General features: G+C 50.7%; 1 protein-coding gene and 1 long non-coding RNA gene across 4 annotated transcripts; one reads left to right on the top strand and one right to left on the bottom strand.

Annotated features, from left to right (window-relative positions):
- Positions 1-32,435: 32,435 nt before the first annotated feature.
- On the bottom strand, positions 32,436-104,106 carry LOC102107616 (gamma-aminobutyric acid type A receptor subunit theta). 3 transcript variants are annotated; one of them, XM_005527412.3, is made up of 9 exons: positions 103,532-104,106; positions 99,134-99,222; positions 77,588-77,655; positions 54,908-55,128; positions 42,439-42,521; positions 38,453-38,590; positions 36,868-37,020; positions 33,957-34,213; positions 32,436-32,963 (listed from the first exon to the last, which is right to left on the bottom strand). In XM_005527412.3, exons 1-9 carry the CDS (start codon positions 103,609-103,611, stop codon positions 32,583-32,585), a joined length of 1,470 nt encoding a protein of 489 aa, XP_005527469.1. In that variant the 5' UTR covers positions 103,612-104,106; the 3' UTR covers positions 32,436-32,582. The 3 variants fall into 3 exon arrangements, with proteins under 3 accessions (XP_005527469.1, XP_005527470.1, XP_087918689.1); XM_005527413.2 differs by having other exon boundaries at positions 33,969-34,213; XM_088062563.1 differs by lacking the exons at positions 99,134-99,222; positions 103,532-104,106 and adding an exon at positions 86,744-86,839.
- Positions 104,107-118,756: 14,650 nt separating this feature from the next.
- On the top strand, positions 118,757-124,289 carry LOC148183099 (uncharacterized). Its single transcript, XR_015773900.1, has 3 exons — positions 118,757-119,103; positions 122,569-122,711; positions 123,719-124,289. It is a non-coding gene; the product is annotated as an uncharacterized LOC148183099 (long non-coding RNA).
- The last annotated feature ends 17,472 nt before the right edge of the window (positions 124,290-141,761 follow it).

Below are 141,761 nucleotides of genomic sequence, written 5' to 3'. Positions count from 1 at the left end.
CCTGTGTTTGATACAGCTGAAATGCCTCGAATTGCTTGGAATGGAAAGCTGACCTGTGGTGTGCTGACCCACGTCAGGCTGGGGCAGGAGCTGTGCAGGCAGCACATGCCAAGGCTGGGCAGGGAGCACTTTGCCATGGTGGGGCTGTGCTCTGAGTCCTGTGTGGGGGACACGCTGTGCTGGTGCCACTGCCAGCTCTGGGAGGGTGGGAGATCTCTGGAGCATCTCTGGAGCATCTCTGGAGAATCTCTCAAGCTTGCAGGTTGGCTCAGGAAATGTGTGGGATCCTCAGCTTAACTCGGGGTCAGGACCCTCCAACAGGGAATTTCTTGTGCTTCCTTCCTTCACGTCATGCAAGGGCTCCCTGGTTTGGAGACCTGGTTTAAGAAACTCCCTTTCCTTTGGCCCATCTTCAGAAGAGTCCCTCTTGGAGCAATTTAAACTTTTTTCCCCTTAAGTAAGGGTTTGGCTGACAGCAGCAGCTCCGCTGTCGGTGATGGGAAGGGAAGGAGTGTGGAGCCAAACGTGAGGAAGGAGCAGGAGGAGCAGCAATGGAGAGCAGCAGCATTGCAGGGGCTTGTGAGCCTTGCCATCAGCCAAACTGGAAATGGGGACATGTGAAAAGCAGGGTCAGGGCAAAGCCAAGAGCACAGAAGCTGCTGAACAAGTCAGCTCTGTCTGGTTGCTCAGCACTTGCACTGCTGGTGCTGTTGTGAGGATATTTCAAGCTGTTATTAGTCCCTGACCCTTGTAAGTCTGGCTGCAGCAGTGGAAATGTGTGGGAGTGGGGTTTTCCAGGATGTGGGGCATAGATTCTGCCTGCTGCCTTCAGAAGTTGGTGGTGCTGGCTTCTCCCATGCCCGTGGCTGAGGTCAGAGCCTGACCAAGCTCCTTTTCAGGCCAGAACTCAGAGTCTGTGCTGTGCTGCATCTCTCATTCTCACAGACGTGACGAGGGTGCAAGGGCTGAGCACAGAATCGGGGTCTCAGCCCTGCCTTAGAGCCCACCTGGGACAAACAGGGCTCTGCCTGTCAGGGAGCACAGGAGGACTCCGCTGGACACAGGTCCATCCTCACCACACCAGCAGAACCTGTGAACTACAGAGGGACATTCCCCCTGTTCCACAGGCAGGAATGGTTAGCTGGGGACAGCCAGTGGCGCTCTGGAAGATGAAGTAGCTTTATTCTGGATACTCCTTTCCCACCACATCCCCAGCCAGAGTCCATCTGTGGCTTTGCTAATGCTCAGTGGAAAAGAGGAGCTGGAGGAGGCGTGGGTGCTCCCTGGATGGCAGCACTGGCACTGGGGGCTGTGGGAACCCCCTCCTGCTCACATCCAAGGCTAATCCTGCCTCTTGGACTCGGTGCAAAGAGCCTCAGCCAGCAGGTACAGTAACAAGTGGGCTTTAATGGTCCCCAGCAGGCAGCCCTGGCCCTGCCAGGCTTCCCACGGCACGGCTGGGAAGATCAAAGCTGTCATGTGTGAGTGCCAGCCTGACTGATGGGGACACGGGGAACAAATGTGATTAAGCAGGAGGGATAAGGCTCTGCCCAGGACCTTCCCTGGCAGCAGCAGGAGTTTGGAGAGCAGCTGGTGTTCATCTGATGTCCTGGGTCAGGGAGGATGAGGAGGAGGTAGGGGAGGAAGTGATCCTGTGCCCAGGTGCCATGTGGGAGTAACTCAGCTGGTGGCTCTGCTGTTCCCAGCCCTTCCCTCTGCTCTGGAAGCACAGGACAGGCTCTCCTCCTGCCCCCAGAGCCTCCCTGGGTGATGTGGGAGGCACCTGGGCTCACACCGTGCTCAGGTCTCATCAGACCCCTCCTCAGGAGCCCCAGAGGGGGATGGGGAATTGCCCAGTGCTGGTCCCACCCCTGGTGCCGGCTTCATAACACACACCGTGAATTAGTTGTGCATTTTGAGCATCCAATATTCATTCCTAGGATGTGTGCATCCGTTTGTGGTGCTGGAAATGAAGGGAATTATCCAGCCAAGCAAGTCAGTGGGCCTCCACAGAGGAACAGCCTTGAGAGAAGGGGCTGTATGACAAAACAAGGGGGGATTTAGTGGGGGCTGGCACCAAACTAGGGGGGGAAAGGAGGCAACAGACCTTGCAGGAGGAAAGCCAGGGCAGAAGGCAAGAAACCTGCAGAGATGTGTGAATTACAGCTGGCTGAAGAGACTGTTTTTCATGTGAGTGGCTGAACCCAAAGAAAGCGGAGGGAATTTGGGTCAAGCACTTTGGCAAAACCAAGTCAGGCCTGAGTGGTTCCTTCAAGAGGAAGAGAAAAACGTCCTTTATCATCTACTCTGGTTTTTAATGTTAGGCTAAACAAAATTTGCTTCAGTGTTGGAAGTTTAAAAAAGGCAATTTCAAAACATTTCAGCTTGATGTCAAAGCAAACCCTGCATACATTTGGCTGAAGCTGTTTGTGAAATCAGACACAAACTTGCACATAGTTGGGTCAGCTTGCAAAAGGAAAATTTTCGTCCGTTTGGCATATTTGGTTTTTTTTATATATGGCACAGTGAGGAGGGGAGAGGAAGGAATCTCCCAGTGCTCAGGGGAGAAAAGCAGATCAAGCAGCAGAGCTCAGAGCTGCAGTGTGTGTGTGAAAGATCAGAGCTGCAGCAGAGCTGGAGAGGGGAAGCTCAGGTTTTCAGAATCCATCTCAATTGACAGAGATAATTACAGGTGCCATGTTCCCAATTTCTTCTTCTGAGGACTCTCTTCTTTAATAAACTCATTCTAACAAATTGATCACAGCCTCTCTGGTACTCAGCACATATCAAAGCCATTTTTAAGATTGAACAGAACACTTTGGGTGAAAAATAGGAACTGGTGCCAGACTTTGTAGAGATCTAAATCTACCTCAGCTGTAATACAACTGAATTAACTTGCTGTCTTCACATGCCCACTGCTTAATATGGCCATGGATGTCTGAGGTTTGCTCAGTGCTGGAAGCCAGGATCCAGAAAAACCCCTGGAACTTGCTCATGGTGCTCTCTGGAGGTTGCAGCCCAGCTGGGGGGATCAGGTGAGGATCACACTGCAGCTTGGACACCCCTGCGCTGTTTTGGGCTGACTTCAGAGAACCAATCACAGAAAGTTTTGGGTTGGAAAGGATTTTGTTCCACCCCCTGCCATGGGCAGGGACACCTTCCACTGTCCCAGGTTGCTCCAAGCCCCATCCAGCCTGGCCTTGGGCACTTCCAGGGATCCCAGGGCCTGCCCAGCCTTGCCCAGGAGGACAAGTGCATTCAGATAAACAATATAAACAATTCAAATAATAAAAATAGGTTCATAAATTCTGGAGGAGTTTAAGTAGATGACTGCTTGATTGGGTCCAGGTTACTTCTCTCAGTCATTTCCTGTTCTTTTTTCCTGTATTCTCAGTGGGGTGTTTGTACCAGCATAATTCTACTGAAATAACTAGACAAAGAGTAACTTTTTCACAGGAGCATCCAGCATGCTGAAGACCTTGGTTTCTAAACCAGCATCATTAAAACAATGCCCCCCCAAGAAAATCAACAGGTGATTTAAAGCCAGGCTCTGAAGTGCATTTCGTCAGACACAGGTAAACACCACGAGGATGCCGTAATTCCCTTTGTTGAACCAGTCTGAGGAAAGCATCATAGTTAACTCTCATAACTCCAAAATAAATACTTCTTAACCCAAACTGAGAGCACCCATACTGGCATTGTGAATAAGCTGCAAGCTCAGGTAACTGGTGCAGCCACGTGGAGGAGCTTTTCTCTCCACAGTGACACATCCAGCTGTTTCATCTGGCCCAAAATCTCCCCCAGTCCTGGCTATCAGCTGTCTACAGCAGGCAGAAACACAGGGATGGGCTGATCCAGGTGTCCAGCTGACCCAGGCTTCCTTCCTGGTGTCCAGCTGGACAGTTTAAGGCAGGCTTCACCCTCTGCTCTGCAAGGAAAATGAGACTAGAAAATGGTTTGCTTTCCTCAAGGAGGATGGGAATGAGCAGCTGAGGTTGGGATGAAGAGTAACACATCCCAGGGGAGAGAGGGATGTCCAGGGCTCAGAACAGCACATTTCTGCAGCTACAGCTAGGAATTGTCACAGTGCCTGTGGGGAGTTATAAGTTACTGCTCCACAAGATTCAGGAGCTCTCTGCAGCTGCTGAAATTCCCAGAGTGATGAGGGCTGAATCAGAGATCCCAACCCTCCCCTTCCTGTCCCTGGTGCTCTTCCAAACCTGCATCTCTCATCTACCCTTCCTAGCCAGGAAAGGCTTTGTCTGCACAGAAAACTGCATCACTTTTATGTAACACAGACTTACAGCCAAGACAGACACCTGCACAAAGCCTCTGATGGTGCACCCCTTGTGCCAACTTCCAGCATCTAAAGCACCTCCTCCTGCTCCTGAGGGACAGCATTGGCATTCTCAGGGCTTCACAGCCAGCCCCAGGGCAGGGAATGGCTGCTCTGTGTCTCTGCTTCACACTCCTTGGTCAGCAGGACAAAGCACACAGGTTCTGACTGAATCTTTTCCCTTTCACACGCTGGGGAAGCGCTCCAGGAGCTGTCCCTGGAGTGCTCTGCTGGGCACTAAAGTGATGCTCCAGCTCCTCCATGACCTTCTCGCCCCAAACTGACCCCAGCTCTGCAGGAGTGGCCTCACCAGTGCCCAGTCAGGGGGACAGTCACTGTCCTGGTCCTGCTGGCCACACCATGGCTGGGACAGGCCAGGTTCCAGTGGCCTTTTGCCCACCTGGGCACACCTGGCTGATGTTCAGCTGCTGTTGACCAGCCCAGGGCCTTTCCCACCAGACACTTTTCAGCCCCTCTGCTCCAGCCTGGAGCTGCAGGGGGTTGTTGTGAACCAAGGGCAGGACCTGGCTGACCCTCACACAATTGACCCAGCCTGTCCAGATCCCTCTGCAGAGCCTTCCTGCCCTCCAGCCAACACTGCCCAACCAGGAAGGAGCTTCTTGGGGCATCCCACTCTGGGATCAGGCCTTGGTGGGAACAGCAGCAGCATTTTGCAGGGCTGGGAATGCAGAAATGAGCTGCTGGCAGACTGCTCTTGCCCAAAGGGACTTTGCAAAGAGCTGGGTGGGTGGCTGGCAGCCTGGCAAAGAAGCCATTCAAAAGCAGAGGGGAAATATTTTTCCAGGTCAGGTGTGGCTTCTGTGTTTCAAGTGCAGGGTTTTTTTTTTTCATCCCAAAAGAGGAAGAAAATTTCAACTGAAAAATAAGTCCTGAAACAGACCAAGAAGAACATCTGAGCTGCTGAAACCTTGCCCTGCTAAATTTTGTGTTTCTTTTTGCAGTTGATCATTTAAATTCCATGTTTTTTGAGCTACAAGTGGACATAAATTTATGGAAAAATGATTGATCAAGATTGACTGACTGCTGCCAGTGCCCTCCTCATCCCCTGCTCCTCTTCCTTCCCCATCCCTGAGGGACAGGACTGGGCAGACTGGGGAGGAAACTCCTACAGAGACAGCCAGCTCGAGGCTGTGCTGAAGGCAGGACACCCAGCTGGGCCATCTCCCCTCAAGCCTTGCTGTATTTTCATTTTTGGCTGGGGCTGGGGGCTGGGGGGAGCTTAATTTTGCTGCTTCCAGCACATGCAGGCTGCTCTGCTCTGAGGACATCGCTGTGGTCATTAAAAGCAGCCACAGCACAGGCTCCCAGCTTCAGCATCGTGCAGAGGGACAAGGGGACAGCTGGCAGTCCTAGACTCTCCTGAAACGGGGACAACTGGCCTGTTTGCATCGAGGTGAAGACTCCAGACCAGACCCTCATACTCTGGAGACAAGGGAAAGATCAAGCCATCGGTCCCTGAAACAGAAATAATCAGTGCAGGACCCTCAGCTGGAGGAAAGCACATGGTTGCTCTCTAGAGCTCCCTGAAAGGAGGTTGCAGCGAGGGGTGGGGGGGTGTCAGTCTCTTCTCCCAGGTAGCAAACAATGAGAGAAAACTGCCTCAAGTTGTGCCAGGGCAGGTTTAGGTTGTCTATTAGGGAAAATTCTTTAACTAAAAAGGTTGTAAAGCACTGGAACAGGCTGCCCAGGGCAGTGGTGGAGTCACCACCCTTGGAAACATTCGAAAAATGGCATTTGAGGACGTGGTGAATATGGTGGTGGTGCTGGGTTGACAGCTGACAGCAAGAAAGGTCAAATCTGTTAAATCAACTTCTATTTTGGCTGAAAAAGTATTTGCTTTCTGCATTGGAAAAAAAAAAAAAAGCTTCTCCTGGGGTTACTATTTTTGTGGCATTCATGGTTAAAGCAGACCCCTGCTGTCTTGCTTTTCAGGAATATTTTTGGATTTGTTGGTGCTCCTGGGGTGTCAGAGGCTAAAAATATTATTTGAGTTTTTGTTGTTCCTGCTTGCAGGAATAAACCAAACCCAAATCCCCAAATGGAATCTCCTTAGGGGTTGTTTAAAGGTCAGTTTAAAGGGTTTTTACAAGGTGCATTAGTGTGTTGAGGACACCTGGCCTGGAGCTTGGGTTTGGAGAGGCACAAATGGCCAGAAGAGAAGAGAGAGCTGGAGCAGCAGCAGGAGAAAATAACAAAATCATTCAAAAACCTCAGTGCCCGCAGAGCTGCTGGCATCCCTCTGGGATTTGGGGTCAGGATGAGCACAGGGAGAGGGAGCTGGGGCAGGGAGGGAAGGGAGGAGAGGCTGCAGCTGAGCCGCGGAAGGCGCGGTGGGACACGGCGAGTTCCCCCGGACAGCCTGGGCACAGAAACTCACTCAGGTGAATTCCAGGTCTGCAGCCTTGAAACTGGTGACAGAAGGGAAAAGGTTGGGCTATATTTTTTTTTGTTTGCTCATTTTTCTGAAGTGGCAGCTCGGATCCGAGCTGACACCAGGAGGATGAGCACTGAATCCTGGGCTAAATATTTCATTTCCACAGATGCTGACATCAATTTGGTTACAAAGACACTCTTTTGCTTCTTTGCTTTTGTTTTGTGTTGCTTTCAGGCTTTCATTTAGGGCTGTTTGCTTGTTCTTTTGTGCAACCTTCTGCTAAATTTTGGGGTGGACAAGGGAAAATATAATCGAGCTCATAAAAATCAACCTGAAAGCAGATTGAGGTACATGACAAGGAAAAAAGAAAGCTGAAGAAGAAAAACCACATTACCTCACACAATTTCCATGTGTTTCGTGCACAGATCAAGGAGAGCTTTTCCCTAATTCATGGCAAAGAAGAGATTTTGCTCCAGTAGCCCCAGAGATGGGGTTCAAATTTGGGCAGAAGGCAGAGGGTCAGGGTAGGTCTCTCAGCGTGCTGTTCCCTGCTCCATGATGGGCAAATCTGATGTCAGAGAGCCCACCTGGGACATGCTGGGCTCCAACAATCCCAAAGATGTGCTCCTCTGCCCCTCAGACACACAGGTGATGCTGCTGCTGGGACAAGGGAAGGCAGCTAATGAAAGGAACGACGCCCAGGAGCCACAGATCCTTTTTGTTACATTCCAGAGGATGGCTAGAAGACTTCACAAGGGAAATTATATTTATGCTTCAATTCAGTGAGCAAAAAGCATCTCATTTCCCTGCTCTGCCATTCAGGCTAAATCCGTCTCTCCCTGACACCGGTCCATTTGGAATTCATCCACTGAACTTATTCTGGGTTTCCGCAGCGGCATCTGGGAGCGGAGCATGGAACCGTATTTATTTATTTATCAAGGCTGCTGCGGGTTTGGGATTTGTTCCTGCAGGAGGAAACTCCCTGCCCATGGTTTATGCTCGGCTGGGGAGGCCTCCATGCCCCATCCAGGGGACCAGAGGCGACGAGCAGCGGCAGGGCTGTCCCCTCCCGTGGCACTGCCATCCTCCCGTGGCACTGCCAGCTTCCAGAGCCCTGCCCAGGGTCTTTCCTGGCTGGGCTGCCTCTGACGTCGGTGCCGAGGCGAGGGAGACACGGAGGGATGAAAATAGCACAGCTATTATCAGCTCCGCTCGGAATTCTGCTCCCATTCAAACGCCTTTGTCGGGAGAACAAGAGCACAAACCTTTGCTGTGAGCAGCTCTTTTGCCTCCTGGCTGCAGAAATATCTCGGTGCCAGGAATAACAGAGTCCAAGGCCTCACAACAGGGGCACGGTTTGGCTCCCAGGGATGCTCCTGAATCCTTTCCAAGCACAACCCAGTGCTGGTGGCTCAGTTTGAAGGTTTCACTGGATGGCAGTGAGATAAAAGAGGCCAACCCCATCCTTCTGCCCCAATTATTTTTGGGGTAAAGACCAGCCTACACAAGTCTCATCAGCTTGCTGTGGTCAGAAGACAGTCTCTGAGTCTCTGAGCTCCAGTTTCACCTTCTTTTTGGGGCCAGTGGTTCCCTCTCTCTCCTCCCCTCACTTAGGAAAACAGCCATAAATGGTCCTTCCTACTTTGCAAAAAGTGTCATCTCTGAATGCAAATTTCTCTGCTTTTGTGCGAGCTGGGATTTGATCAGACTGGCCTTTAGGAGCTGACACATCAGGTTTTCCCTTACAAGCACATTTAGGGGCCTGGTGCTCCAGGGCTTGGGCACATTCAGGCCTGCTCCTCATCCCAGCTCTATTCTCCTGCCTTCTCACATTGTACACACAGAATTCCCATGGAACCTGGGGTGATCCTGGCACTGAGTTCAGTCCCTGTGGTTTCTGGAAAGTCCCTTTGCCACCCATGGCTGTTTTCAAGCAGGTGTCCTGATAATGCTGCTAACTTTTCCTTCTGTGCTTCCATTTGGGTGCTGGAAGCTGGGAAAAAGAGAAGTCCAGGGCTCTAAGGCAAGCATGGTTTGCTTCTTTCTGCCCTGAGTTTTTCTGCAGGAAGGCAGGTTGGAAACCTTTAATTTAGAGTTTGCCTCAGCACCTCATTTTACAGAACTTTGAATTGAGATGTTACAAAAAATTCCTTCCCCGCCAGTCCAAGCCCGTTTCCATGAAATATCTCCCTCCTGCTCTGGAGGCTAGAGGAAAGTGAGAGCTGTGTGTATCGTAATCTCTCCCCCACACCACACTGGATGTGGTTTCTTGCTCCAGTTCTTCCCACAGCTCTTTTGGCAGCAGCACCCCGAACACATCTGCACCCCAAAAAGGGATCCAGGCCCGGGAAGCTCCAGCTGAAACACCCACCCCAGTGGAAATTGCTGCTCACAATTGCTGTGACTGACCCTGTGTGACTGGGCAGCTGTCCTGAGACCAGCCCTGCAGCTCAGGTCACCCCTTCAGCAGCACAGGACGTGGCTTTTGGGCTCCTCACTGAGGGAAAAGTGCTTCAAGGACTCAGATATAAAACCCTGGCTCTTGTTCCAAGCCAGATTCCCAGTTCTTTGGGAACAGAAACCTCAGGCCTCACCCAGCCTGTCCCCAAGCCTGAATTAGGGTCTGCTGAGCAGCAGCAGCAAGGGGAGAGCTGGGACTGGGCTCAGTGTGAGGTACATGGATGATGCCTTTTCAGGACCACCTGAAAACAGAGGCCAGACAAAATTAAAAGAATAGAAATTAATTGTATTTATTGAAGGGCCTTCAGGGACATTTTGAGCAGATGAAGCCCTCCCAGGGGCTATGCCCAAGAAATGGATGATAGGTCACAGGTATTCATATTTTTTATGTTTGGTCCATTTGCATATTGGGGGTTAATTTTCCAATTACAGCTTCAGGTAACAAAGTAATTTACTCCCAGTTTGCTCCTCCCCAGCTCACTTTTGTTTCCATCTCTGGGGGCCTGAGGCAGTGAGGTGTCCTTGACTCCCAGGCCTGGAGAGGAATTGCTGTGTCTGACCAAAATGGGGAAGCAGCAGCTGACACTGCTGCTTTAAACACAAAAGAATTATAGGGTTACAAATGAAATGAATGAAAAATATAAAAGCTAAAATCCTAATGCATCGTGGACTCCCACTACTGCCCCCAGCTCACATGGGCTGTGCTGAGAGCCAGAGCCCAAGGAGGGGGAATGGGGAGAGACACACCTGGGCCTGGTTCTGGGAATGGTCCTTGTGCTCTCCCAGGGGAGCCTCACACACAGAGCCACCCCCTGCCACAGCTCCCTCTGGGCTCAGGATTTGGGGGATGAGCATCCCACGTGTGAGGGAAGCTCTGCCTGGGAGAAGCACGGGCCGTGGGTGAGGACAAACCATCCCAACAACAGCCAGTGCAGTCCCAGTACCTCTGAACACCTACAGGCTTCCTCAATCCCTCTCCTCCACGTCCTTGCACTCCCCACTAGGATCAGAAGCTATTTCCCTTTCTCCTTCCCCTCTTTCTGACGGTAAATCTTGCTGAATTCATTAAAAAACCCACAAAAGCTGAACAGATTTCACACATAGCTGCCCATCTCTGGAGACCACTGGAGCGAGAGCAGGAGCTGCATCACGGGGTGCTCAGTGGCAGAGCCCCTGGGACCCCTCCTCCCCTTCCCTGGGGATGGGGCTGCTCTGCTGACGAGCTTGGCTGGGCATGAGAAGGGTCATCAGAGGCCTCCTGCAGGCCCTGGCCATGGTGGAGGCAGCTCACCCTTCACTCTCTGCATCCCTGGGGAGGGGTTCACCTCCTCTCCACCCTTCCAGAGCCATCCCTGGGCCCCAGATGGAGGTGGGCACCTCCCTGTGAAAGAGACGGTCCAAAGATTCCCTCATCTGTCTCACAACCATCTCAAGGACAGAGACTGAGACCCTGAATATCACAAGGAACATGGTTTGGGGGTTTGGGCCTAGCTGAGGTGGATGTTTGCCAAGTGATTGTTTGCAGGGTACGCTGCCCTCGCTCCTGCTGGTGAGCAGAGACTTGCGAGACGTGGTTTGCTCTGTACCCTACACCTGCCCCCTGCACAATAGAATTCATCACAGTGATCATCAATCTTCTCTGGCTTTGGCCCTGTGCCTCTCACTTTGTAACAGACTATAAAATTACACCCCAAATTTACCTTCCTTTGAGATCTCCCCAAGGGACAGAAGACTCTGCGTCGTTGGACGGCTGAGTGGACTTTGACTCTGGTAGCTATAATCCCCTTACTCTCTTTCCTTATGCTTTGCTTTCTCCTCTTTTCCCTCTATCCCATATTAGTGCTGATGAGCACTCAATAAAGTGTGTTTTGCTGTTTGAGTCCCTGGTTTGCTGATAATCTTTTGTACTCTAAGATCGAATAAAAGAACCACATCACGAATCCCACCTTGCAGATTGTGACACCCTGTCACCCTCCCCAGCCCTGGCAGCCCTGGGAAGGGGCATTCAGGATGGACAGCCTGAGTTTTTATTTAATTGAAGTGCTGCAGCTGCTTCCTGGCGAGGAGCTGTGGGATGCCTGCCCTCCTCCAGCTCCTGCCATGGACTTGGCAGGGAATTGCTGTCACACTTCCCTCAGGAGGGGTTTTTTACCCTCCTGTGGCACTCTGCGCCCCTGGCTCCCACTTGGCTGTTCCTCCCTGTGCTCTGCAAACCCCTCTGACACGGTTTGTCCAGGTTTTTGCCAGCTCTGCTCCCTGCTGGCATCACCTGGATGGATTTCAGCTGTGCTCTCCATCAAAAAGGAAGGGGCAACACATCACCTTGTCAACAGCCTGGGGTAGGCACAAGCACAGGGAACATTCAGCTGCTTAAAAGATGATTTCAGCAGATGGAAGTGATTCTGCCCAGCTGCCCATCACTGCTGACCACAGCTCTCTGTGAAGCAGAGCTGACGGTGTAAATTTTGGGTGGGAACAGCAACATTTGCTCATTGTGGCAGTTGATGCTTTTCTTTTTGCGCTGCTGTTGCCTCCTTGGCCCTGAATCCTGACCCCACCACTGAGCTGCTCCCTGCTGGGTGCTGACAAAGTAGAGCAGGAAAAACCTGGCTGGAATTGCGGCCTGGCCCCACCACCATGTTCAAGAGTCCTCTCCAAACGCTGTTTGTGCGTGAAGAAATCTCCATTCTGATGTTTTGCCTTAGATTGTTCCCTTTCACTGTTCACTCGAGAAATCCAAGTGGGATTTTCCCTTTGCAGGCACAAGAAGCACCCTGCTGATGGGGGCAGCTCCCTGGGTGTGATGGTCACTGCCCACATCTCCCTCAGGACTGCAAACCATGCAATTGCTGGCTTGGGGGTGTGGAGAAGGCTCCTGTGGTAGTCCTTCCCCCTCCAAAAACCAGGCCTCTCCCTGGAAAAGCACCCACTGGTGGAGAAAAGGGCTGCTCTGGGTGACAATTCTTTCACCACACAAAAACAAGCTGCAAAAACAAGTGAACTCTTGACCAACCACCTCGTTTGATTAATCCCCACAGCTGTTGGACCAAAAGGAGCCAGGGGAGAGGAAAGCAGGGTCATCACATCCCTTTGTTCCCCATGCAGGAAAGACCCCTGCTTCCCTCCCTTTCCAGCCTTGCAGGAACTGCCCACACAGGTTTTATTTGGTGTTTCCCACCTCTCTCCCTCATTTCAAATCCCTGGGATTGCCACACCTTCTGTGCTGGAAATAAAGCCATAAAAGAAATTGGAAGAGAAAGGGAAAAGACAGCCCACTGATGCCCCAATTAGCACGGAGCACTTAAACAGTCAGAACTTTGCATTTTAATTGTAATCAGTCCAAACACAAAAAGCTGAAGTGACAAACCCCACAGCTAATTCCAGCTGATTAAATAACTCCCCATCCCAATGCTTGTGTGTGTTTCTGGTTTAATTCCTGGCCTCTGGACACAGCCCCACTGATAAAGGCAGTGCTTTGTTTTCACTCTCCCCCACCCAAATCAGTTTGCTTCACTGAATCCTATTCCAGGGCCATGTCTGCACATCTGAGCTCCTTCCCCTGGTCTGGACCACGTCCTTGGGAGCCAGGGGCATCCCCAGCACTGAAGCTCTGACCATCTTTGAAGTTAATTTAGGTCTTCAGGCCCGTTTTGTCAAATAATGAGCATCTCCAATTAGAGAGATCCCAGTGCTGACCTGGGCCTGTGAGTTGCTGGCTGACTGAGTTTGCTATGGAAATTCTTTACTTTTCTCTAATAGAACTTCTGCTGCTGCAATTCTGCCTCCCATCCTCTTACTGTGAAAATTAATTAGGATCAAATCAAATGGGAAAGGAAATACACAGGCCCAAGAAGAGCTCTCAATCCTCTGTGAAAAGCAGGACATGCTGCAGAGCACAGCAGACCCAAAACGAGCCACAGACCCAAAACGAGCCACAGACCCAAACTTCCTGGGAGCTGAGCTCCAGGTCCAGACATGGAGCTACAGACACCAAGAGAGAAGATTCTCAAGAAGCAGCTGTCCCCAGAAGAGGTTTCTCTTTCCAGTGTTCAGTGTGGACACAGTGCTGGATCTTCTGAGGTGGTCAGTCCACTCTTGCCACCGCCTGCACAATACAAAGCCACCTTTAAACCCCTGTGAAAACAGCGACTCTTTCACCAGATCAGATTGCCCAGAGCCCCATCCAGCCTGGCTGTGAACACTTCCAGGGATGTGCCATCCACCACTTCCCTGGCCAGCAAGCTGTCAGGGGACATCACGTACCAGAGCAGGATCAAGGTGTGAACCTCTGATTGTGAGGCTGGCAGCTCTATTTGGAGGTCCTGACTGAGAAAGCTGGGACAGGCACTGGGAAGAAAAAGAGCTGTGAAAACTGTGTGAGGCCAGCACAGAGCCCTGGAAGATGTTTATTAAATGAAACAGCAGAGAAGCAGGCAGGAGGTGTAAGGCTGATGCGAATTACACAGGAAACTCCTCCTGAAGTGGAATCTGCTGGGCAGAATGTCTGGGACCCCAGAAAGTTGCTTTGGGGTGATCATGAGCCTGCACAGGAGGAGCTGGCTGTTGAAGGAGCCAGAGGACTGAGGGCTTGATGACCTCTCTGGTGCCCATTGTCCCTGTTGCTTCCTCACAGGAGCTGGAATGAAATGTCAAGTTGGTCTTTAGAGCTCAGAAGCAACGAGGTGCTGGTGGCTGTTGTAGAGAGCCTCACTCAAGGATTTTCTTTGCTTATTGTTGCTTTTGTAAGTTAGTTCCTTTAATCAAAGTGCTCCTTACCAAAGGAGATTTCTTGGAAGCAAAAGTGCAAGTGGATGTGAGGGCTGTGCTCTCCCCTAGCACGCATCCCTGTGTGCTAGGCGAGGGAGAAGCAGGCTCCTGCTCCTTGCTCCTCGGGAGGACAAGGGATGCCTGGTGTCACCTCGGGTGTGCCACTTCCCATCCTGCAGGTGCTCAGCTCCCCTCAGGAATAGGCCTGGCACCATCAAACACTTGAAACACATCCCGTGTGGGGTATCTGGAACTCTTCTGCTTTAGGACAATGTGTTCAAGGATATCAAAGCCCCAAACTGTGGGCAGTGCTGAACTTTCATTTCCTCCCATAAGTAGGGCTGTGCTCACGCAAACACTCTATTTTTTGTTAGTGGAAGTGAAGAAGCAATTCTCGCAGAAGGGTGGGAGATGAGGAGTGTATGGATTTACACTGAATCAGATATTTCATACAGAAGGCTTAATTCTTTTTTTAGCCCCATAGGAAGAAAAGAAACGAAGAAACTAAGTAGTCTCACAGAACTGGGGCGGAAGGAAAAACCCCGATCCCAGCACAGGCTCTGCACTTAGTCACACTCAGCCCCCTCCTCTGCCCCAAGGGCTTGGAAGCAGCAGGTCCCACATCTCTGGGGTGGGCAGGGCACAGCAGGCTGCTCCACCCCTGCCATTTCCACGGCTCTCCAGTTTCCATGAGAGACAGAATGGTCACAGGAGGCAGGGGCTGCATCCCCAGAACAAGTCCTCCAGCAGCAGCTGGAGGGAGTGGGTTTGACCCTGTGCCTAGGACAGGAGTGGGAAATGGTGGCAGGCAGACAGGCTCCATACCCCTCTGCTATTCCACTGGCCTTTAGGGTGTTCAGGGAAATTCCTCACCTGTGGGAACATCATGAGACTGCCCCGTGCACCTCGTGGAAAAGGTACTGGCCAAAGGAACTTGCTGATGGTGGAGAAAAGAGAGCACCTGCACAGCTCTCCCCTTCTCCCTGCTGCGTGCAGAGAGGAACCAGGGAGCTCAGGAAAAGCATTTCCTGCTCAGATTTCTCCCTCCCCAGAGCAGCTGGAGCCAGACCAGCACAGCCCATGCACACTTTCACCACACGCTCTACAAAGTCACCACATCCAGGGGACAGCTCCTCAAGCCTCTCCGCCAAGGTCCCCAAAAAGAGCTGTTATCTACAAAGAGCTGACACCCAGACATTTGGCAATGATGATCCACCAGCTGCTGGTCAAGCAGGAGGACAGGAGTCCCCTGGGCACAGCTGGGGTGAGGAAATCAGGCATCCACTGGCCACTGAAGGGAGCCCACTCTGCTTGTTTCAATCCCCTTTCTAGGCTTCTGCTCTGTATTTACAGCAATAAATCATTTAATTAATCAGCCTGAAAGGGGAAATAGAAACCCCAGTGCAGGCAATGGACTTCTAGGGACAGAAACCCCAGTCCATTACTGGAGCTCACCATTCATTCATCTCCATTAGCAAATGCCTTTGTCTGCCATTCCCCCCAGCTGCAGTGCCTGCAGGAGTCATGCAGGGCATTTAACAAAGTCCCATTTCCCACCAGCTCCTGAGCAAGAAGGCAGCAGAGCTCCCCAGTTTCCCCACTACCCTGTGCAAACCTGATCTCTGCAGTTCTGGGTACCACGGAGCATGTTTGCCTCGCCTGAGCAGTGCAGCAAGGAGCTCATGGCTCTCCTGCTTCATCCCCTGCAGCTGAAATGGGGAGAGCTGGGGCTGAGCTCGCAAGAGGCTTCCACACCCCAGGGACACAAAAGAGCAAAGACAAATCTCCATGGACAAGTTTGGGGTGTGAGTACACCGTGGGATTGAAAAAATGGATGGAACATTGAACAAAACCAAGGTGTTCAACCTACCAAGGACTCTGGCTCCTGGTTGGCTGCCACTGGTACCAAGTTCTTCCAGCTCCAGTCTTTCTCCTATTTATTTATTTTCTAAGCATAGCTGATAACCCTACATGTCCATCATTCCGTCCATGCTCTTTGGACCCTTTTTCCCCCTCTCATTTTTATTTCTGCTCTGTGCTTTGCCTTTGTACAGTGCATCCATCCCCTCTTCTCTGTTTGCCTTCTGGCTGAAACGCTTTTCCAGCTGAGGTTTCCCCCTCCTAAGACTTTCCCATCCTCCTGGAAAGCTTACAGAAGTGCTGAGGCTGCAAGCTCTGTGCCTCTCAGGAAGATGCATGGAGCAGGTGGGGTTGCTGTCCTGGGACTGTGGGCTGCTCTCAGGTTAATTTGTGAAATTACCTTCAGACTCAGCAGCTGCTGGGACTGTTAGTACTTCAAGAGAGAAGAAAAATGCTGAAGGGAACAGCTGCCTCTATGATTTATAAGCCATACAAGAACATTTAAGCTCTGGAGGGAGCTGCATATGGAAGGGGCTTTTCTTGTGAATGTCCTTCTTTGATAAAAGGTACCAGGCACAGGTGTGAGGGGAAATTGCAAAAAACTCCCTCAGAGGTGAGAATTTCATCTTCCTTTTGCCTGTGTACACATCAGTCCCCTCTCTGCCATGAGGAATGAAGTGCTGATCTGATTTTCCTAATCCTCTTCTGTCAGACACAGTCCACTCACCTCTAGGGTCTGTCACGATGCTTTTCACTATCCCAGCACCTCAGCATGAGCTGGGAACTTTGTGTAGTGGCAAGTAGGACAGTGTGTGTGCAAATGTGCAGGGAGGTGAAGTGTGGTGAAACATCCTCTTCTGTTTAATCACAGAATCACAGGATGGTTTATGTTGGAAGGGACCATCTTGTTCCATGCCCTGCCATGGGCAGGAACACCTTTCACCATCCCAGGTTGTTCCAAGCCCCATCCAACCTGGCCTGGGACACTTCCAGGGATCCACAGGCAGCCACAGCTTCTCTGGGCACCCTGTGCCAGGGCCTCACTCCCCTCACAGAGAAGAATTTCCCAAGGTTTAAAGTTTAAATCCATTATTCTTCCTGCCACCCTCCTGTGGACATCCTTTTCATGCAATTATTGTGACCTGAGGTGCACAACAGCTCCTGCCAGTGCAGCACTCACATTGCCAGTATGGGTTATGGGAGTTTCTCCCTAGTTTGCCCAGCAGACACCTTCTGCCTCCAAGGAATCCAGTGCTTGCCACTACTCCATGGGGACAGTAAATAATGCTGGCTCACTGGGATGACAATCTCATCTCTTTCTGAGCTGTTACCAGAGCAGGAGGAAACTCTTCCATCCAGCAGGAACACGGCTACCTTCCCCACCAAGACCACAAAGGCTCTGATTCTGCCATGCTCCAGTGGAACGGGATCTGCACCAGGGGATCTGCAGACTTGAACTCTACATTTCTGTTTTTCTGTTTATACCGTCCTTGGGTGGTCACTCTTGCTCTGCTCATGCCTGTCCCGAGGCATTCACGTGCTCCAGGAATGTGAATCATCTTGGCTGTTTTATAACGTGAAGCCAGGTGGAAACTTCATCCAACAAAAATATAAAAACAAGCAGGCCTGTACTTCTGTGCCACCCTTGCTTGTACAGCATAAATTCAGCTTTTTCCTTTGTCCAGCAAAGCTGGTCAGAAATGCTGTGGTGAGAGAGTCCAAGAGGAGATGGTTATGTTCTCCCGTGGGGATTTGGGGGTGGACACTTATATTTATGTGCAGGGAAAGGGACCTCAGGAGGTTTTGGACTGGGTACAGAAAACTGTTAGACACAAATATTCATGAGTTATTTGCCTTTCTGCTTTCCAAAATTTTGTTTTTGACTTGAAACCTATTACCTCAGTAATAATCATTTAACGACAGATTCTTTTAATTTATCTTCTGGTAGCAGGCTCCAGCAGTCGCATTTATGAGAGTTTGTCTCCATGACAGAAACTTACTTTTTGTTTTTAAATGCAAACACAGTCCTGGATATATTCCCACAAATCTAAGAACATGTTGTTGTGGTTTATTTTTTTTTTTTGTAGAAGGACTTAGAACTAGGCTCATGATTAATTCACCAAATTAAATTAAACCGGTTGGCAACTCTGATTTAAACTTGGCTCATTTTCACCCATCTGATTTCAAAATGGCAGAATGGATTTTGCTCAAAGTTTAGAATAAAAAAATAAAAAAAAAAAAAAATTGCCTAGGGAAAAAGGAAAAGGAATAAAAATACGAACTGATGATAGTATTTGTGCATGCTCCAGTGTTAAGCAGAAGAACCAGCTTGCCAGCATGTGCACGGCAGGTGAGGGATGTCTTTGGCAGCTCGTGGCGGTGCCCAGGTGCAGAGCTGAGATGCCCCAGCCGTTCCTGCCCCAGCAGGAGCGTGCCCAGTGCTGCTCAGCACAGCTCTGACCTCCTGCCCTGCCCTGAATCTCCAAACTCCACCTGCAGCACGGCCTCTAAACTCAGAATTTGGCCAAGGCCAGCAGCAGCTCCCGCTGCAGCGCCGTGGGGATGGCGCGCCCGTCTCCCCTTGCAACGGGGAGAGGAATCCAGCTGAAAATGAAATGAGAATGTTTCATCCCTCCCAGAGGGAGAGCGTGCACAGCGTGAGCCTGTGGGTGGTGAGGATGGATCTGCCCCCCGAAGGGGATCGGGGATTGGTGCCTGGGCCCTTTCCAAGCTGCCGGCTCTGGATGGCACCAGCGAAATGTTGGATTTTCTGCACGCACACAGCTCTTCCCTCAGGGCTTGTGCAGATTTTGGGCGTGGTGGATGAAGAACAGGCTGGTGTCTGCCTTGTCTGCTGGTACTTCTTATTCCAGTGGCTTGCACTTTCTGGTTGTTCTTGCAGGTTTGCCTGGCACCTCTCACCTCAGAGGATGCTGCAGGTGAACTCAGTTGTTGTCCCACAAGTGCAAGGACAGGGGAAAGGGAAGGGTGGAGCTTTTTTCCACAGAGTACAGAATCCTGGCTGGAGTCAGACCCTTCCTGGTATAATGAGCCCTTCCAAGGTATAATGAGCTTTAGGGAGCTCTTCTAAATCCTGGTCTAGGACCTGCCCTGTAAATACACAACACACAAATGAGAGTAATATTTCACATATAGGCTAAAGAAGTGAAGTTTTGATCCCAGAGCTGAAATGACCATACAAAACCACGGTCATAAATCACATTTTTAACCAGGAACTTCTCTGGAGACTCTTTTACCAACTACAGACTTTGCTGTTATGATTTGTGCCTTCATTGTTGCAAGGCCAGACTCCTTCTGCGCTCGGTGTGGTGTCAAGACTTCAGCAATTCCATTTTCCAGGGCTGGTGCACACCCTGACAGGATGCTTGTCAGCAATATCTGTTGCTGGGTTGTTTGTCCCTGAGCACATAAACTTTGTATGAAGTAGGGTTTTGGGGGATTTTGGCCACATTTTGGAGGTATTAGTTCTTCAGATTGATGGAGAGGAGCCTTCCTCCCTTCAGCAGACACACCCTGGGGATGCCGAGTGTGTTTGGAGCCGCTTGCCCAGGCAGACCCTGGAGCTGTGGAAAAGCCCTGCCTTCCCACACAGCCCTTTGGTGTGAGAACTGGAACTTTTGGGAGGCAATGTGGGCTCTCTCCAGGCTGTTTCTGACTGCACAGCTCCGTTTGGGGGGGAAAAAATCCACGGATGGGGTTGGAGGTGAAATCCTCTGGCTGCTCCTGCATTTCCCCTGTGTGGCAGGAGCGAGTGGAGCTGCTCATATTTAAACTGTTGACACACAGTAGAGGCAGCTGCTTCAGCACCACCCTCCTTTGGAGAGATCTGTTGTCTGGGGGGAAGCTGCAGGATCCAAAGTGCCAGCACGGGATGCCCAGGCTCCCCCCAAACCAAGCGCTGCAGCTGGGTGGAGTTGGTGATTTCTGCTCTCCAGGCTGAGAGTGGCTTGCAAGGACTTTGCAGCACAGAGCCTGTCAGATGGCACTTCACAAGACAACTGGCTGGATAATGTTTGCTGGGTTTTTTTTTTTTCCCCCCTCAAAAATCTGCATTTTGTCAAAAAACTGTAAAAAAATGTCAGGTTGTGGTGATTCAAATGAATGCTCTTCAGCTGCATTGAAATAACAGACTTTATTTCATTTAAGTTTTAGCGTCAACTCTGCTCTCAATTTGTCCCTTTCTGAATTTCCATCTTCTGCCTTTGCCTGCCTGAAATTAGACAATGAAAATGGTGTTGATACAGATAAAAACAGAATTTATTCTTGAAGTCAAAATGCTCCAAAGACATACCAACAAAAAGTGAAATCTGACATCGAAGATCCCACATGCATTAAAGATATCACTTTGAAATTTCCAAATAACTTTTCCTTTAATTTTTTAAGAATCTCTTGTCTCTCCCATATTGAAGAGGCCTCGTATTTGCTTTAATGCATGGTAGCTGGCAGAGAATGCACTAAACTCTGTCCTGTTGCTCCCTTCCAAAATTTTGGAGGTTGATCTGCAGTGGCATTTCCTGCAAACAGAGTTAGGAGAGTTTGGACTGATATTTTTCCATGCTGTTATAAAAAGTGATCCTGAGGATTTCTTCATTCCAGCCTCAAGAGAATTCCCAGGATAAACCAGTCTGAATATGCTTTAATGTTTTTACAAACCCTGCATGTCACTTTGGATATTATTATTGTGCAACTAAAATGCCCAAACCACTGAAAAGCCAGAGGAACCTGGATGCTTTCATCACTTCAGGACCTGGAAAAACGTGGAGCTCTATCAGTGTTTGAATGCTCAGTAAGTTTCCTAGCACCATTAATGATCATTAATAATTGCCTTTGGCTGCTTCTGTTGGGGAGCACAGCCTCTTTAGCTTTCATCTGTGCTTTTGGGGAGGATGAGACCCTCGGGAGTTTGGACACACAAGACCGAGGATGAGGTGTCCAACTCCCATGTCAGGTTTCAAATAACTTCACCTTTAAGCAAACATGGAGTCAGTGCTTCCTGCTCATCCCATATTTCCTTAAAGCCGAGGTTTGACAGGGAAGAAAGAGGCAAGAAGAGAGGGAAGTGCTGCTCCCAGGGCTTTCCCACTGCTGGGGCTGCAGCTGCAGCCTCTGAGCTCAGCAGGGCTTCAGGGCTTTTGGAGAACTGTCCTAATGGCTGCTGAGGAGAGAAAAAAGTTCAATTGGCATAGTTGAAGAAAAGAATGGTTTTGTGCTACGGTAAGACTTCAGTGAAAGGAAATAAAGTCCAAAGACAAAAAAAACAAGCCTTTGTCCCCATTACCTGTGAAATATCAGAGTTTTTTTTGCTGAGTGGGTGGAGACTTCAGTGGGAGGGGAACCAGGACTGGATTGCACATGCTGGGTGCTGAATGCAGTTCCTAGCATGATTTTTGTGCCTGACTTTCCATCCAGCAGCCACACTGATCCCGCTGGCAGAGCTCTGGACACTGGGATGCCCAGCTAGAGCGTATCAGGCACTGTAAATATTCCTGTTGTCCTGCCTGAGCGTGGGGGAGGCAGAGCCTCTCTGCCCCAGGGGTGTGAGGATGGCCCCATCAGCAGCCAGCACCCTCCCAGAGTCCCACCAGCACCCCTGGAATTGCTTGTTTTGTATTTCTGATCCTTACATTTCTGCAGAGGCACAGAGGTGTGGAGCAGACCAAGCTGGAGGACAGAGCGTGGGTGGAGAACGGGTTTTGGGCTGGTAACATCAATTTGCACCCCAGGGGAGTGGGGATTCAAGGCCAGCTCCCTCCTTTTACTGCCCACAATCCCACCCCTGCCAGCATCCCCCAGGTCCCCACAGCCCCTCCATGGGTGGCACCTCAGCTCAACAGAGTCCCCCTGGCTGGACAGGTGGCCTGACTTGAACATCCAAACACCTCTAGATGGCCTTTTACACTGTTGAAAATAAATTTGGGGGCTTAAGCCTGGTCCTTAAATACCTCCACATCTTGCTGGAAGTGCATCAGTCGTTTCTGCAAATGTCTGGTTCTCTTTGGTTCAGCATGGCAAAGCCTACAAGGGCTTGAATATTACATTTGCTTTTGGAAATAGGATTGAAGATCCCTCAAAAATGATGAATTTCTGATCTTTGTTCCTCAGAGTTAGGGTAAGTCACTCACCTTGTGGTGGAAAAAAAAGACTGGGAATTTTTTCTGATTTTCCCCTCTGCTCTAGGCAGTGTCATGGAGCTTGGGCACATTCCAGCTCTTGGTTCAAGCCAGCAGAACACTTGGAAATGCAGAAAACTTTGCTTAGGTCTCAGCAAAGTCCTTTGGACACGCCTTTCAGATGGCATTAACACAGCTGTGCTTAAAGCTCAGGACAAGTTTGAGTCCTCTCTATGGCAAGGTACAGACTTGGCCTAAAGACAGTGCCTTGAAAATGGAAACACAGAGAACATTCAGACCAGCAGAGAAGGAGTTGATTGTTTCACCTTCAAAGGCTTTTGTATTTTATAAGTGTTACTTTTGTTCTGGGTAGGAAAAAAAAAAGCGCAAACCCAAAAGCCCAAGAAAGATTCCTAACCAGTTAATAACCAACAGTGTTCAAGTACATTTATGTCCACATACAGCATTTGTTAAAAAAGAAATATTTTTTTTTGTGTTTTAACACCTTTTTTCAAAAAAAAAAAAAAAAAAAAGAGAGAGAATAAATTAATGTAATAAATTAATGTACACATTACATTATTTTGGCACTGGTATGGACCATTTTTAAAAACATTTGCTGTTAGTATTTATCATGTTTGTACAAAATTGTAAACTATTTTCAAGTTTGTTGTTTTTTTTCACTTTTGTTCATTGTCGCCTTTCAAAAACTGTCACTACAGGAACGGAAACACCCCAAACAAAACCCCAAAAGGAAATCAAGGCAGCTCTCCTTGTCCCTCCCCACCCTTCCCCCTGCCCTCCTGCCCACTGGCCCTAAAAGAAGGTGAAGGAGACAGTTTTTGAAAGCACCTGGCAGCAATTGGTGACCACGTCCTTCCCAGAGCCCTCCAGGCTGCCGTGGGCTCCCTCGGGCACAGCAGAAAGTGCCACCCACCAGTCACATCTTCCCACCTCTAGAGTAGACAAAGATGGCTCTTTAGGTCATTTTATTTTATTTCTTTGTTGGTTTTTTCCCTTTTTTTTTGTTGTTTTCTTTTTTTTTTTTTTTTTTACAAAAATGTCTACATCTAAATCACTTTGCTAGAAACATTATTTTTCTTCGCTTTTTTTTCTCTTTTTTTTTTTTTTTACATTAGTTAAAGCAGAATCTGCTTTTGTGAAAAAAAAGACAAGGATCAAGGTCTTATTTCATGCAGAAAATGCAAATTAAAGATCATAAAAATGGGTGGTTTGTTCTGGGTTGGTTTTTTTCTTCTTTTTTTTTTTTTTTTTTCTTTTTTTCCCTTTTTTTTTGTTTTTTTTGGTTTTTTTTTGGTTTTTTTATTTGTTTGTTTTTTTATAACGCTGTACAGGATGCAACACAGCCACTCAGAGTATGTTAAGATGGTTCACAGCAGTCCCCTCGAGAGCACACATTGACACTGACACTGATCTTCCTCTCCTCTTGTCACTGTTGGATTTCAGGCCACATCAACTGTCCCCAGTCACAGAAGCCGCCGCAGCTTCCTCGTTTTTGGGAGGGAGATGGATGGGTGCAGCTTGAGAGGATGAGCCAGAAATGGAACAGATTTTCCTAGGAAGGATGCCCCAGCCTTGTTTTCGTGTCTTTTTGGTGCAACATCCCTGTAGTGAGCACACCGTGGAAGGGCGTTTGCCCTCCAGGAGCCGGGTTCTCTTTTGGAAGGGGATGTGATTTCACACAAAGACACAATATCGTGACATGCCAGGCAGCAGAAAATGAAAATAAAAGCAAAACAATCCACCCCACAGACCCAACCACAGCCCTGCCACCAGGGTCATGTGTGTTTGCCAGAGGCTGGGATATTTCTGGGCAATATCTCCTGAGGCTTTCCTTTATCCTCAGTTTTTCCATTTTCTCCTCTAGCACCTAGCTACTCATCCTCCCAGATATCAGAAACCTTTCTCTCTGACAACTGCTGAATCTTTCTGGGGGTTTGCTCATCAGAATCTTCCCTTTTGGCCTGCCAAGCACATTGGCCCCAGCCCAGTGAAGCTGTCAGGTCCAGGCAGGATTTCAAGGAGATGTGCAGTTGTCAGGTCTGCTCCTGTGCTCAGACCTGAGCAAGACATGGGGCTTTGCTGGGCTGGAACTGTGTGGATTTAATCTCTGCTTTGCTCATCCCTTTCTTGCTTCAGTGCAAGTGGAATGGGAGAGGGGAAGGTTGCCAGTTCCCTTGCTAACCTTGCTAGCCTTGGCAAGGGCTGAAACTCAGGGATTTGTGCCCAGTCTCTGCTTGTGAGAGGCTCTGGGACACATCTTCCATCTCTCTGCCCCAAAAGTCAAGGGCCACAAGGGTGGCAAGATCTCTAACAAAGGCCTGAAAGCTGCACTAGCAGAAGACCTATTCCTGTTCAAAACAGCCCCAGCTGTCCCTGAGGCGGGTAGCACAGTGGTCCCCAGACTTTCACGTTCTGTGGGACGCTGTTTCTGGAGAAAAGAGGTTAAAGCATCTCCAGCTGGGCCAGCACCAGCTCTCTCACCAGGTGCACCTCGTCCTTGGGCTCTCACCTGACACCATATCGCGCACCAGGAGTTACCTGCGTGCCCTGCAGAGACCTCTGGGAGTGGCCATTGCCTTGGCAGGGCTTGGTGCTGCTCCAGCACAGCCAGGGGACGGTGGTGAGAGAGAAAAGCCCAGCCAAATGCACCATCCCCTGCAGGTGAAGTGAGAGGACTCCCTTAAGGCCAGAGTCAAGACAAGCAAGTTCATCCCAGCGTGGAGCAGAGCATCTGTCAGTGCAGAGGCAGTGCCAGCTCCCTTCTCTGCAGGCAAGAGATCAGCCACGGAGAGAAGAGCCTCTGCTAACCTGAGACAGGCTCTTCCTGGTGCTGCAAACCCGGCCACTGCCCTTGCCTGAGTCCCCAAAGGGCATCAGCATCCCAACAAAGGTAAGCACAGTTTCCTTCCTTGCTGGCCTGCCTTCTCCCAGCCCGTGGATCCCCAAATCCCCTCTGCCAGGCTCATCAGCACTATGAGCCACATGATGGCACATCCAGCAAAGCACACGGTGCTCAAGGCATGTCCAGAGGGCTGGGAAAGCCAAGGAAAAGATTTTTGGCCTCCATGCCTGGACACTGTCCATCACACGCCCAGCAAGGCTCCCAAAAAACCATGGACCCAGCATCTAATTAAGTAAAATAATTAACTCTGGTGCTTCCCCACATCAGAGCACTGAGAGCTGGGAGGCATTAGGCTTCACAGAAGGCGAACCAATACGGATCCACCGTTTAAAACACATGCTGGAAGAGAAATTATCATCCCCTACAAAAAAACAACGTTACTCGCCGCTATACTGTTTCATCCTTTATGGGAGAAAAGTCTGCCAGCATAAATGCCAATCTCAGCCTTTGCAAATGATAAAATGTGCATCCCTGGATCATAAATGGGTCTATCACGTCTCCTCTCCTCAATTTGCCATACACATATTCAGTATTATTCAGTGAGTGCTTTCTGCCCCTGGCACTGGCGAGTTCTGGCTATCGTAGATGGGAGCAGACAGCCCATGGCATGGAGCTGGGGAGGGGAGCTCTGGGATGCTGTGGGTCCATGGTCTCCAGAGGTCTGTGGTGACACTCCCAGGTTCTGGGAGCAAGGGACTGAGCTTTGTGGCAGAGCACAGTGCAGTGCAGGAGCTCATGCTCACACAACTCCCCATTGTTTTATATCAGCAAAGCAGCTGCCCTTGGCTCCCCACCAGCCCTGGTGGCCTGGTCAGCAGCAGAAAGGGCTGATGGGGGGCTCTGGGGCTGCCCCACGCTGATGCACTCCAGCCTTTCTGCTGAAGAATGGCCTTTCCTGAGAGGTTTGAGACTCCCCTTAGGTCTGCCTTCCACACAAAGTGTTGGTTTGCTTTGTTTTTTTCCTTTTAGTCTTGCTGTGATAACACAAACAACATTTGTCAGCCCCGCTGCAGAGATGCCACACTTCAGCCCCGTGGAGGCAAGAGTGTCCTCTGCTCTTCCAAAGCACTAAACACAAGACAGGTGATTTCTCATCCTGCTTTTTGCCCAGGATTGTAACACAGAGGGTTGGTTACCCGTATGCCTCATTCCCCATCGCTCGTTTCTGCTAACATGGAAACCATGTGAGCCTCAGCTCACATTCAAACACTGCCCTACACTTGAGCCCACTCATTTGTACTTCTGACGTTTTTTACTTGTGAAGAATTTGTCTCTGCAAGGACAATGTCCACTCTAACACACAAGCTTAACACAAGGTCCCTGTTTGCATTCTCTTCCACAGTGATCCTTCACAGACAGTCATGAACCCACAGGTAAGGCTCTATTGAATTGCAAAAGGGCCTTAAGAGAAATCTTTTCACGTGGAGACTTTGCTTTGTACATCTTCTGAGCACCTGGGCACATCCTAGCACTTGGCACCCCAGACCGAGACACAGGGAGGAAACCACAGCATTATCAAAAGCTTCTCAAAGCCATTTCAGGCTCCCACTGCCTTTACTCCATCTGCATGGCCCCTTTTATCCAAGTGACAGCTGACACCATCCTCCCCTCCTCGCCACATCTCCAGCCGCAGTAAGGCACCAGCCCCTGTGCACAGGAGATTGGGATTTAGCACACAGCCTCCTCCCGCTGGCCTCGGGGTGATCAAACACTCAAAAGTTACTTACATACCATCACTTCCACCTCTAGTGCCCACCTCTTCTGTGCTGTGCTCGGAGGTGGATCAGGGAGCCAGCCCCAAGGTCACCATCCCAGCACCTCTGTGCAGGCACAGGCACAGCGCCGCCCTCCAATCCTGTGGGAAAAGCCTGGGGAAATGGTTATAGTAGCCTGAAGGTCAGTGCTTCTTTATTATACTTGTCACCTTTCAGCTGTTCTTTACTTCTGAATGTACAGAACCATTTTTATTTGGTTTACATCAAGACATTAGAAATCAAACAACTTTTGTTTTTTTTTCTCTTTAAAAAAAAAAAAAAAAGGGAGCAAAAGGAAATGAAAAATAAAACCGAACACTATATACATCTTCTCTTCCCCAGTCTCTGCTCCCCTCCCTCCCACCCTTCCACCCTCCCTCCCCTCCCTCCCTCCCAGCATCTGCGTTAGGTCCTGCTTCCAACACATCGGTTTCACATCTCTCACCCAAACCGTGCCCCATCCCAACTTTCACATCTACTGTAAAGACATCCCACCCTGCTTGGTAATCCCAGTCTCCTCTCCAAGAAAGTGTTTGGTAACCAGCAGGACGTTTCTTGCCTCGTTGTCTCTGGTCTGACACCAGGGCAGGGCTCAGCCATGCCCCAGCCTGGCACAGCCATCACTCCCCTGCACATCTCAGCCCAGCTCCTGCAACTTTGTCTGGATGCAGCTGATTGTCCCTGCCCCAGGGACTGAGCTCTGCTGATGGCCGTGCACCCTGAGTCTCCCTCTTTTCCCTGTTCCTGACCTCCCTGTCCCCCAGAGAGCACACCAGGGACTGCTGCCATGGCTGGGCTTCCTGGAGTGCTGCCTGCAGCTGTACCCAGCCTGAATGACTCAGGGATGTCCCCGGTGCCCCAGTCCCTGCAAACCTGCTCTATTGCACATGTATTTTCAAAAGCTCTCTCCTATTTGCTCTGCTTCTGAAGTTATAGCTCTCTCCCACCAACCAACTTTTCCTCAACCCATTCTCTCCATCAGGATTCCAGTAACCACCTTCCCTAAAGCCACTGTCCTTTGGTCTGCAGCTCCAGAGGCTTCTCCTCTGCCTAAAAACAGCTCAGAGATTTAAACCCCTTCCTCCTCCCTACAATAGAGGAAAACAAAACCAGCTCCCTTCCCCACCCCTTATCTCCTCCTGCCAGACCCTCTGGAGCAGATCTGGTCAAGCAGACTGGCCAGACCAGTTCCCTTCCTGGCTCTGTTTCTGGGAAGTGGATGTGCTGTCCATTGGACAGAGGAAGTGCCAAGCCTTGGCAGGTTCCCTACTTATTTGCAAGACATAAGCTGCTGGCGTGGTGTCAGATGTGCATGCAAGAAAGTTGGATGCCAGTTAAAACCTACAGTCCTGTTTGTTTCATGCACTGTGAACTTATCCTATATACACTACTGGCTGGTTTATGCTCCAAGACATGAATATAAAGGTTTACATCTTCCTTTCACCTTGGTAACCAAAGCTTTTCTGTCACCCATGGAATAGCAGGGGTTTGCTAGCAGGACTTGTTTCCCTCTTCTGCACATCCTCTCATTGTCTTTTCATTTCTCAATACTCAAGGCGAAGAGGGGATAGGAAGGGGACAGGCAGAATTACAGTCCCAAGGTCCCAGTCACTAAAGGTCCCTGAGTGACAGCGCTGTACAGTATCAGAAAATGAAGCAATAGAAGTGTGTTGGCCGTGTATGTCCTGAGAGAGATTTAATTTCCATTTCTGCTCCTCCTTTTCCTCTTCCACACACCTTCCTTAGGCTGTTACAAATGGAAAAGGCGCAAAACATTCTCCCCCTGCTCGGCTCAGCTCCCTCAGGCAGCCTGGAGCATCCCTCATATTCAAATGCTAAAAAGCACAGCCCAACAAGCAGCAATCCTGCCCCAAGCTGCCAACAGACCAAGCCCTGAGCACTGCCTTCTGCACCACTGCAGCAAGAGTCAGAAGCAGCTCCACTGTGGAAAAGCACTCACAAACCCTTTCCTCCCCCTTTCCCCTTGGTGAAGAAGAGGAAGGCAGAAAGATGCAGCATGCAAGTCCCCTCCACCTTTCTGGTAACACTCATGCTTGTGATGGCTTGAAACCTCTGAGCCTTGAGTATCAGTAAAATGCCTTCTTCTTCCTTCACTATGTCCTTTCAGGACCTCAAAACAAGACAGGGATTTGTTGCTTTCCATAGGAGTGGACTCAGACAGGAGTGGGGGACACGGAGGTGCCGCCTCACTTTGAGAGGAGAGCATTCCTAAAGGCCTTCAGCATCCTTCCCTCACATTTCCTATTCCTCATCCCACTCCCAGGACATTCTCCAGCACTCTGCCCCATCACCAGCAAGCGTAAGGCAGCTCCTGAACTGTCACCAGTCCTGACCACACAGTCTTTGGCAAAGATTATTGTGTCGGACCCAGAAGTCCAGGAGTCTGGATGTACTGACTCTGTGGGTAACACTGACCTGGTAATACCAAGTTAGAAACATTCAAAGAGAGAATCTAGGATGACTCCTGCTAAGAAAGAGAACCCAGCCAACAGAGAACCGAGGCCACAGCACAGGAGTCTGGCTCCCAGTCCCAGCAGGTGAAGAAATCTGCTAAGCAGTGCTTTTTTTCCCTGGAAAGCTTTTGGATTGTCACTGGGCTCAATCCTGGATTGAAGGTTCAGATATTAAACACAGCCTCCCCTGGCCTGATCTGCAGTTTCTGGAGGCTGTCCCTGCAGGGTATGGGTTGCTCAGGGCCCCACCCCGTGTGGGGCTCAGCACCCGAAAAGCAAAGAGCATCAGTGGGGTTTGCAGGCTGTGTGCTCCTGCCAGCCTTTGGGGCCAGCTCAGAGAGCTCCCAGGTGCCTAACTCATGCCACACATTTGTCAGGCTTTTACTACAACTATCAGATTACTGGAATTCCTGAGTCATCTCCCTCAGCTTCAGAATTCCTTACCACACAGCCATTTGTTTTCCCTCCAATCTTAATAAGCTTCCTATAACTGCCTCTTTTTCTCCTTACTTTTATCATTCTGACCACCCTTTACATTGCAATCACATATATAAAGGGTAAATTTTTAGGTATTTTATTTAATCATCAATCACCTGGTTAGACTCCCCTTGGAAACTGGACCTGCTGATAGGCAGTCTCCGTGTGGGAACCATGGCATGCTTATATCCACCGACATTATAGTGCTGCTGTCATAAAACACAACTTTATGACTTCCATTAAAGCATTTAAAAGATATTTCTGAATAGAATTGCACTAGAAAGCGTAACTTTCCCCATTGGCCAAGCTTTAAATTTCTGCATATCAGGTAGACAGAGCTGCCTGATCCTCCAGCCACTATCCAGACTCTTATTCCCATACAGACTCATACAGACCATGAACTGCAGCAATTGGGGGAAAACCCATCCCCAACAGCATTGCTCATGGATGGGGAAACCAGCAGGAGACTGCCCTGCAGGGCAGGGGAAAATCTGGTTTAACAATTGTGCTAAAACCTTGGTGAGTCCAGGGAGGCCTGGACCAAAGGTGTTCATGAGTGAACATAAGAGAGAGGGACAGGCACGTGGGGAAGGGGGGATGCTCTACTCTTATGCTTCAGATTCTGCATAAGACACATTACTGATATAAAAATAACAATAATTACTCTAATGATGCCTGATCCTGCTTCAGGCAAGTCCAGGCAAAACTTTCCCTGACGTGAGCATTACTAGGTCAGGCCTGTGGTGATTCACATTTTCATAGTAGTGTACAGACATAAATTGGTGAATGAAAGATGTGCATCAGGGTTGTCTGAAAAACAGGAGTTTCCCTGGTCTCAGAGGATCACTCTGCTCTCCCAAACAATGGGAATCAAGGAAAAGGGAGGAGAATGCTACCAGGAAAATAAAAGGATGGTTGGATAAAAGGCAGTGTGGGTGTCTGTGGGTCTGACAGGAAAAAATTCTATCAGGAATGAACAAGGTTCTCATCACTGCTCCAGGAATGGCAGAATGACCCTAGGGTTAAAGTTTTGCACTTGTGAATTTAACATTTTCATGGCTTTTATTAATATTATAAGGGAGATTATCAATCATCAGTGATTGCCAAAGTGGCCAATAATCCAGTGATTTTCCTGAAGGTCACTGGCTCCTTTGGAGAGGTCTGACCTTGCTGTCCAAGGCCAAGTTCCTCTCCTGCACCTTCCTCAGGAATGCCTGCAGATGGAAGCTGCTGGAGACTCAGGGACTTCCACAAGCACCAAGCTCCACATTTTCACTGCAACCTTCACCCTGCCCAGCCTTTGAAGACCATCATCTTCCAGCAGGATGATGCACTACCTCACCCTCAGCTTCATCATCCTCAAGGAAGGGCACAGGGTGCTTTTTTCTACACCCTATGTATCTTAACAGACATAAAGCAAGGCCTGGCAGAGGCAGCACAGATCAGAGGCTGCCATTCGCTCCTGAACTTCTTAGGAAAGGGGATCATTATAATTTCCCTCTTTTTTCCATCCTGAAACATAACAAAGTTAAATGACACCCAGCCTTTCCTGCACCTTGATGCAGGCTATGGTCACTCAGAGGGCTGGAGTGTGGATCCATTGTCTGGCAAAAGGAACAGGGAGAGGCGGGAAAGGTTAAATATTTAGAGTTCTGCAACTGCTCTTCTCTCCAGACTCAGTAAGGAAGATGCAGGGTGGGAGTAACTAGGATAACCCCTCCTCTGAGGAGTGAATCAGCTTAGTCTCCTCTAGGTCAGGTGCCAGCAGTGAACAGCAGCACTGCCCTATTGCTGATCCCCAAATCCCTCTCTTCCCTCAGCAAGAGCCAATTTGCACACTCTGCCTGCCCAGCTCTGCCTCTGGAGCTGGGACCCCGACCTCCAACCTGGCGAAGCTGCAATGAGCAAACAAACCCCTGCTATTCCCCCCGCCCAAACCACACTGCCAGTTAAATGTCATCTGTGATCTCTTTCTACAAAAGATATTACAAAACCCCCCTCCCCAGCCCCCCTCCCCAGAAAACATGCTTGCACGCACACATCCATGGACACACGTGCCCACACACACACACACACACACACACACACAGATGCTCCACACACGCACATTCACACAGGAAAAACAGCTTGCAAACTCCTGAAGGTGGAAAAAGGCATCTTGCAAATGTGCCTTAGTTTTGATAAGTTCCCTCCTCCCCCCCTTCCCATAAACCCCACGTTGCCCCTTCCCTCCCAAATAATTGCCTTGTCTTCCCCTCCCTTCCCAGCTCTTCCAAAATAAATATTCTTTTTATTTGTTGGTTTAAAAGATTCTTTTAGGCTTGTAAGCAAGAGAGAGGGAGAGAGAGAAAAAGAAAAGAAAAATCTCATAGCGTGAAAATGAAACCCCATCATCTCATGAAAGAATAAACATGAAGGGGTTAAGAGCAGTGACAGAAGAAAGATTTAAAAATATATAATAAGACTGAAAAGTGAAAGATGAAATTCAGTAGTGAAATGGAAGTGAGGATAGAGCATTAGTGAGCACAGCCAAAGATAACCTATCACCCCCACCAGTTTTTGACTCAATTTCTTTAAATCTCCCCCCTCTTTTTTTTTTTTTTAACTTTTCTTGGTTTTGGGGTTTTTTTGTGTGTTTTTTCTTTTTTTTCTGTCTTTTTTTCTTTTTTTTTCCTTTCTTTTTTTTTTTTGGTTTTTGTTGGTTTTGTTGTTTTTTGTTTTTTGTTTTTTTACAATGGTTTAAGTCCTTCAGCAGGAAACCAAAATCAAGACAAACACATCCCTCCCTGAAACCAAACCCCCTCCCGTACCTTTCTCTCCCTTACCCCACCCCACACTCCGTGGTTCTACATGTGCTGAAAAGAGAAGAGTAAGCTTAGAATAAATCTAATGAACCATAAATGACAATGATAAGTAAAGAGTAAAACCCAAACCCAAAAGACCACAACACTCCTGTGTTGTCATTGTCTGAGTGTCCCTATTTTCTCTCTCGGTGGCCGCAGGCATCAATTTACATAGTACAACCAGTAAACAAGGTTGAAGAATCCAAAAGTGATTGGAAAAATGATCCGTGACCACTTGTCAATGGTGCTGACGTCTGTCAGGTCTGGGATTTTGAGCTTCAGCTTGGACGACCGCCGGCGCAGGCGGCAGTTGGCGCGGTTGCGGGCGGCGGCGGCGTGGTGGGTCAGCGGGACGTGGCGGTCCAGGGTGGGGTGGTGGCCAAAGCCATCCCGAGAGGCCAGCGGCTTGCGGAACTGGATTCCTGAGCCTTCGAAGGACATGACAGAGTTTCGAGAGTCGCCCACGTTGCTCATAATGTCCGTGGCCAGCAGCTCGTTGTTCATCTCCAGCGTGCTGAGGAGGATGTTACCGTAAGGGTCAACCTGGAATGGGGAACACAGACATGGAGGTACTGGGGTGTCCTGTGCACCTTTAGGGGCGATTCTGAACGGATTTCTGGGTAACAATACTGTTGGAAATGGTAGAACTTATTAATTTTTAAAGTTACTTTAGTCATGGGTTGGTTCGCCTTTGCCGAAGGGGATGGAATTTGAGGTTTCTCTTCAAAAGATTCTGTTCACTGAGGGTTTGAATCTCACTGGGTGACACATCCATCAACAAAAAGAAGATTCCTAGACTCTGAGAGCTTAATATCTACAGGTTGGAGGTAGCCAGAAGATACAGAGGAGATAAAGAGGCATTAACAGATATTAAACCCTTGGCAGGTTTCCAGTCTGGGAAAAGATTGATAAGAGAGCCAAAGAATGAGGACCAAAAATAGCATTGATGGTGAAGGAATCAATAACCAATAGGAGATCAAATATTAAGAATTGTGTAATGCAGAACCAATGAATGAGAATTTTTTTTTTTTAATATATAAGTATGTGAAAACTCTGGTGAAGAATCATGTGTGGTTGGAATGATTTCCACTGCACACCCTGGCCAAAATAAAGTAATGCCTGACTCGTTAATACTTAAAAGATGGTGCTGGAGTATTTTCTTCCCCAGAGTTTGGTGACAATACCCCTGATGGGGTCATTTGTGAGCTCTGAGCATGCTGCATTTGAGGGATGTCCTCTGCTGCTGGGGTGCAAGGAGAACCACCTGTGCTTGCAGCAAATTTTTAGTGGGGGAAGTGTGATTCTGCCAACACAGGAGGACCCAAAGCCACAGAGGGACTTTTGGCTACACCTGCCCCATGCAAGAGGAGGGTTCTGATGAGACTGGATGAGGATGATCAAGGAGGAAAAATCCCCAGTAATCACCAGACAAAGGAAAACTGGAGTTCATCTCTCACGATGAGCACAAAGGCTGCTCCGCAGCTCAGCCAGGGGAGAGCCTGAATTCTCCTGCCACAATGAAAAGAGAGGACAAACCTGCTCTCTCACCCTCTTCTCCTCGTAACGGTGGCGCTCGTTGTTGGCCTTGCTGATGCGCTCGCTCTGCTTCTTCTGCTGCCGGGGCCCCCGCCCGAAGAATATGTAGTTGACAAAAGCGTATTCCAGGAGCGCCAGGAACACGAAGACGAAGCAGCCCATGAGATAAACATCAATAGCCTTGACGTAGGGGATCTTGGGGAGAGTTTCCCGCAGGTGGGTGTTGATGGTTGTCATGGTGAGCACCGTGGTGACCCCTGTGAGGAGAGGGCAGGTGCTCTGTTACCGATGTGGGATGGTTTCCTGAAATGCTGTGCTCAGCTCCCACATCCCTCCTTCCAGCTGGACAGCCTCAGGAGGGATGGGAGCAGTGCAACTGGGAAGGAAACTCATTATTCTAAGCCCACATGCCCACTACAAATCGCTGCAGAAAACAAACCAGCAGCAAACAGTTGGAGAAAGTGTCAAAGCTGAGTATCACCAGCATGATGGGGATCAGCATTCTTTGGACCCTGTTTCTTTAAGTCCCCCTGATCTTCCCTTTCCTCTCACTCTGGTAGGAAACATTCAGTTTTGCTCTGCCTTTTTTACCCTCTTCTCCCTTTTTTCTCTTTCATGAGCTCATCAGGCTTCACAGTGTGCTACTGAATGCCTCGGCATCCTTGGCATGAGTTTATAAGCTGCTGTGTCTTTCTAATGCCATGAATTGGAGAAAGAGTGAAGAGATTTCCTCTTCATGGCACTCTTTTTTTTGCCTGCCTCGTAGGCTTCTGTCCTTGACCCCATCAGTTCCCACCTTCCTCTCACCAGCTTTACCATTCATTACATCAATTATCACTTGTACACATTCCTCCCATGGTTGTCACACTCTCCTTTTTAGGCCTCCTCACATTTCTTGCATCTTAAATAAGCATTTTGTGAACACTTTTGTGCCCATCTACTCAGTTCCAAAAGCCTGATTCACTATGATTACTCTCACAGCTTTAGTCCTCTTCTTCAGCTTCTTCTCAGACTCTTCCCTTCTCTGGACTGTCAGAGTGGCCTCAGACCTGCCTCTCTGACAGTCTTCTGCCAGCTCCAAAAAGATGGCAATGAGCCTTCATGCTCCTTTTGGGGGTGATAACTCTTCCTCCTCAACCTAGTCTTCTTCTCCTGCTTCTCTAGCTGCTCTCACTACCTTGATGATCTTCTTTTCTCCTTTTTCCTCCTCATCTTTCTGTTGGCAGCTCTAATAATCTCCATGACCTTAATTTGCTCCTGTGGTTCCAGCCCCACCTCTACAGTGATGGCTCTGTGTGCACCCTCGACCTCTGCTTGTCCTGTTTCCCCTCCCTCACCCTCGCTGGGTCTTTGGTGTCATTCCTGGTAAAAGACTGAAAGAACTATTAGCTTTCAGTTGGGTAAACAGAAGGGAGATATATTTATATACACACAATATGGTCTATATTTAGGCAGCAGTCTAAATATACAGAAATCTTAGGCAAAGAAAGGGAGAATAGAATGTTCTCCATGTCTCCATTAAGAAGCGGACAAACTGAAATGGACACTTAGGGCAGAGGTAAAGAGGAGCTCTTTGACTGTGTGAGTAGGTAAATCTGGAGATAAAGTGGCCAGAGGAGGCTGTGGAGTTTCTTTTTTTGGAGCTTTTTATGGATAAGTTAGGTCGAGAGCTGTCAGGAGTAGTTTAGGGAGAGCTATTGCAGTTCTGATCTTCTGATGTTTTTCTTCTGTCTTTTTCTTTGAGTCCAGATGTCAGCAGAAATTCAACAGCTGTGCATCTCACCTCCACGCTTCTGCTTTCACAGTGTCTGCCATGGTCTCTTTTTCTCCTCTCTCTGATTACACTCCTGCAACTTACCCTTTCAATTTACCAAATTCTCCTTCTTCCCCTCCCTGTCTCCCTGCTCCAGCCCCTCCAAGCAGGCAAAGCCAAATCACCTCTTTTACACCTTTGGACAACCCACCCCTCCTCTGAGTCTTCTCAAACCCTTTCTTCTGGAGCTACTTGAAGCCACCAAGCTTTGCTGTAAGACCCAGCCTCTACCTGAGCTGCACTGCCTCTCTGAGCCTTGTCCCACTCACAGATCCAACCCTGCTCCCTCCTTGCCTCTCCGATTGCCTCTGAACTTTCCCTCATGTCACACAGCCCCATTCTCATACGCCAGCCATCCCCCCTTTCTCCTGTTCCTCCTTCAAAACCCTCATCTGCCATCCACCCCCACTTCCCTTCTGTTGCTTAAAAGACCTCATTTTTTTCCCCTCTTAGAGGAAAACATTCCTATTTAGGAGAGCATGTGCCAAAGAAAAACTTGGACTTTAAGTGCTGTCCCACATTTATCTTGGCCATGAAGGTCTTCATCTGCAGTGAGTGCCTCTGTGGGGCTTGAACTATCAGAAAAAACATGTAATGACCCTTCCTATATTTTTCTTTCATCTTTTAACCATTCCCATACAACTTTTTGGCTGTCCAGCCTCAGCATTAATCACCCAACTGAGCACTCCTGGCACACTTGTTGACAAAGAGGTGCCCAGGTCTCTCTTCTCAAGAAAACCAATGCAAACCAGAGTGGAGGAACTCATGGCAGGGTCTCACATGCCTGAGAATCAGTGACCATCTACATTTTTGTTTAGAGTTTAAACTCACACCCAGAAAATTTTTGGTAGCACTTTCACTGATTCAAATAAAACAGACTCCAGTTTGGGAAGTACTAATAAAAAAAAACCCCTCAAAATTGTCACTCTTTTGATTGAAAATGTAAAGTTTTTCTCAGAAAAGAAATGATGTCCCCTTGGGATGACAACTTTGACAGACTTGCTTAATTATTGCCTCATAAAGAAAAAGGATTTTCTTTGTTACAGCTGATCTCCCACAAGAAAACACCTCCAAAATATAATATGAAAAGGTCCATACCCAGTGCCACTCGTGCAGCAGAAGCATCATAATTGATCCAGAAGGAGACCCAGGAGAGGATGGTGATGAGGATGGATGGCATGTAGGTCTGCAGGATGAAGTAACCAATGTTCCTCTTAATCCGGAAACTCAGGGATAAGCGCAGATACGAACCTGCCAATGAGACATTAGAGGAGGCTGTGGTTTGAGAGGAGGGCAAGCCTGTGTTTGTGCTAAAAGTTTAGGAATTGAAATTTTATTTGGAAAAAGTTCTCAAGAGGCAGGAATGATGAGAAATCTCCTGTTTCCTGCAGCTGGCTTTGCAGACTGGTCAAATTTTGCAAGGGGTCTCTTCTGAATCTGCTCAGCTGTCCCAGAGTATTAAGAAAAGAAACTCTACATAAGTCACATTATTATATCAGCCATCATGGGAGAACGGCTGATCAGTGCTGGAATTGCTGTCATGGTGCCAGCCAATATGATGGAGGCTTACACAGGAGACTTTAACCCTATATTTGGGTGCCACAAGATGATTTTCCAGTGTTTCATGTGCCAGCTCTGCCTCCAAACAGCAATGAAGACCTGAATCATATTTTTCCCATGCTGTTCTAAAAATGGGTTATGGTCAGACTGGGCAAATTCATATGCAAATAGAATAATATTAGTTAATCTGAAGGTCTCTTTTTTATTATTTTCAAGTTGTTGCAACTTCCTCCAAATCTTTTAGCAAACCTAATGAGGATAGTGAGAACAATTAGTACTTTTTACAGTCCTTCCACTGGAACAGGCTAATTTTGACGGGGACAAAGCAGTGCCTCTTTCATTGCTGTGAGACAAAGTCCAAGTCATTCTTCCTCCCCACCTCTGTCCCTCAGGCAACACAGGAGCCTGAAACATGGGTCTAATCCTGGCTGGCAGCTAAAGTAACAAGAAAACAGCAGTTTTAAATCATCAAGGTTGTAGACTGGGAAAAAGGAGGTGTTATTCTCTCACCACTATGTGCCACTTGTATGGCTTGAACACAACATTTCACCTACTCACATTATTTGAAATATTGAAACAATATTTCAGGGGTTTTTTTGACAGGTGTGTGCTGTATTTTGGCAGGGAACTCCTCCTCAGACCAGCAACCAAAATCCAACCCCCTCCAACTTTCCAGCTGGCAGCATCTGAATCGTCCCAGGTATTCTCTCCAAGCCTTTTTATTGCCATGTACAGATGGGTTTGCATCATTTCATAGCCCACTTGCTTCTCAGTGGATATATTTCCTCCTTCCTATTGCACCTACATTAGCTTTGAGACCCAGATGTAAACCACATAAAAATCAGATGAAGGCTGAGAACCTTCTGAAGAGGTTCTGAGCTCAGTCATTATTTTGATTAAGAAACAGAAACAGGAAAGAAAATGGTCAAAGACTTTCACTTTGAAGAGAAACAGACAAAAAAAAAAAAAAAAGCAAAGAAAAGAAAAAAGCAAAGCTGGTGGGTGCAGAAGACCCTTTTTTTATAGAGGAACCCCAGGTTGAAACCTAGACCCCGAGTTAGTGCCCCAGCACTGATCAGCAGCAGGTTTGCCTGCTCCATGCACCCCTTCAGCAGAGACTCACCAGTGGTGAAGACCACTTCCCTGCTGACCAGCCTCTGCTCGATGATGGTGAACTGGGGCAGCTCCAGCACCTCCATCCCCGTGACAGCAGAGTCGTTCCCTTGCCAGAAGAAGACAATGTCGTCCACCGTGTAGCCATCTGCAGGGAGCAAGGAGCACACAGGGAGAGCTAAGCTGACAGGCTGGACCTGGTGACACCTCCATTTGCACTAGGGTGATCTGGAAAAGGATCCAAAGGAAAGCCCACACCGAGCCTAGCCTCTCCCTGCTGGTGTATTTTCCTTCTTCAGCTGAGCTTGGCAATACAGGAGAAGAGGAAAAATTGGCCAGAACTCCAAATTCTGGCTAGAATTCGGGAGAAGGAGGTGAGGCATGGTCCATCCAGCCTTGCCTTGCACTGTGCAACGTTCATGGCTGACATGACAGGGACCTGTGCACAAGAAGCCTCTGTAAAATGCACCAAACATAGTGTTTTGCTTTTTAAAAACTGCCTCCTTTTACCAGGAGGGGGAGACCACACAGTAGAGACTGGTGGGACTGGGTAAACAGGGCAGCTCAGTTTTAAAATCCCAGAGAAGAGAAGATCTGAAAAGAAGGTTGAAGATCAGAGCACCTCCCTTTTCTAAGTCCTCTCAGTCAAAATTCAGATCCAAGAAGTGAACAGAGTCCCTGAGGCTGGGGGCTGCTTTTGCCAAGTGCTGGCTGAGAAGAGCAGTAATGAGAGCAGAGAGGAAAAGGAATCAGACTCAAATATTCATCCTTTACATTTCAGGGTAATGGGTTTGTTAACTCAGCCAAGGGTGCAGCTTCTTGTTTTAACCCCAAGCTGTACATGCCAGACAGGGCTGTGTGGGCTGGAAATGTCACCCCCAAGCACTCTGGACACGTGGGGGATGAGGCCCAGGGGGTGACAGCATGAAACCCCTGACCCAGCAGTGTGATGTTCACAGCCCTGCCCTGGCCTTGTGATGAGGATTCATCACAGCTTGAAAACCAGCAGTGCCTGTGTGTTTTGAAGCCCTTTGGCTGTTGCTGCACAAGGGTGGCCTCAGATTCCCAGTGAAGCTTCATGGGAGCTGTAGGATACAGGCAGGTTTGGCACAGCCCGGGGCACGGCTGCCTTTGGAGTGTGAGCCTCGCTGTGCCCACAGACAGCTCGTGGTCAGTGCCTGCACTGCAGCACAGCAGCCTGGCTTAGGCAGCCACCCTGGCAGCACTGGCAGCTGCCTGGCCATGCCAGGCTCCCAGACACCCAGGAGAGTGCCACCAGCACCGGGGCAGCGGTGGCATCAGGGCAATGAGGAGCTGTTGGATGTACCGGCGAGGAGAAATTCTTCTCTGAAGGTTAAGGGTTACTCCAGCTCAGAGCTGAGCCTTTGAGGGCAGTGTCATCCTCAAGCTGCTGAGTGGACAAAGGGCTCAGCAGTCTGGTCTGATCTCACAGCTGACCCTGCTTTGAGCTGCAGGCTGGACTAGAGACACCCCGAGGTGTCTTCCCAAACGGAATTATTTGATGACTGTGCAGTCTCCAAGCCCACATCCTGCTCTCTCAGTCATTACTGCCCTTATTACGGGTGCTAAAATGTAAACCCCATCTTCCAAATGCCATGCCACATCTGCTTCTGATGGAAATCAGCTAAACCAGGGCTCCACCTCCTCCCCCAGCTGGCATGTTCCTGCTCCCAGAGTGGCAAACCCTCACACCTTCGAGCCCACAGGGTTTCAGGACCCTTGGGTTATCCTCCTCACACGCCAGCTCTGTGCACAGGACCTGCTGCTTGCATCACTCAGCCCCGGGGCTGGAGCCAGCAGGAAACATCCAAGTCCCCCCCGCTCCTCCCGGTGGCTGATTCCAGCAGCTCCCACACCCGCCCAGCTCAGAAACATTGTGTACGATTTCACATCTGAATTCATCTGGCTCCCGTGGTTGTTCCCAATTTCTCCAGGAGGTTCCCCAGCCCTTTCCCCCCAGTGTTCCCCCTCTGCAGAGGTGAACCCAGCCTGTAAACAATTCACCTCTCCTGCACTCAACAGACCAGACTGAGCTGTTGAGGTTTCTCACTGCACAACATCTGCTCCAGCCCTTGAACCGCTTTTTAGCGTCTTTCCCAACCTCTTCCGATTTCTCAGCTTCCTCCCTCAATGTTGGAGCCCAAACAGAGGCAGAGCTCGTTTCCCCATCTCAGAGACATGTTCAGAGGCCAATCAGTTCTGAGCTCTGACTCACGGCTCCCCTGGTTTATATAACAGGGCTCTCTCCAGCCCTTTCTGCCAGAGCCACAGAGCCTCTGGCCATGGTGCCGGGGCTGCCTTCCCTTCCTCACCTCCCCGTGTGGCTCCAGGCCCCTGGGCACGGCCCTCAGTACTGCACACAGGCACACAGCTCTGCCGTGGGCTCTGCTCAAAGCCCTTCCGGATGGATTCCGATTGGGAAGGATTGAAATGCGCAGCGAGCGGAGCCCCGCACGCTGCTATCTTCATCATCCACAAATTTAACAGCAGTGACTTCAAATTTACTTCCCGATCAGCAATGAAAATGTCAAATTGCGGTAACTAATTTTAGGAGATCTCACAGTTAACTAGCTCTATTCCATTTATTCCATTTATTCTATGACCTGCTGGTGTTGGGTACCAATTTTTGTATTTTTGGATTTTTTTATTATGGCATTATGCAATATGAAATCCAGCATGTTTTTCATGAAGCCATTTTTAAGGAGTGTTTCTAAAGGGAAAGGTTGCTCTTTCTAAAAATAAATGCTTCGCTTTGATTTCTAGCTTTAAAGAGAAAACCAAATTTCCATTTTACTTCTAAAAAGTAAACGAACTTTCACAAAGACAAGTCATTTCCATCTGAAATATCGAAAAGTATTGATGTGACGTCTTAAAATGTCAGATTAGCAGCCTGTTTGCAGCATGCCTCATCAGGTTTTTGTTGGATCCTGGCACACAGGCAGGGGTGTACGTGGTGAGGGTTATTTTTGGGGTGGAGGGATGGGATCAACAGGCAGTGCTTATCTCCTACAGGTAAGAGCCCCGAGCTGCTGTGAGGCAGGGGACCACATCTGCCTTTTGCTGCTTCCCAAATCCAGCACCCCTGTATCAGAAAAGGGCTTTTTCTCTGAGGTTTGGGTCAGTTTTGTTTTTTAAAGTACACTGGTTTTATAATCCAGCCCTAAAAGGACTGATGTTCCAGAGTTGCATGGAGGCAAAGAAAATGGAGCCCTGCAGATTGCGAATGTGCAAGTGTGTAAAAGACAAAAGCTCTGAGGAAGGAAACAATTGGATCTCTTCATCTTGGCCTGGGTCTCAGGAATATCGTGAGGAAATGTAGCTTTGATGAACAAATTGGCTTGACATGACCCATTAAGAACAAAATCGCAACTGTGGGTAATTCTCTGCCTTCTGTTTCCTTGGTTCTACTGTAAACTGTTCCCAGACTGCTGGGGAGTGGCAGAAATGACATTGTGGCATTCGTGCCTGCAGCAGGACCTCATTTCCATCCCAGCTGGGTCCCAGGACCCAGAACGGGCGAGGGAGGGCAGCTGTGGGAGCTCCCCGATGGAAGGAGCAATTCCCAGATAATCACCCGAGGCTGCATCGGGAGCTCTGCTGCTCTGGACCAGCCCTGGAGGGACACTGCAGCGCATTTTTATGAGAGAGAGCCGGACCTCCTCTGCTAGCACAGCTGAACAGGATTTCCATGGGAGTCCAGGGAACATCCAGGCAGGGATGAGGGCTCTGGTGCCACCTCTCGTACGGAGCGGAGCCAGGACGGCTTCCCAGGGCTCCCTTAAGGCTAAGGGAGGCTTCCACCGCCCTCCTGGGACTGATTTTAATGCCCAGCCTGCTGCTAGAGCTCCGTTTTCCTGGGAATTTCCCCCATGGGTGAGGGAGCCTGGTGCTGTAGCATCCCTGGGAGGCATCCCCAGGATGCGGGTGGCATCAGGTGGCACCGCGTGGCCGGGGATGTGCCCGAGGCATACGCACAGCTCTCGATCTCCAGCGTGCAGTTCTGCTGGTCCAGCGGGTACCTCCGCAGGTCCATCATGCAGGCGGCCGTGGTGGTGATCCTGAAAAAAATAATTAAAAAAAAAAAAATCTGTTGTGTCTGCTTTTTTTTCTTACCCAAAAAAAAAAAAAAAAAAAAAAAAAAAAGAGAAATGAAAGGCAGAAGTGAAAGTCAGGCAGCATTTGGGGCCGCTGTTTCCCTGGAAACCAGGGAGATCGGGGTGGGAGGTGTGCAGGGCGGGGGGCTGATGCGGCTCACCCCCAATGGCACGGCACAAACCCTCCGTGACTCACGTCAGCAAGGCAGCATCTCTGGTAGCGGGGTGGGGAGGGATCTGTGCTCCTGCTCCGGCTCTCCCCGGAGAGAGACAAAGAGCCCGGGAGCAGAGCCGGAGAGCAGCTCCGGCTTGGGGGGAGAGGAGAGGCTGCCAGAGTGGGAGACGGCAGACACCTGTCCGTGAGGCTGAGGATGGACCCACTCCATCACCCAGCAGTGACCTACTGCCGACCACATTATCACCCCCCTTCCCTTGGAGTTACCCCAAACCCCCATAACTACATCCCCCATCCCCGTGCCCCTCCATCTCCCCCACTTTGGCACTGCCAAACCCAAAAAGCCAGAGCCCTCTGGCAGAGCCCTCCCGCTCACGGAGGCACTCGTGCGCAAATGATTGCGTGGTCATCAAAGACACACGGCGTGGGGGTGTGCATCCCCCAAAAACATAAATACGGGGAGGGGATGAGGGTGGCTGCTGCTTTGGGGGTGTTGGAGCACGGGGAGGACACCGAGCAGCGCGGTGCTCGTGCTGAGGTTCAGCTGAGGATGCCAGGAGGGTCTGTGTGTGCTACACATCGCACAGGGAGGAATATTGTACACAAGTAATATTGTACATCTCTGCGATGGGGGGGTTTGGGGTGGGAGAGATGAGGGCATGAGAGGCAGGGACAGAGTTAACAGCCCAGCGTGGCAACACCACACTGGAGTTAAGAGGCTGCCCCTATTTCTCAAATCTATTGCTCCCCTCAGCCTTTAATGCAGTCTTCTTCCTGTGCGATGGATGTGTGCAGAGTGCTGGAGAGGGGGGAGAGATTGCTGCATTCTCCCCCTATTTTTTCAATTAACCATCTGGAAGGCATTAATCAAGCTACACATTTTTTACTATGTAGGCATAACCAGTGAACTGTTAACTAGAAAGCTTTATCTTCTGAGCCCTGTGGCCTGGGAGAGGGAAAAGAGAGGGAAAAAGAGAAAAACAAGAATCAGGGAGGATGAGATGGCGAACCAGTGAAAGAGAAGGAAAAAAAAAAAAAAAAGAAAAAGCAAAAAACATCAATGGTAGAAAAAAAGAGACCAGAAAGGGGGAGAATATGGATGAAGCTGGACATAAAATTGGAAATGGGGAGGAGGGGGGGGAGAAGGTGGGAGGATAGAAGAAGGTGGAGGAAGGCTGCCCCAGTGGGGGTATCGGGGCAGGGGCTGTGGCAGGGCAGGCTGGCAGCCCCGCAGAGCTGCTGGCTCTTTAAGAAATCTCGTGTGCTAAATTTATCTTCTCTGCTGTCTGTGAAGTCTGTTTGTAGGAGATGAAGCCTTGAGGAGAGCCTTTGCCACTGCCTGCCGTGCTATAAATAGATCCGAAGAGACGAAGGGAATTTATATATATCCTCACTGGGTCTAGATACAACACTGCAACTGCCCTCTCTCCGAGCAGGGGGCCCAGGCGAGCTCTTAACCCTTTTATCTGTAATGCATTTGGGGTGGAGGAGAAAGCTCAAAGGGGGAGAAGGACAACAGGACAGGAACCACTTAAAAAATTACCACCAGGGCTTTGCCATGGCGTGGATTGCTTTTACAGCCTCGCAGTCCTGGGAGGGCAGCTGGAAACACAACGCCTGTCCCACCCTAATCCTGCCGCACTGGGGGAACTGGGCATTGTGGTGGTGGGGGCAGACAGAAAGGGGAGCTGCGACCTTGGCAGGAGAGCCCAAGGTGGGAGGTGCAGAGCCCACGGTGGCCGGTGCTGGGACCAGGAGTGGTGCACGGGGATGAATCATCCCCCTGTGCCGCACACGGCATCCTCTCTCCGGACTGTACCGCACCCCTGGGAAACCGCGGCCACAAACGCGCTTCCCCTGCTCTCCCTAAAGTGCGAGATGCAAAAAAATAGAATAAAAAAAAAAATAAAATGTATTAAATAAAAATTTTCCAGCCCATTTGTGGAGCCCCCCAGGCTAAAACCTTTGCACAGTGTCCATCCCAAAATCGCAGCCTGCCTGGCTGGGTTGGCTGCAGAAAGGACATCCAGGCTTCCGCCTGCTCTGCTCGGAGAGGGACCCTCTCGCCAGGATTTGCTTATCACCTGCAGGGCCGCTTGGAAATGCAGAGCGTGACACAGTGAGATATGGCTACCACAGTCCATGCACCAAACCCTGCTCACGCTGGCAGCTGGCATAAATCCACAGCCACTCCAATGATTTTTGCAAGATCACACCAATTTGTATCAGCAGAGATTTACATCAGGGCAGAATTTAGCCCTGTTGATTCAAAAGGAAGGGACAGGTAGGACAGAAAGGAGAAAAACAAGATTAAGAGGACATTCGTCCTCAAAAAGCCAGATAATTCCTTTCTTTCTGGTTAAAGGGGAGGTATATCCACACTGTGCAACTCAGCATCCTCCAGAGACACCCCAGTTAGATGCAGATCCCAAACTCCAGGTGATCTGCCCATATAAAGCTGCTTGGGCAGGTAAAATTGGAACCATGGCAGGTTTTGTTGTGGTTTTTGAAGCACCCACAGCTGTGCCAGGCTGTAGCCTCCTGCTTGTCCAGAGCACCGCAGGACCAGGTGTGGGGGCCCGAAGTGGAACAAGATTCAGGAGGCAGCTGGTCTGGGGCACCAGGCCCAGCTCAGGCCCTGCCTCTGGGCTTCCTAAACCCTGATTAACCAACCCAGCTTGGGATAAAGCAAGTGACATCTCCCAGAGAGGATGGAGGTGTTCAATTCTTTAGATCTTTTGAAGTATCCTGGACATCAACTTCCCTTTGGTAGACTCTGCTTGAAGGCTCAACATTCCCCTGCACCTAGAGGGGCCAAGGAGAGCTTTCTCCAGCTCCTTTTGGTGTTCCAGGGCCAGGTGGGACTCATGGAGGGATGAGAGGCTCCGTGCACATCTCGCTGTCAAAGAGGAGCATGAGCAAAACTCAGTCACCCCAGTGACCTTTTGGGGTCACAGCACGTGCCACCTCTGGTCTGGAAGGCCACAGCACCAACCTCTGCCTCGTTCTTTCATGGATGTGGATGTATTAACCTTGATACACTCTGAGCTGTCGTGTGAAGAGATGGGTTTGCTCGGCAAGTGGGAGATGCATGGGGAGGACAGCGCAGGGGGATGGATGGGGACAGTGACACTCGGGAGCTCCTGTCTCAACAGGGTCAAGAGAAAATCAAGGTGGAAGGAAAGTAAGAGGTGGAAAAATGAGGAGAGATGATGGCATGAGCACAAATAGGGGAGGAAGAAGTGGAGATGTCAGAAAGTAGAGCAGAGAGTGAGGGAAGAGAGGAGGATGATCAGGGAATGCACGGGGTAAAGCAGCCTGGAGAGGAAGAGCCGGAGGAGAAGGTGAGGTTAAAAGAGGGAAAGCAGAGGAGTGGATACTCACTCAGTGAGCAGGGAGATGAGGAGACAGGGAACAAACCATCATCCTGTAAACAGCTCTAGACAGAGCACACTGCCTCCAGAAGACGCGAGCACAGTGAAAGGGAGCAGGGAGCGCGGGGACCAGAGGGAACGCCAGGGAAGGATGCCACCTTCCCCGTGGCGTTAGCATGAGGCGCTGGCGCCCGGCCAGCCTGCATCTTCTCCCTCCCCCTCCTCCTCTCCCGCTTCTCTACCCACCTCCCTCCCCTTTTAAATTCAGAAATTTGTGTGGTGTGAAATTTCATCTGCTTTGATGGCGATTCACAGAGACACTGCCCGTGGAGGGGAGCGGCTCTCCAGCGCCCTGCGCTCAATGAAGCGTCCAGCGCCCTCCACAGCGAGCCCGGCCACCACCACCAGCACCCTCCAGCTCCCCTTCCCTCCCTCCCTGCCCACCCCACAGGCCTCTAGGGCAGCCCCTCACATTCACAACCTTTACAGCTCCTTCCCCACAAAGAAAGAGACGTTCATGCCCTTGGCCCTAATTGTTTCTGCTGAGGTCTGTAGGCAGTTGTGCCATCCAAGCAGCCAAGGCCTCGCTGCCCTGCTACTCCACTGCACAGCTGGCAGGAAAACACAGCTCATCTGGGGGAGACTCTGCTGTGGGGAGAGCACCGTGCATCTCACAAAAGGTTAAAGGAGAGAAAAGGAGCAAAGGGACATGGATGAGATGTTGAGCAGCTTGGGCAGGCTGATGGAGATCCCCTTCTCTTCCAGCATCGAGTGGATCAAGCAGAAGCCAAAGCAACGTGGATACCTCACTGTGGAGAGTTGCCCTCATCCCCAGGAGAGGTAGAGACCTCCTCTAGAAAAACATCCATGGAGTTCTAAGCCACACAGGGCTAGTGATGGGTGTCTGATTGTTGCAATGGGGAAAGCTCTGCCCTCCTGAAGCTTGTATGGCCAAAGCAGATGCTGGCATGGGGAGGATGGTGCAACCTCAAGTGCTGCTCTGCACCGAGCCTGGCAGCAGCAGAGCACAGCCCCACCACAGCTGCAGCTCAAAAGGGAACACTCAGGTTGCTGCAAACCATCAGTTCTCCACGAATATTTCAGTTCTCTGACATGAACACCACCAGCCATTTCATTCCCCCTCTGATCCTCCTCATCACTGTTTACTTATTAATGGCTTCTTCTGTCTTACTTGGAATGATTATGTAAGAGCACAGGCATAGAGCAGCACAGAGCTCCAAGCTGCCATTAAACCCTGCTGCAGTCCAGGGTCTCCTTTCCACCTCCTCCTTACCCTGGTGCTGGCCACCTTCAGGGGAGCTCCCGTTCAGCTCCTGCCCCAGCCACATCTCCCTCTGCTGCAGGCTCTGAAAGCCTTCAGCCACCCACTCATCCTCTGCCTCATCTCCAGCGTGTTGGGGGAGCCAAGTTCACCAGCCACAAGTGTGAGGGGTAAAAGTACTTCCCCAAAATGTGTCCCGACTGCAAAAGGAGCAAGTCCAGGCTTTCTAAGGAGGATGGAGTGGGAGAGAGGAGAAGATCATTACATTTGAGCCATTCATAAAGTGACTGGGGGGCTTTCCCCTTAAAGCTCATCCTCACAAAATAAACTTCTGCATCAGGACTGTGTCTATCCCAGCAAATTAAAAATGCCTGGCACTGGATTCTGAGGAAACTGGCATGGAACAGCCTTGGTCTACACTTCAATTTCCACCCCACAGGAAAGGGTCTGGCTGCATGCAGAAAGCCTGTTGGGAATGGTCACCAGCCTCTGCTGGACTCTGGGGATGCCCAAGGGGCTGTTCATGGACACAGAGCAAAGCCAGGAAACAAACTGACTGTGGAGGACACTGCTGCTCAGTGTCCAGGAATGCCCCCTGACACCGTTGGCTTGGAAAGGGCTGACTAAAACCCAGAATGGCTGAGAAGAGGAGAGGAACAGCACAAATCCTCCCCACCACTGCTTTTCTAATGCCAGAAGAGATACAGCCAGCAGGCCCCTCACCCTATTTCCCAGTTCTGGATGAAGTGCCACGTTGCAGGGGCTAACACAAACACTCACAGCCAAAGACAAACATTTAAGTTGCTGGTTGCAGCTTTCTGGGTTCCAGATCTCCTGGGAAGCTGAAGATGCTCCCGTCCCCTCGGGATGCAGACTCCCAAAGCTCACGGCAGTTTGCAGCAATAAGGAGAAGGGATGGGAGCTCAGGTTCTGCAGGACTTAGGCTCGCCCCATGGGGCAAGTTAGACTCCTACAGGAATTCTGGTGACTAAGAGTAGAAAGAGAGGAAAAATTACTGTTTTGCTAAACATGGGAATAAAACCAAACCCGAGTTCTTATTCTGTACGTTCTCAAAGTCAGTCATAAAAACATGCTGGCAAATGTCACCTTCTGCCTGGCAGTAAGCACAAACTTCCAAGGGCCTGGAGGGATTTATAAACCCGTGGTGAATTTTGCCATTCTTTTAACACAGTCTGATCTTTGCAAACTCCTGGAGGTCATGACTGAACCAAGAGCAAGGCAAGGATATGGAACATTTTCCCCTTGTGTCTGTTTGCCTAAAACTGACTCCACAAGCCTTGGCACAATCCTTCTAAGGTCACTCTGTTTCCAAAAGCATCTGTGCTTGCCTAGGCATCCTTTGATAAATCACAGTGTGCACTGCACTCAGATGGGAGAGGAAAAGGAGGCTTTTCTAAACTAGTACTCAGGGTACCACACGTCTTAACCAACCATTTTTCCACCCTGGGAGAGTGCAAAGCTGAGCTGCCTTGACTGAAAGGTTTTGTTTTTCTGCTCCTTTATTCCATCCCAAACGCATTTGGCCAGCTGCACTGGGGGACGAGAGAGTGGTGGAACACCTCTAAAAAGGTTCTTTTCTTACAGTTGTTTCAGGTATCAGTGCTTGCACTTAACAGAGGTGTCTCCCTTCCTGGCACAAGTTGCAATAATTAATAAAATAATTAAATTAATTAATAAAACAGCACAACTTAAGCCTGTGGGAGGTGGCGAAGCCCAGGGACAGGCTGAAGAGTGGTGGCTGGGACAGGGTATGCAGGAAGACAAAGAGGTGCTGCCAGGGTGAGCTGGGGGTTCAGGGCACACTCGGGACTCAGGATGCTCCCTGACCCCTGTTTCTGGAACTGAGACTCATAAGAGATGTAGCACAGGCAGCAATTCCAGCCAGGATGGTGCTTGCCTTTGTTCTTGCAATCTTAAGGATGGAGGAGCAGCTCTGGCTTTGCCCTGTTCTAGTAAGCTCCAATTTCTTCCACAGCTTCTAAGATTATTGAGAAATTTCATATTGCTAAACTTTCTTCAAGTGTTTCCTGTTAAATCCATCATACAAGCCCTAGGAGACAAAAATGCAGAAGAGGATCTATCCTTAACCTCAACTGGGGAGCTGAGCTCTTAATTAAACCCTGATTTCCCCTCACCCACCTGAAGGACTCTTCTCCAACCTCCACATCTTTGTGCTAAGGAGCTGGCCCAAGGCAGAGCCCGGGGGTGGGAGCAGGACAGAGCTTCAGGACCAGCTCCAGGGGGGTGGATGGATGGGTTTGAGTCCAACTTTTTGCACCCCAGCTGCCACGGGGGAGATTTCTGTTGCCTTTGCCTAACCTGCAGAGGGAGCAGGCAGAGCTCCCAGAGACAGGGTAGAGCCTGAATCATCTGTCACATTTCCAGAGAAAACTCTCTCAGGGAGAAAAAGGGAAGCAGAAATAGTGGATTTCTTCCCTGCTGGCCTGTGAGATGGGAGAAGAAAATTGCTCAGTGGTCTCAGAACAGAAAAAAACTCCTCAGTGTTAAAAACTCCTGTCTTAACCCATCAGGCCAGATTCTCTGCAGAAAATCAACGAACACCCGTGGAGAAAACAAGAATGTGGCTGCAGACAGCAGCTCCAAGTGAGACAGGAGCAGAAGAAACCTTTTTATTGTCTGGACAGCTAAATAACCCCAGGCTGGGACCTGGGGAACGCAACACTGCCAGGGCTAAATCCTGATCAAGGGGCAGGTTGGGGATGGGGGCTGTGGAGAAGCCCCCAGGAGGAGCCCCAGCCGTGGGGAGCAGGCAGGGGTGGCACAGGGGGCTCTGACAGCGTCCTCAAGGCTGGGTGGGCCATCAGGTGAGATGTTTGACATCACCCTGCGCTGCTCCACAGTTCCAGGTGAGCCAGAAGGGAGGTCCTGGCTGCTGCCTTGCCCAGCAGTGAGGTCACAGTCCCCAAATGGGTCAGCAGTGAGAGGGCTGGTGTCCCCCAGGGGCAGCTGACTGGTGAGAAGCCACCATGGAGAGCAGAAATGAAGTGCTACCAAGGCAGATACACCCAGCATCTCTCAACCTAAACCCACAAATTCTGAGGTGTTTGAAGCGTGGCGATTCTCTCCCTCTTGCTTTAAGGGATTTTTTCACACTGATGAGAGGGTTCTGCCTCCCCAGGAGAGCATTCCCTGGGCACGGAGCCCCACGGTGCCTCGGCACCTCTGCATGCTCCTGAACTGACTCATCCCTCAAACACACCTCGTTACATCACCAGGGCCAGGAATAAAACCCCCACCTCACACACGTTCCCCACCACCACCCCCACCTTCGCAGGAGGAGATCCCTCCTTCCCTCCACACAGGATTTAGCCTCCACCACCCAATTCCTCTGCAGTTTTCCAGTTGCTCAGTTTACACTGCCTGGGCTCCTCGCCAGCCAGGCATGGTCCACGCTGCTCCCTGCCTGCTTCCCAACATCCCAGATTCCCCACGAGCCCAGGGATGCAGCCTGGCCTCCTCAAATCACCTGTTTTGCAAGAAATCCAGTTCTGCCTCTAATTAGAATGAAACCAAACAGCTTCAAGATTTCCCTGAAGGATGTTTTAAAGCTGGTTTCAAATACGATTCCCCAATTACCATATGAGAATTTCAGCATTGTTACAGTGGTTGCTATTTTTAGGTCTCTGAAAACAGACAGCAAAATGCTGGTGACATCAGCACTTGACAAGTGTCGACTTGTTTCACTACCAAATGGATGCTGCATGGTCTGGGGAAGGAAATGAAAATCCCAGACCAATGTATAGCTTGAATGTGTGATAATGTAGAGCTTATTGAACATTGGGGCAGGGCTCCAGACAGTGTCTGGAGGTCCAGAGAAAGCCTTGGTAATTCTGTTACTCAAACATCAATAGTGGTTGTAAAGCAGCTTGAAAGAGTGAGGGAAATATCGACCTAAGTGAAACATCAACATTCTCTGACATGGTTTTTCTTAAATGAAAAAAATCTCTCCCTCTTTTTTTGTTTAAAATTTGATGGAACTGATGCAATTTCTGACCAAAAAAAAAAAAAAAAAGCCATTAGGTAGAAAAATATATTAAATTCAGCCAGTGCCATCCAGCTTTTCCTCACTGTTTTATCCACCTCCCTCCATCACCCAGCAGCTTTGTCTTTGTGGGTAGCACCTTCAAGCCTCCCTTTCTGTTGCAGAATTTCCACATCATTTCAGCATTCCCCTGTTCACCCCATGGGTGATCATCCCTCCTGTGCTCCACAGGCCCTTATCACTCCAGCAAGGTGTTCAGGGGCCAGGCCAGGTTGCACCTCCTGCATCCTGCCATCCCTGTCGGTGCTTGCAGAGCTGGGAGTGCCCTCTGGGCTGGCTGGGGGCTCTATTTGCCCTTTGGGATTTGTGCCATCTGGTAACTGGTTGGGGAAAGGGGTTGGGAGCACCAGTCCTGCATCCCAGCATCACTGCTGCTGTTTATTCATTCCTTTTGTTGGAGACCTGGCAACTGGCTTTTAATCTGAGCCCGGTGGGAATTAATTTTGGAGTAAGCTTTTGTATGGAACGCTTCCCTGAGATGGAGCTGTGTTGCACTCCCTTCAACCATCAATTTGCTAATTCCACCAAAAACAAGAAGAATATGCTTTTCTGACACCCAGCTTTCACAGTGGATTACAGGGCTTCATTTACTCGTGCAAACAAATTATCTGGAGCCTGGTCTTGCTCTCACAGAAGTCAGAAACTACTCATGGCTTGGGCGTGCCTTAACTCGGACCCTGGGGTCTGGTGCAGGGATTGAGCCTGGTCCTGCTGGTCCTTGGAACACTTGCTGAAGGCAGAGGCCTGCCAGGATGTCATCCTTCCCTGCTCTCTGACATCAGAGCCTGCTGGAAAAAAAAAAATGACTGTTGTGCCACAAATAGCATGATTGAGTCACTTTGCTACAGGATCAGCTCCGAGGAGGGGGAAGCGACTGGCGAGAAGGTGGCGGGAGGGGAGCAGGGGTGTGGGATCTCGCTGGGGGGAAAACAGGCAAACAAAGGAAAAGGAGCAGGTATGGCCTCCTTTGGCCTTCTGCCATCAGGGTGGCTCCATTTCATAAATTCCTGCACGAAATGCAAGACAAGAACAGGCTCCAGAACATGGGGTGGACCTGAACTTCCCTTCCTATGGGCAGGGCAAGCCTGGATGCGCATTTACAGAGAGGAGAGGAACACGGGGGAATATTCAGGGACTTTTCTTGCTTGCTTACACCTGCTGTGTATTTTTGAGTAGGATCATGGTTATCTGCACCTGGAAAAAACTGGACCTAGTACTCCTGTCTTCAGCAAAATTGCAGGTCCAGGAGTCAGTATAGAAAGCAGCCCTAAAGAAATCCTTTTCCTACCACTGTGAGCAAAGCTAGAGGGACTTCAAACATTCAGGGCACCTGGCTTGTACCCTCAGCACTTTCAGCAAGCCATCCTGACCTGAGGTACAGCTGGGGAGCAGAAGCTGCCATCGCTCAGAGCTTCACTTTTGCAATTGTCTTTTTCTCCAGGGGCAAGGGAACAGCTTCCAGGAAAACCAGCCAAAAGTTAAACCAACACAGGCAGCTCTTACTGAGGCCCTGGAAATAGTGAGCAAACAGCTGTCATTTTCTTTCATTTGGCCTGGCTGCAATTTTCCTCTTCTCTCCTGTTTGCACAGGTCATTCCAGGGAGCTGGAATGGCAGGGGAAGGGAAGGGGAAGTGCATGAGGAGCTGGCACAGTGTCCCAGCCCCAGCCAGCAAACCCTCCAAGGACTTCCACTGCCTGTCACCCGTGCTACTGGCTTCATACTGCTCCTTCTTCAAGCTGACTAAATGGCAGCTGATAAAAATACACCAGCACTTCAACTTGTGCTGTGCAGGTGTGTGCAGAGATTGCCCACCAGCCTGGGGGAGGCAGCTCTGCGCTCAGGTGGGCTGAGCAGCAGCAAAGAGCAGCCTGAGCTCAGCAGCGCTCTTTGCCCCCTCCTTCCTGAATTTATACTCCTACCTGCCCCCAAGTGAAAACACCTTCTTGCCTGGCCTTCACTCCTGTTTTAACACAGTGAGAAAAGCTGGGGGAGTCAGCTGTGGGACTGCTGCAGTCTTGCTGGGGGGTCAGTAAAGCCAGCTCTGGGCTCTCTGACAGTTCCAGCCAAACATCCCTGGCCCAAGGGAGAGAGATGGGTGTCCTGGGAAGGGAGAGGCACAACAGGGTCACAAACCTGGCTTGGTTGCACCTTTTGCAGTCTCTGGGCCTGGAGCAGAAGGCATTCATAATTGAAGGGAAAAACCAGCACAGACATGACCCCAGGGACCCCGGGCTGTCCCCCAGCCCCAGCAGTGGCTGCTGCTCCTTTGGCTTCCCAGGGCTCTGCTGCAGGGAGAGCACAGGGCACAGCCACCCATGGCAGGATGATGTTCTGGGCAGCCTCCTGCTCTGCCATGTCAGCCCAACCCTCCCCAAAACAGCCCTGCCACTCAGAGAGGGGCAAAATGATCCTGCAGCTTTGCCACAGTACAGGACACAGCACAAGAGCTGATACAATAAATGGGAAGGGTGAGTGTTACCCTCTCTCCTCCCCCTTTGCTGCACTGGGACATAAACCCAGAGATGCTATCATAAATATTTATGGAGGCAGGTCAAAAGAGCCAGCTGGGAATTTTGGTAATTGAAAAAAACCAAAAACTTACCACAAAAATAAAAAACCCTCAACAAAGAAAACCAACAACCAAAAAACCCAAACAACAACAACAACAACAAAATACCAGACAAATACAGGGTTGGAAAAATTGTTCCCTGCATTTCAGCTACAGCATCCTGCAGCTGCAAATTTGTCTTTTAGCCCTCTGTTTCTCCATTAAACTTTATTACCTACCCTGGCCCCTTCACATACCCAGATAACAGAGTAAGACAAACCTTTTCTCCCTCCACTTCACACAAGCACAGCAATTCCAAAGGCCTTGGACTTGCCTATGTCAATTTGTTCCAGACACCACAAAAAGTGGTCCTCGCTGAGGACCATTCTCCTACCAGATATCAATTTTCATGCCTCAGTCTTCAGAATTGTTCCAGTAAACAGACATTTTTTTTCAACCATACACAAACCTATCTTGAACGCAAAAAAAACGACTGAAGTGGTTTGACTAAAAGGTTACAGAAACTTAGCCTAGGATACCACAGTAACAAAGGCTCATCTCCATAGCCCAAACTTGCAGAAAATTATAAGCAACTGAAAATGAGTGTTTCAAATGGAAGTGTTATGCAACATGAATGACAGTGACCTGAAACGCCCAGAGCAGACTATTCCCCTCTCCAACATCCATCTTTAGCAGCACAGGAAATGTTGGAGGCCTGAAAGAAACAGCCATTTCCAGCTTGGAGAAAGAACAGAGACACAAAACCATGTAGCACTTGAGTATCTTTTTGGGCCCTTGCCTTACCAGAATATTTTTGGAAACGGGAGAAGTTTAAATGAGGTGTCGTTTTCCACAGCAACCCTTACAGCAAAGCCTCGGACTCACCTCAGGCCGTACAGGACGGTCCCGTCAGGATGGAGCCGAATCATGCGGTTCTTCACCGTCACCCCGTGCAGGAAGGACTTCTTGTCGTTCAGGAAGTAGGTGTCAGGCAGCCAGAGCTGGTCAGCCACCCGGTTGTCCAGGGTCAGGTTGAGAGGAAGGTCGTTGTAGGCCAGGCGTTTGTCCCGCCAGCTCTGCTGGAAGTACATGGTGATGGTGTAATCCTGGGGGAGAAACGGGCACACGTCAGCCTGGGGCCACTGCCAACACCTCTCCTAATTCCTTGGCACCTGAGTGTTTGGGTCCACACCTCCAACACTTTTTGTTGTTGTTGTTGTTGTTGTTGTTTTGTTGGGTTTGTTATTAATTTTTTTTTGAGGGGTGTGTGCTGGGATTTGTTCTGCGAGAATGGGAGCAAGCCCGAGTTTTTGGGGCAAAACGCCATTATGTGACTCCAGCCAAGCAAAACTGCATCCCACTCCTGCTGAGAGCCTGTCTGCACCATCAGGAGCAGTTCAGGCTACGGGAGCCCCAAAGGGTGTCAGCCAACAGTGGCTACCCAGCAAAGACTTCTAGGGTTGTTCTCCCACTTGCCCCACATAAAGGTCACACAAATGCCATCCACTCCCATCCAGGGTAGCTGGGGAAAGGCAGTTTTGTTTTCAGCAGAAGCTGATGCCATCCTAAAGGGCACAGGGAGAGCCTCACCTCCAGGCCAAGGCTCCAAGGTGGAGCCAGGCCAGCTGTGACAGGCTCTCAGCACTTGCCTTGTTGTAGGAGCTAAGTTGGGATTTCCTCGTGGTTCTCAGGAAGGGACATACAGGGAGGAAATCTGTCATCAGTGGAGCATGACCCACTGGGAAAGGGGCAGTTCCCTGAAAAATTCCCCATAAATTTGGACATCAGGAGGAATTTCTTGATGGAAAGGGTTGTTAAACATCGGAATGGAGTGCCTAGGGGGGCAGTGGAGTCCCCACCCCTGGAGGAGTCCAAGGAACAACTGCACGTGGCACTCAGTTCCATGGTCTGGCTGACAAAGCAGGGGTCAGCCACAGGTGGAACTCAATCTTAGAGGTCTTTTCCAGCCTAAATAATTCTGTGATTCCCAAGCCATCCCCAGCTAGCACAATGCCACACATATCCTGCTCCCCTCCTATCCAATAGAGGAAAGGTGACACTTAAAACTGTTGCTAACACAAAAATTTTATAGAAGGGAGAGTGAGCTGTTTGATGGCTGTAGCTCTGCAAAAACCAAACCCATTGCTGGGCACATCCAGGGAACATCCAGAGGCCTCAGATCAGCCTGTCCAGAGGCACAGTACAGTGCCACATAACAGAACAGTTTCTTCTTCTCAGGTAAACAAGCAGTATAGGAAGGAGTCTTGTACACACCAAGGACAGGAAACACTCTCAGGAAACATTCTCGCAACACATCTTAAATAGGCTGGGAGATGAGATTTTTGGGGTAAACCAGATAGCATTAAAATAATAGGATGATGATTAGGAAGTGGGCACAAGTCCTGTTGACAGTGACCCTACAGAAGTCAGAGATATTTCCCAAAGTCCTTAAATAAAAGGCATTTTTTGCAAATGATCTAGAACAGGTGGGATCACAGACACATTGTCTCCTCCCAAGCAGTCCCTGCAGCGCCACTGGAATCCTCTGGACCACATGAATTTGCAGGATGAGCCTTTCTGCTCTGCAAATCCCAGCTCTGTGTGAGGGGCTGGTGAGGAGCTTGCTCATGCACCAACATCTGGGCTGAGCACTGAGGCATCTGCCTGCCTGTCTTCTCCCACAGACTTCATTCAAAGCCACGTTTGATTAACACCTCTGAAAACAAGCTCAAATAATCTCACGTCACAGATAATGCCAGCTTTTGGGTATCTAACTATGATTCAGAAATCCAGACCCACATGCAGATTCAAAAGGTCACAGAGTAAATCTGCGATGTACACCAGATACAGAGCTATATCTGTCGCTTTCTGTGCTGTCTTGAAAAGAACAAAAACACAGTGGCAGCTTTTTGGCCAAGGAACTGTTTTGCTCTGCTTTTTAAAGGACTCTAAACTCCTTCCTCAGAAACATCACAGTCCTTCTCTCTGAGGCACAAACATTTTGGTCAGGGCCCTGCAAAGGGAGATGCTGTCCCCAGAATCCCTCCCAGGGCACTTGGGGCTGCACTGCAGTGAGTGCACAGAGGAGCAGAGCACCCAAATTCCTGAAGCCTCTTACCCCCTGTTGGTAACAGACTCATCCCCTGCCCGTGGGGTACTTGGCTACAGAGGCATCATTTCCATTCCCCCTTTGAGAACTCCCCCTGCACATCTTGGCAAGCTCCTTTGCTGACCTGCATTTTCCTAATCCTTGACAGAGCCCTGCAACACCTCACCCCTAACCAGGCCACCCTGCTGTCACTGCAGGCTCCTGCCAGCCTTCAGCAGCAGCAGGCAAGAGGTGGCACTGACCTCCAGAAGACAAAAAGGGCAAGCTGCTTACAAAGTGAACAATGCACCTTCTAAACACATCCTCTCTATTCCCAGCACAGACGGGAACAAACTCGGAGGGGTGCAGAAAGAAAAGCCTACGCCCTAGCCATCAGCTAGATGAGGTTCTTCAGGTGCAGAGACCTTCCTGGGGAGGAACAGCCAGCCCAGCACAGGGCTGAGATCTGTTCTCCAACCTTCCTGGGTTTCTTGGCACAACTGATTTCCCTGGACAGCACCACGGAGGTGAGCACTTGATAATCATGGTTCATGCAGCTCCCTCAGCCTATCTCTCTCTGCTGATTCCTGTGCTCCACTTCTTGTTCTGCTGCTCTCACAGCATTGTTGAACAGCAGGAATGATTTCTGGGCAGAAGGAAGAGCAGGGCAGGTGGTCAGCCCTCCCTGGAAGGACACTGGCATGGGGTGGGCACAGAACCAAGCTATGGGGAAGAGGGACAGGGCAGGTGACCCGGGCCAGAAAAGGGGGACTTTTCTTCTGGGTTATATTTCACAGTTTATTCTTGGAAAGGGAACGCCAGGAAAAGACAAAGGATTTGGGGGTCTGGGCTTCTTTTAACAGGACTTCTTGGGAGGGTGGGAGTTTTGGAAGGAACCAGTTATTATTCACAGCTAGCCAACTTACAAACTTTCTACAAATCAGGGCTAGACAAGCTAAGATAAGAAATAACAGACACAGACATCTTCAAATGCCAAGCAGTAGGGAGTGAACCTGCGGAGGAGGGGGCTCGCAGGGTGGACTCGGGAGCACGGGGAGGGAGGGGGAACTCCCCAAGCCGACAGCCAGAGGAAAAATGCCACAACAGGCAGGGGGATGGAGGGTCTGACAGGGCCCCTACAGCAAGAGGAGCAGAATCCAGGAGAGCAAGCAGTGAGCTTGCCTTGCCCTTCATCCCCCATATCGTGGTCAGGCAGTTATGAAGAGCCCATGTGCCACCCTAACATCACATCCTGGCCAGGCTCCAGAGCTGCTGAGATCTTAATCACAGCCTTCCCTCCAGAGGCACATGCAGCAATGGCCAAGGGTGACATCGTTCTGCAGAAGCAGAAAGGCCAGATGGAGCCAAGGCATGTGGGGTTCATAGGTTCAGGAATCGGAAGCAATGAGCCCGATTTTCCTCCAAGTCTTGGATGACGATGCCTTTGTTGTGGGGTTTTATCTGTCACTGGGCTAATATGAGGCTTTCCCAAACCACCCACTAATCCATGACACTCACGAGCCTGCTGATGCCACAGATATTACACAAGCTGGGTTTCCCAGAGTCACCAGCTGACAGCAAGCTGGCCAATTCACGAGGTTCAGTGAAGAACTTGGAATTCAAACACACCTGGAGCTCACACACCCTTCCAGCTCTTCCTTCCAGCTGGGGCACTTCGGTGGGACAACACAGCTGGATCTCCCTGCTGCCTGTGCAAGGGGTAACTGAGAGGTTTCCCTCTGCACACACACCCAGTAAGCAGAGCTCTCCACTGCTGGAGGGGCAAACGAGAGCTGCAGGAAAATCTGACTTTCACTTGCCTCTAAGCTGACAGCCTAGACCCTCTCCACCCTGCACCAGCACAGCTCCAGCAGCAACAAAAATGCTTCCAAATGATGGATCCCACTGGGTCTTTGTGGAGGACCATAAAATGCTCAGGCAGGGCCAGAGTCTGGCCACGGCCACCACAGCTGGGGCAAGGATGGGAGAGCTTTGTGGGGAGCTGCCAACTTAATCTGCTCTGGGGGAGAAGGCAGGACCCACACTGGAAGGGGCACACACTGTGCAACCTCCTGCTTCATCTGGTGCCTGCTGGGAGAGGAGAGACAAGGCTGGAAGAAGGGAGATACCACTCCTCATCAGAAACCCCCAGGTCGCACTGCACTTTGGAAAGTGTTCAGCATGAATCAGGAATTCATTTCTAAAAAAAAAACAAAGGCTGGAACAAGGCAAAAGGGGCTTTTGAAGGTTGGATACGACCAGAAATTGCATGTCTCCCCTTGTTCTTCCTTTTTCCATCCCAAGGAAAGGAAAGCTTTGCAAAGATACCTGCAAACTCTGCCCAGCTGGGCTTTGCTACCAGAGCTCAGCTGGCCATGTCAGGCTGCCCCTGCCCTGCCCAGCATCCCTCTGTGGGAGGCTGAAATGCCAGAATCAACAGCTCTGGCCAGGGGAAAGCTGGGTTTCAGCCCTGCTGAGGCTCACTGACCTAAAAAGCATGTGCCTCTTTGCTAAAAGGGCTTGTGTGTCTCCAAGCAGGCCTCTCCTCCATCTCTGCCCTCCCAGCAGTGGCCAGATCCCACAGTTTGTCCCCAGAGTCTGGTACCCAGCAGCTCCCAGCCCTTTCCTGCCTGCAGCAGCATCCCCGAGCTGCTGTCCCGTCCCAGCTGTGTGTGTGATGGCTCTGGGCACCACAGCTCCCCTCTGGAGCCCGGGTCACACCTGAGCCTGCTGGAGAGCTGGGAAGCTGCTGAGCCTGGCTGTCCTGAAGGGATCCCTGCCCATGCCTGGCTCTGTGCGAGCTGCCAGCGCCAGCCCCCCGACACCATCGCTCCCCAGTTTTCCAAAGGCTTTCCAAAGCCTTTCCAAAGGCTCTCGTTCTCTCTCCTTCCTGCTGAGTGAGGCACACAAGGCAGAGGTGCTCCCCTGTGAACAGAGCTCACCCAGTGGGACACAAAAAATACTGCAGAAGGATGACCTGGGGGGTGTTGGAATGATGGGGAGCCCTACCAGGACAGGAGTGCTAAAATCCATCTCCAGATGAGAGGATAGTGATGATTAGAGCCTTTCCTGAAGCTCATCCGAGACCCCATAACCAAAGATGGTGTACACTGTGAGCCGTTGGCATGCTGACAAGGCAGGGGCATGAATGGAGGAAGGTATTTCTTGCAGAACCCCAGAGGCAACAAACTCAGCCAAGCATGCACAGGGATTCCCCAGACTCTCAGAGGACAGGGCAGAGAAGTCTGAGGGAACAGCAGCTGAGTCACAGCAAGAAGGGAAATAAGCTGGCACCAGAGGTATGAATTCAAGAATGGATTTCCACTGGCTCATTTTCCAAACACCTTTATTAACATCTATCCTATAAGCTGCTTCTCCTCTTCCATCTCACAGAGCCCCTTTTGGGAGTGAAATGCTCCTTTGGAAGCAAAGCTGGGCTGGCCCTGGACCCCTCCCCACTGGTGCTGGCTCTGTGCAGAGCCCGGGAGCAGAAATGAGCCCACTGTCACACAACACCAAAGCTGCCTCTTGAGGGTCCCAGGTTAAGATGCCAGATCTGAGCATAGGAGCAAACACAATTGTGCAGAGGAAGGCAAAGTTTGGTGGGGACCAAGGCAGTGACTTGTGAATCCAGGGGAGGGGATTAATACAGGAGAGGAGCCGCTCCTGCCGTGGGGAGCACAGGCTGGGTGCTGCTGGAGCAGTAACAGACGGGAGGGCAGGAGGAAGCTGGAGCTTGGAGGTAGCAGGTATTATCTGAACCCACCATAACTCCCTGAGGACACACAAGAGTTGCTTGTGGGCCAGCCAGGGCTGTTAAATGATGTGCAGGGATGTGCCCAGAGCACCAAAGGACACAGCACTTCGGGGAGCCAGCTCAGGCTGGGAACCTGAACTTCCTTGTCTACAAATCAAAGAACAGCAAGGGGTGGACAGGAGCACTTAAGGCACCACAGGGCATCATGTCCCTTTCTGTCACTGCAGTGAGAGGAGGGATACAAAATGAAGGAGCCCTTCCTCTGCTGCAGTCCCGTGTTGGTGTGCAGGACACAAACATGCTCTGAACCCAAGTGGAGCTCTTACAAATGTGTTTGTGCTGGTTTTGGAGTCACAGGTGTACTGTGTCAGACCAAAAGTCTTTATACAGTCATAGCCTGTCCTTAGTAACAGGAAAGAGAATGGCAGGGAGGAATATAAGTTTAAAAGGGTCTTTGTTGTGATATTTAACTCTATCTATCTAGCTATTTGGACTAAAGGATCTCCTCAGTCAGAGCTGGTACCTTCTTAATTGAAGATCCTCAGTTTCTCTTGTGAGAGTTTATCTCACTTCTCAGCATATTCAACCTTTGGCATCTGCAATCTTGTGGCCTGAGTTCCACAGCTGAATTCTTCACTGTATGCACATCACTTTAAACAGGTACAAATCAGGTTTTCTCTTTCCCAACTCCCTGTAGTGCTTGTATTAAGCCTGTAAACAACCACAACCTTGTGCTCTCGGGCTCACAGCGTCCCACCTCCTTTTAGACACTTCAGGGTTACTCATCAGAGCACAAATAACCACAAACACTCTCAGAAGTAGTTGAGAGGCTCTGATAGAGGCAGGAGGCAGCAAGGCAGGGAGAACTGTTGCAGGGGTTAAGCACAGAGCAGAGCTCTGGCAGAGTTCAGCAATGGGTTGTTGTACAAGAATAGACTGAAGGCAAGGTAATGGAAATAACTTTCCACAGAGCCTGTGCAATTAGATGTAACAAAAGCATGAAGTCAGGAGCATAAGAGTATTTTGGAAGGTCTAAGCATTAATATGGAAAATAAATTCAAGTTGTTACGGAAAGGAACTCACAGGAATGAATAGCTCAAGGATGCTGAGCCTGCTGCTGCAAGGCTCCATCTTCCAACTGCTCCCATATTTGAACAGAACTCCCAGGCAGCTGCTCCCTAAATCCCCAGCACAGCCCCTAAGAGACACACATTGTGGGCAGGCTGGGTCAGATCATTTTCCTTTGTGCTGTGACCTAGAGAACCCTCAGCACTGAACCAGTCCAGAGGCAGAAGCGTGCAGACTCATTAGGGGCTCCACTAGACTCAGGCACCAGGACCAGAAATTGAAAGAATAATGCGTGTGGAGAGGTCAAATATTTGCTCAGAATACAGAAATTCTGGCAACACAGATATTGCCTGTGCCTGGTCCATTTTTGTGGATGACAAATGAGTTGGATACCTTTCAGTGGGGCTTTGAAAGTGAAGGTGACTGTTCCAGGCTGCTACTGGAGGCTGTTTCACCAAGCACTTGTAAGGAACTGGGAACAATAACTTTTCTGCAGGGGAGAGAGTGCACTGCTCTTCTTCTGCTGAGGACTCTGGGCATGAGGGATAAAGGAGGTTTTGCAACTCACCTCTAGCTCTGGCTGTACCACTTGACTTTTTTGCTGCCTGACTTTGATAAAGAACCTCCTTTTGGAGAAGCAACCAAATAAAAGTCTTTCCCTATATAAGCAAATGACATATGGTCTCCTTGTCCAAGATCACAAAAGAACATTAGGAAAGCCAAGATGCTCCAGAAAGAGGGAGAAAAATGGAACATCTGACTTAGTAAAAACCAAGCTGCCACTGCCAGAGACTAATGAACAGTTTGCTGGCTTCAACTTCTTTGATGATTAAACACCAGCTCCTGTTCCCGTCATTCTTGGGAAAGAAATTAAAGGACAAAGTAGTCCTCAAGTATGTTTCATTTGAAGGAGGGGATAGGAGAAATAAGAGGAATTGTTTTGAAGGGGAGAAGACAGGATCTGCCTGCAGTCAGCTGCAAGGAATTGGAGCGGTGTAAAATGTACAGGAATGTACAGGAATGTACAGGAAAGACTGAGCACAATGACCACAGCCCTTCCTCAGCAAGCTCATCAAAGACATCTACTCAGCCCTCACAAGGGATTGTCCATCTCCAAACAGATAAATCAAGGCTTTCCAGACCTCAATGTGCACCAGTTAACCTGCCATAAGTCAACACCTGCCTTTCCAGCCCTGAGACAGCACAGAGTCAGTTCAAAAATCTCACCTTTGCTTGGGGCAGGAGGCAGCAGCTTTTGTACTTACTGTACTTTTCATGGGGAGAGTATCCTGCCAAAATGCTGCTTTTAATTTCTGTTTTGGTGCAAGTGCCAGTGCCCAGCTTACAAGTCTGAAGTTCTGCATGACAGCTGTTGTACATAAAGTGACAAATATTTCGAGTACTGCCCTTCTCCCTACGCTTCAGCCTAGCAGGCAGGAAAGACACAATTTTTTTCCACCTTCCTTCTTTTTGAATAGCCATGCCAGCACTGGCTTGGGAATCAGGAGGAGCACTCTTCCAGCAGTGCAAGGAAGGGTTGGCTTCTAGGACATACTCTGTGCCCTTCTGTGCTGCAGGTCTGTGTGCTCTTGAACTCATTTTCTTCAAGACCTGAGAAGTACTTTGCATGGATATGTTCCCCTAACTAATCTGATCTACTTTTGTAGTAATTTGCATGTGTTTAATTGCTGAATGCATGACCAGAAACTGGGACAGGTGTCAGCAATATCCTCAACAGCTCAGGGTGTGCGGGGAAAGTGTGGCTTTGTTGCCCTATTTCTCTCCTGCCTGGCCCTGTCCCTGCAGCACCTGGAACGGTGCTGGCCCTGCAGGTGTCAGCTAGAGGACACAGCTGGGTCCTGAGCCAAAGGGATCTGCTGTGACAAGGCCTTCAGAGTCCTGAGCCTGGACCTCAGTGCCCTGTCTGAGCAGGAGGCAGCACCACGTGTCACCTGCTGAACTGCCCCAGTCCTGCTGGAAGCAGAGAAAAAGAGGAAAGAGCCAGGACCGATGGGCACAGGGAGGAGCATCACCTGCTCTGCGAGCACAGGCAAAACAGCAACCTTGCTCAGAGTCACAGGCAGCAATCCCAAAATCCACCTGCAGCACATCTTCCTCAGGCAAGCGCTTTGAAAACAATGCCAGGCACTTTCTACCCTTGAGCCGTGAAATCTGTGAGCTGCTGCACACCATTCCTGCTGGGCTGCTCTCCTCACTCTGTCCCCCAAGTGCCAGCAGAGCAGAGGGGACAAACCCAGAGCCCTTTCTGCCCCCAATTGTCCTGTTTCTGCACCACCAGCTGGATTGCTCTCAAAACCCAGCACAACTTGAGAAATTGCCTTTTCCAGAGAGTAGCCTCTCAATGGGGACACATTTTTGTTTCCTGTAGCTTGCCATGGCAAACCAGCACAGAAGGGCACGCTTTGGCCAGACACCCACCTACGGGCAGAGAAGCAAGGCCGTACATAAAGTTTGGGAAATTCAGGAATTTGACCATTTTGGGGGCAGAAGGGGATGCTGTTACACGGTCTTCTAATCCTAGATGGGCTGGGAACTGACAGGGAACTCACATTTGTGTTTTGCTAGAGCATCAAATGTCTCCAAATGGCTGCTCCAAGCCTTCCCAAGTCCCTTCTCTCCCTTGCCATATTTACTTAAGGCAGAATCTTAACCTAGCCCCTTGTGTTAACTCTCTTAACCTCCCCCAGGCATGCACAAGGCCACCATGCCACAGTGTGGGACACACAAGCATTCATGCCCGATCTCTGTGGAGTCCCAGAGAAGAATTATGATCAGGAATTGCAGAGCTGGGAAAGGGAATCCGAGAACTTGCTTTTATTACGAGACACTTTTTGCTGTGAAGTGCTTGGTGATTTAAAACAGGTTATGCTGACCCACCACAGAAAACCCTGGTGCTTTCCAAGGCCGTCTTCACCTTCCACTGTTGAGCTGCACTAATCCAGCTCTACCCCACTGCCTTCCACAGTGCTGGTGCCTGAATTCTCCCCTTCCCTCTCCTCCCTGCCTTTCAGCCCGTGCTGCCAGTGCTCTCCTGGACACACATATTGGCATATCTAATATACAGCCATGAAAGCTCAAAAATGCTTTTAATAATTACTTGGTATTTAATTAAACATGCAACAACCAGCCTATTAGAGCAAATTAAATCTGAGTGAGACGTTTGAACGGTGACTAGTGAAGATATCAGTTTCTAAAGCTCTCAGAAGGATGGAGGAAGAAAACTGGATTATGTCAAGGGAAAGTAGATGCTGGAAGATGAGTGATGTTTCCTAAACCTTCCCCCCACATCTCTGGGCAAGTGCTAAGTGTGTAAACAGAGAAATTATTTTTTCCTCCCTGAGGAAAAAAATGAGACAGAGCTTGTGATTCCCTGTGCTGTCAAGACCTCCAGTGCAGTTTGGGGCTGCAGAGGTAGGAATGCATGTTATAAATAAAGCAATATTATTACTTTACGTGGCAAAATAAAATGTGGCATATCCAGCTCTGAGCATCGAAACCACGAGACTCTGCAACAATATCAAGGCACACAGGGCTTTGAAGACATTGTTTCAACTTAGGGAAGGAAGGTTTCCTCCTTCAGGTTCTGAAAATTGCCAGGAAGATGTTATTTCCCAGGAGTTAGCCAGAGGCAAACAAATCCTTTAAATCATTTAAGACAACTAGCACTTCCTGAGTGAAACCATCACCTCAGCTAGGCTGGCACTGATTGGCTTGACCAAAAACTTAGACTTGTGTTTGTTTCCTGTAGAAAGTAAAGTTTGATCATGCAGGAAGGATGAAGTAGATGGTGAAGAGCAGAACATATTTCTGGCAGGGAGGGTTCAGTTAGGTCAGGCTTGGTCTCAGCACAGAGGATGGCAGCCCTGGGGTTGGAAAAGCAAGGCCTGCTTTTCAACAGGAACAAGCAAACTGGATGGAAACCATTTCACCTGCAAACCCTCAGACTCCTGCAGCCAGAGCTCTGTACCTGGGGTGACTTTCTGCATGTGAATATTCTGTACAGCTGTATCTGTGGCCCCTGAGGTGATTCCCTCCTCAGGGAGAGGGAATGGTGATAAAGGAAAGGGCCAGCAATCAGCTTTATCAGCTGTAGCGTGACCAGAGCACTGCCCAGTCATGCTGGGACAGCAAGAAAGGGCAGGGGTATCAATGGATGTGTTCTAGGAAAGAATTTCTACTGTCAAGGTTACTGGAAGTAGCAATCATGAAGGATGGGTGATAGATACCTCCTCCTCCATCCATGGGTTATTCCAAGGGATCCAGCTCAGGCTGAGGCCAGCAGCAGTGCCCACCACATGGACCACGCTGGCCCTCTCCCACTTCATCCATCCCAATCCTCAGAGTGGGATCACAGACCTGATGGGTGGGTGCTGGTGGCACTGCAAACAGCATTCACACTGCAGCTGTACGAAACGCTCCCGATTCTGCTGAACAAGTCAAGCTTATTACAGGATGCATGAAGGGAAAGAAAAAAAGAGAGGTTACAGCAGGCTGTGGAGGTCCACAAGCAGAGCAGGCTTTGACTTCACAGCCAACTGGATGGGGAGAACAAGCTGCAGTCCCTGTCCACGCTGAGTGAGTGCTTGCTGCAGCACCAGGACCAACAGTCCTGGAGCCAAGGAGCTCTATTTGCAGAGCTGGCAGGGAGCCCATGTGAGCTCAGTAAATAAAGTATCCAGATAATAAAAATACCCAAAAGCACTGTTTATTTTTTTTTTTTTCTGAGGGATCTGATATGGAGAGAAGCATGGGGCAAACCCATCCCTCCAGAAGAGTGGAACACACAGAAACTGAAGGCTCTGATGGTTCACAGCTAAATACCTGACACTCCTTCTTGGGGCAAACAGCCGGGACTTGGGATAACAAGGCTCAGACAGGAGTTTCTGTACTGTAAAACCTCAAGTTCCCTTCAAGCCTAGCTACAAACTCTTGGTGGATAAAAGGGTGAGTGCTTTGTGTATCAGTGACCTAGGAAAGCATCAGAGGAGGTGGTCAGGGACACAGAAGGCACAGGCTGCCTTCCCTGTAGTCACACTGAGGATACAGGAGACGCTGGGGCAGCCGGGTGCTGCAGAGGGAAAAGGAGATGAGATCCACCCTGTAAGCAGTGAGTGTGTTCTGGCCTTGCTTCCCTCCTCACCAGAGCCTCAGATGGGAGCTCAGCACACCCTGGAAAATGCAGGCAGGGATGTATGGGACAGCATGCTCGGCCTGGTGACCCAGCACACCCTGGAACAGGCAGCAGGAGAGCAGCTGTGCACACCTGGGAGGAACCAGGGGATCTTGTCTTTTACTCCCTCCTCTGCCATTTTTTTCTGGCTGGGGCTGGCCTGAGATTCTGTTTGTGCCAGGACAGCAGGGACTATCCCACAGCTCGTCCCACATGCACGCATGTCCTCCTTCCCCAAAACGATCCCTTCATCTGACTAGAGGACCTCTCTGGATCTCCAAACAGCTCAGCAGACCCTCTTCCTTCTACCATCCCTTTTCCTTGAATGTTCCTTTTTCTCTGTAGCCTAGCAACTCAGCACAGACTCAGAATATTAACATCTCCTGTCCCCACACACGATCTTCTCCAGAGGCCTGAAAAATGTGATAGCAGAGAGGCTGAGAGGGGTAGGAGCAAACATGAGAGATGTGGGGAGCGTGCAGGGAGCCTCTCCCAGCATTCAGAAACAGCAGAGCCATTCAGCTGTCGGATCTGCCACCTTCACTTAACATGTACATAACATATAGAGCTATTTATAGCTCCATTTATTTACATATTCAAATAGCAGCACGACACGCAAGCACTCGTATTTGGATTTAGGTTCTATATTGAGGTACTGGCACCCTTGCACAAATACATTCTCTGTTGCTGGGTGCTTTAAATGTATAGATGACAGGATGTCAGAAGGTCAGATGCTCAAGGTCTGATTCGGTTTTCAATCAAATCAGATGAAGCTTTCACTTGGGGGGAAAGCTACTTTAGCATTCTGCAGTAATCCTCTCCAATGCTGCAACATTGCTATTGAAACAGGTGGCAGTTTGGAACATTGCTCTCAAATAGAGCCAGCTTTTTAATACATGTATATGTATATAAAATATATATATAGGCTGGGGGAGTTTTGCCCATGTAAAAACATGAATAAAAATTTAAGGAAGGAGGGGGGGGGGGTGGGGTGGGGTGTGGAATTATTCCAGGCAGTTTCCTGCAGTAGGAATTCTAACTACTACAGGAATGCTGGGGTGCAAGCTGAAGTGGTTCATACCAGCACCATACAACACTGACATGTTCAGAGCTAAAGATAACTCGGCTGCTAGAGGAACAGATGGAGCACTGCAATGCATAGCCCCGTTCAGCTGAAAGCACGCTGCAAACCATCCAGCCACAGCCTCTCCTCCTCCCCAGCACGACTCCTCTCCTGGTGTGGGGTGCACTCACCTCCCAAGTGCACACTGAACTTGGCCTTTTCTGGGAGTGCACCGAAACGGCCCCGCTTGGGAAGCTGCCTAGTGAGCCAAACGTGGGAGCTCTGCTTCTGAGCACCACAGCAGGGCTGGCTCAGCCCTCCAAGGCTTGGACTTGTCCTGGAGGACTCGCAGAGCTGCTCCTCAGGGAGAGCAGCACCGTGGACAGAGTCACAGTGGGGGATTCACGCTCTTGACAAGCGTTGCCACAGCGTTTTATTCGCGCTGCAAACCCCAACGTCTGGGCTGGGAATCGGCCAGGTCACCCCACAGCTTTCCCATAACCCAGAATTTCCCATTATGTAGATGAAGAGCATTCTGGAAACTCTCCCATTAAGATATCAGGTGAATGCTGAAACATGCCCAGGGAGAAAAAAGCAGAGTAGAATAGAAAGCTTCAGGGGCAAGAGAGAGAATCATTCCCTTGTCCAGCAGTTCAGTCTTTCCTCAACTGAGAGCTTGCTCCAGCAAGGTTCCCACAGTTCACATCCTACTTATGGCCAAATCATGCCATTTGGCCAACAAAAATATTCATTCAAGGTCATCACTGATGTTGGAAAAGTCACAGCCCATCAGCACAAGCACGGGGGAGCCCTTTTGGGGAAGCCACAGAGCTGTGCCCTCGCACGAGGAGAGCGTCAGGCTGTCTGGTGGCAGGACTGCTGCTCCCTGCTCCACAGGCACCGAGTCCTTGAGACCTCTGTCTCCAAAGGAATTCCTGGGGCTCTGTGCAAATCCAGCTTCCAGCTGGCCACGGCATTTGGAGAGACTGCATGGTGATCTTTGGCTTGTTACTTAGCAACTGGACTGTAAGTAGTAGTGAATTTACTGGGCTGTCACTGCAGTGGAAGCAGTACCGGGAGCAAGGGCACGGGGAGAGTTTTGTCATGGGAATGGGATAACTTGTGAAGTATAATGGAAGGCAGGCGAGATTTTTCCCTTCTACAAGTTGCCATAAATGCAGTAAATATTGACATATGAGTCACACTGACCTATTTTCTAGGTTTTAAGCCGGGACAATCTCTTTGCAACTGATTTCAGAAGCAGTGAATGGGGAGCACTTCAGGCCCCTCCACGAGTTCACTGTATTCTTGACTGTTTTATGCAACCCCTTTGGAAGAACCATCCCCATCTTTCAGGCAGACAGGGGACCATTCCTTGTTTAAACTTGAGCATCCAATCCCCCCACCACCACTCAGCAGAGCACCCCTGAGGCCAGATGCCTTCCTTGTCCTCACACACGACCTCAGTCCAAGGGATGTTCCAGTGGGAATTCTGTTAAAGAAAGACATCGTGTGATGTGAGCAGGAGTCCACATCTGATCCTTGACTTTTGTCAAGTGTCAGTGACAAAAGTGCCCTTTTGACCAGTGTCAGTGCTGGTGAAAGCCACCCTAAGCCCCAGCAGTCACAGGATATTGCTGCTGCAAGGATAAAAAATCCTAACCACAAATCTAATGATGGCAGGTGAGGTGGGTGGCTGACATCAGCTTTGCAAAGTGTTTCTGGAGCTCAGTGGATTTCTACTCTTGCCCTCTCTCCAGACAAGCCACAGAGCAGGCACTTGGGCCTACTGCATCAAGAGCATCTCAAAGCTGCCAAGTCCAGCGTGGTTTGGAGGTTACTCTCTACCCTGCCAGCCATCTTTTACTCCTCCAAACATCCCTCTAGCAGCAGGAAAAAGCATCAATACGCTGCTGCTTTCCCTCAGCCAGCCAAGTGGTCATGTGTGTCCCGCTTCCTACTGCTGGAGGAGCAAAGTGAGCAGGTCCCCAGGGTGACTGTGACTGATGGCAGTGTGCACAGGGACCTTTGCCTTCCCTGGTAACTCTCCCCTTCAGGAAAATGCTGCCTCACACGTGCAGAACCAGCACTCTTTGATTTCCCAGCCATCCCACGCACTGCAGCCCCACCCAGCAGGAGCTGAAGGGACAAGAGCTGTGTGAGCCCAGCTGTGCTGAGGCACTATCAGCAGAGGAAGGCACAGGCCCTGGCCAGCCCTGGAGAAACCTTTCCTCCCAGCTGTCTGTTGCTATACCCTGGTTTAGATCAGAGCACACAGAAGCCCCTTGTGTATAAAAAAAAAGCACATAACCCTCACCAACCCATGCCCGTAGGTTAGCTCACCTTTTTCAAGCAAGCTTCGAGAAGTTGGGAAATAAGAGCCACGATGCTTCCTGCCATAACCTCCAAGAGATCCAGTGTTGTATGCCAGCACCAGAGCAGTCACTCCAACAAGGCACAGCCTGGCAACAAGGGCACAGGGCTGGGAAGCAGTGAGCCATTGGAAGAGGCTGCCCAGAGAAGCTGTGGCTGCCCCTGGATCCCTGGAAGCGTCCAAGGCCAGGCTGGATGTGATTTGGAACAACCTGGGGTAGTGGAAGGTGTTCTGGTTTGGAACAAGATAACTTAGCTCACCCCAAGCCAGAGCTCTATCACCCCTACCATGAGCAGATCAAGACTCACAGAATCATTAAGGCTGGAAAAGACTCCAAGGTCATCAAGTCCAGCCTTTGACAAAATACCCCCATGGCCACTAATCCACACCCCAGACTGCCAGGTCTGCTCGGTTTCTGAGCACTGCCAGGGATGGTGACTTCCCCACTTCCCTGGGGAGCCTGCTCAAATCCTTAACCACTCATTCGGTGAAGAAATTTTTCCTGATATCCAGCATGATTCCCCTCTGAATCCTTTTCCACCACCAAGGCCCCACAGCACCCTCTGCTACCTACAAAATTTCCATCCCAGGAGCCTCCAGCAATCCAACAGGACTTTATCCCCTGCAGCACCATGGCAGGGCACCATCTGCAGCTCAGCACCAACGCTGCCTCCTAGTTTTCCCATATTTTGGCAGTCCTAAATATTCAGCAGCCATGAATGCCAAGATGTAATGTATACACACACACAGAGTTTAGATCCCACAGCATCACAGGGCTGGGGATACCCAAGGCTACAGAGAAACGTTTGCAGCACTGGAGTGTCATCTCATACTTGTATCTCACAGCATGCAACTCCAGAAAACTCTGGCTGTAGGATTTAAGTGCTTTGACCTTTGCTTTTTAAAAACATTTGGATACCCAAGGACATAGCTCTCTGTATGTCATTTCTCCATTGAAAAGAGACAGCAACAAAACAGAACGTTTTCAATTAAGAGTAAGGAAAACATTGACACATTTGAAGAGAGTAGATGGTACTAAAAGGCACAGCATAATAGGAGAACTTTCTTCTATAAAATCTTGGTTTTTAAAGCTCAAGACATCTGCACCAATGGAAAATCCTTTTCAAGGGCACATTGCATTGCAGCAGGGTTTGTCCAGTATTGCAGGTGTACATACATTCCAGTGAAAACAGAACTGCAAAGCCTGCTCAGCACAGATTCCACCACAAAGTCTGTTTCAAGCATGCCCAAAAGATGGAAAATTTGATGTGGTGAGAAGAGTGATGCCCCAGTGATGATGGGGTAACAGGTTGTAGGATGAACTATCCTGGTCAAGAACACTCTTACACAAAATCTTCTCGGAGTCCACTCCATTTTGGGTTAAAAGCCAAATGAAAACCCTTGTAGCTCGTGGCTGCATTGAGACATGCTTTACATCTCTCTTGAACAGGGAAATCTGCCAAACCAGACAGCTTGTTTTTCAAGCAAGCTTCGAGAAGTTGGGAAATAAGAGCCACGATGCTTCCTGCCATAACCTCCAAGAGATCCAGTGTTGTATGCCAGCACCAGAGCAGTCACTCCAACAAGGCACAGCCTGGCAACAAGGGCACAGGGCTGGGAAGCAGTGAGCCATTGGAAGAGGCTGCCCAGAGAAGCTGTGGCTGCCCCTGGATCCCTGGAAGCGTCCAAGGCCAGGCTGGATGTGATTTGGAACAACCTGGGGTAGTGGAAGGTGTTCTGGTTTGGAACAAGATAAGCTTTAAATCCCCTCCAAGCCAGACCATTCTGTGATTCTCTGAAATAAAACATCAAGGTCAGCTTTGCCAAGCATCCTGCCCTGACCCCTAACCCCTCCCCACTGCAGCCTGTCCCTCAGGAGAAAGGAATTGGCAATCCCACAGGCATCCTTCCTTTCACAGCCCTATTCCTGCAAACATTTCTCTCTGGAAGCCTTGTTTCCTACACTAGCCCTCTGCAACAATCCTCTTGTAACTTTTCAACTTGTCACCAGGTTTATAAAACTTTAAAGCTGGTGCTATAACAAACTGAAATGATGTTATTGCAGATGTAGGAGAGCATCTTGGGATGAATAAATTATAGGAGCCACAAAGAAATCATGACTATAATGGCTGGATGCTCCGAGCTGTCTACGGTGTGCAGACACAGGAGGGAGCAGGTTTAGGACAGCACAGATCATAGGGCAGGAAAATTGAAGCGTTATGAAGGGTAACCTCCTCTAATTTCAAATGCATACAAAACTTCTGGTAGTTTTCCTTATTGAAATAGTTCATTAATACTTCAAGGGAGTCTGAACTGTCTGGTGCTGGAAATTTATGTCCCCAGAGATTGCCTGGAGAGGGAAAAGGCTACATTGGGAGGATTAGTCCTTGTCTAGGGACTATATTCTATATTCTACCATGCAGGAATATACAGCACACCCTGAACAGGCCAGTCCTCAGCTGCATGAAAGGACATCCAGCAGTGGGGGGAGACACTGGCAGCTCTTTCTGAAGCCATTGGTACTGGACACCACCAGAAATGCACCCCCTGGGCAAGCTGGCTGAAGCAAACCCTTAAGGTGAGCGACTCTGGGCAGCATCCAGGCCGTGAAGCACAAGGACAGACACCCACAGGCTGCTGGAACTGAGCGTGACATGAGTTCCACACTGCCAGAGCTCCTCATTCCCCTGCTCAGAAGCTCAGATTCAGGTCTCTTGGTGTGGTATCAGGTTACTGAGGAGCTGCTGGGCTGTCGCTGCTCCACTGCCACTGCATACCAACAAACACCTGCAGGTTGTTCCCTTAATGCCTTAAGGTTTTAGTTTCTATATTTTTCAGCTCCTGTACTGCATTAGTGTAAAACTGAACTCCATGTAGAGTGTTGGCAAGCTCCCCCCACAGTTTGGTCAGACAAAATAATCCTTCCAGGCCTGAGAGCCAAGGACACCTCCCAGCCTCAGGCCCCAACAAGTATGAACAAAAGTGAATTGGGGGCAAGCAAACTTGGGGAATGTGACTTCGTTACCTGAAGCTGTAATTGGACAATTAACCTCTGATATGCAAATAGAGCAAACTTATATCTGCCCAAAAAACTGGTGACCATCTTGGGTGTAGCCTCTGTGAGGCTTTTGCACTGCCCAGGGTGTACCTGTTAAAGGCCTTTAATAAATCCCCACTTTAGTCTTTTAACTCAGCCTAGCCTCTGCTCTAGGCAGCCAGTCCAGGCACCACCCTGCTCACTGCAACTCAATCCCAGGTCACCTCGATGGAGATGGGCTGGCTGAGTTATCCAGGAGAGACCATCCTTGTGTCCTTCATGGGTCACCTGAGCTCCTCAGCAGCAGCAGGAAGACATTCCTCCTCTCAGCCTGCCTCCAAATCCCCAACTTGCAGATTTGAACAGGAGATGAAGACTCCAGCAAGGCCTCTCATCCTCATGGACCAGCACTTCCCAGAGGGTCTGCCACTCAAATGTACCTATTTGGCCTGGCCCCTGGCATCCTTCCCCAGCCTTTTCAATGGATATCACTGATCTTGGCTCAACAAATAATCCTACTAATCACTGACAAGAACAGAGGCTGCAGCTCAGCGTTGTTTAGCCATGCTAAAGGGGGTGCACAGCAAGAGAGCATCACTCCAGAAAGTGAGCTTGAAAATATGGCTGACCACACACACGCAGCAGCTGCCATGATCCAGGAGGTGGCACTTGCTGAAGTAAGGGCTGCACTTTTGGTTTCTCATGGCTGGGAGATGGTTACCACTGTGTCCATGAGCATCCTGCAGTCTGGCATGGCACAGGATCCAGGAATGGCCCTCAGGGAGCTGGAGGTGCATCAGCTCTGGGTGTCAGAACAGATGTGGCACCAACAGGCAGCTGCAAAGCATTCTGTGTGTCAGAGTGTCTGGGAACATCCAGCACAAGGACATTACTGTGCTGCCTTTTCAGAGAGCCCTGTGCCTTCCAGGACAGGAATGTCACCACCTCCTCACTTTGGGACCACAGCTCCCATGGGAGTGAGGGCAAGGAGAGCTCGTGGATGGAGCTGGATCGCTCCACAGCACCCCAACCAGCTGGACCCCTATGGAAAACAACTTCTGGAAGCATGCAGTGTCTGGTCACTGACAGCACTTGTTCCCCAGCAGCAGGCAGCCAGCAGGCGCCAGGAGTCCCAGGGAAAGGCCTGGGAGAGCCAGGGGCTCTCCTCAGCCTGCCCAGCCCCAGCACCAGGGCCATTGTTCCCAAAAGGATGTCTGAGGATTAATTAATTATCCTACAAGGGGCAGTAAGTAATAACACTCCTTGTGGAACAATAGAAGCTATTTGGTCTCCATGACAACCCAGCTTCACTTGTGTGCCTTTAATTTATTCATTGCACAGCTCCTTTCCCAAGCACACATGATGCAAAAAAAATGCCTTGTTTTTCTTGCCATTATCCATGCCCAGAGCAGGGGTAAAACACAGCCCTTTCCCCGGGGCATCTGTCACACAGAAGAATGATGCACATGAAATCCCTTCAGCCTGGAAACTTACATCACATGAGAACTCTTCTGCTCCCTAAATGTTTGTTGTTTAAGATGATTCTGATTTTTAACCCCTTTTTGAAACTGCCTCACCATGGTGCTCAGAGATCTTGATCCTGAATAAATTCTCACCTACAGCCACCTCATCTCCCACCCCCAAACCTTTCCACGCCCTTTCCCCCTGCCCCATCTATGTAGAAAAAGATGGGCAGGGGATTATTCTTGTCAGAGAGCCAGGAGGGATAGTCAAAAGCCCAGAAGTGATGTTCCTTCACATCCACAGGAGTGTGGCATGGACAGTGGTGCCCAGCCATGCCACCACCACCAAAGCACTCAATGTCTATCACTGTGCTGCCCAAACTCTGCAGGATCCAGGGCAGCACGTCGGTGAAGGCCTGTGCCAGGAAATGTGGGCATCACAGAGGGATTCTTGTTGCTGTTTCTCCCCTGGTTCTGTGCCAGAGGGAAGCAGGGGCTCACTGGAGAGGGGAGAGCACCACATTCACCTGGCAAGGGTTGGAAGGTGCTGCAGGGACCATGGCTACTGCTTGCCTGGCCACAGCACTTGATCAGCCCTTTAGCCCATGGACACCTCTCCAGTGGGAGGTTCATCCTGCATCAGCCTCTGCAGGGCTCAGCTGCCTTCACAGAACAGTTTGGATTGCAAAGGACCTTAAAAACCATCTTGTTCCAACGCCCTGCCATGGACAGGGATGCCTTCCACTGTCCCAGGCTGCTCAGAGCTCCATCCAGCTTGGCCTTGGACACTTCCAGGGATCCAGGGGCAGCCACAGCTTCTCTGGGCAGCCTGTGCCAGGGCCTTCCCACCCTCACAGGGAAGAGCTTTTTCCCAAGATCCAATCTGAACTACTCTCTTAGTCTGAATCTGTTCCCCCTCATCCTGTCACTCCAGGCACTCGTAAAAGGTTTCTCTCCACCTTTCTTGTGGGCTCACTTCAGGTACTGGAAGGCCACCCCTAAGCTGGCTTTTTTTCCATGTTAAAGAATCCCAACTCTCCCAGCCTTTCCTGCCAGCAGAGCTCCTCCATCCTCCTGATCCTCCTCTGGACTCAGCCCAACAAGTCCCTGTCCTTCCTGTGCTGGGGACAGACCTGCCCAGGCTCACAGAGCAACTGCTACAGGTAATCTGAGAACCAACCCCCTCACCCCCTCCCAGTTGTGTTTTGAGAGTCTTGGTCTTAAGCCACAAGTCCAGACCCCAAATTGTCTGTTCTGGCTCTGGCAGGAGGGTGACATTTGGTCCAGCATCCCAGAGCATCCAGGTCCAAGTTGAGCCTGGGGGAGGAGATGCCTCAAAGCTGAGTTGTGGCCTGACAGGCAGGATAGATGGAACTAGGTTAAGCCATCTGGCCCTGCTAAGCTGAGCCTAAACTCAAGCACAGCTACCCAGTGCCTCTGCACCCAAATCTAGGGCCACTGCCACTAGTGCCACTGTCACTTGACTGAGGTGTCACAGGTCATGCAGAGAATTGGGGTTATTGGTGGGATGGTAACAGAGTCAGCAGGAGGAACTTCCACACAGGAACATGAAGGTTCAAGGCTGGCTCTTCCCCCTGGGTCATTCCAGCACATATTCAGGCTTTCCAGGCAGTTTGGAAGCAAAACCAACCGGTCAGGTTGTGTCACCTCCTTTCCACAGAGCAGCAGAAGAGCTGCTGGGCTGGGGAAACAGGGCAGGAGAGACCAGAGAAATGGGACAGGAGCAGTGGGAAATCAGGATTTTAATTGACTTGAACTGCAAGAGCTCCAAACCAGCCCAGGATTCTCCTGCATGGGTCAGGAGGTGAGGAACTGGACAGGAACTGGACAGGAACTGGACAGGAGGCTCCCACCAGCCTCCCACTCCACTCAGCCTCTGGGAAAGGAGAAGAGTCTGGAGGAAAAACCTCTGGGTGGGGGGAAAGGCAAGTTTAGGCAATTACAACACAATCTATGTCCTCTGCTGGCTTCTGAGGGACAGTCCTGGATGTGAACCTAAACCATGACCAAAGTAATCGACAAATTTCATAGATTTTAGCCCAAACCATTGCCACCTTTGCAGATTTTTTGTTTTTTGTTTTGTTCACATTGGTATGAAAAGCTCCAGTCTATCAATGCCACCCAAAACCAGATTTCCATTAGATGCCTCTCTTTCCAGCACAGATCTCCAAGGAAATATTGAATTACCACCAGCAAATGAAAACTCACTGTTTTTAACTTGGCAGGGACAGACTGACCATAAAGCCATCTTTGTATCTACCAAAAATTACAATTCACATCTGCTTTTTTAAGGCATAAACTTTTCTGACTTGGGGAGGAGTTTGTAACCAGCATAGAAGGGATAAGAATCTACTCTGGATGAGATGCCACAAGCTCCAGAGGTGCCAGCAGAGATCTAGATCCCTCCAAGGATCCATTGCCTTGGAAGTAAATCCCAGCCAGAAAATGGAAGAACAATTTATCATGTTTCTTTATTTATTTTCCTCTTTCTTTGCAAACTTACCATGTTGACTTCAGAGATCTGGTCAATGCTGGAGATGTGGATGCTCATTCCCACTGTGACAGGGTTACCTGAAACACAAATAGGCTGGGTTAGGACCATATTCAAGCCCTCCCCCCTTATCTGCAATATAAGAATTGCCTAGAAATGCATGGATTTGATTTTAAGCAGCCCCACAATCCCTGAGTATCATGGAATTGAATGTGCTCAAGTGATTAGATTTCTTTCACTCCCAGACTCACCCCAAGGAGCAGTGCAGCCTAAGCTTGATTTTTTTTTAATTCCTGGAAGTTAATTACCCCCTAGTAACACAATTATCTCTGGTTATTCCAAATAATCCCTTCAGAGACCATCACCAGGCTCCCAGTGGGCTCACATAAGGTGGTCCTGATTGACCATACAAAGAGCACAGCACCCAAGGCCACGCAAGCCATGGGCAGGAAACCTGCTCCAGCTCACTCCTCCATCACTCCACCAGCTCTGAGCACTCAGTCTGAAAATCCCAAGTGAGTTTGAATACCCAAGGCACCAGACAAGTGCAGGAAACAGATCTGTGAAGTGAAAAAGCAGCATTTGTATGGTGGCTTTTCAGAGCAAAGCTCGGGTTACAGAACAGGACAATCCCTGCAGTGGGGTTTAAGCCATGTAAAACAATTTACAGTGAGATACACACCCACTGCCAACCCCAGCAAAAACCCTCTTGTAGCTGGAAATGGGGTTTTCACGTGTTAGCCCTCCCCTGCTCAAGCTCACAACCCCAAATCCTACCCCAAGAAAAGCCCCTTTCCTCAAACATGCAAGGTGGAAAATAATCCCTTACAATGCATCACTGGAAAGGGAAAGACAAGCAGTTGTGCCATTCAAGGTATTAACTCTTCCATGCACTCATTAGTAGATCTAAGTGCTGAAATATTTACAGATAATAATGAAATGGCTTAGAAAGTAATTAGGAGATTGGGGGAGAGGGGAGAACCACACAACTGGAAATGAAGTGATTTTTTAATTATGTGTTACCAGAAGTAGGGAAGCAGTGTCATTAGGGGTGCCTTGTGATTGGGTGTGCTGTTCACCAAGACCCTCTGCTGCAAATTAAGCAGCATTATCCTTTAATGGAATATGAACAACACTGAAAACATCAGAATCAACCACTGTAATTAGGCCCTGCTATGCAAATCTCCTTAAAGAGGCAGAGCAGGCTCCAGCACCCCGGGCTGGCTGACAGGGTGCCCGGGGCTTGCTCAGGAGACCTCGTGGAGCCTCTGAAGATTCCCTCACAGACACACTCCCAAACACATCTTAGCTGTGCTTGTACCTTCATCCTTCACCAGGGAGCCAGGTGGGAAAATAACCAGCAGTCACACCAGGGAGAGACCATTCTCCAGCAGCCTCTTTGTGCCAGAGGCTGACACAGGCACAGCAAAGCTTTCAAGGAAGCCTCACTTTGATAGCTTGTCTTTTTTTGTCCCAGGAATCAGGGCCTTGCGATAGAAGCCATAGCAGGAGGAGGAAGGCAGAGCTGCCCTGAGGATCTTGCAGGCTAATTAGTTACAGGAGGAGAGTCAGGGCCATGCACAGGGCTGCAGCAGAGCCTGGGAGAAGCCAGATTCCCATTCCCGACTGTTATAGATACATTTTATATTGTTGGCTTTTTGCAAATATAAAAATGAATGTTATAGGTATAAGATTAGAAAACTTCGTTATATTAATATAGTTCCTTCTATTTCTGTTATTGATGAAACTTAGAAATAATGGTATAATATACATATATGTTGAGCTATGGCATAGTATTAAAACAAAAACTATTTTTGTTTGTATAACCCAAAGACTGAAAAAGATGGTTATAGACCCTGCTCCATTCTTAGATTATCTTATCCAGATGAAGACAGCAGTGACCAGCGGTCTGGGAGAGGAGTTTACTGCATTTCTGTTATCAGGGAATGTAAAACTCAGTGGAGCCAAGAAGATTGATTTATTGAGAAGGGGGAAAATCAAAAACTGAACAAAGAAACATCCAAAACTTAAGAAGAATGTTTGAATCACGTATGAGAATTTATGGATATGTAGCAGGGTTCTGTTTTTAAGGGACAATCCTTTGTTAGTAAGGTGAATGCAGAGACACCCGGCCGTATCTGTATACTTTATTTTTATCTCCTAAGTTTCTATTAAACTTTTAAATTCTATAAAAAATATGTGAACCTCATTTTTCACAGTGGGCCTTTCTGCCACACAGTTCTGTTCCCTCCAAGAGTGCCCCACTGCCTGCTTGGCTCCCAGCCTGTCCCCAGCAGCACTTGTGTCACCGTGGCTGTGCATCCCCTCCTTCCCCAGCACCAGCCAGGGCTCTTTCCCGCACTGAAAGCAGCAGGCTGGGTGGTTAGAGCAAGGGAGCACTGACAGTGGGGATACACAAATATTTGTCAAAGCCAGAGCCCATCCAATCCATTCTATCCATCCAGACATTTGTGCTGCGCTCATCGCCGTGGTGTCCGAGCGCCCGGGGTCATGCAGTGACTCAGAGCCAGGGACGAGCTCTCTCCCCACTGCCAGCTCCAGGAGCAGCTCTGGGGTGGAGGGATCAGCTCCCTGCAGAGTCAGCAGGGCTCCTCCTGGCACTGCCAACTCCTCCACATCCCTGTCAGAGAATCTGGGAGGCTCCAGTGCCCATCTGCGAGCTCTGGGGTGTGCAGCCCATGGTTTTCTGTGTGGGGCTGCCCTACAAACAAAGAAATACAAGTCCTGCCTTTACTGCACCTGCTTAATCTTGGTGCCAGGGAAGCCATTTCACCTTCTCCAGCCCTGTTGTGAAGGCTGGCTCCCACTCTGCTCAGGACAGGGATTCAGCCAACACAAAAATATGTCCTGACTCTCAGTGCAGCCCAATGGAAAACCAGGCCAGCTGGTGCCCAACATTCAGACTTTAAGTAGTACAGGAAAATAAACAAAGGACATCAATTCTGCCAATGTTAATAGCTTCAGGCAAGAGGGATACAAAAGTAGGGTATTTCAAATATGGGATAACGTCAGCTGTAGATTTGTCCAGAAGAGACAGAACTCTGCATTTGTGGATCCGAGACAGGGCAAAAGTAAACCTGGTTTTAGAGGCCTGTGCTTTCATCTGTGCCTTGCCAGTGGGTACAAAGAACTAGACTTTCTCCCCTTAAAGAAAAAGCTTCTGCCTGGAAAGGATTTGTAGGCAAGATCACAAGTGAGGGAGTGTGAGAAATTCTGCCACTTTTACTAGTGAATGGCACCCTCACACACCCCTGTTTCTCACCACCACTGGAGAGTTCACCAACATTTTGGCCTGAAAGTAGTTTGATGTCTGAGAATAATGCACTCAGGAAGTTGGAAGGGAAGCAGGCAAAAGAGTTACAATAAAACCTGTCCTTTTTCTGCAAGTGATACTTGTCAAATATAAACACAGCCAAGATAGAGAACAAGTTGTGCTAATCTGCAATATTTTCCCAGCAACCAGTTATTACTTTCACATTTCATTTTATAATGCATAAACCCCCAGCACCTGGAGTCACGTTGCTAACAGAAATAACTCGGCACAAGCAGGGAGGAAAGGTTGTGTTTCCAAAGCTGTGTGTGCCAGCACTCCAGCCAGAGGTGATGGCAGCCTGGACTGGGACATGTCTCCCAGAACTCAGCCTGGCTCTCACTGAAGACAAAAGCACAAAGCTCAGTGGAACAGGGGGGTGATTACTCAGGCAACTGCCCTGAGCTAAGGTCCAAGCTGTCCCCTCTCCACTCCTACCCAGGGAAGTTAACACTAGATCAAGCCTGGGCTCCTCTGCCTTCGGATCTCCAACTGCAACACAGACACAGCCAAAAAGTCTCCAGACCAGTGGGCAGGTGAACAGAGCTCGATTTATGGTCCACTGAAGCCACATCATTTTTATGAACTCCAGCCAGCTCTTCAAGGTTCCTGCATTCCTGACCACGTGGACTTGGCACTGCTGGCAGAGCCAAGGTTTGCAGTTGCCGAGGGACAGGGATCAGCCTGAAAATTACCCTTTAGTCTGGACTACAGGAACAAAGGCATTAACAGGGTGTCAGAAATCTCACAGCTTCCCTGATCAACACCTTCCCGCATTTCACTGCGCTGACAGCTTTTCCTAGATATCCAAACCAAACCTTCTCTGCAGTTTAAATGTAGTTTGGTCTCATCATTCCCCCCCTCCACTACAGTGAAAGAATAAATCAATCATCCTTCCTTAACAACAGCTTTTATGTTCTGAGAAACCATGGCATCCCCCTCCCTCCCCCACCCATACTGCCTTGTCTAGATTAAATGCACCTGATTTTTTCAACCTCTCCTCAGAGGTCATGTTTTCTAAAGCTCTGACAATTAGTGCTGCTCTCCTCTGGCCTTTTGCCAATTTGCCTACATCTCTATTTTAAAGCCTGGTATCCACAAACCAGCCACTGAAGCAATGACACGCTCATACAGACAAAAGAAAAAGCAACCTTCCCTGTACAGAATCCTCCTAAAACCACAGAAACATCTCCAAACCCGCTGCCACCCATCCTGGGAGCTGCTCACTCTGTGTAGGAGGTTAGGGATGGCAAAGGGGCAGCTGAGCTCTGGCCTTTCCAGTGCATCACATGTGCAGCAGGAGAGAGCACAGCCCTGTCTCCTCTGGACAGGAGGAGAAATTATTCAAGACAGCTCTGTGCATGAGCCTCAGCATTCCCTGCTTGCACCCTGCCTGTGGCATCACCAGTCTCCGAGATCCCTGCAGCAGCAGGAAAGCTGCTTTTAGGTCTTCTGCTGAGTAAACAAAGCCAAGCAGAGCAAATTAGAGGCTTCAGTTACTAAACCTACATATAGAACAGGTCTGTGCCTTACCCTGCACTGGTAAATACCCATAGGCATGAGATTCCATCCATGCAAAACCCTTCTCCTCACTCCAAACCCTCCAGAAGCTGAAGTGCAGCCCCAACAGAGCCAAGGTTGCCCTGCACTGTCTGGTGGAAGAGTTTCTGCACAGACAGGGTGGTACAGGCAGGCAGGGGGCCAGGTTTGCTGATCAAGGACCATGGCACCGCAGTGCCTCGCTTGCATTTTCAGTGACCCCCAACCCAACAGGGCCAGCACTTGGGGCAACCTCAGTCTCACCACAGGCACCACCAGCACACAGCCCATCATTCCACTGCCAGGACTTTTCCCTTCACTCCTGAACAAGGCAGGTGCGTTCAGCATCCACTCATTCTTCCTGCAGAAAACAGCTCAGCCAGACCACTGCCTCTGCTTTGTTCCCAGCACTGAACCTCGGGGCAGCCTGGCTTGGTGTTTACAGCTCAGACCCAGGGCCCACGTCACGGCTACGTGCGGCCACGAGCTGGTTACACAAGGCCTGACAGACGTGGTTAGTTGGGAGCCAAGAGCTCCCAGGTAATTGGAGGTGCAGAAGGCGGCACATCCAGCACCGGGCTTGTCGCTGGCTGACCAGCTGCTGCCAGGGTGAAAACATTCATCCTGTTCATAAATCTCCCTCTGGCCCTCCCAAAACAGATAGCCTTGAATAATTTTTCGGCTGATGGACTAATTAGTCCTATGCTGTAGTTTTTTTGAAACCACCCCAAAGATAACTCAAAGGCCAGCCTGTTGTCAGGACACTCAAATTTACTACACTCCAGTGCAGGCAGAATGGAAATGCTTCTGGGTTTTCAGCACACAGGAAGATTGCAAGAGGAGTTCACAAATTGCTGTCTGCATAATAGCTGTGCTTACAGATCTCAGGACCAAGGCTCTGCTACAGCAGAGAGAGAACGTCTAAAAGATGCCAGCCCAGCAGGCTACACAAGCCAAATCACAATGAAATTTCCCAACACTGATTTTCCTGTTCCTTTCCTTTTATTTTAGCTTATGTACAGCATCAAGCACAAACTCAGTTTAGTTTTAACGTTGCTTGAGGAACAAGAAAAGTTGACCATGTATCATGAAAGCAGAAATGTTCTGGGAACCACTTTCATCCAGCATCTCTGATTTGCAGTGACATCTAGAAGCACTGAGTTCAGCAGGGTCCCTTAAGAACCTACTCAAACTTTTCCAATAAAATCTAGGTTTAAACATGCATTTAACACTTTCCAATCCTTTTTCCTGCTTGGTTTTTTTCCCCCCACTCTTATTTCCATGGTCTCTCCCCCACCCACAGCCAATGCTGTGCATTTCTTTTGCCAGGCTTAGCACCACAGCCAGAAGCATCAGACACATTCAGAGACTGATATTGAAGCTCTCCCTCTACTCCCAGCAGGTGACCCCATAGAATCCCTTGGGTTTAAAAGGGCAAAGCCCTCTGTGGTTTTACACTTTGGGGCACTGTTATACATTACTAGAAGGAGAGATGGTCTCAGGGCAAGCCAGCAAGGGGAGGAATAGTTTTTATGGGGGTCTTGTCACTGCTGAGGATTTCTCAGTGGGATTTTGGAGCTAAAAGACAGAGCCCTGGGCTCTAGGGTTTCTGGGGATGTCAATGCCTGCTCTTTCCCCATGGATTCATGGTTCTGCAGGGGCAGGAAGGATATCTACCACCACTGGTTCCCATGGAGATTGCAGCTGCTCTCCAAGTAGGTCTGGCAGAAAACATTTTCTGGGGTATGACAGGTTTCCTACATTTTCCCATTCTCCTTTACGGAGTGGTTGGCCCTTTTTATACCACAGAGCCCAAGCACAAAATGAGATTTTGCCTAACTCTGGTACGGTTTCCATCCATCTACAGCACACCAGGCACAGCATCACCCTGTGCAAGGAGGATAATGAGGATTTCCAGTCTGTGCCATTCTCCTCTCCTGGCGTTGTCACCTCACCCAGTCAGACAACTGAACCTGAAATATTTATTTATGAAAGGGGAATACTGGGCACTTCCCAAGGAAAATGGCAAGTTGGACAAAGCTCTCACCAGGATGGGGATATCAAGGACAGCACAAAGGTGGAATGGAACATCGAAGGGAGGGTACAAGCACAGCACAGCTCTTGAGCAGATTTCTGGAACATCAAGCAATGAGGCTCCTGTTCAGTGAGGAACCAGGAGCCACAGCCCTTGCAGAGCAGGCAGAGCTGACCTCTGTTCCTGCCAGCTCTGCTCCCTGAGATGCTCTTTGCAAACACACAGGTTAACCTGGATAACAGCAGCCCCAGTCCCAGCCTGCCGTCACATGAAGCCTCCCTACGGATCTGAACAGTCACAGAACATTTTCTTGAGCAAATTGTGCCTGCTCCTGAGCCAGTGCTGAGGGATCCTTCTGGAGGAACAGTGCTTTCCCAGGGCAGATGTAGCACCCGTTCTGTGACTGTTCCAGGGGAGGCAGAGAGTTAAAGAGCACAGTCTGTGAGGCACAGTGGATTACCTAATCTATCTCATGGGTATTTTTAATAGATTAGTAGGTATTAGTGTGGGATATTGCAAATATCCCATGGAAACTTGGGAGTGAGAGAGAACAGTCAGCTGGCTGCAAAAACAGTCTAAAGGTTGTCCCAGAGGGATTGAAGAATTACAGAGGAAGCTAAATCAAGGTTGATTTTAGAAGATGTTGGTAGACAGCTACCCAAGCTGAATAAAAACAAGGTCTAAAGTGTACAGGCTTAAAAATGGAACAAAAGAGTAGACACCAAACCTGACAGCATCTGGACTGAGCCCAGTCCAGCAGAGCACCTGTACACACACAAAAAGGGCTCTCAGCATTTTAAAAAAAAAAAAAGGTACTGCCTACTCAAAACATCATCTGTTCTTGGAAGAGGCCTAGGTCAACATTCAGGAGATAGATTTTTAAAGCTGCTTCATCCTCAGTGATGAAAAGAGTCTTCCAACAGCTTCTGCTTGTGAATCTCCTGCCCAGGTGATGCACATGTAGAAAGGTCACAGCAATGCAAGAGGAAAATAAGTTCTTGGGTTTGTCAAGCTTTAATTTAGAGACACAATGCCTTCACCTCACCAGAACTGAATCATCAACCTGGCATTGACCAGTGGGGCCAAGCAATCAACTCTTTAAGAGCACCTTTCCCAAGAGGACTGAGCACCAGCTCCCATCCATCCCTTAAAGTGCCCAGCTTGCTTGGCAGGGCTGTCACTGCCACTGTATTCTTTGCTGGAACAGGGACACTGCAGAAGGTGGATCCAGAGCTGACCCTTGGGAGATGAAGGCAGTGCTCCAGCCCCCTGGAGGATGGGTCACCTGCCCTCCCTGTGTCCCTCACACAGACCAGCTCCAAGGTTTTGCAGTGTGCAGGGTGCTCCCCTGCTGGATCCCTCTCTGCAGGGCTGGCACTATGAAACACCACGTTTCTCTGTGTTTACACCGAGCAAATCCCAGGAAAGCAGAGACACTGAGCATCCCAGGCCCCTCCAGCTCTCCTCCACCAAGAGTAGTAGCAGGAGGCCAGCGGGGCTTGCCAAGCAAGTGCCTGTCGTAGAGTGACAGCAAAGCAACGCAAGCCAGGCTTCTCCTCCCCAGCAGCAGTGTGAAGCTTTGTACCCACGCTCAGCAGCCACCCCCACATCGCTCCACCTGAGAAGACTTCCCTCCTACCTCTGTCAGGATCCTGGCAGGCAACTGCATCTCTCCAGAGCCCTGCCAGAGCAGCTCTGGGGCACAGCCCTGACTGCCTGGGAAGGTCTGGTGAACTCAGGAATTGTCCAGTCCTTCTGCTTTTATTCAGGCCCTCAGAGCTTGTGTTTGCCCCATCTTCTAGAGCCAGCCAGGGCACTGCCAGAACCTCTGCTCCTCCAGCTGGGGCAGGCTCAGAAGCCTTTGGTACCCTCCTGCTCCTCCTTTCCCAGCCCAGCACCTGTTATCTGCTTTTGAAGGGAGCAGCTCTTCAGAAAGGATTGCACACAGACAAGGAATTGAACCCCTGGGTGCAAAGCAGGGTATTTAATCATGTACCAGAACACACTCACCACAGGCAGCTGCCCCACCTCCAGCTCTCCAGGTCAGTCTCTGAGCAGACCAACCCCCAGGACTCACCACAGCCTCAAAAACACTCTTTACAATGCCAGACGTCCAATTTCCGTACCATCCCTGGTGCTACAAGGTCCACAGAGACACACAGGTTCCTAAGCAGGTTTAGAGCTAAATCCCAAGCACTGGGATTCCTCCCCCAGCACTATAACACTCCTCACAGAGCCAGGAGGTAGGAGTGCAGCAAAATACCTGGAAAACCACAGCACCAGCCTCCTCTTCACAGCCAAACCACCCCCAGTAGCAGGGGTGGTGCTGCTATAAGTGGGACACCCATCCCATCCCATCCCATCCCATCCTATCCTATCCTATCCCATCCCACCCCATCCCATCCCACAGGATCCAGCCACTCCCTGCCCCCACAGGCCACTCCACCCCCTCAGGTGGGGTTGCCAGCACAGCCCCAGGTGAGGTCATTCAGCAATTTTCCCTGCCTGGCAGCTGTGGAAGTTTCTCCCAAGCTGCCCATTGGAATGTCTCACTTCTCACCTGCCCACTCAGGGCACAGAGGTGCTGACCCAGCTTTTCAGTGCTGGAGCTTTCCTGACACCTGAGCAATAAAATGTTTTTCTCCATGGAGGAGCCTCTCTCTTGTGTGCACTGGAAATATCCTCCCCCAAAGCAGCTGCAGACCTGGCCTGGACCATAGGAAGTGACCTGGCTGGGAAAACACTCACACTTTACCAAATGCTGAGCCATCTAATCCCCTCAGCTGAAAATGAGCTGAGCCAAATTAATTTAAATGGGTTAACACAAGCTCCTCTGTTCACATCAAATTTGTTTCTCTGTCTTAGAAGTGTTTGTAACAACAACTAAATACCTGGGTTTGGCATTTTTATCAAAGTGACAACAACAAGGTGTTTTCTCTTTTTTCCTCCCTGTTTTCAATTTTTTTTTATATGAGTTAGTCACACCTCCTCATCACTGTTTACAGACTCATGCTTTTACAGGATGTAACTCCTGGATTGGATCCAGTTGGACATCCCCAGCACGTGGGGAAAGAACAAAAGGAACAAGATGTCCAGGTTGGGACCTGATGCTAAACTTGCACCGTGCCCAAGGTTTATGCTCAGGGGCAGTCAGGACAATTTACAGGGCAAGTACTGAAAAAAATGGAGTGAGTCAGGCCTGAAAATATCATTACATTCACATTAAATTCATATCTCAGTTAGGAATCACGAGAAACAAAGCACACACATAAAAACAAGCCTCCCCCTTTCCAAATGTCATCCATGGGATGAGAAGTTTTTATCCCTCAGTTTCTGAGGCTCTTGGATGTGCTTTGTTCAGGTGCCCCTGCCCTTTCTCCACAGTCTGAAGACAGGGAAAAAATTCAAAATTCAGTGGTGACCAAGAATTGCAAGAGTTTAGTAGGAAAAAGGATTCTAAGATGTTCACTTTTGAAAGATTGCCCCCTGTGCTGGAGTTCCCATTATTTCAGTGAGACTTGATTTGCAATAATATCTGGGACAAAAGTTGCCTTTTAGCCCAGAACCTCTTTATTAAGACATAAAACTAAGTCCCATTTGCTCACCAAAATAATTGCTTTCACTCAGGATGCATGGATGAGTGAATCTTGCAGAGCTTTTACATATATATTCATCTCCAGCAATTCATCAACACAATAAGCACACATTATTAACTTGAGTACTCATCAATTTCTTTTTTCTGGAGCTTCAAATACTAGCAAGGAGCTAGTGTGCAATAGGGAAGAAAAACATGTAGGGGAACTTGTGATAAATGTTCTATTTTTGCTGTGAAAGGAGGATAAGGAGAAGAATTCAGCTCATAGCCTACCCTCTCCCTCACTTCCAAAAATTTCCTGCCAAGCTGAAATCCTTCTCCAGAGGCCAGGAGAATGGGCTCTCCTGCAAACCTTCTCCAGGTGACATCTGTGACCTGGGTGAGCTCCTCTCCTGGCCTGACAGCTTCTGATCTTACACCCAGAGCTTTGCCACTGCCACAAGCATCACGTTTTAATGCACCAACCACTGAACTGCCCAGTGCAGCTCTTGGACGTGGCCTTTCCCCTGGCACGAGGTTCCCCCAACCTGGAGACATCACCTGTGGTCCCACCAGCACCAGGCTCCTCAAAGGGAGCAGCGAAACACCTCACTGAGTGTAAGAGAGGAGTAAAAAGTACTCCAGGCAGCTGAGAGGATGTATTTGGAAAGTTCTGCTGGCCAGGCAACCCATCCTGGCACTGCAGCACAGAGCTGTGGAAGAGGAAGGGGCACTTTTGTGCTCTCCCAGCTCAGCTGGGGTGACAAAGTGTCCCAGGAATGAGGCAGTCACTCTATTTCTTCCCCTGCTCTCGGGCTGTGTCGCAGAGGACAGCTCACTGTGCCTTTCAGTGGCTGGGATGGCTCTGCAGGCTCAGAGGAGAGCCCCACATGGGGACAGGGAAGGCTCTGGTGTCCCCTATTGCTGACAGCCCCTGGGGGATTCACGACAGGGGCCGGTGAGTGGAAGCTGACAGGAGTGCAGGACACCCTTCCCAGTTTTGCTACTCTCTGACATGGTCATACATAGGAAATATATTTTCTGCCACGCACAGCAGTTTTTTAAACATTTTGCCAATGATCAGATTTGCAAAATTTCAGTTTTTCTTGGAAGGGGTGTTGAGGAAAGTCCTTCTGCTTCATCCATGAGAAGGGGAACTATTTGTGAATGAGGTTAATACCTATGAATTAAGAGTTTTTCCTGTGGCTATTCCATGACATTTCTCTGCAGCAGGAAGTGAGCCCACCTGCCTGTTCCCTCTGGGGATCCCACAGGACTCCACATCTGAAGGAAAGGTCACAATTTGGTGACCAAGCAATGGCCCAGAGCTCAGGAGGTGCCTAGTTCTGTTCTCACAAATAAAGAGAATAGCAGGAAGCAGAGCTTCCCAGTGCCATTCCTGGTGCTGCTGTGGGTTTTCAGCATCACCCCCCAAAAACTGCCCCCCTTTTTGGTGTCCCCGAGGTGTAAAATGGCCCCAGTGGTGTCCCATCATCCCCCAGGTGGTGGGGAAGATTTGTTAGTCAATATTTGCACAGCACAGGAGCCTTGCTGATATCTATCACACAGAGCCCCTAATTCCACCCGAGAACAAATGATATTTGTGCACACTCAACATCACATCCAGCTCAGCCCTGATCTGAGAATCCTTTTTGGTGAGTGATGATGTCCAGGGCAGAGAGAGCACAGCTTGATTTCCAGAGCCCAGGCTGAGCTGGCAGGTAGAAATATCTTGTTTTGACTGGTAAACTGAGCAAGTTTGACATGGAAACCACTGAGGGAGAATAAATATGGAACAACAAGATGTAATTTTACAGAGTCTCTCTTCCAACTAGAACTGCACTCGGAGCCATCCCAGGGCTGAATTAAGAGGTCCTGAGGTCTAGGGAGGGGAATTCTGGACACAGTGGGTTGGGCTGAGGCTCACCCCTGTCACAAGCACAATTATTTTACAAGACTATTCCTGCCCAACTGCAAAGAACAGGAGAAACAGGAAGGGGAGGGAGGAAAGATCAGAGGGGAAAAAAGGAGTTTTTAGCTGTGACACAGAATCAGGGATAAATGCCACAAGCAGGAAAACAGCCTGTAGGAACGGAGTGATCAGTGCTTCCCAACCCAGCCTGAAATTCCTGCTCTGCTCAAAGCAAACAGTGGAGCTTCCACATCCCAGGGAAGGGAGAAGAGCTCTGCCTCCATCCATGTAATGGGAACAGGATCAACCCCTGGGTCTCCAGAAAAGCTGTTTAACTGGCCAGTCTGTGCCACTGGGCTCCACCATCCAACTTTGCCCTTTCTCACACATGGGATGTGAATTCCTCTGAAAGACCTTGTGCCTCCATTAAACACATCTTTTGGCTTGTCCATGTTTCCGGTCATGCTTTAACAAGTGCATGATATTTCACGTTAAATATCAAGATATAAAAACCTCCAGCAAGGGCTCTCTGCAAGAATGGGTTTTACAGAACAAACACTGTCAGCACCACCAAAAAACCTTCTCACATCCAGCCAGTCTGACACTGTAGCAGCCTCCAATTCTGTTTCTTTGAACCAGACATAGGTGAGAAAAGTGACATGCACACACAGAGTCTCTTTCACAAGGTACTAAAACTACAGCACATTCCTTGGCTTTTCTATTTTGTGTTGTGTGGATTAAAAATATTTCTCTGCCTAACTGGGATACTGGGAGTTTTAGGGGATGAACAATGCAGGTATGTAAAGCTGCTCTGATGAACAGCTCCAGGCTGGTGGGAATGTATTTTGAGTAATCAAAAGGACTTCTACTAATGGATTTTACACTCCTTTCACATTTTGCTTTCAGTGGCAGTCCCCCGAAGGCAAGTTTATGGCAGGAATAATCTCAGAAATGGTGAGTGTTACGCAGATGTTTGTCAAGGAGGAACATGGGTCCAGGTGATGTGGCAAACATCCTCCAGACAGGCTACAAACATCAATCTGCTTTTAGTCAGTTAATTAATTAACAAGTATTGGAATTATTCTGCTAATGGGTAACTCGAACGCATTGCATCTTGATGTAAAAAATCTGTGACTAAGGGTGCAGGCAAAATTCCTGAATAAAAGCTTAGTTAAAATGCTGATGACATCTTGGTTATAAAAGAGACTGAACCAGCCAAGGGGGAAAAGGAAGGAGAAGGGCAACCAGATTCATTTATCCCACATAATGGCATTTTGGGCATGAGGATCAACATATCCAGTTCCAGGGGAAGTCCACTGGAATGGATGACAGCAAAACTTTATGTTCCCCACTGGGCACCAAATGCTGAAAAGCAGGCACACAGCTTGCTCACACACCCAGGGTCAGTTCTGGGCTGAGATTCAGGGGAACTCATCTCCATTGCTGTTTTCTCCCAAAACTGCCTCCACTGCTCTGTGCCAGAGATTCCTGTCTCGAAAGGAGGATAATAAGTGTGGCCACACATGAATGCACAAGGGCGTTCAGTGTGCAGCAAGAGGTTCACAAGCTCTGTCACACTGGAGGAAGGGACTGGTCTAATATCCTAAAATATTGCCCTCAAGAACAAAATCAGGAGGAAAGCAAAATGGATGGAGGTCAGGTGGAAGGATGCCCACTGCTGAATGGATGTTATGGACCCAGTTCTTAATTAACCTGCCCACAGCATCCTTGCTATTCCTTGATTGATAGAGGATGGATTTGCAGGAGGGCAGGGCTGACAGTGGGGTCCCTGCCTGCCCTGCAGTGAGTGAGGGGGAAGCCCACAGGAAAGGGAAGATGTTTTTGTGGCTGAGCCCTGTTTTTCAGGACTGGGGGCGTCACAAGTTCCTGCGTGCTCCGTCCTACCCGAGCCGCCCGAGCTCACGGATTTCGGTGAACTCTGCGTGTCTCTCTCTTGGGGCGCTGGGGCTGAGCGCTCACAGCTGTGGCTGAAATCAATCGGAGCTGTGCTCCAAACAGGTAGTGGCTGGCTCCAGTGCTGCTGAGCATCCTGGAAAAAATCCCATCCTCACTGGGCACCTGTCAGCAGGGGATACCTTTGGCTTCTCGGGGGAGAGGTGTGAACACACTCCCGCTGTACCGGTGTGCTTGACAGCAGTCATAAAAACAGCTGATGCTGTGTGGAGAGCAGCTCTGAGCACAGAGCAGCCAGCAAAGCACAAGTCCAAGATGGACTTTGGGTGCTCAGTCCCAGGCTTTGTACCAGACAATCACCTCAACCCACCCCCGTCAGCTGCTGTGGCCACCTCAGCTGTCCCCACTGCCATGTCCCCAGCCCGCCCCCTCTGGAGTGAGGGGGATGAGAAAAATCAGCTCCACGTGTAAATGGCAGCTTGGTGTGCTCTATAGGGCTGTTCAGGAGGAAGCAACTCCTGGACCCTGCCTCTGGTGCACCCTCACAAGGGAACCAAATACAGATCCCTGGAGAAACCCCAGCTCTGGCTTTTTCTGAAGTCTTGTGCGTCTGACTTTGCAGCCTCCGAGTCCTTTTCGCAGCATGTATTTCGTATAAAAAGAGCAAAGTGAAAAAAATAGAAATTCCATCATGTGGCAATGTGTTAACATCCACATATGTCCCAAGAAGGACGGGATCCTTTCATTTCCTGCCACTTCAGTTAATGAAGTAAGACACAACAGCAGGAGGTTGTCATCTTCCTTCTGGATTAGCCCTAGAGAGGATGTGACCCATGGTCTGGAGCCAGAAGTCACATAAACTGGGGAGGAAGCGAGGGCTGCACAGCTGCAGCCGGTTTTACTGACCAAGAATGGCCCTTTCTTAATGCTCTTTATTCAGGAAGGAAAGTGGGACTGCTGCCCTAGTAGGTATCCACCTTTCCTTTAGCCTTGAGTGACACTGGGGTTTACAGACTTTCCAGACGGCTTCTGTCTGTCCTTCCTCAATGAACTCCCTTCTCCAGATCCACAGTTACCCCTGTGCTTTCCAACCCAGAGCTGCTCTTCTGCCCAGCCACGGTGTGGGGACAGAAGGGTGGCATTTCCTGGTGGAGTCAGGCTCTGTGAAGCGCAGCATTTCATGTTCACCCCTGCCCAACTCGACAAGCCCTCCTGCGGGCACGGAAGGAGCTGTCCCTGGTGGGACATGAGCTTTCCTGCTAAATCTCAATTCCCTGCCCCAAAAGGGCTGGCTCAAGGCATCTCAGAAAAAAAAAGAAGGAAAATTGAACCTGGCTGCTCTGAGGTTTAAACATTTTTTGTCACAGAAGGGGAGGGGAAAGCTGAGAACTAAAACCTAGAAGGAGAAGTGAGCAGTTCCTGTGGCCTCCCAGAACGGCAGCCCAAAGAGGAACACCCACTGCCCTGTTCCAGCCCCACAGCCTGGTCCTCCTGCAGCAGCATCACTGCTCTGAGATGCTGCCCCGGCAGCAGAGGCAGTGGGGACACAGCCCTTGTGCCAGCCAGGTCTCTGGTGACACCAGGGACCCGCCTGCTCCACATGCACAGGGGCCAGCCCTGCAGTGGGTGCTGCCGTTTCACCCCCCAGCATTTTAGGACAGGGAAAAAAAAACAAACCCCAGCACGTACACGATTTGGCTCGTTCGCAGAAATTTCTGAATCATTTTTTCCTAAAATTTCGCCACCCCCCCCCCCTCCCCCCGCCCTTCAGAAATCCAAAGCAAGCTGGCTGCCTGGAAAAAAACACCACCATGCAGTGGAAAACAGGGACGTTTTTGGGAAGGCTTTAGCAGTACCAACAGCCTTGAGCATGGAAGAAACCAAATTCCCATTCCTTCCAGCACAGGACCACTAAGAGCTGCGGTTTCCCAGGCACACGGGGCTGGTGGGCCAGGGAAATAACACAAGCCCCCCATGCCCTGCTGCATCTGTGACAGCCGGTGCAGCCGCTCAGTGTTGGAGCCCTGAACCACTGACGATGCTTCACTGCAACACTTTATGCATCAGCAATCATTTATTTTTACAATTCTGGCTTTCAGAGTGATGCTGTTACACAGGGAAAGGCTGAGGATTTCACCCCCAGCTTCACTGAATTTGGAGTGGCTGTTGAAGAAGGGATGCTGGGGAATAAACAGGACATGGGAGCAGGGCTGGGTGCCCAGGAGGGTGGAGGTGTGATGGAGCAGAGAGGGTCTGAGAACAGGAGGGGCAAGGGACAGGAAGGAGGAAGGCCAAGCTATTGCAGCAAAGAGGGGTTTGGATATCCCAAAAGAGGGTGATTAGAGCTGGGAAGCCTCATCCATGACACAAAGCAGACGAGGAGCAAGACACAGGCTCATTTCAACCCAAGACTCCTTAAGTGCTAATTTTCCTTAGGGAAGTTTGAATTCAAAATGGGGCAGGGAAAGCTGCTGGATCCACAGACATGAAAACCCAGGATTTACTGTGCGATCCCAAGGTCTTCACAGTCATTCTGTTTTCACCAGGCATTCCCACACACTTGCATACCCCCCAGGAGAAACACCAGGAACCCTAAACTCCAGGACGGCTGGCAGCAAGGAGCAGAGTTTGCCCTCACCTTGCTTTTGGCTACCAAGACCTGCAAATGATGCTGGAAAACCATAAAGAGCCATCTGCTTGGAGCTCTTGCAAAGTTTTGGGCTGGAAACATTGCACCAACAGAGAGCAGCTGAGTCACTGAGCTCAAGCGGGATCTTCCTGCCATTCCTTCATTGCCTCCTTCTCTACCCTGGGGCAATATGATCTTAGTTTGCTTTCTTTTCCTTTTTTTTATTTTTATTTTTTTTTATTTTTTTTCTCCTATGGAGCTAATGCTTCTGAAAGTGAGTGCCTAAGAGCACTTACCGGAGCCAAGGTGCTGCTCTGAAAGCTCCCTCCCCACGGCTCTGATTCCCAGACCTTATCTGCAGCATTCCCTGCTCACCAGCTCCTAACCCATGGACATCCTGCTTGCCTCGTGGTGTAATTAATGTGCTCTACAAATCACCCCCCAGACTGTCCCCAGCCCCCAGGGCCAGCTGGGTGGCACCCACCTGTGATTTGATGTCCCTGTGAGAACGCTGTGCTGTCCCAAAGAGCAAAACCCTCTCTCTGCATTCTTGCTGCTCTTGCAGTACCAGGACAAAGATCTCTCTCTCGGAGGCCTGGCTCCATCTTGCTCCTCCCTGCACATCCCTCCTGAGGGCTGCTCCAGATCCAGGCCACAACCCTGCCCAGACCCTTTAGACTTGTTTGCCATGACCCCACTCCTGTCCCCTCAGTTCCAGGCCCTCTCCTGTACCTGTGGTCCCCTCATGTCCCACCCTGGCACTGTCCCACACCTCTCCAGCGTGCTGGGACACTCCAGGGCCTGGAGACCGAGCTGTCCCTCAGGCTGTCCCCACCTAACCATGGTGGCTTCCCCGTGGAGTTGCTCCCAGATTTTTCCATCATCTCCTCAAGGCTCCAGCTTTCCCTTTCAGTGTCCCCCCTCTCAGCCGAGCTCCCCAGGTGAGCTCCCGGCCCTCATTGCCACGGCACCACCCCTGAGAGCCGGCCTGCTCATCGGCCTAATGGCTTTAAGGGGCTGGGAGAGGGAGGAGAGCGAGTGCCTGACGCTTCTCAGCCACTCAGCTCGGCCCAGAGCTAACGAGGCATCTCAAAATTAAAAAGTGAACTGCAATCCCCAGCAGGCCTGTCCTCCTTTTGGCATTAGGCGGAGTTCTCTTTCTCTTCTTTTTTTTTTTTTTAAAAAAAAAGAGGACTGGAGAGCTGTGAGTTGTATTTGGAGCTGTGGAAGCACCCCATCCTGGGCAGGGTTGGGGTGCTGGGATGAGCCTTGGGGCTCTCTTAGACTGTGAGGGGCAAGAACTGCCTCACCATGGCAAGTGGTACATGGGAACAGGGAATATCCAAAGGATCCCAGCTCCTCCTGCTCTGCAGGCAGGAGTGGATGGAGGAGGCACGCCAGGACGTGGAGGTGGGATGCTGTGAGGGTGGGGACACTGCAGGGTGACTGCCACTGATGTGGGAGCAGGATGGCAAGAAGGAAACAACTCTGCTGCAGGATGGAGGCATGGGGAAAGCAGGCAGGAAAGAGCAGGGAAGGGAGGGAGGGAAGCCAGACTGCTTCATCGCATTTCTCCCGTGGGAATCTGTCTGGGAAGGACCTTGCCATGCCCACACCTCCACAGCACTGCCTGCTGTGACCTTCCTGTCCCCAGAGCCTCATCCTTGAGCCGCAAAGAGCTGAAGGCTCTGGCTTTAGAGGCACAGCTCACCCTGGTTCATGGGCAGCTGAGTGGCAGCTGCTTTGCTCCAGTCCCATCCACTTGGGCAGGCAGCTGCCTGTCCAGCCAGACCCCCTGGTCACTCTTGACCAGCTCTGAGACAGCTCCAGGACCTGCCTTCAGAGCACAGGGCTCCCAGCAGGACATGCCACCCCTCCAAGGTGCCACCTTGGCCATTCGCAGCTCACCCTAGCCGGTGTTCCCAGTATGACAGCACAGCAGAGGGGGTTTACACCCTTTGTGCCCAGCTGGAAGGCAGAGGAGGGGTGGCAGGACAGCCCAGGTGGAACACAGGGCAGTCCTGGAGAACAGCCCAGCCCTCAGGATACTGGAATTGAACTCAGTCCAGCCCCACACATCACTGAGAGACAGCAGGGCTGCACACACACAGCTCCCAGGGCTTTGCCCAAACTGTGCCTGTTCCACAGAACATCCAGAGCAGGAACGGACCCACAAGGATGATCCAGTCCAACTCCTGACCCTGTCCAGGACACCCCAACAACCCCAGCTTGTGCCTGAGAGCAGTGTACAAGTGCTCCTGGAGCTCTGGCAGCCCTGGGGACATGACCATTCCCTGGGGAGCCTATTCCAGGTTCCAATCACCTTCTGGGGAAAGAACTTTCTTCTAAAATCCAACCTAAGCCTCCCCTGACACAACCTCATGCTGTTCCTGTGGGTCCTATGGCTGTGGCAGCTGTACACCACTTACTGGGGAGAGCTTCACCCTCTCCACAGCGGGACTGTGAATGGATCAGGAGCCACACAGGGTTAGACATGGCACGATCACACTGGATTTCACCTAGAAATGGGCTTCATCCAAAACCCCAGAGAACTGCTGAGCTGTGGGTACAGCAGAGACTTCCACCCCTTTCCCCTGGCCTTATACACCAACAATCTCCAGCTTCCAGACTCTTGTGTCAGTCCAGCTGGAAATGCTGCAGGAATTTTGCCTGGAGAAGCTTGGCCTCGGGGGAAGGAGCCAGGGTTGCTGATAGTTTGGGCATCTCATGAGCACCAAGGTGCTTCCCCCCAGGACCTTGAGTAAAGGGAGGGACAAGAAAGGGTGAAAGGCAACAGTGAGGCAATTACAGGGAAGGGGGCTATGGTCATAATTCTATTTCTTTGCTTGAGTGAGGAGAAGTGCAGCTTGCACTTTGGGAATTTAGAGTAAAATCAAGTCAAATGCCACGGTTTCCCAGCCCCATCCATCCTGCAGCCCAGGAGGACGCAGTACCTGCCGAGCCCAGCCTGAGCACCGCACAGATCTGGCAGGGTCAGCAGAGCCCTGCACTGAAGGAAGGGCTGGGCCCTGTCCTGGACACCCTGGGGGCCTGGAATCAGAAAACAAAAGCTGCTGGACCCCCAGCCCATGGGTCCCTCTGCGCCGTGGCTCTGCGTCACCTCCTGCCTCGCTGTCACAACCACCGCCGTGCCTTTGCACCGTGCTTCTCTTCCAGTTTTATGTCATCTCCGCGGCTCTCCCCCTCATAAAATGTGACTGCACCAATTTCTGTGATCGGGGCTGGCCAGGTAATAGGGACATTTCATGTTTGCCGAGCAGAGCCCTTAAATCAAAGCCAGACATATCCCATGTCCAAAGGAGAGAGGGAAGATTTGGATGCCCTGTTTGCCTGCAGAATGCTGCATCCAAAGTGTCTCCCCGCTGCTCTGGGTGACCTCCCAGGTGCTCCTGAGCACTGCAGAGGGATGGGCATCATCTCCTCCCCGAGCCCTCCCTGAGGCCAGGGTCCAGCAGTGCTTGGTGCTGCCTCCTGAGAGCCCCTGTTCCACCATAAGGAGATGAGGGACGGTGTTTGTGGGGATGGAAGGGAGTGTCTGCTGAACAGTACGGGGTGGTCAGTGCTTGGGGCAGGGCTGGGTGAGGTGTAGGGAAACCAGAGGTTTAGAGGAGAGATGGGTTTGGTCATGGGAAACAGCGATACACTGTGGGGTGCCTTCAAAACCTGATGAAATTGCTGAGGATATTCCTCCACTCCCAACTTCTAGGAACTATGGATCAGCCCTGTTGGGAGAAAACTGCTCCCTTGAGCCAATAAGTAATTGTCCCCAGCCTTTCTTCCCCCTGAGAGCACAGGAATGAACCTGTTTCCCACCAGGGAAACAGTCCTGTGCAGAGGGACACCTTGCCATGTAGCTGTCCTCCTGTGGGCTGAGCATCATCTCCTCATGAGGAAGAAATAACATTGCCCAGAAAAAGACTTAAACCAGCCAAGCTTGGCAGACTGAGTTCAGAAGTCCTCAGATCCCCCTCCCTGTGCTTTTCCAGTGTCTGCTCCTCTCCAAGAAATGGACCTCAGTTGGACCTGAGAACACAACAGTGCCCAAAGATTTTCCCTATTTCATCCCCACCAGGCCCTTGTGATTCTCCTGCTTGCTCGCAGGACCCAAGGGAGGAATTGAAGATCCTTGCACCTCCTACTGAATGGCAGTCAGGCCACCAGCTCCCCAGGGAATATTTTATGCCTCACTGTTGCTGAGGGAGAAGCTTTGCAGGCCAACCAACAGCCCTGCCAGCAATCACCTCGACCCTCTGCAGGGAAAAGAGCCAAAATATCTGGCACTGGGAGCAGAAATGGAGGAGGAATGACTTGTTGTCTGTGATGGAGGAAAGCTTAGAGCAGAGGAAAATCCGTGTGTCTCTGTTGTGGCAAAATATCCCCAGAAACGCTGCAGCATGGACAAGGCAGCTGTCTGCAGAGATGGTGATAGTGCAAGGAGAGGAACCGGAGAGAGGAAAAGGAAAAGCAGGAGGGGTGAAAGAAATGTGAGGGAGAAGATCATGAGGGAGTGAGGGCTGGGGTTGGAGGTGTCTGAGGGAGCACTGCCTGCCAAGGGGCCAGCACAGACACAGACACGCCTGCCCGCAGCCGGCCCTCACCGTACCTCCAAAGTCAGGCCTGAGGCGGACGTCATAGCCCTTCAGCAGTTTGTCCACAATCTCTTTCACCACAGAAATATTTCCAGTGGAGGGGCTGAAAGACAAAAGAAGAGAGTTCTCATCATCCCGTGTAACAACAGGGGTCCTGGCCAGGTACCTCAGCATCCTTCACACCCCAGAACACCTCAGCCATGGGCAGAGCCTCTCTGCTTGTGTTTTCTGTCCTTGGCCCAGCTCTCAGCCCCCCACCTGCCCACAAGCCCCACAGAGGCTCCTACCAGGGCTCCTAAGCCATCCTGGGAGGTGCTCAGAAGTCTCAGCAGTGTTTTGGCTCCTCTCCTGCAGCTCACCCTGACTCCAAGGCACCCCAAGCTCTGTCCCTTGGTATCCCTCTGGTGTGAGCACCTCATTGAGTACCCTGGCCACTGACCACACATTTAGGGTCTTCCCTGTGTCCTGCCCACAGAGGGGTGCACACAGAGGCAGAAATTGTCCTTTATGCCTCCCAGGTTGTGCATGAGGCAGCTGCAGCCTCTCTCTTGCAGGTCTCACTCCCCTTCCTCAGCCAAGCTGGGCTCTTGCTCCAGGTCTTACATCACCCAGCACAAACTTGGCGTGTCCCAAGGGCCCCACTACACAAGTGGCCCCCACAGGCACCCCAGTGCAACTTCTGCTTCTCACTGCACCCAGGGGTTTCTCTGGGTTATTGAAGCAAATGAGAAAACAAAGCTCCTTTTTCTCCTACAGCCTCAATGTAGGGCTGATCTCTGCCATGTAAAAATTCAGTTTCTGTCACTCAGCATCACTGTGAGTCCTTAGCAGCGCAGATGAAGAGGCAGAGACAGGGAAGAAGAGTCCATCTTCCCCTCTGTGTGCCAGAGCAGCAATCCTTTTCCTCCCAGCCCTTTAACCTGTGCACAGAGGGGGCAGATGTCCTCCCCAACACCAATCCAGCCACTCCAGCAAGAAGGGATTTCCTTCTAAAATCAGCCCAAGGGCCAAACCAAAACTGAAGGTGGGAAACCAGAAAGCAGGGGATGCTAAAAATACTGGACCTATTCAGTGCTGCGGGGTATATCAGGTTTTGTGCCTGAATACCCAGCCTTGGTGCCACCCTCGTCCCCTGCTTTGCATGAGAATAGAGACCCTGCCGGTGACAACTGCTGCTCTTTGCTGTCACCCACCACAACAGCATGTCTCCCTGTCAACACCGCCTCCCACATCCATCCCAGTCAACCTGGAAAGCTGCACCACGGCACTGCCTCTGCCTGCCAGCCCCGTGCCTGGCTGGACACCGGGGCATGTCCGTGTGTCTGCACACACACACAGACACACAGACACACAGACAGGCGTGCTCTCCGGGCTGCACCGAGGGTGTAGGGACTCCCTGCCTGTGCACAGACACAGGAGAGCATGGGATGCAGCTCCAAAACATGCACCGGTGTGTGTGCCTGCGTGTGAGAGCATCCCAGCCACGGCTGAAGGTGGCTGGAGGTGGCTGGAGGTGGCTGGAGGTGACTGGAGGTGGCTGGAGGTGGCTGGAGGTGGCTGGAGGTGGCTGGAGGTGGCTGGAGGTGACTGGAGGTGGCTGGAGGTGGCTGGAGGTGGATGGAGGTGACTGGAGGTGGCTGGAGGTGGCTGGAGGTGACTGGAGGTGGCTGGAGGTGGCTGGAGGTGGCTGGAGGTGACTGGAGGTGGCTGGAGGTGACTGGAGGTGACTGGAGGTGGCTGGAGGTGGCTGGAGGTGACTGGAGGTGGCTGGAGGTGGCTGGAGGTGACTGGAGGTGGCTGGAGGTGGCTGGAGGTGGATGGAGGTGGCTGGAGGTGACTGGAGGTGGGTGGAGGTGGCGGGAGGTGGCTGGAGGTGACTGGAGGTGGCTGGAGGTGACTGGAGGTGGCTGGAGGTGGCTGGAGGTGACTGGAGGTGGCTGGAGGTGGCTGGAGGTGACAGTGGGTGCAGACCTTGGCGTGAGATGAGGTGCTGGGTTTTGGACACGATTTGTGAGGAGCACAGAAGCAGGCATTTGTGGGTTCCTGAGGCTGGGTTCCCTGGTGCCCAGACTCTCCCTAGGGCTGTGGGTGGAAGCATGTAGGACCACCTGGGAGCCTGGGCAGCTCTCAGGGCTCTGGATGTGCAGGAATTTCTCAGCAGGACAGGAATGTGCAAATGTGAGACAGCACCCAGCTCTGGTGCATGGACAACCAAGGAGCCCTTGTGCTGGCAGGGGAGGGGGTCTGAGCTGCACTCCTGAGTGTGCTCCTGAGAGGGGTTCAGCTCCTCCTTGCACGGCTTTAATCACTGTGAAAAGGCCAGAGAGGTGTGCGCAGGTGGGCACCTTGGTAACACCGTGTCCAGGCTTGCAAGGCCCACCTGCATCTGTGGATTTCTCTGCAAGTGTGTGAGGTTTTGCAGCATGCAAAGCACAGTCCTGTCACTGAGGATTCAGAGTGTGCACCAGCATTTGTTCATCTCTAGACAGCCATTCCTAGGTACACAGATTTCCATATTCATAATATGGACACTGTGCGTTTCTCAGGGGATTTAGACACCTCTGTTCGGATTCCTTTAGTGCATAAAGTCAGGAATCAGTGTTTACCTCTTAATATAAGCAGGAAAATTGAGGCAGAGACAGTAAACAATGTGTCAGAGGCCCTGCAGAAAGGAGCAGAGTGGGAAGAAGGCCATGGGGACTCTTTCCTCCTCACCAGCTACAAGTTGGCCTAGTGAGGGAATAAACCATCATGATTAAGGACAAGGTCTTTTACCTCCCAGTGCTCCCTCTGATCCGAAAAGCCACATCCCTCCCACTGAGGAGGTGCATTTGCCCAGCTGTGGGCGAGCAGCTGCATGCCAGTGCTATTCCTGGCAAATGTGGGTCTGCATCCGCTCGGGGAGCACATACAGCCAGCCTGTGATCTGAATTCCGGAGCGCTGTGCCCCTGATTCTGTGTCAGCGGGCATGTGCTTTGCATATCCACGTACACTTGCAGCCAAACATCTCCATACCAGCACCCCGTGCTGCTGGCTGGGGTGTGTAGGAGTAGCTGGAGGCTTGTGCACATGGAGAGTGTTTTGTCTCCGAGCTGTGCACAGATACACATGCAGACCGTGGGTGAAAACAGCGCTGGACATGCAAACGCACATGCCAGGACACACGTCAGAGCAAAGGGGGCTGCTGCGGGCTTTAAATGTCACACGTTTGCTTGGACAGTGCCTCCCGAGCCGCCTGCGTGTGTCCCCACACAGCGGGACCACGCATGAATGGTGTGGGCAAGGTGGGTGCGCGCCTGCGCCCCTGCGTGTTTATAACGCTGGCAACACAAACCTGGGCACCCTCAGCCCTGCCAGGACCTTCCTGTGCGTGTTTATAACGCTGGCAACACAAACCTGGGCATCATCATCCATGCCAGGACCTTCCTGTGTGTGTTTATAACACAAACCTGGGCACCCTCAGCCCTGCCAGGACCTTCCTGTGTGTTTATAACGCTGGGAACACAAACCTGGGCACCCTCAGCCCTGCCAGGACCTGCCTGTGTGTGTCGGGAACGCGCTGCTCCCCGTGCACGGCTGGCAGGGAGATGCCACAGCTCCCCCCGGCAGCGCCAGGGACAGCCGCACCTGCCCGCAGGTGTGCGGAGGGAGGGAGGGAGGGAGGGAGGGCAGCAGCAGGCAGCGCTACTCCCGCGTGTGAAAGCAGCTCCGGAGCGAGCAAACAGGTGTGCTCAGCACACCTTGGCCAGGCTGCATGGGCGCCCGCAGCTCCGGAGCGCCGCAGCCGGAGCGGGCGGGGGATGCTCGGCCGGTGCCACGCCGGGCAGGTGAAGCTCCGGAGGTGAGGAGCGACACCCGGGCGGGCACGGATGGCTGCGCACACGCAGGGACGGATCCGGATGGATGGCACCCACAGAGGAGGGTGTTGCGTGCCGTAAATCTGCTCGGAGGCACGGCCGTGGGCATCGCCCCCGGAGCTCCGCAGAGCCGCGGCTGTGGCACGGCGGGGCTCGCTCGGTGCCAGTGTGGCTGCGGGTACAGGCTCAGGCACGGCCGAGGCAGCCTGTGCCGGGTGCGTAGCGCAGCTCCGGGGCTCCTGCGGGCACCATGTTCCACAGCAAACCCCTTCTCTGGCCATTTTCCCCCGGTTTGGGGAGGGGGACACGCACACACGCTCTGCGAGGTGGGCTCCGTCCGCAGCGCCTGCTCCACATCGCATGTAAGAGCATCCCTCCTCCCCCTAGAACGGCACGGGCTGGGGAATAACAATAGCAGACGGCAGGGGAAAGCGATTTGGGGAAAGAGCCCCCTCCCCTTTCCCACATCCAGCTCGATGGAGAAAACCCCAAACAAGACAAACAAGCCCTGTGCCAGCCCCCCTGTCCCTGCAGCCTGGGATCGCAGTCCTTACCTTTGCGCACAGCAGGCGAGACAAAGAGCTGCTAAAGCAGAGACAATTCCACTCAATCTGTCTGCCTGAAATGTCCACATTTCCACAAAGACGAAGGATGAAAAAAAAAATCTTTGCAGGGGAGGGGAAAGAAAGATGGATCTTCTGAAATCCCCCTCCAAAAAAGGGGGGGAGGGAAAAAAAGAAGCCGACCCCCCCCCCGTTAATGATTTCCTAGAGAAAAAGAATAATGAAAAAAAACTAAAAAATGAGGGGGAAAAATACCCCCTCGCTCCTTCAGTGCCAGTCAAAGAATTCGTTTCTTCTTCCTTTCAGCATCCTCTCAACAAGAGACATCCTCTGGCAATGGAGAAAATCCCAAGAGAAAGAAAAATAAAATGCCCCAAAATGGGCTCAGCAAAATGTGAAATCGAATCTCACAGGTACGCGGCAGAAGAAGAAGAAGGGAAAAAAATTTAAAAAAGGCAAAAGGAAAAAAGAAAAAAACCAACTCAGTGTCCCCTGAGCACTCCACTTGGATTATTTTTCCTCCTGCTCTTTTGCCATCCGGTTCTGCAGATGTTGCATGGCTCCTGCTACCCACCTTCAGAGAGGAGGAGGAGGAGAAAGAGCCTGTGTGTGTGTGTGTGTGTGTGTGTGTGAGAGAGAGAGAGAGAGAGGGAGGACGTGTGAATTTTCGAGCAATATGATTTTATTCTGGATTTTACCTATTTGCTGCCCCTTTCCTCTTTATTTTCTGAGGGGGGAAGGGGAAGCCACCCAGCCCCACTGTGCAGTTATTTTATTTTAGGGAAATCTCAGGCTCGTCACTTGGGAGGTTTGGGGCTTTTGTGAAATGGATAAAAAGAAAAAATAAAAATAAAAAAGGAAAAGCAAATGCAGCCCGGTAAATAAAAAAAAACCAAAACATATATGCATGTGTAGAAAATAAATAAATCCCTGTCTGTGGCAAGCGCTGCTCTCGCAGGGAGGGCTGGATGTCTCCCTAGTGCTGTTGCCGCAGCTCCTGTGGAGTTTTGCTGCTCATTGCAAAGTCACAAGAGGAGGGGAGGAGAGAGGGAGTTTGTGGTTGGGGAGGGGGACTCTCCGGACAAATTGGGATCCTGACGTCATGGCTGACAACATTAACCCCTGCTGGCTTGCAGAGGGGGCTGAGGAGCATTTTTGCTGAGGTGGATTTTTGTTTTTTTTTCCCCGGGGGGGTGGGCACAGGGAAGATGAAGGGAAAGGTGATGGCATTTTGGCAAGCGAGGGGCTGTGCCTGGGCAAGAGCGGCTCAGCTGCGAGCGCTGCTGGGTGCTGTGGCTGCCTGAAACACTGTCATCAGCACAGGCTGAGCTTCCTCCTGCAGCCACAGAGATCAAACCTAAGGTGATTTACTCACAATGTCTCCATGCCACAGAGCCCAGGGGCCTGGTGGCCTCCTCCTGGGGCACTGGGGAAGATCTGGAGGCTCCGGTGGGGCTGGACACTCCCCCAGGCTGGGGAAGCCCAGCTCAGGAGGGATGCTCAGCTCTCCCTGAAGGATTCATACAGTGGAGTTAGTGGGAAAAGGGAGCCTGAACTTGCAGAAATGCTGCTGGGGATCAGCTCCTGGTGCTGGGGCTTTGCCTGCTGGAATGGTAACAGCCATTGAAATTGTCACGGTCTCCTGTGCACCAGCTCTGATCTTTGTCTTAAAAATGTAATATAATTAAGGAACTCTACATCAGGCATGCAGTAATGTACTACCAGGAAGGATTATTATTATTTTTTTCCCTAGGAAAAAGAAGAGATCCAGCAGCACTCTGAAGGCAGAGCAGAAGCCATGGCTTAAGGAGGAAACATCTGAGCTCTCACCACCCTGGACGGGATCTCCTCCGCACCTGCCTGACAGCTCAGAGCAGCCCCTCCCAGCAGGTAAGTCCTGGTTTACACCTGTGTGTAGATGGTCTCCAAAGCCCTCTGGGACGAGGGGGCAGAGCAGATGTGTCACTGCAGCTGGGCAGGAAGGACCAGGTCCAAAATGCCTCTGAAGGGGCACAGGACAATGTGGCTGCTGGGCAGCTCCTCTGTCCTGCCCTTCTCTGCAGGGAAATCTGGGAGCATCCTCATCTCTGGGCTTCCTTAAGCTCCTCTCTCTCATGCTGGGCTTGGCTCTACATGGTTTCCTCATCAGAGGTATGCCATGGATCCTGTGCTCCCAAACTCCTTCTCCCAAAAAGTGTGGTGGGGAGTGACCTTTCTGAAGAGCTTCTCCCTGGCAGGCCAGGCTGGGCTGTTGCAATGCAGAGACATCAAAGCAAGGAAAAGCTGAGTGGTGTGCTGTGCTGGCCTGGTATCACTGCAGGGAGGTCCTGGGGGCAGTGAACCTGTGGGGATTGTGGGGAAAAGGAAGATTTGGGGAAGGTTTAACATCTACAGTGGGGCTGTGCTGGAATGGGAGGGGAAAAGATCTTCTCACTTACTGCTAAGGCTGGTGGGAAAGGTTCTTTGCTTGGTTTAGTGCCCAGACCACCCCTGCTTGATCCAGACTTCTACAAATTAAGCTCAGAGCAGTGATCTCCACTGCCTTCCCAAAGACCAAAGCAGGTAAGTGGCACTTGTCACATGCCAGTGAATGTGCCTGCCCCTGTGGAGTCAGGGCCGTGCTGCCAGTGGGCTTTCACTGCAGGCCAGTCACTGTGGCTCCCACAGGGAGTCCAGGGCACAGGGAGCTCACCAGGACCTGGCTGTGGCTGGTGATATTTCACTGCATCATAGCCCAGAGCAAGCCTATCTGCCTGGCCCCCTGAGCTGGCCAACCACTGTGTCCTCAGGATGCTCCTGGGCTTCTACAAGCAATTCTTGCTCTGTCAACAACCCCAGGAGCTTGTGGCTTCCTGGTTCCTGTGGCTGAGGGCTCCATGGGAGGTGGGCCAAAGCTATAGGGTTTCTCCACAATTCTGCTGAAGAAGAGGAACCAGCCCAGCAGATCTGGTCCTGCAGGATGTCCCCATGTGCCCAGGATGAGCTGCCTTGGTGCCATCAGGTGCTGGCTGCTGTACAGGTACAGCATTCACCTCCTCTGCTGCTGCCAGCACACAGAGCTCCTGACAGCAGTGACTTTCTGAAGCATTTATTCTGATTTAAGCTGCTGGGCACCAGGGAGGAGCTCTTGGGAAGATGAGAAGCATTTGCCTCCGGGCACCGGAGGCCCCATTAAGCCCTGCCTGGTCCCTTCCCTTTCTGGCCCCTTTGCTCTGCTCCCTCCCACCAGCTATGATTGCATGTTACTGGCAGGAAAGGTAAGTGAAAAGCAAATGTCAGAGGCATACATGAAGAGGAAAAATTATGCTCACAAATGGTGACATTTGTGCTTGCAAGTTCACCCAGTCGGGAGCAGAAACCGTGTCACATGAATTATCCGACCACTCAGCCACAACGGGAAACTTTGGAAAGCTTGGCAGGGAATGCATCCAAAGGAGCTGTTGTGTCCTACCTGGAGCCACGTTCTGGAATAAAGGACTGCTCTGGAGTTAGTCACCCATCTCTGCTGGGTCTCATGAAGGCTGGTGGAGTAAAACGTGACCGTGCTCGCTGAGGGGTTTGTTCCTTGCCCTGCAGAAGATGGGCATCCTTGAGCCCCTCCCAGAGCCCCAAATGCTGTGTCTCCCTCCTCTGCTGGGGGCTGTCTGCTCTCCAGTGATGGGTTTTTCTGAAGTTCACATTCTGATCCTGCAAAGAGATGCCTCACCCTGCAGAGGCCACGGAGCATTGTATTTGTGGCCATTTGCTGCCCTCCACTATTAAATCACTCATTTTCACTCTTCTCTTACTTGCTGCTGTGCTGAAAGCTCCACACCCTGGCCTCTCTTCTTCTCCTGTGGCCACTGCCCACTCCAAGCTCCAAGTGCTGCTTTTCCCAAGGGCTTGCCATCAAGGTAAAAATCTCCCTCATCCTCTCTCCCAGCCAGCTGGAGAGCAGGCTCTTCTGTCCAGCCAACAATTCCCAGAAGAAGATGATTGTTCTTCTAAAGCAGAAAAAGGATGAGAGCTGAGAAAGCAAGAGAACTTTTATAAAACCAGAAATTTAATGGAGGTCGTGCAGAAAAGGAGAAAATACAGTCTTGGAGCTGGCAGCTCTGTGCAGAAGGTAGAAAACAACCAGAAAGTAAATGAAGTGCACCTCATGAGGTGGAAATAGAGACAAGCAGAGGCAAAGAGGAGTTTTCCCACCTGATCTAGAAGACAGCCTCTGTCTCCTGCTGCAGCTGCACCCAGGACTGAGCTCACCAAGCCAAAGAGCCTTTGCAATTCCAGTTCCAGGTTCCTGCAGGAGAGGTTTTCCTCAAGTTATCCTACAGGACAAAAGCTCCATCATCCCCCCCAGTGCCATCTAAACAGCCTCAGGTGCTGGCAAGGAAAGGCCACAAGTCACAGCCCCCTTGGACTGGTGGGGCTGACAGCTACCAGCAGCTGCTCGGGCAGCTGTGACTCCTATTTTGGTGACTCTGCATCCTCTGATTCACAGATGCCTCCTCATGTGTTAGCCCAGGAGCCCCTGTCCTTGGGCACACCATGTGCTAGATGTTATAAATTCCTGAGGAGATGCCTCAGAGTGCGTTCACAGGGCTCCCCATCTTTGTTGAGCTAAAGATCCTTCACCACTTTGCAAGGTAGCACAGACTGGTCCAGAGTAAGTGGAAATGTCGGCCATTCTTAGGAACTGTGGAACTGTGAACGGAGGAGCTGATGAGCAGAATTTGCCTGCAGTCCTGTGTCCTCTGTGCTCAAATCTCTGTAAGTAGAGCAGGGAAAATGTAGTGGGAAGGAAGAAAGGATTGTCCATGGGTGCATGCACCACCTCCCATTCCAGCCTGGCTTTAAGCTTAGGAGGCTGCAGACAGCGTTTAGTCTGGGCTTTCCTTCACTTGAGAAATGGTCTGGCAAGCAAAGGTCCTCTGGTTAGGAGAGTGCAGAAGTGCTGTTGGTGGCTGTGGCTGTTGGTGGCTGTTGGCTGTTGATGGCTGTTGATGGCTGTGGTTGATGGCTGTGGTTGTTTGATGGCTGTGGCTGTTGATGGCTGTTGATGGCTGTTGATGGCTGTTGATGGCTGTGGTTGTTGATGGCTGTGGTTAATGGCTGTGGCTGTTGGTGGCTGTTGATGGCTGTTGATGGCTGTGGTTGTTGATGGCTGTGGTTGTTGATGGCTATTGATGGCTGTTGATGACTGTGGTTGTTGATGGCTGTGGTTGATGGCTGTAGCTGTTGATGGCTGTTGATGGCTGTTGATGACTGTGGCTGTTGATGACTGTGGTTGTTGATGGCTGTGGCTGTTGATGACTGTGGCTGTTGGTGGCTGTGGCTGTTGAGGTTTAGCTCTCATGTCTACAAGGAAAGAACATCAGTCCCAATGCCACAGCCTCCCCCTGCCATGCACAGACACCCTGCAGGGTGACGGTGACAATGTCCTGAGCCTGTGGCACAAGGACACCCTGCTCCAGCCCCACCTGAGGCGGGTGATGGGTGAGGCAGCTCTGCAGGGCAGCCTGGGGCTGACACACATCCCCAGCAGAGCTGTGGTGCCAGGGGAGGTGTGAATCCATCCCTGTGCGCCTGTTGAGGGATGCAGAGCCCCAAAGCTGTGACTCTGTATCTGTCTGTAGGTGCCCTGGTTGATTTTATCTTTGCATTTCCATGATGGTGCTCAGGAGGAGCAGCGATGCCCCTTGGGACCAGCATTCCTGACTGGCAGGGTGAAGGGCACATGGCAAGGAAAAGTCCCTTCAGCCCCTGCAGACAGTTAAGAAGTGCCAAAAAATGCCTCCCTGCTCATTACTGTTAGTGATGGGATCTGTTCTGACACTGGGGGCTGGGCCCATGTCCCACATTAGGCCTTCCCATTTCAAAGGGTGCTGCACTTCTTGCTCCTGGGGATGTTCCTTCCCACCTGTGCCAGCAGAGGAGGCCTCTTCTGAGTCAAAGCTCCTGGTCTGAGTCACAGAGCTATAACAAAAACATCTGGAAGCAGCAGTGGGATGGATGACAAGGACCTAGGTAAAAAAGTCTGCTCCTGACCACCACATGGAGGTGTGGACGGTTTTATCTCCTTTTCCTCCCTCTGGCCCCGCAGCTCTCCTGTTGTAGGGCTCAGCAGCAGCACCCAGGAGGAATGAGGAGCTGAGAACCCCAGCTGCTGGTCCCTGCTGGCTGCAGGGACAATGTGTTCCCGGAGCAGGTGCCACCAAGAGCCCTGCAGCATCCACCACCTGCACAGCAAGGACACAGCAAAGGTGACAAGGTGTCCGTGGGGACACCTGCACTCCATTCAGCCTCAGGGGGTCAAGCCCAGGTCTCCTGCTGTCCTCCTCTGTGTTTATCCCGTGACCAAGCTCGTGGTGTGTCCACAGGCAATGCCCCTTGCTCCAGGTCATGGCTGATTAAGTTGAACAGGACTGGGTCCAGCAGTGACCCCTGGGGAGCAGCACCAGTTACAGGCTCCAGCTGGACTCTGTGCCACCATCAGAACCCTCTGAGCTCTGCCACTCGGCCACTTCTCAACCCACTGTCCAATCGCAGCTTCTCCATCTCCCTGGCCTCACCACGAGGATGTTACGGGACAGTGTCAAGGACTCTGCTGAAGCCAGGGCAGACAGGAGCCACTGCTCTCCCCTCCCCTCCCCTCCCCTGGCACTCATTCCATCCCCAAAGTCCATCACATTCCTCCAGTGTGATTTCCCCTTGCTGAGCCCATGCTGGCGACTCCTGGTAACCTTCTTTTCCTCCACATGCGTGGAGATGACATTCAGGATGAGCTGTTCCGTAACCTTTCCAGGGATGGAGCCCAGGCTGACTGGTCTGAACTTCCCTGGGTCCTCCTTCGTGCCCTTTTTGAGCACTGGAGTGACTTGGCTTTTCTCCAGGCCTCCAGCCCCTCTGCTGTTCCCCTTGACCTGTAACTGTGATGAGATTATGGCTCTGTGACCACACAGAGATCTCTAAATCTTCTTGTTTATCCCCCATGCCGTGTGCATTGGAGCAGAGGCATTTCAGAGAGCTAATGGAGCCTGAAAGTTTCCAATAAAGGGCACAAGAGGATCCCCTAAGCTGTCAGTCCACACCTTTCACCCCATGCCAGGGAGCTGCTCTGCTCAGTTGCTTCTCTGGAGCAGATCAGGATCCCTTTAACATGTTCTGGTCTCCACTGGTAGTGCCCCATTCCCAGCTGGGAACTTTCTGACTCCCCAAATTTGCTCTCCCTCAGTTTTGACCTAAGCCAACCAGCAGGCTTCTTTCTGTGATGGAGACACTCGAGTCCAGCTTTTTGTGTGGAAATGCAGGAGGACAGATGCAAAATGTGCATTCTGAAGGCCTATCCTGCTTTGGGAGAGGTGTGCTTCCTTCCTCTAGCACTCCTCCTGCCTGGGACAGGGCATTTCAACACATTCCCACCGGGAACATGATGTGTGCCCTCCTTGGCTCAGCATTTCACGTGGGATAACTGATGTGTGCTTTTCCCTGGTGCTAAACCACTGCAGTGGCTGCAGGAGGCTTTGGCTGACAGCTCTAAACAGGTGGCTGAGTGCTGAGTGACTTTTATGACCCAAAAAGGGTGATAATTGTGCCAAAATTAGCTCTCAGGAGTGTTATATGGCTGTCATGAAAGGCCATTTGTACATTCTGGGTTGGGAGACAGTGAGATGTGTGTCCTGCTCCTGAGATAGATCTGACAGTCCATCATCCTGCTGACAACAAGCAATCTTGGGCTGTGCCTCAACTTCTGGAGCCATTTCAGCGTTTGGAGTTGTGAAAACAAAACTCCTGTGTAATTCCACTGCCCTGTGCAGTCTGAGGGTGGGACAGTGTTAAGCAATTCCCTGTGGGAGACAAGGATCGTACCAGGGTTTCCCACCACTCCAAGTGGGGCTGTGGCCAGAGGGAGCCACTGCCTTCCAAGAAAACTCAGTGTGTGACTTCCCAGGTGCCAAACTGGCAGATGGGGAGGCAAAGCGAGGAGCTGCAGCAAAGCCAGTGACCACTGGAGACCCCTCAGACTGGCCAGAGATGCAGGTGAGGTCCGTCTCTGGAAGAGCAGGAGAAAAACCCCCTGTGTCTGCAGTTTGTTTGGGAGCTTGGGAGTGAAATCCATGTGATGCTGCGTTGCCTGGCAACAGGCCGAGAGTGATGGAGCACAGGGCAGGTCTTCTCCAGGCTGGGGAGCAGCAGCTCCAGCCACGGTGGCTGCCCGGGCCTGTGCAGGGAGCAGAGGGAACAGGCACTTGGAGAGAGGACACAGTCACAAAAACGGGCAGAGAACCAAGAGAGAGATAGAAGTCTAACTGAGGGTAGGGAGGAAGAGAGAAGTCAGGGAGTGGAAAGGGAAAGGAGATCCCAGAGAAGACATCTGGCCACTCAAGGAGCTGCAAAGGCTCCTGGCTGTCACCTCCCAGGGACAGCTGCTGTCTCTGCTCAGCTGTGTCCCAGCTTTGACAAAGGAACCACAGGAAAATGCAATTTTCCTTTGAGCACCTGAAGTGATTCCTCACCTCTGAGGGAGACCCAGAGTCCTGCTGCCCTCACAACCTCAGACAAGTTTTGAAGCTGATTACAGTGATTTGGGCTGAGGGAACTGCTCTGAGCAGTGATCCTCCACAGGGTGACACTGGGAATGGCACCAGCTCCCAGAGAAATCCCTGGGAGGGCTCCACTCCCACTTAAAATGATTTGAGGGACACTTGGGCTAAGGGCTCAGGCATGGTCAGCACAGAGGTTGTGAGTCTAATCCTAATTTCCTCCACCTTTAGCTGTTTGGAGAGAGAGAGAGAGGGAGAGAAAGTGAGAGAGAGAAAGAGAGAGAAGGAAAGGAAAGGAAAGGAAAGGAAAGGAAAAGAAAGGAAAGGAAAGGGAAAGGGAAAGGGAAAGGGAAAGGGAAAGGGAAAGGGAAAGGGAAAGGGAAAGGGAAAGGGAAAGGGAAAGGGAAAGGGAAAGGGAAAGGGAAAGGGAAAGGGAAAGGGAAAGGGAAAGGAGGAAGATGACAAGGAAAGCAAATTATTTCCATCCATACCAAATGCTTTTGGTCTTCAAAATCCCTCTCAAAGCCACATGTCTCCCTGTATTTGTGTCCTTGCATTTGCACCCAGAGCAGAGGGGACCTCCTGCCAGACACTCCCAAGAAATTTACTGAAGAGCTGTTTTGTCCCACATGTGAGGTTTCCCCAGCTCTCTCTGCTCACATTTCAGCCCGTTTTCATCACTGGGTCAGGATGGAGGCTGAGCTCAGCCCTCCACACTGCTCCCCTGACCCCAGCACTGCCCCTGCACAGAGCACATTGCAAAAAATGACATCCCCATCCCTTCAGCCACCCTCTGGCTTCCCCTTTTGCTGTTTTAGCCTACCCACACCATGCCACGGTGTCCTCAGGAGGAGGAATTCATCCAGGTTTCCTCTGAGACACATAAAACAAGGTATTTGGTTCACACTCACATGGTGAGGGAGTGGTAGGGTTATGATGGGCTGTGATTTCCCTGTTCTCAGCTCTAGACTCTTAATAATGAAAACTTTTACTTCAGTACTTTCCATTTTGGTGGCCTTTCACCCAGTCTGAGTATAAAAGTGCTGTAACAGGACTTTGACCCGGCAGGAAATTCCAAACCCAGCAGTTAATTTATCCCAATTTGAAAAGACAAGCAATAATACTTTATCTGAGTACAGCTGTTTCTGAAATGTCAGGATAAAGTTTTGTTTTTAGCTGTACCTTTCTTGTCATTTATAATAGGAGGCAATACTAAATTTACCCTGAGAAGTACTGCAACACTCATCAGAACAAAGCCCATTACAATTTTCTATCATGAGTATGGAGGGGGAAAAAATCATTCTCTCTCCGTAGAACATCTCCACTTTGTACCATGTTTTCTGAGAAAATTAATCCTCTTGCTCTCTCTTTAAATATTAAAGCTCAGCACAGCAGCTGAGAGCAGCAGGGGAGGCAGAATTCCTGGGAGCTGGTGCAGGGTGAAGCAGCTGGAGCCCAGGACGTGCACTGGTCACACTGACTCTGTGCCAGCTGCACTGCTGACCATGGCTGTCCTTGCCTCAGCTTCCCAAGGAAAAGCACTTTTTTTTCCCCAAGAGTAATACTCCAAAATGTGGCCAGAGGAGGGTTACAGCGTGTTCCCTGAGAATCCTCTCCCAGCCATCCCTGTGGCAGGCTGCTGTCCCTCTCACTGCACTGCCTTTTCTCAGGCAGAGCTATCTAGAATTGAAGTAATAGCTGAAACATCTGATTTTCCGCCACCCAACACCTCCTGCTGCAGCTAGCACCAGCCTGAAGTGAGTGCATAAAGAGACATAACACTTCAGTAACATGTTACATTTGCTTTTTGCTGGTGCCAGCTGCTGCAGAAGGTGGTAGAGAGTGAGTTGAGGCTGGAACAGGAGATTTTGGGAAGCTGTTGCCATAAATCCAGGCCACACCTAATCTTAATTTCCTTCACCTTTAGAGACAGAAAGAGAAACAAAGAGAGACAAAGAGCGAAAGAGAAAGGAAGCAGTGTGAGAAATCTCATACACAGAGTGACCCCAGGTATGGATATAGGGGTGCAAGATTTCTCAGTTCCTGCTCATCTCTTCCTCACCAAAAGGTGCTTCTAATTATTTCTGTTCAGGCTCAAAACTGATGTTTTCTGTGCTCACCAAATCCACTGAGGGGGAATGTTTCCATCCAAAGAATGTCCATAGGGGAAATTAACTTTTCCAAGGAAACAGCAGGGAGGTGAGAGAGCAAAGCAGCTGGAAGGAGAAGTGCAAAGCATCCTGCAAAGCTGCTTGGTTCAAACCTCCTCTGGGAGGGAAAGGCAGCTTCCTTCATGAATGGAAAGCAGGAATGCCCAGCTTTCCTGGGGGATGTGCAGGCAGGGGCTTGCAGGTAGGGTCTGGGACCTCAGGGCTGGGCTGGGACCCAGCACACCCTAAACTCCCAGTTCATGGAACCACCTCCTTTTTCTTTGCTTGCTTTGGTGTTTCTGGCCCTCATCTGCATCCCAAAAGGCTGTAGGAGATGAGCAGGGGCTCAAACATGGGCACAGTGTGGCTACACAGAGTCACACCGTGATCTGAGTTCCACATTTGGCTGCTCATGGTTTTCCAGAGCCAGCAGCTACTCAGAGCTGGCTTGCAGATACCAGTGGTGCCTTTTTGCTCGTTTCTTTAACCCAGTAAAAGCAAATCCCCCTGCTGCCCTCCCCGGGGTCCCAAGAGAAGAGAACTGCCAAGCCTAAAAACTCCCCAGCACAAGCTCAGTTCAGGCTTTTGCATCTTGGTCCTCCCTAAAGGAGGCCACAGCACAGCACCACCCTGGCTGGAGTGAGCTGACCTGTGTTTCTGCTGCTCCCTCGCTCCAGCCTCTGTCCCCCAGAGCAGGGGAGCCTTTTCCTCCAGGGCTGGGGAGGACAAAGAGCTTTGTAGACAGAACCATGAGGGCCAGGGGCAAAGTCAGAGCTGGATGCCTGTGTCCCCAGGGAACCTGCACCTTAGCCAACACCCTCCCAGCAGAAGGAAGAGCTTCTGAGCCTGCTTCCCAGGCCACCACTCCCACTCCTGGATGTGAAGGTGTTCCCCAGACCACCAACAAAATTCTTCCAGTGACGGTGGCCCAGCTCCGCAGAGCAAAACTGAACCAACAAATTGGGGATGCCCAGACATCAGTCACAGAAACACCAGTGGCAAGAGAGCTCTGGAGATCCAGCCCAAGCTGGACTGGGGATGCCCAGACATCAGTCACAGAAACACCAGTGGCAAGAGAGCTCTGGAGATCCAGCCCAAGCTCTCCTCGCACTGTGAGCCATCCACAGGGCACAGGACAGTCCTGATCCGAGGGGATTCCTGTTTTCCCAGGCTCAGGTGGGTGCTGGTTGATGTGTTCCTGCTTTCTCTCCCAGCACAAGCCCCGTGCCACATCCCCACATTGTCACCCTGGGGTGACCTCAGCACCAGGCAGCAAATCCACTGCTCCCCTGCCCTCAGCCAGCACCCTGAGCAGGGCTGCTGTCTCCGGTGTGCCACCCACAGCTCTCCAGGCTTTAAGGGAACTGGAAAAGCTCTTTGCTTTATTATGTCTAATTCACAGTGGAAGTGCAGGGGTCAGGAGGAGGCTGTTTTTCGTGCCAGGATGTCCTGATTAAGTCAAGCACTGCTGATGGCATCTTAAAAGCGCTGAAGAGGGGTAAATCATCTCCCAGAACCGGGAGTTCTGGGGGGAAATTACCAAAGAACGCACTTGTTAGGAGTCAGAATCGGCCAGGCACATGCACATCCCGCTGGCAGGAGCCCGTGGCCCCCAGGAAAGCGGAGTGGCCCCTCACGACACGGGCTCTGTTGGCATGGCAACGCGGGATGCTGGAGCGGGGACCGCCGGGCCGGAGTTTGCAATCGGCAACACGGGGGAAATGTTGGATGGATTTTAAAAATGCCAGCTCCACAAACGCTCGTTCCCTCCTTCCCCACTCACTCACTCCACCTTGTGCTGCCAAGCTGAATAACGACCTTATTGTGGTGGGAGAAAAACAGCATCATCCATAGCCCGGCTGTCAGGGACGGGGCAGAGAGGGCTGAACTGCTTTTGTTCCTGGCAGTCCCCCCTTTCCTGCCAGTATCTCTCCCTGTGGAGGCAAAGGCAGGCTCTGGAGAGGGATCTGGGCTTCCAACAGGAGGCTCAGACTCTGTTTGTGCTGTGATTTCCCACATTTCTCATCAACACTCTGGAGTACTTCACCCTTCCCGTTGCAGAATGGAGAGGGCAATTCTGACATACCTTTTTTATATTTAAGATGGTTTAAGATTCAGGGCTTTTCAAGCATTAAGTAACTCTTGTTCACCATTAGAACTCAGGCAGAGTATTCCTTAGGGAGCAAAGAGGAGTGAAGAGGCAGAGGGGTTAAAAAAGCAGATTTTTCTGCATAGCCAAAACCTTCACTGTTTCCACAGGGGGTCTCTGGGATGCTGGAGATGAGATTAGGACTCCCTGCACAAATGGCAGCTGCAGAAATCCCTGTTCCCACTCCAGGGATAACCCAACCCAAAGGAGTTTGTGCCCCAGTGCAGCAGGCAGGCATGTGTCACCCTCCTGCACGTGATTTGGGACAGTGTGACCACCACACCGTGCCCCAGGGGTCTGGCTGGTGCCAGGATAAACATCCTGCTGCTTTTTGTCAGGGTACGGTGCCAAGGGCACGTTTCAATGTGCTTCTGGCTTCTCCCTGGCCAGGCCTGCAGATCAGGCCAGGCTGTGTTTCAGGGCTCACCGAGGCTCCCTGCAGCAGCATCCAGCTCTGCAATGGCTCTGTGAGCCTTGTGCTTCACACCAGGCCGTTGTGTGCTGCTCCTCCCCACGCACACCAGCTCCTCTCGCCAGCCTAGAGCGAGAGGTGATCACGGGAAAAGTCACCTGTGACATCTGGAAAGGCTCAACCAGCAGGACACCAACCCCCAAAGAGTTTTTCCCCAGGATGTTACAGCTGTGTGACAGCCCTGAGTGCATCCCCAGGCCCCCCCTGCCCCAACCAGCCACACCTGGGGGATGAGATGGCCACCTGTATCCTCCCAGCACAGAGCAGGGGGTGCTTCTCCGTGCATCCTCCTGCAGCTCTCATCCAAGGAGGAAGGCAGACAGCAGAGGTGCTTCTGGGAAGAAAGTCCCAGTTGAGTCCCTTACAGTATATAATTTCTATTGTAACCCCTCCCAGCTGGGCAGAGCATGAGCCAGCTCCTGCTCCTAATCCCACCTCAAGGAAGGAGTGAAGGTGACCTCTCCCTTGGCTAGAGGGACAAGAAAGGAGCGGTGTTCCAAGGTCACCACGGAGGTCTGTGTCAGAGAGCAGTGTTTGTCACTAAAACACACCCGGAGTTCCAGACAGGGCTTAGGCTCCAACATTTTCACTCAGACGTGGCTGAGCATGATCTGAATGGGTGAGGAGATACTTGTGTCCTTTTCTCACGAGGGGGAAAAGGCAGGAGGGGTTGGTCAGTGGGAACAACCCAGCTCCCACATCCCCCGGGCTGCCTCACTTGCAGGAGCACAACTGCTCTGCAAGACTGGCTGGTGTCCGTCTGTCTCCGTCAGTGGGGACAGACAGGACCCTCCCATGGCTCAGGGGGTCTCAGTCACAGCAGCTGATGTGTTTGCTCTCATTAGGAACTGAATTTTTGAATCCCTTCCTCAGTGGCACAGCCCCCTTCCCCCTGAACCTTGCAGAGAGGCACAAACCCCCCAGGATTTCCTTGGGGAGAGGTGGTGTGGTTTTGTGGGAGCGCTGTGCCCTGGTGCTGCTGATGGCACAGGGAGGAATCCCCCATCTCTGGAGGGGAGCCCAGGGGGATGGGGCTGCTGTTTTCCTCCCGCTCTGGTTGATGTGCAGGGAAGAGGAATCCGCTCCAGCTCGTCACTGTGCCAGCACCAATCGCGGGCGGCACAGGGAATCCCTTTGCAGGGAGCAGCTCTGCTGAGCCCAGCCAGCTCCTGACAGGGATCCTCCACACACACACAGCCCCTCTGAGCAGCATCCCACCTCCTTCCCCCCCAGAGGAATCCTCAGAGCTTCCTCTCTCCTCTGCTCTTTTGTGTCCTGCCAGCACAACCACCTCTCTCGCCCGAATTTCTGCCTCGCTCCACACCGCTCTGCAGCTTGCTGTGCTCAAAATAATTTCTGCTCAGGGAATTCCTCTCCCTCCCTCTCCACTCTCCTGCAGTATTTCTCGCTGGCCTTTGCCCTAAGAGATGTAGTTGAGCATTAGCCCGAACATCATCTCCCACTGGTGATCTGTAGCAGACTGGATGACTTTAAAACCCTCCTGCAAAAACATCTTGTTTCAAAACCAGAGCATGAGAGAGGAAGGCTTTGCTCTCCAGGTGGGGTGTTTGCTGAGGAATTATTCTAAGCAGTGAATATCTTGGCGAAGTGCTGTGTTCACCATGGGCACTCCCAGCCTGAGAAGGAACAAAATCTGGGGCTGGGAGCAGCAAGCTTGGCACTGCTGCCAGCATCCCTCTCGTGTGACACCACAGGAAGGTGCCAGCCTCCAGCAGCCACCTGTGTTACTGGAGGGAGCCTCTGTAGCCACCCCACAGACTGCAGTGAAATCACTTACAATTAATCACCTGCAGATCACAATCAGCATATTTACTGATTGATAAATCCTCCTGTGGGAGCTCTCAAGGGCTGGGCTGGGTTAATCCTGGCAGCAGAACTGTGGGGCAGAGGTCTCTGGACTCTGATGAGGCACTGAGTGTCACCAGATGCCCTCACAGATCTAAGGGTCTAAGGCACTGCAGAGCCTGTTTTTTTTCATTCTTTGCTGTAATTAGGGATTGTTTCTTGCTCCAGCATCTTGTTTTAGCCTTCTTCCTTCTGCAGTGAGCTGCTGGGTTTTGTGATTCCTCTGCGAAGTGTTGAGAGGACACGAGCAATTACTGCCCCATAGCAACTGTGCTGGGTTTTGTTTTTTGAGCTGGACCTAATACTTGATGAGCCTTGAGAGCAGCCTGGTTGCCAGGGTGCTGAGCGTGCTGTAATGTGTGTGTGCATGTGCTGCAGCTGCTGCTCAGAGATTCAGAGAGGTAAGAGGGGGAAGCTGCATGTTATAACCTCCCTTTTAAAATACTACAGCAGCCTAATGCCAGCTTGTGACGGGGGAAGAGCAGCTATTTTTAGCAAAATGCTTCAGGTGAGTCGAAACTTTCCCCTTTGTTGCCTGCATCTTCAAAGCTCTTCTTCCAGCCTGGAGAAACAAGGCTAATCAGCCTCTGCTGCTCCCCAGTTCTCCCAGCAGCGAGTCTGCAGGCTCTGGGATGCTGCAGCCTGCCCTGCTCTGTGCCTCAGTGCTGGGCCATAAAATGAAGGGATATAAAAACACCACGGACAGCAGAGGGCTGGGAAGTGCCCTGTGTGGCCTTGCCTTCCCAATGGGCTGGGATGTGTTGGAAGCTGCCCTTTGGGGTTTCTCCAGACCTGGATTAGCTGGAGGGCAGGTGATGCTGGAGCTGTGGTGCCATGGGGGTGTGGGGAGAGTGGCAGGCACCCAGAGGCTCTGGAGAACCCAGAGAAGACCCCAGAACAAATATCCCCACTGGAGCAAGCGGAACATGAAGGGTGTGTGAGGAATGGGTGCACAGACTGCAAGGGCAGACAAGCCCAGGGATTGCTTTGTTGGGGTCCCTCCCTGCCTTAAATTAAATTTAAATTAAAATTAAAGGAACCAGATGTGTGAGACTCTGCCTTGGGAAACCTGGGGTGGAGCCAGTAAGAAAATATTGTCTGGCAGTGAGAGTGTGGGGTGTAGGTAGCCAAAGAGGGAACCTGTGAAGGGACCTTGGGGTGACCACAGGGGTGGTGCAGATGCGACCCCAGAGGTGGCAGCTGAAGGGTCAGATGGGAAAGCTTCCTTGGCAGCAGCCTTTAGTTGAGGAATGTCCTCATTCAGCTGTGACCATGGACAGAGGGGGCTGAGGGTGCCACCCACCCACCCAGTGCTCCCTGCTGAGGAGGAGAACTGGGCTGGCAAAGGGCCACAATCCTAAATTCACTGGGCAGTGCTGAGGATTGTTTTTCTTCTCCCCACTTCTCCCCAGGTGGCTGCAGAGCCAGCCCCCCAGGGAGAGCAGCTCTGTCTAACCCACTTTTAGACTGTGCACTTAATGCAATGAATCTCCTCGCTTTTCTCCAAGATCTTCACTTACAACAAGATCCCTTGGCACCCTCTTTAAAAAAAGAAGCCTTGCTGACATGCCTTTATTGGGCTGCTCTTAAAGCTGGCACAATTAAACAGCACAGATAAGAGCTGTTCTGCAGCCTGCATTCAGTTAGTAAATATTAATGCTGACTTTTTTAAGGTGAGTGGTGTGTTCCTATGTTGCTGGCAGTCAGCTTGGCTGGTACAAGAAATGGCTTCACTTTTGATAAGGGTTCAAAGAAGGTTTGAGCTCTTGGAGTTTGAGGGCAGAAGGGATAATTTGAATAAGTTTTTATTTTCTATTTAGGGTATCCTGAAGTTTTAGCTGGTTGACACTTCTCAGTTGATGAGCTCAATAACTTCAGCTGGAGGAAGGCAGAGGAGGTGCTTGGCAAGGCCAGCTTATTAGAAGGGTTGTATTTTGATTTATGGATCTCTTATAAACAGAAAATCCTATGCAAACAGGCATGGGATGAAGCAGCAGAAATGCGGCACTTAATTATCCCTGCCATTAAAAGTGTGTGGTTTGTGACCTTTTCCCCCTGGCTAACTTCAAATCCTGGAGGTCACTCCTGGCAGAGAAGTGTTTCGCCATCCTCCAGGCAAGCCTTGCTTCCCCTCTCCTCCCCCACTAACCCAGCTTTATTCTGAATTTAGAGGGCTTTGCATGTGCAGCCTCCTTCCTGCTGCTGTGAGCAGCTGCAGTGTCCTACCGTGGGCACCAGGTGTGGGAGCTCTGGGCTGGGAGAGCAGCTCTGTAGCTCCTGGCAGTGTTCATTCGGTGTTTCAGCTCTCCCTGGGAGCTGCTGAGGATGTCCAGAGTTGTCCCTCCAGCCCAGGGGATTACAAATGATCCCGTGGAAGGTCTGGGGTGAATGCCAAGCAGCCCATGCTGTCAGGGGGATGGTGTACTAAAAATGCAACTTATCATCACTCCAAGGTTCTGTCTGGGGCCCAACAGGTTACAAAAGGGAGAGAAAATCTGGCTAAAAGTCACTGGAAGGCAGAAGCTAATTCTCAAGGCTGCCACAGGCAGCCCAGTAACAATCTTGTGTCTTGTTTGCTTTGTGCTGCCCTGAGGCTGCCAGGGCGTGCTGAAGGTTTCTTGACCCCCTCATTGCACCTCCTTCATTCAGTTCTGCACCTGCAGAAACCAGTGTGACTTTTGCTTAATCAAATTTAACCTAACTGGACAAAAAACAACAGCCAGGCTTGGCTTGTGAGAGGCTGGGTTGTGACACTTCACAAGGAAATATATCTATATGTATAAAGAAGGCAATTTATGCACCTCTATCCTACCTGGCAATGTAAATCCACATTTAGCACAGGGGGAATTGCTGGCTCTGTGGGAATTGAGGGCTGTTTGGCAAGGCAAGCACTCTGCCATCAAATGAAGAGATCAGCTACGCCTCCTGGAGCCAGCCAGCCTGGGTTATATTTAACCCAGCAGTTTTCACACTGGGAGAGTAAGTACATACTTTATATCTCATTTCTGTCCTGGGTGCCATGGTGCATCACAATGGTGGCAAGGGTGATCCATTCCCCATTAACACCTTTCCAGGCTGCTTAGCACATCTGAGCCTCCTGGAGATGGGGGAGAGAGGAGAGGGAGGCAGAAGGAACTGCAGAGCCTGAAGCCTCTGGTGCTGGCTCTCCTTCGTCCCCTGGCCCTGACATCCTCCCAGACCTGCAGGGAGTGGTGCAGGCAGAGTTGATCTCACTCTGGAACGTGAGGAGTGGATGAAGAGATGAAGCAAATGGAGGAAGAGGTGCAACCTCCCTGCCTGAGGAGTCTGGGACAGCTCTGGAGGCTGAACAAGTGTTGTCCTGCCCCTTGCAGGGCTTGGCCCTGACCAGAGTGGTCACCACTCTGTCTCAGGCCACCAGCTCAGAATGGGAGTGACCTTAACTGGCCAGGGCTGAACCAGAGCAAGATGAGCAGGAAGGACCAAGATGTGGGATTGCTCCCCTGTCCTTCCTCTCCCCAGCCTCTGGTCAATGCTGCTCCATGGATGTGGTGTCCTGAGCCTGGCAGCCTTGGCATGGCCCTGCTCAGGGCCTGCTTTCCCAAGAACACAAAGACATGAGGGGTGTGATGCCTCAGCCTGGAAAAGGGGTCTCTAGGCCCAGAGCTGAGTGCTGGAGCAGGGGAGGAGAGCAGATAATTCCTGGGAATGCTGATTCCCTGCCTCGCCCCAGAGGTGAGCTGTCCCCTCAGGCAGGGCTGAGGCGCAGTGCTGTGACAGCAAAGGGAACCTCAAATGTCACACTGCTCACTGTTTCTCTGTACCCTGGGGGAAGCTGTAGCATCCAAAGTCCTCAATTAACCCTAATCAACACTCTTTCTCCTCAGGGAGAGCCAGGAGTGGAGGCTAATGGGGGAGCAGGAGCAGAGCTGGGCACTGAGCAGTGTCACCTTCTGCCCTGCAGCTCAAGGTTTTCCTGCCCCTCCTGTCCGTCCCATGGAATATCTGGCACCACCAGCTCTGTTTACAGGTGTGTGTGGAGAACTAAAAATGCTTTACAGGACCAGGCTTATGGACCTGGTTGTCTTAAAAACGAGGGGGAAATGGGGCATGTTATTGTGGCCACATGCTCAATGTGGCAGCAAGTCTGACAGTCAAGAGCACAGACCTTTCAGGACCTTAGGAACCCATCCTGAGCAGGTTTGGGAGAGTATGAGGGGGGCTAAACCCATTTCCTGCATGGCAAAGGCAGTAGGGGTGCCTGCTGAGGCCTAGGAAGGTGTGGAGATGTGGAAAAGAGGCAAGGTAACGGGGTCTGGAAATTGCTGGTCAGGTGGGTGAAGGACAGAGCGTGTCCTGCCTGCAGGAGATTTGCTCTCTGAGAAATGGGACTGGGGGCGTGGGGTGAAAAGAGGGGCAATGCTGGCAGCTTCATTTCAGGTTAATGAAAATATGATTAACAGTTGTAATTAACTGATGAAATGGTGACTAGTTCTCTGCCCCCTCCTGATGATTGATGAGGTGCAGAGACTGCCTGTGTCCGTGCTTTGTGCTTATGGCAGCACTCTGCTGTAGCTCAAACTTTCTGCCTCTAAGCTGGCTCTGGAGGGGGGTTCTGTGGCTCTCACTGCTGAGGGGGGAGTGGGGAGCTGCCTTCTTGCTGAGCCTGGAGCTTTCCCAGCAGGAAGGGAGTGCTGAGGCAGGAATGGGGTGGTGATGCTGGGTTGTGGTGGAGCAGGTTGGGAAATAAAACCTCACCCAGGGCTCATGGAGGGCTGGGGCTGAGCTGAGCTGCAGGAGGGGGCATTTCCTGATGTCAGGGGCTCTCTGTGTCTCTTGCTGTGTGCACTGGAGCCGTGACACACGCTGAGCCTCGGAGCAGAGGGATTTGGGGTGTGCTCACAGGTGGGAGCCGATGTCCCAGGTTCATCCTGACTGAGAATTCTGTCAGGAATTGCTTGAGGGAGGGGCTGGCCCAGCCACAGAGCACTGACCTGCTGCTGCATCATCCACTGAGTGCCCCTCTCCTCTCCACAGCACGCTCCTGGCAGGGTCACAGCTGCAAAGTGCCAACCACGAGTGATGCTCCCTGCCTCCGTCTGGTCCAGGCAACCATCATTAAACTGTATAAAACAGGACTAAAAGTACCCGTGGAGCTGAACTTGGCACCTTGAAAAGCTGGATTAAATGTGTAGAAATGTGAGAGCAATACTGGAGGAAGGCACTGTATGCACGTCATGAGTAGAGGAACAACTTACTCTTGTCTGCTCCAGTGTGGGGGTAGCATTTGTCCCTGCAATGAAGACAGATGGCACCAGAAGTGCCCAAGACAGGTCAGAAATTGGTGCTCTGCCCCATCTGAATAGCTGTTGCTTTCTCTGGAGCAATGGTTGAGGATGTGTTTTTTGCTGTAGAGGGGAAGAACGGGCCAGGTGAGCTATATTTTGTTTGTCTGATTGCATATGCATGATCTAAAAAAAGTGACTCTCCATTTTCTCCAAGGATACCTGATGAGCATTAAAAATACAATTGCAAGAATAATCAGGTCAGACTTCAAACAAATGCAGGGAAACAGCTCTGTTCAAGAAATAGATACCCTGTTATGTCACACTTTGTCTGAACAGTTCTTAAAAAATGATCTTCCTTTTAGAGATGAAACCAAGGCTTTTCATCCCAAAAGCTGTGAGTAGCCAAGTTCTAGTGGGGAGGAAGAGCAAACCCCACAGTTTTATGGGGCCTCTCCAGAGCTTACAGCAGGGTATGGCTGGTGCAGGGCCTGTGGCTCTGTGCCTTAAAAAGGTGCAAACAAAGGGATAGGACCAGAGAGGGTGTGGGGATGGCCCTGAGGGCACGGGACTGACCCCATTCCAGCAGCCCTGCTGCCTGTGGGGCAGGGTGAGTGAGGAGAGCAAGGAGCCTCTTGCAGAGAGACCATGGTGTGTCTGTGGTAGTCCAGAGTTTCTGCATCCCTGGGAGCTGCAGGGATAAAGCTTTTTTTGTGAGGGAGCATTTTCTTCAGCAGTGTCAGGGTTAGGGGTGCTGCCAGCTTTCTGAGGGGTATTAGCACCGGTGCAGGGAAATGGAACTTCTCCATCCCTCCAAAACAAAGCCAGCAACTTCTCAGGTGTCCATCTGGGACAGAGAACTTGTGCAGATCTGCAGGTGGGGTTTAGCTCCCTGCCTTTGCTCCTGACCTTGCTGGGGAGGTTGGCAGGCTGGAGCAGCAGAGCTTGTAGCTCTAAATCTACTGAAAAGCAACAACTTGAAGAAGGAACTATCCATAGCTCAGCTTGAAAAGAAAACATCCCAGATACACGAAAATGCCATCTTACAGTCACTTTACCTGCAGAAGGACACTTTCATGCATCACTGGGATGCAGATGCTTGAATAAGCTTCAGTTTAAATGGAAATTCATCTGGGAAGGGAAGGCAGAGGTCTCCTGTGGGCATGCCCACTCACCAGGAATGCGCTGGGTGACCTGAACAGCTGTGGCACGTGTCTGCAGGTGACACTGCTATTGTTTTACAGCTTCTCACGTGAGCAAGTGAGTCTTGCAAAGATACTCGGGGAGCCCTGGGCTGCCAGAAGTCCTGTGTAAAAGGAGGGGAGTGAGGGAAGCTGCTCTGTGTCCATCTGATTGGAGAGCTTTGTCTCTACTGGAGTCTGGAGAGTGGCTCTGAGGTCAGTCTCCTTCCTCAGGAGCCAGGGAGCTGCTGTTCCATCACATCTCTGCAGATATAAATATGTGCAAAGGTGTTTTTGCACACCCAGCTCACTGCTGCTGCCCAGCAACCTGTTGTCAGTGGGCTGGGGCTGTGAGGTGCCCGTCCCAAAAACAAAAAACTCATGCAGGGCTGGAAGCTTGGGGCAGAGTGTTTGGGAAGTGGCCCAGCAGGTGTGACCCCAGGCCTGGGGGTGCTGGTAGGGAGGGGCTGAGGCAGCTGTGCCCAGGTAACCCAGGAACTCCTGTGGCACCTGGCCCGCATCACGAGCAGTGTGACCAGGGCAGTGGTTGTCCCCCTGTGCTGGGGCCACACCTCGAGCCCTGTGTCCAGTTCTGGTTCGGTTCGGGAAGGACATTGAGCTGCTGAAGCAATAAAGCTGGGGAAGGGTCTGGAGCACAATGAGGAGAGGCTGAGGGAGGTGTGGGGGCTCAGCCTGGAGAGAAGGAGGCTCAGGCGTGTCCTTATCGCTCTGCACAACTCCCTGACAGGAGGGTGTAGCCAGGCGGGGCTCAGGCTCTGCTCCCGGGGAACAGGGGACAGGATCAGAGGGCATCATCTCAAGCTCTGCCAGGGGAGGTTTAGGTTGCATATCAGGAGTAATTTCTTCACAGAAAGGGTGATCAGACATCGGAATGGGCTGCCCAGGGAGGTGCTGGAGTCACCGTCCCGGTGGGTGTTTAAGCAGTGACAGAACGTGGCGCTCGGTGCCGTGGTGTGCCTGACGAGCTGGTGACCCAGCGGAGCCTGGGCTCGGCCATCGCGGAGGTTTTTCCGACCCAGCCGAGGAATCCTGCGGGATCTGCGGCGGGGCCGGGGCCGCTGTCCCTCCCCCCGCGGCGGGCAGGGGGCGCCAGACCCCGCGGAACGAGCGGGGACACGGGGGGGACACGGGAGAGTCCGGGGGACACGGGAGAGTCCAGGGGACACGGGGGACACGGGAGAGTCCGGGGGGACACGGGGGACACAGGGGACACGGGAGAGTCCGGGGGACACGGGGGACACGGGAGAGTCCGGGGGACACGGGGGACACAGGGGACACGGGAGAGTCCGGGGGGACACGGGGGACACGGGAGAGTCCGGGGGGACACGGGAGAGTCCGGGGGGACACGGGAGAGTCCGGGGGACACGGGGGACACGGGAGAGTCCGGGGGGACACGGGAGAGTCCGGGGGAAGCCTGGAGGGACACAAGGGGGGCATAGGGGAGCCCAGGGGACACGGGGGGACACACAGGGGAGGCCAGGGGGACAGGTTCCTCACCCAGAGGGTGGTCAGGCACTGGGACAGGCTCTCCAGGGCAGTGGTCACAGCACCAGCCCAACAAAGGTCAAGAAGTGTTTGGAAATTGTTCTCAGGCACAGGGTGTGACTCTTGGGGTGCCACAGGGCCAGGAGTTAGACTTTGATCCTTGTGTGTCCCTTCCAGCTCGGGATATTCTGTGGGACCCTCGCTCCCATGGGGTGCCAGGGCTGGTCAGAGCCATTGGGGCCAGCCCAGTCTGGATGTGGCTCCTCCACTGGGCCCCTCTGGGCCAGCACCTCTGTGCCAGGGCCAGCACCCGGGGCTGGGCTCTGCACCGAGCTCTTTCTCTCTGGAGCAGCTGACTCTAGGCTCACATTGATTTCCATTTGAGTCAGGCACTGCCTAAAAGGCCCAGAGGGAGTTTGAACAGCATCTGTATTGCTGCAGCTTCCAGAGTGAGCCTTGCCAAGGCTCTCAGGGTGTGAATAGCTGAGGGAATCCCTCTGCAAGCTCCCTCCCAGGGATGCCTTTTTCTAGGTCTCCTGACACAGGGTGTTCTGCTGATTATCAGTGCCAGAGCAAAGAGGTCCTGCCCTGCACAGCCCAGCACCTTCCCAGGTGTGGTTCCACTTCCCTTGGCAGTGCAGGAAAAGGTGTAGCTGTTCTCATCACAGAGCCATGGAATGGCCTGGTTTGGCAGGGACCTTAAAGATCATCTCATCCCACCTCCTGCCATGGGCAGGGACACCTTCCACTGTCCCAGGCTGCTCCAAGACTCCTGCAGCCTCGAACACTTGCAGGGATGCAGGGATTGCACATCTTCTCGGGGCCTTCTTCTGGTGCCTCACCAGCCTCACAATAAAGGATTTCTTCCTAATATCCAATCTAAACCTGCGCTCTGTCAGTTTGAATCCATTCCCTCTTGTCCTGTACCTCCATCCCTTGAAAATTGTCTCTTTCCATGTTTCTTGTTCAGTACCCTCAGGTACTGGAAGGCCACAGTGAGGTCACCCTGAAGCTTCTCCTGTCCAGGCTGAACAATCCCAGCTCTCCCAGCCTTTGCTGCCAGCAGAGCTGCTCCATCCCCCTGCTCATCCTGGAGCCTCCTCTGGACTGATTCCAGCAACTCCAGCTCCTTCCTATGCTGGGATCACAGAGCTGAGGTCTCACCAAAAGCTGTTACAGCAGCAAGGACTGGGGCAGGCTGTCACCTCCTGGCACCTGAATGCATTCCCAGGAGCCACTGTAGAACACCCCTGATGGATTTAGGGTGCTCCTTAGACCCATCCTCACAGCCAGGGCTGGGGCTGTTCCTTGTTCTGCATCCATTCGTGCTCAGCACTGCCTGGCTCCCGAGGCTCTGAGGTTTGCCTTTGCAGTTTCTTCACTTTGCACACTGGTTGCTATTATCAGCCCAGGTTCAAAAAAGTATCTTTAGCAGGAAGTACTAAACCCTTTTTTTATTTTCTTCTTCTTTTTTTTTTTTATTTTTTTTTTTTTTAATTTTTATTTTTTTCCAAGAGGAATGTCTTAGCACGAGTTGAATCTGGTTCCAATGGGTGGTTTCTCATCCATTTTCACCTGACAAAGCTTTTTTTTGTTCTGGCTTGTTTTTTTAACCTTCTAATGCAAAGACTTTACCAGGTCTTTCCACCTCCCTCAGAGTGGTGAAAACCCCTCATTGCTTGTCAGGCTGGTAAAATGGGAGTGAAGAAAGGGACTAAGGCAGTAACTACTTGCTCAAATATTCTGACTTCTTTGTTACTCAGGTGGAAATAGAGGATAAAAAGGAGAAAAGAACTGAAAGAGAATGTTCTGTTTCCTCTGAAAAATTAATCTTTTTTATTGCTGCTGTGGCTTGTAGAGACCTTAAAGTGGATACATAAGACCCTACAGAAAAAAGAAGCAGTTTTTTCAAAAGTTTCATTTTACATTTTTAAAGTAAAAAGTGTTGGGTTGTTTTTTTAGAGGAAAGGTAAAAAAATCCAGTGGAACAGGAGACAAAATTCTGGAAAACAAAGGCATCTGGGGCAAGGTGCTCTGAAGATGGGGCATAAAGGATCAAACCAAAGTACCTAAGGATGACTGGGGTGGAAAGCAATCTACCTGCAGGAGCCTCAGGTGGGAAGGACTAAATTCCCTGAGGAAACCAAGAGCTGCAAGTGGCCCAGGGAGCCTTTGCTGAGCTCCATGGGCTGCCAGGCACAAAGTGCCGTGTCCAGAGCAGGGACCACCCAAATGCTGCCCAGGTGACCACAAGAGCGGCTGTTCCACACTCCCCATCAAAAACCTCACATGGAACGCGGAATATTAAATCCACACGATGAATCCTCTCCTGGCCAACAGCAGTTGGCCATCCCCAGCTGTTCCAGATGTGTTTGCTGTGGGCTGGAGGCCAAGGACAGCTGGCTGCTGCTCGGCGAGGCTCAAGCCACAGCTGCGAAATCCAAGCCAGGAACAGGCATCAGATGGCGAAAAATTCCTCCCCAGAGCCTGTGGTGAGACCTCATTGGTGTGGCAGTGGTAGGAGGGGTTAGCAGAGCTTGCAGGGTGTGCTTTTCACGGTTTTTAGGATGTCTGGAGTCTGCTTCCACAGAACTTTTAGGATGTCAGCCCTGCTTTCACACGTGTGCCTTTCCACCTTTTCATTTGCCCACTGCTCCTCTCCCCTGACCTCTGCACTCTGGATATCTATTCTTTTACAGCCAGGGGTTTTAGAGTAAATGAAGTACTCTTAGGTCAGCCTTTTCAACAAGTTGTTCTTCCTTGCCAGCAGCTGAGCTTTTTTGCAAACCTGGTATTCTCTACCTTGATTTCATTAATCTTTTTGGCCTAAAAGTTTTCTTTTGTGGTGCTTGGGTTCTTGTTTGGGTTTTTATTATTTTTTGCTTTTGTTTTTCTGTGATGTTTCTGTTGTTTGTGCTTTTTTTTTATTTTTATTTTTTCTACCTTAACTTTTAACCTTCTGCTCTTTGCCAAGCATTTCTCTGCTATGCATCCAGTCATTACTGAAACATTTTAGCAGCGAAGCCTGAAGTTTAGGGATATGAAATTTGAATCTGCCTCTCTTACCTTACCCCACCCCTTGCTGTGCATATGCATCAATACAGCCCAATTATGTGACCCCCACTGCTCTTCTCTCCAGCACCTCTGCCTCTCTGAGCACTTGCATCCTATGTGGCTTCTAGGGTTTTCTCTCTTCCCTATTGTACAATCCTCTCCTTTGCTCGGTAGTACTCATCACTATTGTGTTAGAGTGCTTCACACATGGTAATGAATTTAATTTCACACCACCACTACTGGAAGACAGGTTATTTTTAGCCTCTCTTGAAATTTGTGAGAATTGACGTGCAGAGCTTCAAGCAGGAGAGCACTGGATGCTTTTGGCTGTCAATCTGGAGATCTCTGGGGTCATGATTTTGTAGCACTTAACCCCAGAGGGTTCTCTGCAGGGCAGCTGCCTCTGAGTAAGAATAAGAAGTGCCTGGCACACCTGCAAGTCAGACCCAGGATGTCTCTGGGAACCAAAGCAAGTGGCTCCCTATGGAAACTTGGGATCAAACCCTTCTGTGAGAGCCAGAGGCAGCATCTGCTCCCACAGTGTGCCCTCACAAGAGGAGCATCCTCTGTCTTCCTGCAGCTTCATGGCTGGCTGCTGTTTGTCCCTTGTTATCAGCTACAAAGAGCAGCTCCCTGTAAACAGGAGCTGCTGCTCCTGCATGGTGCTGATTCTGCCTGGGACAGATACATCTGGCTGGCTGGACGAGCTGGAGGTGCTGTGGTGTGGTAGCAGGGTGCTGTAATTAAACACTCTCGTAATTTGCTGCCCTTCTATCTGTGTATGAGGGCACTGGGGGCAGCTCTGAATCCTGGCACTCCTGATTGCAGTGCTTGACTCTCTGACCTCGTGGATATTGCTTCTGGAGAGGCTTCACAGGCTGTTGGCAGCAGGCACTTGTGGCCATCACAGGGCTCTGCTCCCCTCCCCAGGTGCCCTGGATGCTCTTTATGACCCAAAGTCCTGTGTTTTCAGCCCAGCATTTGACCAGTGTGGCCTTGTCTGAGCTGCTCCTACTTCCCCCACCAACCCCAAAATCCCTGCGCCCACAGCTACAGCTGTCACCCACTGGACTCCTTCTCATCCTTTTCAATTTTTCCAGGTCTTCCCACCCCTCCAAATACATTCCTCAGCTTTCTTTGTCAGCTCAAAGGAGACCCTGCTCTCATCGCAGCTGGGGAAGCTGAGCTCAGTTTACAGCTGCCACCAAACAGAGAAGCCTCCTGTCACAAAGGTGCTGGAGGATAAATCCTAAGGGAAGAATGAGCTCTGCACTCAGGACCTACCACACCTGGACACCGAGTGTATCCCACCCAAAGCAGATTTATCCAGTGTGTGCTCTTTAAAGGGCACTCAGGTCGGTTCAGGGCTGCGTGGAGCCCAGCTCCCTGCAGCAGTACGGGAAATACACGTTCCTTTGTCCCTGGCATTTCTGCTCCTGTTAATAGTGATGTTGGCCAACACTGTATCAGGGATAATGATATGGACTTCAGGCAGTGCCATGTGATCATTTTCCTGGTGGATCGATGCTGGGGTTGGCTCGGCAACACAGCCACAGAGCACGGAGGTCAGCAGGAGATGGGAGAGCAGTGCAAGTGAAAAGGAAGGTGGCAACTCCTGCTGGAATATGTGACTAATTGCTGTGCTTTGAATCCAGGGGATTTGAGAAATGTCTGTACAGAGGCTGATTAATTAGTGGTGATGCCATTCTACTGGCAATCCCAGGGCAGGCCAGCTGAAACATCACCTTTGGATGTAGATATAATCCTCAACAGAGCGTTCTGCATTGGAGTGCATAATGTGGAGCTGCTTTAACACAGCCACAGGGAAGCTGAAAATGCTGCCACTGCCAGGGCAGGGAGAGGGAGTTTGCCCTTTTGTTTTGCAGTTTGATTGAGGAGCGTGAGTCCGTGCCTGTCTGAGGGTGATCGCTTGGACTTTCTGAGTCCTGGAGAAGCTGTAGCTTCAGCAGGTTACCCTGCTGCTCAGCAAGAGCTTTCCTGTAGCAAGCCCCTCCCTGGCTTCTTTGGCATCTGGAGACTGCTTTACTAAACCCCTACACCCTCAAAAAAAATAGGAAGGGGTGAACTTTTGCAGTTCTATGGTGCTGGGCTGAACGCAGGGCTGCCTTGCTGAACTTTATTGCTGTGCCCTGCAGGAAGAAGCTGGAATTTGGATCAATCTTTGCAGGTTGACAAAATGGCCCTTTGGTAAAAGCTTCCTCAGCTGGGGACAAAGCTTCCACCATTCCTTTCTTATAGTGTTGAAGTGCAAAACATGGGAGGGCTTCTCTTCCACCAATTGTCTGCCAAAGCCTTTTCTGCCTGGAGGCTGCTTTGGCTTTGTGGAAAAAGGTAGAAATAAGCACAGGACTTCTGGGGCTGTTGGGGTGAAGTAGAGCCAAACCTCCTCCTTCCCCCACAGCTTCTCTTCAGCGTCTTCTCATAGGTTCTGCTTTCTTCCCACTTGATTTTTTTTTTCTCCTCCTCTTTATATAATTTTTTTCAATTTTGTTGTTGGCAGCTCCTCTGTTTCAGATCCTCTTCAAACTTAATTAATGTGCTGCTTATTCCCTCTTCCAGATCGGTAATTATTATACTTAATAAGACCAGATCTAGTCCTGATCTGTGCATTACCTCCTGCTATCTCAACCCTTCCCAGCTTGTCAGGATGCTACAGCTCACAGCAATGCAGCAGCACATCAGTCCGTGCAAAAAGGTCACAGGGGCTTCCTTGGCAAATAAAGAGCAAAAATATGTCAGACCTAGGGAAACCCAGCTTGTGTTGTTAAACAGAAGGTGGAAAGAGAAGCTGCTGGGGTGGTTCTTTTCCTACCACAGCTCCTGACACTTTGGATGGATCCAGATTTGCAAATCCACAGAGCAAGGTCCCTTCTCCTGGCAGAACACGTGAGCCTGCTCCCTCTGTGGAACGGGACTGTGGGCTCCTGGAATTCAGCAGAGCTTTTCTTTTCTCTCTGCCTTCCTAATTATCATCTCTGCATCTGCTAATTGTCAGGTTTTCATCAAAAATCTTGGTGGTTTGCACGCAGAGAAATTTCCATTTATGGAAGAGTGGGGAAAAATACCCCTGTCCTACTGACAAGCTCTGTCTGGGGCCCTTTGAGGACCTTGGAGATGCTCCACATCACCAAACGCCCCCTCCATCGCCTCCTCCAGACCAGGGGAGCTTTCTGGGGGTTGTGTAGCTAATGCCTAATGCTTCCCACTGATCTTTTGTGTAAGAAAAGTAACAAAGCAGCCTGATTAACCGGGATTGAAGGAATTAAGCCCGTGTTTGTGGAGATAGTGATCAATGAGGTCCCTTTTAACACACTTGTTACTCTGGGCTCCCTTTGATTGGCATTACAGGAGCTACACACCATAAATTACCTTGATGGATTCCCCTGTGCACCTGAATTTAAAAGAGATGAGGCAGAAGGTTATTTTAGTTAATATTCCAGTGTGTGACTTGCCAGGTGCTGTGCAGCTTCTGCCTTGACTCACAACCTCTGTTCTTTCACTTCTCAAGTCCTGTCCCACAGAAACAGCACTGCAGCTGCCCTTGAACGTGCCTCTGGGCTTTCTGTGGCTCCCACATTCCCTGGCCCAAGAGTCCTTTCTGCCTGGACCATTCCCTAAACAGTTTGTGCCTTGAGGAGGGAGCAAGTGCTGTGAGGCTGAGGCAGATTAATTACTGACACAAACCCTTGGCAGGACCTAGCAGCTACTCCCAGGTGACCAGCTGGGGCTGCTGGCATGGAGAATTGGCTAAAGAAGCATTCCTGGGTGCATGTGGGTCCACGGGAGAAATTTTGGTGCCCCCCACTGCAGCCCATTAGCTCAGTGAAGTGAGAGGCTGCCTTCCTCAGATTAGAAAGCACTTGAGGATGTCATTTACTCAGGCAGATTTCCCAGCTGAATGAGCATTCTTATTCCACTAATTACAAATCAAGAGGGTGATGTGTGCATTGGCTCCCAGACAGGAGGAGCCCTCCTCCCTAATGGTGGGGCTGGCTGGACTGGGGAAGCAGAAGGGATCCTGACCATTATTATCCTCTCCTCTCCTATCAGCTGGAACAAAGTAAAGCTCCCTCTGGTAAATCCTGCAAAGTCTGGTGCTCAGCTGCTGCAGCCTGGTGCTCTCAATGTTGCTGGGCCCACGTCCAGCCCTGCAGGTGAATTCTGGGGCTCACTCAGAGCCAGGACCCCGACTTGTTCTGTGGAGTCACCAGAATAGCCCAGCATCTCACATGAAGGGAACAACTGACCTGGATCTTCAGTAGTGACCAATGCTGCCTTATTCAAACTGTTTTCAGCTGGTGTGGGAGGGAGAAGACATAGGAAAAGTTGCTGGTTTGGATTTCCCAGTACTGAACGCTGGTGGGTTTTGGGATGTGGAGTGGAAACCACACAGCCCAAGCAGCTTCAGGGCTTCCTGCTGCTAGGGCTGTTCTGGATCACACAGCTTGGCCTGTTGTGAGTATTGCTGGTTTGGGGGAAGTTACAGCATCTCTTTTTTCATTTTGAATGTCCCTGGGTCTGTGTTTTCCTACTTGGCTGAGGCAGGCTGCATTTCCAGAGGCTCCACGTCCCACTGCCAGGCACTGAGAGCAGCAGAACATCTGCCTGTCTCCGTGCCCTGGGGCACTTCCTCCCGTGCAGAGCTGTTCTGCTCCTCTGTGAACCTTCCTGTCACCAAAAGCCCAACTCCCCTGTTTGGCTGTGAGCTGTTTACACCAAACACCCCCTCCTGAAGCAGGCAGGCCCTGGGAGAGCGCTGATCAGCTGGCCATTTATAGTCACAGCTCCAGCTGGCTCCTCCAGAGCGCTGTGCCAGGGAGGAGTTCCAGCTGCCCGCCCTGGGACCCGCTGCCTCGTGCCTGCCTCGGTGCTGGCCCAGTTCTGGCAGCAAACCGGTGCTGGGGTGTCTAATGCATGTGACTGAGTGTGTTCCAGAGGGTGGGGATCTCCACCAGCCCTGGGGAAGCTAGGGAAGGCCAGGAGCTGGACTGATGGCTAAGCCAGTCCCCCAGGCCTGGCACCAGCTGTGCAGCATGAGGCTCTGAGCTGCTCCTTTTCTTTGTGCCTTTCTGCCAGGACGAGGCCAACACGCCAACCATTTCTGAGAATGATGCCTTAAGTTTTTAGCTTTTATATTTTTCAGCTCCTGTACTGCATTAGTGTAAAACTGAACTCCATGTAGAGTGTTGGCAAGCTCCCTCCACAGTTTGGTCAGACAAAATAATCCTTCCAGGCCTGAGAGCCAAGGACACCTCCCAGCCTCAGGCCCCAACAAGTATGAACAAAAGTGAATTGGGGGCAAGCAAACTTGGGGAATGTGACTTCGTTACCTGAAGCTGTAATTGGACAATTAACCACTGATATGCAAATAGAGCAAACTTACATCTGCCCAAAAACTGGTGACCATCTTGGGTGTAGCCTCTGTGAGGCTTTTGCACTGCCCAGGGTGTACCTGTTAAAGGCCTTTAATAAATCCCCACTTTAATCCTTTAACTCAGCCTAGCCTCTGTTCTAGGCAGCCAGTCCAGGTATCAAGAAGTTTCTCCTTTCATTAACCACTGAGTTGCCGGGTCAGCCTCAGCTTCCATGAGGGTGGCCCCAGCAGCCAGGGCCTGGAGTGGCCTGGCCCTTGCAGCCACCTTCATAGCAATTAATATTAAGAGCTCTTATTACCTGTGTCTCTGCTGGTTTTTCTCAGCTAATTAGAGCTGATAAAACCCACTCACTGTTAGGCACTGCCTCAGCCTTCCTGTGCTCCCTGTGAACGTCACCAAACGTGTCAACATCTGAATCCTTCCAGGGACCCTGGCACAGGCAGTGTGGTGACATTTAGAGCTCTTGTTAGAGAGGTTCAAGTGAGGTCTTTGGGAATCTTCTGCTCTGCTGCTGACAGGCTCTATCACAACCACACTGCATGGGTGACTCTCCTGCTTGATGGAGAGGATCCTGAAACGTCTGTTTTGAGAGAAATGCACTCAGAGTCCAGATGTGGGGGGTCCTGAGTGCACCAGAGTTCACTCTTCCCTGGGGATTTGTTCTCCTAATGGCCTTTGCACCCGAAGCTCAGCAGCATCTTTGTGCCAGAAGGCTGCTGATGTAAACTGAGCTCGGTTTATCAAGCTGTGATGAGACCAGGGTCTCCTCTGAGTTGCCAAAGAAAGCTGAGGAGAGTATTTGGAACGAAGACCTGGTATCATGTATGCATGAAACATGAACAGAGGGCACTTTCCAAACGCTTCAGCTGGCGTTGTCAACCCCAGCAATTTTTAGTGTGAACCTCCTCATATCTGGCCCTGTTTCAAGTTCCAGGTTTTGGCTCCACGCCACTCGATTCCTTCTGAATAAAAATTGAGTTCACAGCTTTGTGGGTGCAGAGAAAAACTCAGAATGACCCTGGATCAGAAAAAAATGAAGCATAAACAGGGACTCTCAAAGCCAACCTTTGTAAGCACTCGATTTAGGTGTTAGGTATCTAAATTGTTTAAGAATATTTGGAGTTGACAAGCATGTGCAACGTTAGAAATAGAAATGCTGAGGCATCGAAAACCTTATGACTCCACAGGGGGATTTTTGAACTGATGCTGCTGTTGTAGCTGCAGAGCAGAAAACAGGGAGTATGCGAACAGGTCTTTCTCTCCAGGTTTATTTTTGCTCTTGCCAAGGGACTGCAGGACAAATACAGTCTCTTTCAGGCCCATTAGCTTTTATGAATTTGCTCCACTGCCAGCACATAGCTTTTGAATTTTGCGACAGCTCCCCCTGCTAAAAGAACTCTGGTATTTCTCCATGTAGTTGGACCTGGCTTCTGGAGATTTGGACGACATGTTTTGTCATAGAAACAAGACTCCAGCTCTCTGCTTTACCAGGATCTGCCTAGACACAGCCCTTGAGCTCTGCAGTGCCTTGCAGGAAGGGATTTTTAGCTCTGTGAGGTGTTGTCTGTGTATGAATGCTGACCATCTGTGTGAAATGAAGATTTACAGTCATCCTAATGGGCATTGCTGGGTTTCCTTGGGCATGTCTAAGCTGTTGGTAAACCCTCAGATACACTGGAACCCTCACCTAAGGCAATAGAGATTGTGGTCTTGTGTAGAAACACTGCAAGCATCCCTCAGGATTATATATCAGTAGATATATTGATCAATTCCTTTCTGGGAATGTGGAAAGGTGAGGGAAGAAAAAAATCTTTTCCACTAGTGCATGTTTGCTTGTGGATTGTGAGTGACCTCAGGTGAGCCACTGGATGGCTGTGCCTTAGCCCATCACCTTCTCACCAGCACAGCCCTTCAGTGCCCCAACAGCTTCTCAAAATGATGATTTTCCTCACTTTCCTCACCAGGCTGCTTCTTCAGTTGCCTGAACTTCTGGTGACAGGAGCCACCTTTGTATTTGTCGTGCCAGGATTTAGTCCCAGCATTATCAGGTGCTTGGAATTTATGGATGAAGTGACAATCTGCATAACACGTGGGATGCAAAGCAAAAGCGCTCTTCATTTTCTGAGGTTTAGAGGGGGAGTTTCAGCAGCAAGAACACGTTTTGCTGTTCTTTGTTCTCTTTCACCCTTTTGAGAGGGTGAAAGGAGCAAGTCCTGTAGCCCCTTCTCATGAGGGAAAAGGGAAAGTCTGTCCTTGTGGGGACCAGCAGATTGTAGTCGCCTGCTTTGAGCTGTGCTGGGCTAAAACAGCTCTTGAGCTGTTTCAGGACACCAGGGAGAGCACAGCATTTCAGGTGGCTTTTGTCCCCTCAGGACAGGCTTCGAGGGCTTCACCATGGACGTGGAGGGGCAGCAGCTGCCTTCCCAAGGGGAAGGAGGTAGTGCCTTTCTCCCTCAGCCCAGTGCCACTGTGGGGCTGTCCCTGCACCCTGCTCCCTGCCCAAAGGCATGGGTGCCTCCAAACCACCAGCTTTTGGATGCTGGTTCTCTGGATGGATATTAGACTTCACTCGAGGGGCGAAAATGTGGTGCCACAGATGGCAAAGAGCAGCCCCAGGCGGGAGGATGGGACGATCAGTGGCATCCAGGGCGAGCCGTGACCCCGTGTCCGAGCAAGGATGAAGGCGGGTGGCTGATTTATGGCAGAGAGGAGCCGGGGGTCTCTCCGAGTGGAGCTGGAGGCGAGTTGCCATGGAGATGGGCTAATAAAGCACAGGCAGCAGCCAGCTCTGACGCTGCTCTGGTTGCAAAGAGCGGGCGGGTGGGGAGAAGGGGCAGCCACCACGTGGGGATGGAGAGAGAGAGAAGGTGACACCAGGAGAGTGGGAGAAGAGTTTTGTCTGTAAGGCAGTTGAGTTGTCCCTGGGTGCTTTAAGAGTAGAAGGGAATGGGAGAAGAGAGCCCTCCTCTCCCAGCTCTTTGGGAAGCAGGACATCATCAGGGTGCTCCTTGGCGGTGAGGGACAGGCGGCTTTCAAGGAAAGGCAGAGGATCTTTGTTCTGGCCACCTGTCTGCAGGCTGGCTGCTTTCCCTGGCAGCAGGAGAGGGCTCTAAAGTGGATGTCAGCTTGCAAGGACCCCCTCACACAGGACTGGCACAAAGGACTCTGCTGGGCCCAGCATTGGCACGCCAGCCGCTCCATGCCAAGGCGAGTGCCTGAACGCCAGCACGACATTTGTAACTGCAGCGCCCTCCCTGTGCTGATGATCTTTCGTCCTTGGAGCGGCTCTGTGCCTCCATGTGGGAGGTGTTAGTGGGACATGTCCCTCCCAGCTCGCTGCCCTCCTGCCTTTCAGTGCTGGGGAAGGTCAGCTGTGCCCTGGCCCAGCCCTTCTCTGCAATAGAACTGCAGCCAGCTTCCTTGGATGCTGGCTTGGGGTGTAGGGTGGGAAGACTGGGGATGACCTGGACCTGCCTCCAAGCGCTGTGTGTCCTGGAGGTTTGCTGCACATCCCTAAGCTCTTGCTCCAACCTGCACCTGCAGAATGGACCCTCCTGCTCTGCTGTTGAAGAGCTCAGATCTGCAATTCCATTCTGTTCAAGGGCATTGCAGCATGGACCTAAAAGCAAGCAGACTTTTATTCTGGCTTGTTGAGCAGGTTGATGGGAGGGAAAGGCTTTGCTAATTATTAGCAAGGTATTCCCAGGCTGCTGTACTTCCATTTTGAGAGATTACTCTTCAATAATATGGTGATTGCCACATTTTAACCTTGATCACCATAAGAAAGGTTTTCCCTCAAAGCCATGAGCCCCTGGACTGTGCCAGAGTTCAGAGAGGTGTTCTAGCAGGTAAAGGCAGAGATGGGGAGGTTAGATAGTTTAAAAAAGAAATTAAAAGCCTTACAATGGAGAGACGCATTAAAAGATAATTGCTTACAGATTTCACAAGATGTTTTTATGTCTCTTAAACTGATGAATGTATCCACAGAGACTGATACTCTTAATGGAGGGTTACCTTTACTTCTAAATAGAGCAGAGATCAAGGCAATTACAACTAGATATTGATAACACGACCCCTACCCCCAGAGAAAAGGTTGTCTAAAATTGGACTTCTTAAGCTACCTAATGCTTCCCTGGCCAAAGCTTCTTCCTTCCATCCTGACAGCATCCCCTGGTGTCCAGATCCCTCCTGTGCTACTGCTGGATAGCCCTTATGTCTTTAATTCCATCATGCACTGTCCAGATGGTGGGAGCACTCACCTCCCTTGTGGCTCAGATGGTTTTCGGCACTGGTTGGGATAGAGGAGGATATCCACAGCCTCCCTTGATGTCTCTGCAGGGCTAACAGGTGGGATGAGCAAATCACGAGGAGCATGAAGATTTTTGTGATCTCTGGCACAGCCTCTCTACTCCAGGAGGGCTTTGACTGGTGGATATTTTGATTAATGGTTTGGCAGCTGGAAGCAGACCTTGCTGTGGTGCACAGGTGCCTGCTCTGCCGAGGGTTTGCATCAGCTGGTTATGGCATGGATCAGCGCACCTGGAGGGGCAGAAAGGGTTACAAAGAGCATAACCACAGACCTCCTAATTTGGGAGGTGTACCTTTCTCAGGTGCTGCACCTCTTGCTCTGCTCTTAGCAACTCACTGTGCATGTGGTGCTTTCTTTTCTGCCTGACTCCAATTAGTCTCTTCCCCACCTTTGTAAGAACCTGGCGGGTGCTGTGGCTACAAGGGGAGTGGTTCAACTTGATATTTAGATTCTTGGAAAAGCTCTTCCAATAAAGGGCCTTACGCCCCAGACTCGTTCAGGCTGCTGGCAGTGTCAGGGAACCTGCGAGCAGGGGAGGCAGCGTTTGGTGAAGGCATCTCAGGGCAGAGTGAGAGATGTTGCTCCTGGGGAAATCTGTCTGACTGTTGCTCGTGGAAGAACAGGCCTTAAGAGGAGCATGGTTTTTGCTGCCTCTGACTGTTGTTAGCAGTACTTAAACGTGTAAATCTTGGAATGTTCTTCAATACGAGCCATTTAAAATCCTGAGTCACTTCTGTCTCCGGATATGCCTGTCTCGCTGATTCTGTTTCATGCCTCTTCTCATATCCAAGGCAGCTCATGCCAGCAGCTGAATCAGTTTGGAAAAGAGGAGGAATAAGTGTTAGGACAATTTCTGCTCTCAGCCCCACCAATGTCCTTGAGTAGGCCAGGTCCCCTGTCTGGGTGTGGTGATCCTGGTATTCTCCAGTGGAGCACCACCTCCCAGTGGGAAGATGGTGGGCCAGATCCCTGGGGCTTTTAGCTAAGGGAATGGCTGGGCCTTGGGACTCCCTCTGGGCTCTTCCCTGTTCCCTTGCCAACACTCTTTTGTTCACAAGCATATAAATGAGGAACAGAAGACGTGGCTTGGAGGAAACGTGGATGTAAGCAGGAATTCCGTGTGAGGAGCTACGGCCAAATTGTGCTGCTCACAGGGCTCTTCCTTAGCTGACCATGCCCTGAGCAGGACAGTGAATTAGCTGCTGATGTCCTGAAATCTCTTCCAATGTGAGTTTTCCTATGATCCTATGATTTGTCCTAGTTTTGGAGACCAGTAAAAAGCTCCTCTGCTGGCATGCACACACAGCTGTCTTCTTGAGTGATGCTTTATATTATGGCAGGAGGAATTCAATGCAGAAACAGACTTTTTTAAATGGCAGCAGCCCTACACCATGTACTGGGTGCTGTCATTCATGTGTGAACAGCCTAAGGACAATTAAAACATCGGCTGTCCACACCAGATCTCTGAAGTCAGATCTCTGCTGCTCAGGCAAAATATTTTTCAGAGGACAGAAAATAACAACTTGGAGGTCTTGCTGCTACTGCAAAATTGTCCTGTGAGTATTTAATCTCCATTGTCTGGGGTTGGATGTGATGTTGAGGGCTGGAGAAACTTATCTTGATTAGGGTTTGTGGTTCAGAGTTCCTGTAAGTGAGCTGAGTGTCGCAGTAACACTGAAGATGCTTCCTGATCTGGTCTAAAACGTGGCAGATTTGACTGTGGGGGCAGTGACCGGTTTTTGTTCAAGATGTTGGTCTTCAGATCTTGTGAGCTCCTCGGGATTTGCCTGTGAACCCTGCCCAGCAGAGGAAAGCAGAACTCTGCTGGCATTTAACCTGCTGCTTACAGAGACCTCTGGATACATGGATTAGTAAAGACCATCCTCAGATCACAGGGAGATGAAATTTGGGTTTGAAAGAGAGATGGGGTTCTCTTCCCTCATGAAACAGTAGTTCAGGAATGTCATGACAAATACTCTTATCTCACCAAAGTCAGGATGGCTGTGGTCTGCAGGGATGAGGTAGAAGCACGATTGCCCTTAACTTTCTCCTGGAAACAAGAACAGGGTCGTTTTCTAATACCTCAGTGCAGAGAACTCACAGTTAAATTGGATTTAATCACCCATGCCTTGAGGGCCCTTGTCCTGAAGTATGTTTCCGTGTTATTTTAAGTATTCAAAACCAGGAGTATTTTATAGAGGAGCTCTGGGGTGGTGAGCAATGCCTGCAGCGATGCTCCATTGGCTCACCCCGCACCCTCAGTGATGGAGGGCTGGTTCTGCACCTTGGAGTCAACTGCGGCTGAGCCTTGCGGTGCGTGTTTAACAGAGAGAGCTCTGCAGGGACAAT

The sequence above is a fragment of the Pseudopodoces humilis genome, chromosome 15, assembly GCF_049639895.1.
Source record: "Pseudopodoces humilis isolate 2021_Gansu_Grassland_sample_001 chromosome 15, ASM4963989v1, whole genome shotgun sequence".
NCBI classification, from domain to species: Eukaryota; Metazoa; Chordata; class Aves; order Passeriformes; family Paridae; genus Pseudopodoces; species Pseudopodoces humilis.
This window is presented reverse-complemented; position numbering and strand designations above follow the sequence as displayed.

Coding starts and splice junctions, on each gene's coding strand:
- LOC102107616 (XM_005527412.3), bottom strand. CDS start 103,611: ATGTGGACATTTCAGGCAGACAGATTGAGTGGAATTGTCTCTGCTTTA. Junction 42,522..54,907: donor ACCGTCCTGTACGGCCTGAG/GTGAGTCCGAGG, acceptor TATTTTTTTCAG/GATCACCACCACGGCCGCCT. Junction 37,021..38,452: donor GGAAGTGGTCTTCACCACTG/GTGAGTCTCTGC, acceptor TCTCATTGGCAG/GTTCGTATCTGCGCTTATCC.